General features: G+C 42.1%; 1 protein-coding gene across 2 annotated transcripts; it reads left to right on the forward strand.

The window, feature by feature from the left end:
* The first annotated feature begins 2,080 nt into the window (after positions 1–2,080).
* Positions 2,081–79,197, forward strand: LOC134336834 (protein-glutamine gamma-glutamyltransferase 2-like). Of its 2 annotated transcripts, none has more exons than XM_063031385.1 (13): positions 2,081–2,198; positions 12,709–12,903; positions 23,745–23,987; positions 37,174–37,292; positions 39,781–39,909; positions 42,193–42,370; positions 53,990–54,125; positions 66,817–66,920; positions 67,283–67,525; positions 68,945–69,214; positions 69,622–69,782; positions 77,125–77,258; positions 77,797–79,197. In XM_063031385.1, exons 1-13 carry the CDS (start codon positions 2,192–2,194, stop codon positions 77,951–77,953), a joined length of 2,076 nt encoding a protein of 691 aa, XP_062887455.1. In that variant the 5' UTR covers positions 2,081–2,191; the 3' UTR covers positions 77,954–79,197. The 2 variants fall into 2 exon arrangements, with proteins under 2 accessions (XP_062887455.1, XP_062887463.1); XM_063031393.1 differs by lacking the exon at positions 2,081–2,198 and adding an exon at positions 3,561–3,619.
* Positions 79,198–117,717: the final 38,520 nt, after the last annotated feature.

The raw sequence follows: 117,717 nt of genomic DNA on the forward strand, positions 1-117,717 counted from the left end.
GCTCTACCTGCCGTGATGCCAGGAGGTGTCCGTAGAGAGCCGTGGTACTGTCAGTACCTTCAGTTGAAATTTGTCTTTTTGTGTGTTTTCCCCCTAGCCATCAGTCTGTGGTTTTGTATTGCCATGTGCTCCTGTCCCCGCTTTTGCTCTATTCCGGCCCCTGTATTACTGAGTACTCCACCTCTCACACGTTTCCCATTATTACCTGTTTTGCTGCCACTTCTGTCTCATTGTGCTCCACCTATCATCTGCTTCTCTGTATATTGCTCAGTGCATTTCAGTCCTGTGTTTTCACCTGTTTGTGGCCAGATTGTGCCAGTGAGTTTTCCTGAGCCTTTCCAGCATTTGTGTCTGAACTCTGTCTGTCTGAATATCGACTCTGCCTGTTTCCTGATTCTGGTTTTTGGATTTCTCTGGAATTTTTGATCTCCGCCTGAACTTTGTCACTGATTTTTTTGCCTCTCTGGATTTGCTACTCTGTAAATATCACAGTGTGCATAGTACTTGGTCTGTGATTGGGTCCCTGCTTCAGCATCCTGACACCAACTTCTGTTAAGTTTCAGGTGATGGACTGCTACCCTAATATTCTCCTGTAAAATGTCTCGATACAATTTTGAATTCATTGTTCCCTCAATGATTGCAGGCTGTCCAGGCCCTGAGACAGCAAAGTAGCCCCAAACCATGGTGCTTCACAGTTGAGATGAAGTTTGGTGTTGGTATGCAGTGTCCTTTTCTCTCTAAATGCAGCAATGTGAAATTCTGTCAGAGTTCAACTTTTGTCTCACCTGTCCACCGAACATTGTCCCAGAAGCTTTGTAGAACATCCAGGTGGTCTTTTGCAAAGTTGAGATGTGCAACAATACAAATTTTTTTCGGAGAGCACTGAACATTGACCTTGTTCAATGTTGTTCTTATAGTGGACACATGAACAGAGACTTAAGCAAATGCTCAAGATTTCTACAGATCTTTTGCTGTTATCCTCGGGTTCTTTCTCACCTCCTTCAGCATTGTGCTCTTGGTATAATCTTTACAGGATGCTCACTCCTAGGGAGAGTAACAGCAGTACTGTGTTTCCTCCATTTGAAGACAGTTTTTCTTACTGTAGACTGATGAACACTCAAGGTCTTTAGGTCACTCAAGGTCCTGACAAAGGGTCTCGGCCTGAAATGTCGACTGCACCTCTTCCTACAGATGCTGCCTGGCCTGCTGCATTCACCAGCAACTTTGATGTGTGTTGCAAGGTCTTTAGAAATGCTTTTGTAACCTTTTCCAGCTTCATGTATCTCTACAATTCTTCTAAGGTGCTCTGAAAATAGTTTTACTCAAGGCATGGTGCACATAAGCAGATCTTTCTTGAGGAGAGCAGGCTCTCTCAGTAACCTGACTTTGTGTGTCTTTTTTATAGGGCAAGGTGCCTCTACAACCCACACCTCCAATCTCATCTCATTGACTGGAACACCTGACTTCAAATAGCTTTTGTCGAAGTCATTACCCCAGAGGTTCACATAATTTTTCCACAAATACATGTAATATTGGATCATTTTTCTCAAAAAATAAATGAACAAATACTGTATAATGTTATTGTTTTATTTATTTAATTGGGTTCCCTTTATCTAGTTTTAGGACTTGTGTGAAGATCTGATTGCATTTTTGGTCATATTTATGCAGAAGTAGGGTTCTACAGGGTTCACAAACTTTCTAGCACCACTGCAGTAGTTAGTTTTCCTGATTACACTTTGTCACTAATCTTAATGGGTGTGTTAATCTTAAAAATAATGCCTTCACCTCGCAGGATGACATAGCGTAGTTGTGAAAGTCTTCAGAGAATTAATTCTTTTTATGTAATTATCATAATGCAGAGCACTTAATCTGATCTTCATCTCCCTGAAAAATAATTTCAGTTCTGTGGAGACAAGCGGACCAGGCTACCATTTGAAGTGGTTGCCAAAATGTGATGAAAGTGTGTTCATTCCTTATCTCTAGATCATGTTACGTCGATAGTGATAGGCCAGCGTTGGATCAGAACTAGATGCAGTGGCAGCAAGTTGCTGGCAAGTTTCCAGCATTTGAATTTCCATTTCAAACTTCCTCCTGACATTCGTGAGAGAGACTGCAATTGCCTCCAACGTGTTTGAGTCGCAAAGTCTGCTGAAGTGTGTGGTTCTCCAGTGTTCTAGTCAAAGGCTTTGAGATGGCAGGTGAGTTTAATTTTAGTAGTTAATGTGAAGAGGGTGCAGTAAATCTTAGTCTACACCCTCCTTTTTTCCTTCCTCAGGCAGTTAAGTATTTCAGTTTTGGAGTATGTTTTAGTAATTTCCTAAAGGCCATTAGGTCTGTTTAGTACAATCCAATTCACTGACTCAGAGAAATGGTTGAACATGCATTTAAGACCCTTTCGTTTTCATAACAGATTTCATTCATTCAGAACTGTTCAAAAAGGACTGGTGTGCTTAAGCACCCAGTTCATACCTCCTATCCAAATGAACAATTTTTTTTTCTGTAATTGTGATGCATGTATCATCTCTTTGGGGGGAAAAAAAAGTTTGGCACAATTGCACTGCAAGTGATCTAGGTTGATCCTGACTTCTGTGTGGAGTCTCCACACTCTTCCTTCTACCCTGTGGGTTTCCTTCAGAGGCTTGGGTTATCTCCCACATCCCTGAGATGTGATGGTGTTACAAGGAAATAAGTGGGGTGTCTTTGTTTGAGAGACAGCATGTATTTGCTGGCTCAAAGGACCTCAATTAATGTTAAAAGAAAGTACATAAAATATATAGAAATTACTTTATCAGGGCAATTCATACATCTGTTCGAAATCTGTTGGATTTTAAGCATATAACACAGCTTCAAAGATATATATATATATATACACGAGTTTGCATTACTTTTGATATTCTTATTTGGCTGGTCTAAAGATCAGTTTAAAATTTCTTTTCAAATCAAATGAAAGTGAAACCTGGGTTATCCGTCTGCTGGTGTTAATTCAAACTGCACAACAGCTTGACTAAATTAGAAACTACTCCTCTTTCAGTGTTTATATGTAAATAAAGTATATGAAAAAAAACAGACATTCTAATCAATTTGTAACTCTTGACATTTTGCTTTAATTGACGAATTTATTCAGGTGTTCCATTCAATCTGATGTTCTGTATGCCTTAAAATGAAAGTAGCTCACGTATTGGTAAGAAGTGATTTATAATTAAAAGGATAGTCTCAGTGTTGAAACTATCTAGCAGATCTTTGGTAGGAAAGTAAATGTTTTTGTTACTACGATCAATTGTTACAAAAGTGTCATGATGCGCCAACACAAATCAAATAATTAAATTTACTTTGTGAATTAAAAATTCTCATTTAAAAAGACAACATGCCTTTAATGATTTAGAGGTCGGGACCAGCCTGCAACACATACCTTTAAGGTCAGCAAAGGTGCAGCAGGTGCAATGAATTAGTTAATTTATCATATAATATAATCAAGGTTTGATCTAGGGGAGGGGCCTGGTCTAGGGACGTGCCTTGTGAGAAAAGTGCGTGTCTTTTGCTCAAGAGTCTTCGGCGAGGAGGCTGAGGGAGGAGACTGTGCCACATTTGGAGAGGGTGAGAGGTGGTGAAGAAATGACAGGTAAACTGATTCATTGTGATGCCTGCATGATGTGGGAGGTCAGGGACACAGATGGTGCCTCTGGCTGCTACAGCTGTGAAAAGTGAGTCCAGGTTCAGCTCCTGAAGGACCTTGGGGCACTGGAGAAGCAACCGGATGACCTCAGGTTCACCTGAGAAAACGAGAGTTTTCTGGACAGGACCTACAGTGAGGTCATTACACTGAAGACTCTGGAAGAGAGAAGGGGGGGCAACGATGAGTAAGGGATGGATGCTTGGAGTACAGGAGACCCTGGGGGATGTGCCTCTTGAAAACAGGTTCACCCTCTTGGAAGCTGTCGGGACAGAAGACACTGCCAGTCTGAGAGGCGGACAGGTCTGCGATTCAAAAATTGGCCCTGAAGCAAAGCCGAGGAGACAGACGTCAGGCAGAGCCATGGTAGTAGGGGACTCCATAGTGAGAGGTACAGAAAGGGGTTTCTGCGGCAACAAGCGGGATTTAAGGATGGTGTGTTGCCTCCCTGGTGCCAGGATCAAGGATGTCACGGACCGATTACAGGGCATCCTCAAGGGTGAAGGTGAACATCCGGAAGTGGTGGTGCATGTCGGCACAAATGACGTGGGGAAGAAGAGGAAAGACATTCTACAGCGTGACTTCAGAGAACTCGGAAGAAGGCTGAAAAGCAGGACCTCCAGGGTGGTTATCTCCGGTTTGCTTCCAGTTCCTCATGCTGGAGAGGGCAGGAACAGGGAGATAGGGGATCTGAATGTGCGGCTGAGGAGCTGGTGCGGGAAGCAGGGATTTAGATTCTTAGACCACTGGGATCTGTTTTGGGGCAAGGATGAATTGTACAAAAGAGACGGGTTGCACCTTAATAGGCGGGGGACCAGCATTCTGGCAGGCAGGTTTGCCACTGCTACACAGGTGTGTTTAAACTAAGTAGTGGGGGGGGGGGGAGGGGATGAACTGGAAATATAAGGATGGAGTTAAAGGGAAAGTGAGAATAAGAAAAGTTAAGAAAGACAACAGAATCAACGGAGCAGAAAGCTCAAGAAGGGATCGTACAGTATGGCCAAGTGAAATAGGAATTGATATGAAAGGGGAGGGGAGTAATGAATTAAAAGTATTATATGAATGCATGGAGTATAAGAAATAAAGTGGATGAGCTTGAGGCACAGTTGAAAATTGGCAAGTATGATGTTGTGGGAATAACAGAGACATGGCTTCAAGTGGATAGGGCCTGGGAAATGAATATTCAAGGATATACATCCTATCGAAAGGACAGACTGATGGGCAGAGGGGGTGGGGTAGCTCTGTTGGTGAGGAATGAAATTCAGTCCCTTGCGAGGGGGGACATAGAATCAGGAGATGTAGAGTCAGTATGGATAGAACTGAGAAATTCTAAGGGTAGAAAGACCCTAATGGGGGTTATCTACAGGCCCCCAAACAGTAGTCTGGATATAGGGTGCAAGTTAACTCAAGGGTTAAAATTGGCATGTCGCAAAGGTAATGCTACGATTGTTATGGGGGATTTTAACATGCAGGTAGACTGGGAAAATCAAGTTGGTACTGGACCCCAAGAAAGGGAGTTTGTGGAGTGCCTCTGAGATGGATTCTTAGAGCAGTTTGTACTGGAACCTACCAGGGAGAAGGCAATTCTGGATTTAGTGTTGTGCAATGAACCGGATTTGATAAGGGAACTCGAGGTAAAGGAGCCACTAGGAGGTAGTGACCGTAATGTGATAAGTTTTAAACTACAATTTGAGAGGGAGAAGGGAAAATCGGAAGTGTCAGTATTGCAGTTGAACAAAGGGAAATATGGAGCCATGAGGGAGGAGCTGGCCAAAGTTGACTGGAAAGATACCCTAGCAGGGATGACAGTGGAACAACAATGGCAGGTATTTCTGGGAATAATGCGGAAGGTGCAGGATCAGTTCATTCCAAAGAGGAAGAAGGGTTCTAAGGGGAGTAAGGGGTGACTGTGGATGACAAGGGAAGTCAAGGACAGTATAAAAATAAAAGAGAGGAAGTACAACATAGCAAGGATGAGTGGGAAGCCAGAGGATTGGGAAACTTTCAAAGAGCAACAGAGGATAACTGAAAAGGCAATACAGGGAGAAAAGATGAGATACGAAGGCAAGCTAGCCAAGAATATAAAGCAGGATAGTAAAAGCTTCTTTAGGTATGTGAAGAGGAAAAAATTAGTTAAGACCAAAGTTGGGCCCCTGAAGACAGAAACGGGTGAATTCATTCTGGGGAACAAGGAAATGGCAGACGAGTTGAACAGGTACTTTGGATCTGTCTTCACTAGGGAAGACACAAACAACCTCCCAGATGTAATAGTGGCCGGAGGACCTAGGGTAATGGAGGAACTGAAGGAGATTCACATTAGACAGAAAATGGCATTGGATAGACTGTTGGGTCTGAAGGTTGATAAATCCCCAGAGCCTGATGGTCTGCATCCCAGGGTACTTAAGGAGGTGGCTCTAGAAATCGTGGATGCATTGGTATCTATTTTCCAATGTTCTATAGATTCAGGATCAGTTCCTGAGGACTGGAGGGTAGCTAATGTTATCCCACTTTTTAAGAAATGAGGGAGAGAGAGAAAACAGGGAATTATAGACCAGTTAGTCCGACATCAGTAGTGGGGAAGATGCTGGGATCAATTATAAAGGATGAAATAGCAGCACATTTGGATAGCAGTAACAGGATCGGTCCGAGTCAGCATGGATTTACGAAGGGGAAATCATGCTTGACTAATCTTCTGGAATTTTTTGAGGATGTAACTATGAAAATGGACAAGGGAGAGCCAGTGGATGTAGTGTACCTGGACTTTCAGAAAGCCTTTGATAAGGTCCTACATAGGAGATTAGTGGACAAAATTAGAGCACATGGTATTGGGGGTTGGGTACTGACATGGATCGTAAACTGGTTGGCAGACAGGAAACAAAGAGTAGGGATTAACGAGTCCCTTTCAGAATGGCAGGCGGTGACTAGTGGCGTACTGCAAGGCTCGGTGCTGGGACCGCAGCTATTTACAATATACAAAGTGTACATTAATGATTCAGATGAAGGGATTAACAGTAACATTAGCATATTTGCAGATGACACAAAGCTCGGTTACAGTGTAAAATGTGCGGAAGATGTTGAGATAATGCAGGATGACTTGGACAGATTGGGTGAGTGGGCGGATGCATGGCAGATGCAGTTTAATGTGGATAAATGTGAGGTTATCCACTTTGGTGGCAAGAGCAGGAAGGCAGATTACTATTTGAATGGTGTCAAGTTAGGAAAAGGGCAAGCACAATGAGATCAGTCACTGAAAGTAAGCATGCAGGTACAGCAGGCAGTGAAGAAAGCTAATGGCATGTTGGCCTTCATAACAAGGGGAGTTGAGTATAGGAGCAAAGAGGTCCTTCTGCAGTTGTACAGGGCCCTGGTGAGACCATACCTGGAGTATTGTATACAGCTTTGGTCCCCAAATATTTGAGGAAGGACATTCTTGCTATTGAGGGAGTGCAGCGGAGGTTCACGAGGTTAATTCCTGGGATGGCGGTAGTGTCATATGTTGAAAGATTGGAGCAACTGGGCTTGTATACACTGGAATTTAGAAGGATGAGAGGGGATCTGATTGAAGCATATAAGATTACTAAGGGATCCGACACGCTAGAGGCAGGAAACACGTTCCCGATGTTGGGGGAGTCCAGAACCAGAGGCCACAATTTGAGAATAAGGGGTAGGCCATTTAGAATGGAGTTGAGGAAAAACTTTTTCACCCAGCGAGTTGTGGATCTGTGGAATGCTCTGCTCAGGAGGCAGTGGAGGCCAATTCTCTGGATGCTTTCAAAAAAGAGTTAGATAGAGCTCTTAAAGATAGCGGAGTCAAGGGATACTGGGAGAAGGCAGGAACGGGGTACTGATTGTGGATAATCAGCCATGATCACAGTAAATGGCAGTGCTGGCTTGAAGGGCTGAATGGCCTACTCCTGCACCTATTGTCTATTTGAATATTTTGTATGCATGCTGTGTGGGGCAATTTAAATAAAGCAAATTTATATGCACATTTCCATCACGTGTCAGATAGCCTGCTTCAAATGTATGCAATCATTTTATGTCAAGTTGTGCTACATGTGTGCTTAAGAGGGAAAGAGAGAAGAGCATCCAGCTTGATACAACATTGCAATATAATCAAAATGATTTCATTTTTGGTCTTCACCCAACCATATCAACTTTTCTGTTTTTTTACAGTTTTTTTCACTCATCATTCCAAGGCTATCAACAGATCCTTTGATGCCTTTTCATCCTGATTTCTGATTCTTCTTACATCCTGGAATTGCACTCCTAATTTGCCTTCTTCCTATATGGACTTTGTTTCCACTTTCTCCAACAAAGCTGTTATTACCTTTTGAAGGAACTGACCCATTCTGAGTCCTTGCCAATCAATGAAACTAAGTGTTGTAGAGTAAAACAGAAAAGAAAGTCAAAAGGTCTATGAAAGAAGCAGGCCCTTTAGTCTAACTCCTTCATAGCACCCAGGGTGCCCACTTCAGTAATGCCATTTGTCCACATTAAGTTCACACCCCTCTAAATCTTTTCTTTTAATGCATTTCTTCAGATGTCCTTTACATGTTCCCTTCAGATCACTTTAATATTTTCCTGTCTTACCTTAAATCCAGGCCCTTTAGTATCTGGTTCCATTTCCCTAGGAAAAAGACTGTGCACATTCGCCCTGTCTGAGCCCTTTAAGATTTTATACACCTCCAGAGGTTTACCATTCAGTCTCACCTATTCCGAGTCCTAGACTAATGACCTGGATGAGGAAGTGAAGGGATGAGTTAGTAAATTTGCTGATGACACAAAGATTGGGGATGTTGTGGATAGTGTGGAGGGCTGTCAGAGGTTACAGCGGGACATTGATAGGATGCAAAACTGGGCTAAGAAATGGCAGATGGAGTTCAACCCAGATAAGTGTGAGGTGATTCATTTTGGTAGATCAAATATGATGGCAGAATATAGCATTAATGGCAAGACTCATGGCAGTGTGGAGGATCCGAGAGATCTTGGGGTCTGAGTCCATAGGACACTCAAAGCAGTTACGCAGGTTGATTCTGTGGTTACGGCATATGGTGCATTGGCCTTCATCAATCATGGGATTGAACTTAGGAGATGAGAGGTAATGTTGCAGCTATATAGGACCCTGGTCAGACACAACATGGAGTACTGTGCTCATTTCTGGTTGCCTCACTATGGGAAGGATGTGGAAACCATAGAAAGGGTGCAGAGGAGACTTACAAGGATGTTGCCTGGATTGGGCAGCATGCCTTATAAGAATGGGTTGAGCAAACTCGGCCTTTTCTCCTTGGAGTGACGGAGAATGAGAGGTGACTTGATAGAGATGTACAAGATAATGAGAGGCATTGATCGCGTGGATAGTCAGAGGCTTTTCCCCAGGGCTGAAATGGCTAGCACAAGAGGGCATAGTTTTAAGTGCTTGCAAGTAGGTACAGAGGAGATGTCAGGGTTATTTTTTTTATGCAGAGAGTGGTGAGTGTGTGGAATGGGCGGTGGAGGTGGAAACAATAGGGTCTTTTAAGAGACTCCTGGATGGGTACATGGAGCCTAGAAAAATAGAGGGCTATGGGTAAAGCCTAGGTAGTTCTAAGGCAGGGACACGTTCGGCACAGCTTTGTGGGCCGAAGGGCCTGTATTGTGCAGTATGTTTCCTGTTTCTATGTTTCTACTACCCAACACTGTAAATCAAGCCCTTAAAAAGTTGAAAAGTAGTTCTTTTGGTAAATTGTTTTTTTATTGTCAAGTACTGAGGTACAGTGAAAACCTTTGTTTTGCATGTCATTCACAAGACCATTTCATCACATCAGTGCTTCGAGGCAGTACAAGGAAAAACAATAACCGAATGCACAGTGAAACGTCAGTTAGTGGAGGTCATAACAAGGTAGGTTGTGAGGTTAAGAGTTCATCTTATTGTACTAGGGAATCATTCATTAGTCATACAACAGTAGGATGGAGGCTGTCGTTGAGCCCGGTGGACCATGCTTTCGGGCTTTTGAACCTTCTGTTCAAAGGAAGTGGAGGAAGAGAATGTTCAGGGTAAGCTATTTTCCAAGGCAGTGACAGATATCGGCTGAGTCCATGAAGGGGAGCCTGGCTTGCATGATGTGTCTTGGGTAGAGCAGTTGCCATACCAAGCCCTGATGCATTCAAATTGGATGCTTTCTATGGTGCATCTGTAAGAAATTGGCGAGAGTGGAAGTAGGCATGTCAAATTTCTTTATCTGCCTGATGATGTAGAGGTGCTTGTGTACTTTCTTGGTTGACATGTTTGAACTGGGACAGGCTTTTGGTGATGTTCACTCCTAGAAAGCTGAAGCGCTCACCCCTCTTGACCCCAGCACCACTATCATAAACAGAAGCGTGTGCACTGCCCCTACACTTTCTGACCAGCCCTTTTGTTTTGCTGATACCGAGGGAAAGATTGCTGTCATGAGACCCACACACTAGGTGGTCTATCTCATTCCTATATTCTGACTCATCGTTATTTGAGATTTGGTTCATTTGTAAAGAACGTTTGTTAAACAAATGCTTTCTGATACCATCAAAATTGGCCTTTCTCCAATTCAGAATCTCAAAGCAAGGGCCAGACCTACCTTTTTCCATAATTACCTTGAAATAAATGAAATGGCATTATGTACTGATGAAGGAAACTTTCCTGAAGACATTTGGCAAATTCTACCCCATCCTCTGACAGTATGGGAGTCTCAACCAATACGTGGAAAGTTAAAATCACCTTCTATCACAATCTTGTTTCTGGCAACCGTCTGCAATCACCCTACAAATTTGTTGCCCTAAATCCTGCTGACTGTTGGGTGGTCTGTATTATAGCTTCATTAACAAGGTCATACCTTTCTTATTCCTCATTTCCACCCATAATGCCTCGCTAGATGAGTTCTCCAGTCTGTCCTGACAGACCACTGCCGTGTCATTCTTCCTGACTAGTAACACCACCTCTCCGCCTTTACTCTCTCCTGCTCTAACACATCTAAAGCAACACAACCCTGAAATATTGAGCTGCCAGTCTTGCCCCTCCTACAACCAAGACTTACTAGTAGCTACAATGTCATAATTCCAAATATTGATCCATGCCCTAAACTGCCTTTCCATCTTGCACTGAAATATACACAACTCTGAACATTACTCCCACCGTGCCTAACCTTTTGTTTTTTGACTTTGAGGTCTTAACAACATGTCTCCACAAGCACTCTACTTTTTATTCTGGCACTCTGGTTCCCATCACTTTGCAACTCTAGTTTAAACCCATCGCCTGCTGTGCAGTACTAGCCAACTTTCTCACTAGGATACAAGTTTCTCTCCAGTTTAGCTGCAAACCATCTCTTCTCATTCCCTCCCTGGATGAGAGCCCAATGATCCAAAAATCTGACACCCTCCCTCCTACACCAACTCTAATGCCAAACATTAAACTGTTTGATCTTCCTATTTCTGACCTCACCAGCACGTGACACAAGTAGCAATCCTGAGATCCTGGAGTCCTGTCCTTTAAATTAGCACCTAATTCTCTAACTTCACTTTGTAGAACCTCATCTCTTTTCTTACCTATGTCATTGGTACCTATAAAGACCATGACCTCTGGCTGCTCACCATCCCACTTAACAATACTGAGTACTCAATCCAACATGTCCCAGACACTGGCACCTGGGAGGCAACATACCATCCTGGAGTCTGATCCTCATCCACAGAACTTCCTTTCTGTCCTGCTAACTAACAAATCCCCTATCACCACAGCTAGCCTGTTCTTTAGCCTTCCCTTCTGAGCCACAGAGCTGGTTTCAGTGGACACCTTTCTGCTGGACTTTCCTCTGCTAGGTAATCCCCCACTCCCAAAAGTATCCAAAGTTGTTGAGGGGGATGGAAACTCTGTACTAGCTGTTTAAACCCCCTTACCCTTCCTGACTGTCACCCAGGTTTCCTGTGCCCTGCACCTTAGGCGTAATTACCTCTCTATATGTCCTGTTTATCAGCCCCTCAGCCTCCCCAATGATCTGGTGTTCATACAGTTCCAGCTGGAACTCAACATGGAGTGTTAGGAGCTGCAGCTGGGTGCACTTCTTACTGTTGAAGTCGTCAGGGATACTAGAGGTCTCCCTGCCTTCCCACATCCTGCAAGAGGAGTATCCAGCTATTCTGCCTGGCATCCCTACTGCTCTAACTCTGCCATTATATAAAAAAGGAAACAATAAAAGGATAAACTGGAACAAAAAAATTTACCTACTGTTTTTTGCTTTCTCTCACTCAAGCCTCTCCTTGCTGAACTCGTGAAGAGCTAGAAGCCTCAAAACCCCACTCTAACACTATCTGCTCCAACAAAGACCGCTCCACATGCCCCTGCCTTATTTTAATTTGCATTTCCTCATGATCGGTTGCTGTTCAAACACCAACACTCCCGTGAAGCAATGTCTTTTTAGTGCACGCTTGCTAAGCCGTGTGGATCACTGCTTCTCTTGCTCCTGATCTCTGACTAGCCGCTTTTCAAATGCTGAAATTCCCATGAGGTATTGCTTATTAATACACACTCACTGGCCTGAGAGAGTCACTTTTCCTCGCTCCTGATCTGTGTCAGCTGTTCAAATATTCTCAGTGAAGTTATTTCAAAACACTCTTTTGTTATAGATGGAACATCATTTATCTAGAATTAAAATGCGGTCAGGCCCCTTGTTTGTACAGATTTATAGTGACTATACCTGCATACAAATACTCGGTTTGTTTCAATAAAGTTCATTTTTCTGCTACCTTAATGTAACTAGAAATTGATTGTCTTATTGCAGGCTTGATTATGATGAATTGATGGTATTGCACTGTACAATTGGCTGACTAATTTTTATATCATACAATTAATTGCTATGATAGCCAATCAAGAGATCAGATTCAAACAGCCAGATTAACATGTGATGTAATCCAGTGCAATATAGACCAAGACCAGCTATGTGGTACTTAGCAAGTGTTAAGCTTGACCATTTACTTTTGTTCAGCTTGAAGCTGCAAGAATTCAAGGCCTAACAATTTTTTCTTTCCTTTAGCTCTCTATGATGTTGGACCTGTCTTCAGTCACATTGACCTTCACTGTGAGAAGAACAACAAAGAGCACAGGACTGCAGAGATCAGTACCAAACGTCTGATAATCCGGCGAGGCCAGACTTTCCACGTCACCATCCACTTCAATAAAAATCAGTATGATCCAGATAATGACAGAATTAGACTTGTTGCTCAGACAGGTAATCAATAAGGATTGAATCAGGGAAATTTCACAAAATATTCCAGTACTGTGCAAGGTCTTAGACATATATATTGGGTGCCTCTTGCACAGTAATGTATTTGTCAATGTGGAGTGGAAAACAAGTTCGAAAATCTGATAAGAGCAAAGAATGTTTAGAATTGTGAGGGTGGAGCGCCGGGGACAGGTGTCGACAGGTGGCAGAGAAAGAGTGCCTGGGGCGATTGTTGGCGCGGGAGCAGATTATTACCCAGCCCTGAGACACCAGGCAAGGTCATTTGATTCCAAACAAATGGTTTATTCATCATCACAAAATGTCTCTCCGGTGCTTCCCACTCCCTCCCCTTTCCCTTCCCCTTTTTCTAACCATGATTCCCCTCTTCCAGCCCCCTTCCCAATCTCAGTCCACAATAAAGACCCATATCAGAAACAGGTTTATCATTACCCACATACATCATGAAATTTGTTTTTTTTTTAACTGCAGCAGTACAATACAATACATAAGTGTAATGCCCTGGTTAAGATTTTACTGCTAATGTTGCAGCACATTTTATTTAGTGGTTTCTGTAGAAGCAGGACATGACTATTTTTGGTGTAATGTCCTGGTTAAGATTTTACTGCTAATGTTGCAGCACATTTTATTTAGTGGTTTCTGTAGAAGCAGGACATGACTATTTTTGGTGTAATGCCCTGGTTAAGATTTTGCTGCTAATGTTGCAGGGTATTCCATTTAATAGGTTTCTGTAGAAACAGTGTGCTCTGTTGGTAGTGTTTGGGTTACCACTAAAGATAAGGGGTTGTGATGTTTATGCTTAGGAATATAGTGTCATCTGATCAGGATGGTGGAATTGGGAGAAGCTGGTTGGAGGGCTTTTGGGACAGATACTGGGGAGGGTCAAGATCTTTTCGGCGGGAGATGGAGATATAAGAAGCTGAAGAGAACTGGCCATGGGATTTGATCCAATGGGAATGCATGATTTGGTGGAGTCCAAGAGGGGAAATCCTACTGGTGATCATTGAATAGGAGTGGCACCATGAGTATATTGGACACATCAATTTTTGGAATATTTGAGCTTAAACCTGTGTACATTTGATTGTTTTAATTATGATGGGCCTTTTTATTTCCTTTCTCCTTTAATGACGGTTTGGTTAAGTTAACATTCTTAAGTATATGTTTTTTTTATAATTGTGTGCAGTGTACAGCCCGCTATTTCTTGCCAATGGGCGATTGCATGGGGGCAGTAACTACACAGTATTCACACAGATTGGGGTTCAGGTGGGCGAGAAATCCCAACCTCCTGGTTTTGGTGGGACACAAGTCATATCGACCCTAGGCATACAGAGTCTGAGAAAGGTGGTTTTCTAACCACTGTGTCCAGTGGCTGTTAGCAAGGGGCTGACAAGCTGCAGCTCTAGAGACACCCGGTGAAAAGGGTTTCATTGTGCGGGTTGTCTGGGATTGGATTCACTGAATACTATGTAATTGCTCTAAGAATTGATTACATTGTTTGTATGTTTAAGCCTGTGATAAACTATTGTCCGGGGAAGTGAATAAGAGGCGTGATCATGGATGCCATAGGGATTAAGTATTGGAGTGATTCAAAGAGATTACTCATAACTAGGGTTTGTGTGCTGAGCAGAGTGGATATCCGCAGCCCAGATGAATTGTTGATTAGTGTTTTAAGTACCGTTAAAGTATTAGGGAAAGTTACAATCATGCAACAGCAGTTTGACCAAACAGTGGGCAAAGATATTTTAGTTCAGGCTTGCAATGATGTGCTGTGAGTGGATATGCCTCGCACAATTGGGGTACCTGGAGAGGCGGGGCCATGGACTGTCCAAACTTTCAGAGAAGAGGGAAGTGTAGGTGAGGGTGCCAGATTGGAAGTTGAGTCTCCCATAGCTGAGGGCAGAGATTTTAAAGCCGGGTTGCTTTCATTTCTGTGGAATGATGTGGAGGGTCTAATGAAAATTCCGAGTTGGTATCGGCAATTAGGTCTCTGACGGATAAATGCCAAATTGCACCAGCAGGGAGTCAAAGTTATCGTGGGCTGAGAATGTTCTCAGGAGTGAAGCCCACCCCCGAGGGGGTTGGAGGAATACAAAACTTGGGCGGAGCAGTCCTCTCAGATGCTGGATGAGTGGCAGTGCTCTGATAATGTGAAAAGTCTAAAAGGTCAGGCTGCTGAGGTGGTGAGGTCCTGAAAGGCAGAGGACCTCTTTTCCACTTCCGTGGGCTACATGCAAGTATTAGAAAATGTTTTGGGTACGACGGGAAGCCCAATGAAGCTTATGACAGGGTTTAGGTGTATGTTTCAGGAGATAGGGAGAAACTTTCTGCCTACATTTTTTGGCTAGGGAGACAGCTTTGGCGTAAAGTGGCCATCCAGCTAGCCGATGTGAACTAACTAAGGATGCACCAAATGGCAAAGGGCACACAGTCACATGATGTGATTGCTTTAAGCCTCCAAATGTCTTGTAGGATGCGTCCCCCTCCCTCATTTGTTGAGTTGATTACAGAGTAAGAGAAAAGGAAATGCGATGGAGAAGTGGGAGGCCTCTGTCAGCAGGGCCATGTCCTCGGTAGTAGCCTCCGTTGCTAAAGCAACCTCTGACACACAGACGTGGGTTTTACAGGATTTCATGAAAGGTTTGAGAGCTGAGGTACCTCAGATGATATTGGCTGGTGCTGCCATCAAGCATGACAAAGCCAAAAGGGAGCAGGACCCACTGGTGGGATGTATTAAGCAGAGGGCTGCTACTGAATGGGGTCCCTTGAAAAGAAGAGTGAAGGGTATGGTCTATTACAACTGTAGTGAGGAGGATATTTTAAGATTAAGTGTGAAGGAAGGGAAAACCTTCAGAATGTGAACCAATGGTTACTTAAACAGAAGGGGAAGTCAGGGAACCTCAGAGAGGCCCAGAAAGGAAATGGCCTGGCATCTCGGGGAGAACATTACCACAGTGTGAAACTCTGTTCCTGAAGGCTTAGAGGGGCCAAGTTCCAGTGTATCACCACAGATTGAGGATATTTACGCTAGAGCCATACTTGACACTGGTTCTTAGGTTTCTGTACTGTACGAATCCTTTACAACCGGTATTTGATGCATTTACCACTGACACAACTCAGTGTCCTAGAGCTTTGGGGCCTTAGTACTGATGACTACCTGTAAAATTGGTTACTTATTGCAGCTGGAGTTTTCAGAAGCAGGTGTTGGCATAGCTGAGGTTAGTGTTGGGCTGTCCAGACCTGGTTGAGAAGAGTGAAGCTTCAATTCTTGTCGGAACAAATACTCCTATTATAAGGAGACTAGGGGGAGCCTGCAAGGGGAGAATTGGAGAGAGTTTTCTGAAAACCTTGCCCATTCACCCATGTTCAGAGCTGTTTTTGAGAAAGTCCAAGCCCATCCTGGTCCGGATGATGAACGCAGATGAGGTAATGAGTGGTTAAGCAAATTTCCCAAATGCCTGATGCCGAAGCCCTCCCACTGGATGCTCTGGAAGACCATGAAGAGGAATCACGCTTACCTGATGGGGTACTGGTGAGGCCCGAAATGCAGAAACTGTTGACTGTACAGGTAAACAGGATGACAGTGACTCAGGAACACCTCGGAGAGGGAGGTCACCCTTAGGTGGGGAATGCCGATGGCACATCTTTTTCCAGTGACTGTAATCTCTAGTTTTCTTGTGAGAAAATCAGGAGGGAGACAATCTTCAGGGACAGAAAAATTGACTTTGGTGACTCCTCGGTACCTGGGGTTGGAAAAGGGGACTGACAGAGAAGATGTTAAAGTTCGAAGATCTCTTCTACTGACGAGTTCGATGTGTGTTGTTCCAAGAGCACTCGCCACACCATCCGAATGACAGATTGCACCCTGCCCCGTTCAGAGAAAGGTGTTGGTGATTAGCACCATCAGAGGTGGAGGATGTTCTGCAGCATTGGCTGAAACTGAAGAAACCTGGGATTATCACTGAGTCCCTATAGTGGTGGTGAGGAAGAAGAATGGGATGGTACAAATGTGTGTTGAGTATTAGACACTGAACCGATGTACAGTCCCCGACCAGTCTACCCCTTCCAGGGATCAAGGATGCTCTGGCCTGTCTGACTGGAGCGAAATGGCTCAGTGTGTTGGACCTAAGGAGTGGGTATTATCAGATACCCATGAGTGAAGCTGACAAAGAGAAGACGGCATTCTTATGTCCACTGGGATTCTTTCAGTTTGAAGGAATGCACATCAGGAATACCAGCTAATTTCCAACATGTCATTGGGAAGACTATCGGGGACACGAGCTTGCTTGAGGTACTGAGTCCACACAGGAAGAACATGAAACGAGGATACTGAAGGTGTTAGACCACCTGAAAGGTGAAGGGTTAAAACTGTCACTGGACAAGTGCCAGTTCTGAAAGATGTCTGTCAACTATGTTGGGCACATAGTCTCACTGCATGGAGTAGCTACAGGTCCATCAAAGATAGAGGCAGTGACCACATGGCCAAGGCCCAAGAATGTGAGTGCTCTACTCTCATTCCTTGGATTCTGTGGGTACAACCGAAGGTTTGTGAAGGACTACTCCAAAGTAAGCCACCCTTTGAATCAGCTTCTGTGCGGTTACCCTTCCTTGGGGAAGAAAGGGAGGTGGTCAAAAGGAGAAGATAGTAAAGTTTATCTTTGTCCTTCAGAGCCTTTTGGAGCAAGGTGGGATACAAAATGCGAAGAGGTCTTCCAATTGCTGAAGGAGCTGCTGACAAAAGTACCTGTGTTGGCCTTTGTGAACCCCCGATTGCCATATGTATTGCATACAGATAGCTGCCATGAGGGTTTAGGGGGTGTTCTGTATCAGGATCAGGCACATGGTTGAAACCTGTTGCTTTCATCAGCTGGAGTTTGTCACCCTCCAAGTGAAACTACCCGATGCACAAATTGGAGTTTCTGGCATTGAAATGCTGCGGTGGATAAGTTGAGTGATTATCTATACGGTGCCAAGTTCGAGGCGAGGACTGACAACAATCCATTGGCTTTTATCCTGACCTTGGTGAAACTGGATGCCACAGGCCATCGTTGGTTGGCAGCATTGTCTGCCTATAATTTCAGTTTGAAGTACTGTCCAGGGAGCTGGAACATTGATGCGGATTCATTTTCCCGACATCTGCACAAAGGGCTGGAAATGGACGGAGAGTGGGACAGGGTTCCTGCACCTGGAGTTAAAACAATGTGCCAGTTTTCTACCACAGGGAAGTCAGAGGCAAGGCAAGGGCAGGATAGAGCATGAGGACCATCTGGGAGCTTCTGGTTGTGTCAATCCACAGGCGTACCTCAACCTGACCACTCTGAATAGGAAGCAGTTGTCTGCATTGAGTCCTGGGGTAGGACCAGCCTCCCAGCAAGATGACCCTTGTATACGTACTGCTTGGTCACCTGTTGCAGAAGGGGATTTGACCTGAGTTGAAAAGATGAAACACTCTGCCATACCTCTGTTGCTAAGAGAATGGAACAAACTGGAATTGAGGAACCAGGTTCTATACAGAGTCACGTCACCTCCAGGCAGACCTCGGCGTTCCCAGTTGGTTTTGCCCAAGAAGCATTGGGGGATTGTGCTGAAGTTATGTCATGATGATTCAGGTCATTTGGGGTTTGACAAGACCCATGGATTGGTCCGAGATTGGTTCTACTGGACCCGAATGAAGTCTGAAGTTGAAGAGTACTGTAAGTTGTGCATTCAATGTATTCAATGGAAGATGCTGCCTTCGAGGATCGCTCCCTTATTCCATTTACAGAGTAGGGGGGCCACTTGATCTAGTATGTATGGATTTCCTCTCCATGGAGTCTGATTCCAGCAACACTGTGAATGTTTTGGTTACTACTGATCACCAGACCAGATATGCTCAAGCCTACCCTACAAAGAATCAGAGGGCATCCACCATGGGCGAAGTGCGATGGGAAAAGTATTTCATTCATTATGGCCTTCCAAGATGGATACACTGCGATCAGGGAAGGGATTTTGAGAGTAGGCTCATACATGTGTTACTGGGCATGCTTCGAGTCGAGAAACTGAGGGCTACGCCTTATCACAGTCAGGGTAATCCCCAGCCCGAGAGGCTCAACCAGACATTGCTAGACTTGCTCAGGCATATCAGTAAGAAGAACAAATGGAGTCAGTATATTAGGCATCTGGTCCACTGCTACAGCTATACACAGAATGAGGCTACTGGGTACTCGCATTACTATTTGATGTTTGGGCTCAAAGCGAGATTGCCTGTAGACCTCTGTTTTGGGAATGGTGGGGTAGATTTCCCACAGAAGACCTATATGTCTGACATGAGGAAGGAATTGCAAAAGGTTTATGAACTAGCAGCAGTCTCTGCTGCCAAGAAGAATCAAAGAAACAAGCGGAGATATGATCAAAAGGTTAGGTTCTCCCTGCTGATGCCTGGAGACAGAGATCTCATAAGGAATTTGGGGCTACCAGGAAAGCATTAGTTGGCTGACTGCTGGGTGGCTATGCCCTATGTAGTGGAGAGTCAGATGCCAATTATGCCAGTTTTCTGGGTGAAGCTAGAAGATGGGAATGGACCTGTCAAAATTCTCCATTGAAACCACCTTTTACCTCTAGGACACAACGTACATGTTGACCCAGAGCCTGACACAGACTCTACACCTAGCAGGAGGACTCTGCACCAAAGAGGGAGAACAGAAAGTGGAGGGAGCTGAAAGGGACCTAATCTCTGAATGCTGTACGGACTTGGAGGATGAGGAAATTGGGCGTGATACATGTTATCTTGTGTAAACTCCCCAATAATTGTTGAAGAGATTTCCGAACCTCCCCACGCTGACTCCGATGCAACTGGGGGAACTAGCAGTGGATAGTCAGACTGCAGCTAACAATGAAGGAAAATTGGGCTTCAAGGTAATTGGGGATGTAGCTAAGCTCAGTCAAGTGGCAGGGAGACCTGAGTTGCCAGAAGGCACAAGTAATGGACAGAGGGGGCATCTCCAAGGAGACAGGAAAGATCCCAAGGAGTGTCTGAAACTGAAGAAGTGGATAGTGGGATAAGGAGGTTCAAAGATCAGGAAAGCTCCAGATAGGCCCCAGTATGACACACTGGGGGAACAGAGTGTTGCACCTATCCCCCTAGATGGTAGTATGTCACTACCATTTACAAATGGTTTGGAGGTCATGATATCACAAAATTCCCATGAAAATTGTGTTATTAATGATGGGTTGGTAGATCTTGAAGTCATGAGGACATGACTATTTTTGGTGTAATGCCCTGGTTAAGATTTTACTACTAATGTTGTAGGGTATTCCATTTAACAGTTTTCTGTAGAAACAGTGTGTCCTACTAGTAATATTTGGGTTACCATTAAAGATAATGGGCTGAGATATTCATGTTTAGCAATGTAGTGTCATGCAATCAGGATGGTGGAATTGGGAGAAGGATCTAGATAACGCTGGGTGGAGAGGTTTTGAGACGGACACAAGTGTGTGTCAAAGTCTTTCTGGTGGGAGATGGAGAGAGAAGAAGCTTGAGTGATCCAAGAGGGGAAATCCTACTGGTGACTGGCACTGTGAGTACATCAGACACATATTCTTTTGGAAGATTTGAGCTCCAGCCTGTGCACATTTTATTGTTTTAATTATTATGGAGACTTTTTTTTTCTTTCACTTCTTTAATAATGGTTTGGCTAAGTTAAAATTCATAAATATAATTTCTTTATAATTGTATGCAGCATATGGTCTATGATTTCTTGCTGATGGATGATTTCACAGGGGGCAGTAGTTACACAGTTTTCACACAGATTGGGGTTCAGGTGCGCGAGACATCCCAAGCTCATAGGTTTGGTGGGGCCCAAATCATATCAGCCCTAGGTGTACAGAGTCTGAAAATGTGGTTTTCTCACCATTGAGTCCAACTGTTAGTGAGGGGCTAACGAGCTGCATCTCTAGAGATGCCTGGTAGAAAGGGTTTTCATAAAATTACTACAGTACTGTGCAAAATTCTCAGGCACCCGAGCTATATATATGTGCCTTAGACTTTTGCATAGTACTATATTAATTTTAACAAAAATAATTTTAATGTTTCTCTTATTCTAACTTATTTCATGATCATGTTTATACTGTAATGATATTCACCCTTAGACTGATTTGCTTAAACTGCCATTGTCTGGCATGTTGAATTTACAAGATTTATATTACATGAACAAAATGGCTGATCCTTGCCTAAGATTTGAATATTCATGAATATATCAGATAGGAAATTTTGCCAATGCAGAAAATGGGACATCAATTCTCAGATAGAGTAAAAAGCTTAAAACACTTGTAAAACTATTGGTAATCTCATTGATTCACTAGTGTGACAAGCACAAAACTTACAGACTCTTTGGTGGGCCACTTGTATGTAAGGTTGCATTCTGATATTAAGATATACAATATATTCTGTTATCTTACTTCTCATTTGGATGATAATTAGAGTATCCATTGATAACATTGCCATTTCTTTTAAATGTTTGGTATTTATGTAGTCAGATTCATGGGATTTATCAACTTTTACTGACCTGTCTGGTAATATTTCTTTACTGATACTAATTTCTTTTATTTGTTTGTTTGTACCAGAATTTGGGTTCTCTGGTATTCCTGGAAGACTTTTCATGTTTTCACATTCTATTTGTTGATTTCAAAACTATCCCTTGCTCACCCATGGCCGACAGTCAGGCATTGACAGTCAAATCCACAGGGCCGCTTAAAGTGTTGTAGTCATGAAGGAATGGTACAACAATTAGACCGTGCCTACATATCCTTTACTGCTTGTTGTATATATAGGAAAGGTAGAATAGCAGAGATTGCATGTAAGTTGTTGAGCGAATGAAACATATAGGCCAGTGAGGTTGTAACTTTACACCCTTTACACCTTAATGAAATATGATAGAAGCGGCAAAGGAAAGTGCAGCCTATAATTATTGTACATTCACAGTAATCATGATTTAATTCCTTAACTAATAGGAAAATAATCAATTGAATCCTTTAAAATGGAAATGTAAAAGAATTCTAAAAGATGCACAGATTCTGAAACAAAGTATTAACTCAAGGAATCAACGTTAGTAGTTTCATCTATCCTGGCTGTTACAGTGCCTAAATAAAAAAAAAAAATTCACCCCCACTGGAAGGTTTTGTTTTATTGCTTTATAACATTGAATCACAGTGATTTACTTTTGCTTTTTTTTGGTACTGAGCAACAGAAAAAGACTCCGTATCAAAATGAAAGAAGATCTTTACAAAGTGATCTAAATTAATTACAAATATAAAACACTAAATAATTGATTGCATAAGTATTCATCCCCTTCAAGTCAGTATTTAGAAGATGCAGCTTTGGCAGCAATTACATCCTTGAATCTGTGCAGATAGGTCTCTATCACCAGCTTTGCACAGCTAGATACTGCAATTTTCCCCCAGATTGCATGAGGATTGTGAGTGATCAGCCCTTTTCAAGTCCAGCCACAAATTCTCAATTGGATTGAGGTCTCGACTCTGAACTGGCCACTCCAGGACATTAGCTTTGTTTATTTTGAAGCCAATCCTGTGTAGCTTTGGCTTTATGCCTGGGGTTATTGTCTTGCTGGAAAATCAATCTTCTCCCAAGTTGCAGTTGTCTTGCAGACTACATCAGGGTTTTCTCCAGGATTTCCCTGTATTTTGCAACATTCATTTTACCCTCTGCCTTCACAAACTTTCCAGGACCTGCTGCAGTGAAGCATCCCCACAGCATGATGCTGCCACCACCATGCTTCACAATAGGAATGATGTGTTTTTGATGATGTGCAGTGTTTGGTTTACAAAATAAAAAAAAATAGCATTTAGTCTGACCAAAAAGCTCAGTTTTGTTTTTTATCAGACTATAGAAATTTCTTCCAGCTGACTTCAGAGTCTCCCACATGCCTTCTGGCAAACTTTAGCTGAGATTTCATGTGAGTTTTTTTTCAATAGTGGCTTTCTCCTTGCCACCCTCCCATAAAACTGCAACTGCTGAAGTACCCAGGCAACAGTTGTTGTATCTCAGCCACTGAAGCTTGTAATTCCTCCAGATGTGTAATTCCTACACACACACACACACACACATATATATATATATATACCTAAATATAACTAAAATATTAAAAATACAACACTGGCAATTGTAGAAAAATCAGTTCAAATTCAAAGTTAAACATAATTCTCTACTAAAAAAGTAGAACAGCAATTATAAACTTAAATAGTAATAATAAATGACAGAGATGTCTTATTTCTTGGAACAAGTAACAGTGTGGAAAAGGGTAATAGGATTGATGTAAATTATCTAGATTTCCCAAAGCCCTTTGAGAAGGTGCAGCAAAGTTGATTGACGAACAGTTCAAAACGTGGATCTGGAGCAGACGCAGCAGATTGGATAGGTAACTGGCTCATGAGAAGTAAAAGGGTTATTGTGCAGGACAATTATTCCAAAAAGATGAAGGTCAAAAGTAGAATTCCACAAAACGCTTAAGCACCTTGTTGGGGTTTGAAGATGTACGTTGATCAGATCAGATAAGAAATTTAAATTTCCATCCTGGAAGAACTTTGAAGAACAGATGGGTTTTACAACAACTTGATAGTTTCAGAGCCATCTTTACTGAGAACAATTCTTCTCTTCAATTGTGAACTTTATTTAATTACTTGAATTTAAATTGCCACAGTTGCCATGGTAGGATTCAATCTCATGTCTCTAGATTGAAGGTCCAGAACTCTAGTTATAGTCAAGTAAATTAACCACCACTATTGTACTATATTTGGTGTGATGACAAATGAGTTTATTTTTGTTCTATTCACTTTAGGGCCAGAACCTTCAGAGACCTCGGGAACTAAGGTATTGTTTCCACTGACAGACTCCATAAATAGAAAGCGATGGAGTGCAGTTGCTGAATCCTTCTCCAGAGGCAAATTATCCTTAGAAATATCTTCATCTCCAAACGCGAAGATTGGCCATCACATCTTAATTCTCCAGAAGCAGTCTTCGACCCAGACTGAGAGTTATCAGCTAGGGGAGTTGGTACTGCTTTTCAATCCATGGTGCTCAGGTACTTCTTTATTTTATACTAGAGTACAATGTTTGCTTTGGTTAGCGGAATAAAACAACCTGTCAAGTGAAACATTCACTTTAAGTTAGAATTTCTTTCTCTTGTAAGGTCATCAGCACTGGTTAAACTGTGCTAGAATTTTGTAACATATCCAAAAAGAAAATGCGAGCTAAATATTTCAGTATACGCTTTATTTAAGCATAACAACATGTTAAAGGTAACATGTAGGGGCAGATTGTAAGGATATAGTCTGTGGGGTTAAGTATTGAAATCAGAAATGTTTTGAAAACAAAGTTGCATCCCATAGTCCAAATAAAAATGATCAATTTCTAATGACTTTGTTACCTAACTTTCACGTCTATATGATATAATGGCAGGTTGTAAATAGCTGCTCATAACTGCTCAGTAATGTTGCAGAGTTTGGAACAAGCCAATCCCTTCTATCACAATGCACATGTAAATTAATACCTTTGAAAAGATGACCTTGGAGTGACTACCTCCAAAAAAGATTTGTTTCAATTGGTTGAGATGTTAAAGTTGTAAAAAATCTTGACACTGAACCCACTCACTTCAAGCTTACCTACTCCAGGTTCATGTGTGGACTGCAGTAAGAAGGCAAACAGTTGGTGACAAACCGTATAAATATTTTTGAAGATGGGTTCGTGGTATTGCTGAGTGCATTATGACAACCCACCATGCTGCTAGGAAATGCTGATAAATATTGAGGATGTGGTCACCAGGCCTGGGTTAAGAGCCTGCATTCAGGCTTGGTTTCTTAATTTTATTAAAGGAAATGGAACACGCATGATATAAATAAAATGTATAGGAGACCACAAGTTAACAGTTGTTACTTGGTCACAAGGCAATTGCTTGTCTGGATTTTTTTTAATCTACTTTACCAGGTCTTGCTTTTTATGCAAAAAGATCATCTTCACCCTTATGTTAGGACCATAATCCTGATCAAGAATCTATCAACCTCTGCCTTAAATATACCCAAATGATTTGGCCTCTACAGCTGCCAGTGGTAACAAATTCCACAAATTCACCACACTCCAGCTAAAGAAATTTTTTTACATCTGTTTTGACTCCCCCACCATGGGAAACATCCTTTCCACATCTACTCTGACTAGGCCTTTCAAATTTCGAAAGGTTTCAATGAGATCTTCCTTCATCCTTCTAAATTCAAGTAAGTGCAGGACCAGAGCCATCAAATGCTCCTCATATGATAACCCTTTCATTCCTGGAATCATCCTTGTGAACCTCCTTTGAATCCTCTCCAATATCAGTGCACCATTTTTTAGATAAGGAGCCCAAAGCTGTTCACAATACTCAAGGTGTGGCCTCACCACTGTCCTATAAAGCTTCAGCAACGCATCCCTTCTCTTATATTCTAGACCTCTGGAAATGAATGCTAACGTTGCATTTTCCCTCCTCACCACTGGCTCAACCTGCAAGTTAACCTTTAGGGTTTTCTGCACAAAGACTCCCAAATCCCTTTACATCTCAGATTTTTGGATTTTCTCCTCATTTAGAAAATGGTAGGCACATTTATTTTTTTCCTACCAAAATGCATGAACATGCATTTTCCAACACTATATTTCATTTCCTACTTTCTTGCCCAATCTCCTAATCTGTCTAAGTCCTTCTACAGCCTTCCTGTTTCCTCAACACTACCTGTCCCTCCACTAAACTTCTTGTTATCTACAAACTTGGCAACAATGCTATCTGTTCCAACATCTAAATCATTGACATACAGCATAAAAAGAAGTGGTCCCAACACCGACCCCTGTGGGACACCACTAGACTGGCAGCAAACCAAAAAAGTATCATTTTGTTCCCACTCACTGCCTCCTACCAATTGGCCAATGCTCTAATAATGGCAGTAACTTTTTTGTAATACCACGGGCTCTTAACTTAGTAAGCAGCCTCATGTGTGGCACCTTGTCAAAGGCCTTCTGAAAATCCAAATATAGAACATCCACTGCATCCCCTTTATCCCTCCTACTTGTAATCTCCTCAAAGAATTCCAATAGGTTTTTCAGGCAAGATTATCCCTTAAGGAAACCATGCTGGCTTTGTCCTATCTTGTCCTGTATCACCAAGTGCTCTATTACCTCAACCTTAGCAATCGACTCCAACGTCTTTCCAACCACAGAGGTCAGGCTAACTGGTCTACAATTTCCTTTCTGCTGCTTCCCTCTTTTCTTAAAGAGTGGAGTGACATTTGCAATCTTCCAGTCCACTGAACCATGCCAGAGTCCAACGATTCTTATAACCATATAACAATTACAACACGGAAACAGGCCATCTTGGCCCTTCTAGTCCGTGCCGAATTCTTACTCTCACCTAGTCCCACCGACCTGCACTCAGCCCATAACCCTCTATTCCTTTCCTATCCATATAGCTGTCCAATTTAACTTTAAATGACAACATCAAACCTGCCTCAACCACTTTTGCTGGAAGCTCATTCCACACAGCTATCACTCTGAGTAAAGAAATTCCCCCTCATGTTACCCCAAAACTTTTGCCCTTTAACTCTCAACTCATGTCCTCTTGTTTGAATCTCCCCCCATTCTCAATGGAAAAAGCCTATCCACATCAACTCTATCTATCCCCCTCATAATTTTAAATACCTCTATAAAGTCCCCCCTCAACCTTCTACGTTCCAAAGAATAAAGACCCAACTTGTTCAATCTTTCTCTGTATCTTAGGTGATGAAACCCAGGTAACATTCTGGTAAATCTTCTCTGTACTCTCTCTATTTCGTTGACGTCTTTCCTATAATTCGGTGACCGAAACTGTACACAATACTCCAAATTTGGCCTCACCAATGCCTTGTACAATTTCAACATTACATCCCAACTCCTATACTCAATGCTCTGATTTATAAAGGCCAGCATACCAAAAGCTTTCTTCACCACTCTATCCCCATGAGATTCCACCTTCAGGGAACTATGTACCATTATTCCTAGATCCATCTTTTCTATTGCATTCTTCAATGCCCTACCATTTACCATGTATGTCCTATTTTGATTAGTACTACCAAAATGCAGCACCTCACATTTATCAGCATTAAACTCCATCTGCCATCTTTCAGCCCATTCTTCTAACTGGCCTAAATTTCTCTGCAAGCTTTGAAAACCTACTTCATTATCCACAACTCCACCTATCTTAGTATCATCTGCATACTTATTCATCCAATTTACCACCCCATCATCCAGATCATTAATGTATACGACAAACAACATTGGACCCAGTACAGATCCCTGAGGCACACCACTAGTCACCGGCATCCAATCTGACAAACAGTTATCCACCACTACTCTCTGGCATCTTCCATTCAGCCACTGTTGAATCCATTTTACAACTTCAATATTAATACCTAACGACTGAACCTTCCTAACTAACCTTCTGTGTGGAACCTTGTCAAAGGCCTTATTGAAGTCCATATAGACAACATCCCCTGCTTTACCCTCATCAACTTCCCTAGTAACCTCTTCAAAAAGTTCAATAAGATCTGTCACACATGACCTTCCCCGCACAAGTCCATGTTGACTGTTCCTAATCAGACCCTGTCTATCCAGATGATTATATATACCATCTCTAAGAATACTTTCTATCAATTTACCCACCACTGACATCAAACTCACAGGCCGATAATTGCTAGGTTTACCCTTGGAACCCTTTTTAAACAATGGAACAACATGAGCAATACGCCAATCCTCCGGCACCATCACCATTTCTAATGACATTTGAAATATTTCTGTCAGAGTCACTGCTATTTCCACACTAAATTCCCTCAAGGCCCTAGGGAATATCCTAGGATATTCCCTAGGACCTGGAGACTTATCTACTTTTATATTCCTTAAAAGCACCAGCACTTCCTCTTCTTTAATCATCATAGTTTCTATAACTTCCCTACCTGTTTCCCTTATCTTACACAATTCAATATCCTTCTCCTTAGTGAATACGGAAGAAAAGAAATTGTTCAGAATCTCCCCCATCTCTTTTGGCTCCACACATAGCTGTCCACTCTGATTCTCTAAGGGACCAATTTTATCCCTCACTATCCTTTTGCTATTAATATAACTGTAGAAACCCTTGGCATTTATTTTCACTTTACTTGCCAAAGCAACCTCATATCTTCTTTTAGCTTTTCTAATTTCTTTCTTAAGATTCTTTTTACATTCTTTATATTTCTCAAGCACCTCATTTACTCCATGCTGCCTATATTTATTGTAGATATCTCTCTTTTTCCAAACCAAGTTTCCAATATCCCTTGAAAACCATGGCTCTCTCAAACTTTTAACCTTTCCTTTCAACCTAACAGGAATATAAAGATTCTGTACCCTCAAAATTTCACCTTTAAATGACCTCCATTTCTCTATTACATTCTTCCCATAAAACAAATTGTCCCAATCCACTCCTTCTAAATCCTTTCACATCTCCTCAGTTAACCTTTCTCCAATCAAAAATCTCAACCCTGGGTCCAGACCTATCCTTCTTCATAATTATATTGAAACTAATGGCATTGTGATCACTGGACCTGAAGTGCTCCCCAACACAAACCTCCGTCACCTGACCTATCTCATTCCCTAACAGGAGATCCAACACTGCCTCTTCTCTAGTTGGTACCTCTATGTATTGCTGCAAAAGACTATCCTGCACACATTTTACAAACTCCAAACCATCCAGCCCTTTTACAGTATGGGCTTCCCAGTTTATGTTTGGAAAATTAAAATCTCTCACAATCACAACCTTGTGCTTACTACAAATATCTGCTATCTCCTTACAAATTTGCTCCTCCAATTCTCGATCCCCATTTGGTGGTCTATAATACACCCCCATAAGTGTTACTACACCTTTCCCATTCCTCAATTTCACCCAAATAGCCTCCCTAGACGAGTCCACTAATCTATCCTGCCAGAGCACCGTCGTAATACTTCCTCTGACAAGCAATGCAACACCTCTCCCTCTTGTCCCTCTGATTCTATCACACCTGAAGCAATTAAATCCAGGAATGTTTAGTTGCCAATCACACCCTTCCTGTAACCATGTTTCACTAATAGCTACCACATCATACTTCCAGGTATCAATCTATTCTTTAAGCTCATCCACCTTTCTTACAATGCTCCTAGCATAAAAATAAATGCATTTAAGAAATTTTCCACTTCTTACTCTCTGTTTATCGCTAATGGTGCAAACAACTTTACTATTTTCTTTTTCTTCCTTCTCCCCTACATCTGTTCCTACACTCTGGTTCCCTGCCCCTCTTGTATCTGGTTTAAATCCACTGGAGCCTCTCTAGTAAACCTACCTGCAAGAATATTTGCCCCCCTCCAGTTCAGATGTAAACCGTCCTGCCGGAACAGATCCACCTTCCCTGGAAAACTGCCCAATTATCTATAAATCTGAAGCCTTCCCTCCTGCACCACGTCTTCAGCCACGTGTTGATCTGTGCTATCTTACTATTTCTAAACCCGCCAGCACGTGGCACTGGTAGCAATCCTGAGATTGCTATCCTGGAGGTCCTGTCCTTTAACTTGGTGCCTAACTCCCTAAACTCACCTTTCAGGACCTCCTCACTCTTCCTACCCACGTCATTGGTCCCTACATGGACCACGATATCTGGCTGCTCACCCTCCCTCTTGAGAATACTGAGAACTTGATCCAAGATATCGTGGCCCTTGGCACCAGGGAGGCAACAGACCATCTGGGATTCTCGATCTCTTCCACAGAACCTCTTCTCTGTCCCCCTAACTATCAAATCCCCTATCACTACTGCTCTCCTCTTTTCCCAGCTTCCCTTCAGAGTTGAGGGTCCCATCTCGGTGCCAGAGATGCAACCACTGCAACTTGTCCCTGGTAGGTCGTCCCCATCAACACTATCCAAAACGGTATACTCATTATTGATGGGAATGGACACAGGGGTGCTCTGCTCATTCTGTCTATTCCCCTTCCCTCTCCTGACAGTCACCCAGCTACCTGTTTCCTCACTCTTAGGGGTGACTATCTCCCTGTAACTCCTGTTTATTTCTGCCTCTGCCTCCTGAATGATCCGAAGTTCATTCAGTTCCAGATCCAGTTCCCTAACTCGGTTTGTCAGGAGCTGCAGCTGGATGCACCTTTCACAGGTGTTGTCATCAGGGACGATGGTGCTCGCCTTGACTTCCCACTTTCTGCAAATGGAGCACTCAACTGCCCTAACTGCTGCCTCCATTACCTACTCTTAAGGTAACTAGATTTATTGAAGGAACTTACCTGGCCTTACCCCACTTGGAGTGAAGCTCTTCCTCAGCCTCTGCTCACCGAAGCCTCAGGAGCCAAAGCCTTCTGACTGTCTCCCTCTACTCCGTCACCCGCTCCGTTACTTTGCTCTCTTTTAAACACACTCCTGCTGCCTCACAGTCCGCCTTCTTGAAAGATCATTACTAATGTCTCCACAGTCTATACCACTACCTCTTTCAGAACCCTAGGGTGCAGTTCATCCGGTCCGGGTGACTTAAGTACCCTCTGGACTTTTAGCTTTCTGAGCACCTTCTCCCTGGTAATAGTAACTGCACTCTCTTTTCTTCCCTCACACCCTTCAACATCTGGCACATTGCTAATGTCTTCTACAGAGAAGAATGATGCAAAATATTCATTTAGTTCACTTGCTATCTCCTTATCCCTGTTATAATTTCTCCGGCCTGTTTTTCTAGCAGTCCTATATCCACCCTCATCTCTCTCTTATTTTTTTATATACTGTACTTGAAAAAAACTTTTTCTCTCCACCTTGATATCGTTTGCTAGTTTGCTTTTGTATTTCATCTTTTCCATCCTAATGGTTTTTGTTTTTTTGTTGCTTTCTGTAGGTTTTTAAAAGCTTCCCAATCCTCTCTTTTCCTGCTAATTTTTGCTTTGGTGTATGCCCTCTCTTTTGCTTTTACATTAGTTTTGACTTCCTTTGTCAGCCATGGTTGTACTATTTTGCCATTTAAGTATTTCTTTGTTTTTGGAATACATCTATTCATACATCTTTCTAACTTATCCCCAGAAACTCACGCCATTGCTGCTCTGCTGTCATCCCTGCCAGCATCTTCTTCCAATTTACTTTGGCCAATTCCTCTCTCATACCACTGTAATTTCCTTTACTCCACTGCTACGTCAGACTTTACAATCTCCCTATCAAATTTTAAGTTGAACTCAATCATATTGTGATCACTGCCTCCTAAGGGCTTCTTTACCTTAAACTCCCTAATTGCCTTTGGTTCACTACATTACACCTAATCCAGTATAGTTGATCTCCTAGTAGGCTCAATGACAAACTACTCTTAAAAGCCATCTCATAGGCATTCAACAAATTCATTCTCTTGAGATCCTTTACTAATCTAGTTTTCCCAATCTACCTGCATGTTAAAATCTCTCATGACTATATTAACATTGCCCTTTTGACACACCTTTTCTATTTCCCGTTGTAATCTGTAGTCCACATCTCAGCTACTGTTTGGAGGTCTGTATCTAACTGCTATCAGGGTCCTTTTACCCTTGCAGTTTCTCAACTCAACCCACAAGGATTCAATATCTTCTGATCCTCTGTCACATCTTTCTAATGATTCTAGTTCTCTCAAAATTAATGCTAACATCGTGATTGCCTTCCTTACCATTGACTCAACCTGCAAATTATCTTTTCAGGAATCCTGCATGAGGGTGCCCAAGTCCCTTTGCACCTCAGATTATTGAATTTTCTCTCTACTTAGAAAATAATCTATGCTTTTATTTTTTCTATCAAAGTGAATGACCATACACTTCCTGACAATGTATTCCATCTACCACTTCTTTGCCCATTCTAATAATCTGTATAAGTCCTTCTTTAGCCTGTCTACTTCCTCAAAACTACCTCTCCCTCCAGCAACCTTCATACTGTCTGCCAGCTTGGCCACAAAGCCATCAATTCCGTCACCCAAATCATTGACATATAACATAAAAAAGAACTGGTCCCAACAAAGACCCCTGTGGAAAACCACTAATCATCAGCAGCCAATCAGAAAAGACTCCCTTTATTCCCACTCTTTGCCTCCTGTCAATCAACCAATGCTCTATCCATGCTGCTATTTTTCCTATAATACCATGGGCTTTTAACTTGTTAATAAGCATCATTTGTGGCACCTGGTCACAGGTCTTCTGAAAATCCAAGTACATAACATCCACCAACTCTCCTTTGTCTATCCTACATGTTATTTCTTTAAAGAATTCCAACAGATTTATCAGGCAATATTTCCCTCTACGGAAACAATGTTGACTATGGCCTATTTTATCATGTACCTCCAAGTACTCTGAAGCCACATCCTTAACAATCATCTCCAAAATCTTCCCAACTACAGAGGTCATACTAACTGGCCTATGATTTCCTTTCTTCTGCCTCTCTCCCTTCTTGAAGAGTGGAGTGACATTTACAATTTTCCAATCCTCCAGAACCATGCCAGAATTAATTGATTCTTGAAAGATCATTACTAATGCCTTCAGAATCACTTTAGTCACCTCCATCAGAACCCTGGGGTGCAGACCAGCCAATCCAGCTGACTTATCTCTGTTCAGATCCCAAGAACCTTCTCCCTAATAATGGTAACTTCACCTACACTTTTACCTCCTGACAGTCTCAAACTTCTGGCATACTGCTAGTGTCTTCCACAATGAAGACTGATCCAAAATACTTATTCAGTTCATCCTCCATTTCCTTGTCCCTCATTACTACTCTCCAGCATCTTTTTCCAGCTATCCAATATCTACACTCACCTCTTTTGCACTTTACGTATCTCAAAAAATTTTTGGTATCTGCTTTAATATTATTGGCTCGTTTACCTTTGTGACTATTCTTTTTCCAATTCCTTAACTTCCCAAAAATTTATGCTGTATTTTATGCCCTTTCAGGGTTTTATGTTGACTTTGACTTGTTAGCCACAGTTGTGTTATCTTGACTTTAAAATACTTCTTCCTCTATGGGATATGTGTATCCCGCACCTTGTGAATTCCAGCCATTGCTGCTCTGCTGTTATCCCATTATCCCTGCCAGTGTTCTTTTCCAATCAATTCTAGCCAACTCCTCTCTCATGCCTCTGTATCCCTTTATTACACTGTAATACTGACACATCTGACTTTAGGTCTTCCTTCTCAAATTGTATGGTAAATTTTATTATATTATGATCACTGGTCTCTAATGGTTCCTTCACCTTAAGCTGCATAGTCAATTACACAATAATCAATCTGGAATAGTTGGTCCCCTGGTAGGTTCAACCATAAGCTTATCTCAAAAGCCATTTCATAGGCATTCTAGAAATTCCCTCTCTTGGGATCCAGCATCAACCTGATTTTCCCAATCTACCTGAATAATGAAATCCCCCATGACTATCGTAATATTGCTATTTTGACATGCATTCTCTATCTCCCATTGTAATTTGTAGCCCACATCCTTATTACTGTTTGGGGGTTTGTATGTAACTCCCATTAGGAACTTTTTAACTTTGCAGTTCCCAGTTCTACCCACAGTGATTCTACACCTTCCAAACCTGTGTCACCTCTTTCTAATGATTTGATTTCATTTTCTACCAACAGCGCCACGCCATCCCGTCTGCCTACCTGCATATCCTTTCTTTTCTTTCTTTTTAAATCTTTTTATTGAATAAGTATACAAAAAGGTAAGCCATATAGGCACTAATACACTGTTAGAATATAATAAAATTACAGGAGATATTAATACATCCTTTCTATACAATGTGTCTCCGTGGACGTTAAGCTCACAACTATAATCTTCTTTCAGTTATGATTCAGTGATACCCGCAACATCATACATGCCAATCTCTATTTTTGCTACAAGTTCATCTACCTTATTCTAAATACTGTATGCATTCAAATATAACACCTTCAGTCCTGTATTCTCCCTCTTCGATTTTTGTCCACCTTTTTCATTGCAACTCACCCTGTTGACCGTAATTTTACCCTATCATCAGCCTCTCCTAACTGGCCATCTCACTACACACTGCCTCTGTCTGTAAACCAACTATCTCATCTTCAGACCTACCACTCAGGTTCCCATTCCCCTGATAAGTTAGTTCAAACCCTCCTGAACAGCTCTAGCAAACTTGCCTGCAAGGAGGTTGGACCCCCTCAGGTTCGGATGCAACCTGTCTCTTTTGTACAGTAGTTACTTCCCCAGAATAGATCCCAATGATCCAAAAAACTGAACCCCTGCTCCCTGCAACAGTTCTTCAGACAGGCATTGATCTGCCAAATCATCCTATTCTTACCCTCACTGGACAGCAATCCAGAGATTAGTACTCTGGAAGTCCTGTTTTTCAGCTTTGTTATTTGCATCATTTCATTTATTATCTGTATAATCTCCTCCTAACCGCACACCAGCTGAGATGGAAGTATGTTGCTGTTTCTTCCTTGTTTTTTTTTTTGGATCACAATACTAGATCTGCATACCTGCCCCCACCCCACACCTACTCAGCAGCACCAAGACAGCATTTTCACTGGAAGGACAAATCCTGTACAGATAATGAAGGGAATCGGACCCTGATCTAACAGTTGGCATTGTAAAGTGATTGAGCTAACCGCAACGCTATCAGGCTGCCCAAGATCCTGTCAGCTTCAGCTTTAAATATACCCAATACCTTGGCCTCCACAGCTGTCTGTGGTAATGAATTCCATAGATTCACCACCCTCTGGCTGAAGAAATTCCTCCTCATCTCCATTGTAAAGGGACATCTTTCTAATTTGTGGCTGGGCCCTCTAGTCCTAGACTCTCCCACTATGAGAAACGTCCCTTCCATTTCCACCCTTTCCAGGCCTTTCAATATTCAACAGGTTTCTATAAAATTCCCTCTCATTATTCTGAAGTGTAGCAGGTACAGGCCCAGAGCCATCAAATGCTCCTCATTTATTAATCCTGTCGTTCCCAGGACCATGCTTGTGAACTTCCTCTGGACCTTCTCCAAAGTCAGCACATCCTTTCTTCAATAAGACGTCCACAACTGCTCACAATGCTTGAAATGTGGTCTGACCAATGCCTTAAAAAAGCACTGCACACATGTATGCTTTCATATCTTAGTCCTTTCAAAATGAATGCTAACATTTCATTTTCTTTCCTTACTAACATTTCAACCTGCAAGTTAACCTTTAGGGAATCTTGCATGAGGACTCCCAAGTTGCTCTGCACCTCCGATTTCTGAATTTTCTCTCCGTTTAGATGATGACTTTAATCCTTCTACCAATGTGCATGACCGTATACTTCCCTACACTATATTCCATCCGCCACTATTTTGCCCTTTCTCCTCATCTATCCTTCTGCAGACTCCCTGCTTCCTCAGCATTACCTGCCCCTCCATCTATCTTTGTATCATCCACAAACTTGGCCACAAAGCCATCAATTTCATCCAAATCATTGACATATAACATGAAAAGAAGCAGTTCCAACATCAACCACTGCAGAGTACCACTAGTCACCAGCAGAAAACCAGAAAAGGCCCACTTTATTCACACTTTTTGTTTGCTGTCAGTCAGCCAGTCTTCTGTCTATGTTGGTATCTTTTCTGTAATACCATGGGCTTTTATCTTGTTTAATGGACTTATGTGCGGCACCTTCTGAAAAATCTAAGTGGATAACATCCACTGACTCCTTTGTCTATTCTGCCTTTTTATTTCCTCAAAGAATTTCAATAGATGTGCCAACCAAGATTTCCTTTTAAGGAAAACTGCCGACCATGCTGATTTGGAGGATGAGAGGTGATTTGATAGTGATACTTAAGATTATGAGAGGCATAGGCGGTGTGGAGAGCCAGTGCTTTTCTCCCAGAGATGTAACAGCCAATACCAGAGGACATCAGTGGAAGGAAGTGGGTATTGGTTACATCTCAGAGGAGGGGCCAGGCTATAGGTCCTCCTCTAACATTGGCTTCTTCTTCAAGTAGGGTTCGAGATTTAGGGGGGAAGTAAGAGAGAGTGTTTATTTTTAATAGACTGTATTAAGTGCCTGGAACACACAGCCCAGGGTGGAGTTAAAGGTTGATAGGGACACTTAAGAGACTCTTAGATGGACGCCATTAGCCACACCGGACTTCAAGGCGAGTGGTCTCAGGTTCGAATCCCGCTGGCTCCTTGCACACTTTCCATCCGTGCTGGGGGTTGAGCATCGAGCTAGCAACTCGCCCTTGTGAAAAAGCAAGATGAAAATGCTGAAGAAATGGCAAGATTGCCGCCCAGTGCACCACAAGGGGTGAAAAAGAACAGCAACAACAAGATAGGCACATGGGTGTAAAATAAAATGGAGGGTTAAGAGTCAAATAGGAGGGAATGTTAGTTTGATCTTGGAGTAGATTATGTAGATTGGCACATCATTGTCGGCTGAAGGGCCTATACTGTGCTCAACTGTTCTATGTTACTGTATCGAAATTAAGGCTTCTAAACTTGAAATGCTTTATGCACGTGACTAATCTGGAACGGTGAAGAGACATGGAGCCAAAGTGTCGAGGTCCCATCCCAAATCTTACTCAGTCACCTTGGATGTGGAATCATTGTGTTACAAATTATGAGCAAATTCTACAAATCCAATCCACTAATTTCCTTGATTTTTTTAACTCTTGAAATTTAGCTTCTCCCTAGAATATAGTATCTTTTTATTGATTTATTTTTAAATTTATTTAAAAATACACCCTAGTACAGGCCCTTCCAGTCTTTCGAGCCATGCAACCTAGCAACCCACCAATTTAACCCTAGCCTAATCACATGGACCAATTTATAACCTATTAAACCAATACATCTCTGGACTGCGGGACGAAACCAGAGTACCTGGAGGAAACTCGCAGGCACATGGGAAGGAACGTGCAAACCTGCTTACAGAGAATGCAGGAATTGTGCTCTGAAATCCAATAGGCCGAGCTGTAATAGCGTTGCACTGACTGCTGTGCTACCATGGTGCCATGCAGCAAATAAAGTCTTATTTTCAAAAGAGGGAGAGGATCAGTGAAATAATTTAGTATCTAAATGTGCAGAATGACTTGTAAGGTTTTTCAGTTCATGCAAGGTGACTGCTTATGATGCAGTGAATGGAGTGGGTGTTGCACTTTCTGGCGTGGAAGAGATTATACGGTACTTTATAATTTGCATATCCCTGTTGATGCTGCTATTGTGGGTTTTTTTTTCTTTTTAGAGGATGAAGTCTTCCTGAAAGACAATGAACAGCTAAAGGAGTATGTGCTAAATGAGCAAGGAATTATCTTTACCGGCTGCACCGATTATATTCAAAGCCTACCTTGGAACTATGGACAGGTGCTACTAAACTTTCTTTGCAAACTCATCTCCACTGCACTAATTCCTATAACAATGAGTTACAGTGTTAATTTTTAGGGCGAGTAAAGACTGCTTCCAATTTGATGATGTGGCATGCAATTTTCTTTGAACAAAGCAGGTATATGCAAAACCAAGCTGTTGACAATGTTAGTATTAGATTTCAACACCCATTCCAAACCACACTTTACGAGCATCTGCACAATCTCTGTGCCAATAAATAATTCACCTTTTCTAACCCGTAAACCAAGTTTTCAGCAATCTTGTACAGACTTCTTTGAAATAATAAAACCACAGACGGATAATTAGTTTTTGCTCAGCGTTATTCCCAGGAGCATTAGCACTATGCATGTTGTGTTGGGAGGTTAATGTGAGCCTTCGCCCTCCTTGTTGATGTGCCAGAACCTGGGTGTTGGTATCCTGATTCAACCCTTGCCCCTCACTAGTGTTCTTGCAGCACTGAATCACCTAGACTGCGGTACTGTATGCAGAGACTGTGAGAGCTGATGTTGGGCAGGCTGTGGTGAATGGTGCAGCTGCACGCAGGTTGGATATACTGAATTCAGAGCATTGCCGAGGAATAAAGGAGACTGCTAAGGTCCTGTGGTTTCTCTTATTACCTCGAGCTGGCTGTGACCGAAGCTGTTGCTCCCCCGCCCCCCCCCCTCCATTCTGGTTCATCACATGACTTCCTCCATGGTGGAAACTTCTCTATAATTTGAGCTTATAACCATAGTGAAAGGTTTAGAGAACTATTTTGAACACAACAGTTTCTGCAAGTGCTGGAAAACTAGAACAACACACGCAAGTTGCCGAGGAACTCAGCAAGTCGGGTAGCATTTAGCAGAATAAATGGTCAACGTTTCAGGCCAGGAGCCTTAACTAGAACTGTAAAGGAAGGGGGGAGGAATCCAGAATAAGAAGGTAGAGGAGGGGAAGAAGTAACTGGTGAGACCAGGTGAGAAGGAAGGAAGGTGGGTGGGAGAATGGGTTGAGGGGGATGAAGTAAGAAGCTGAGAGGAGAGAGGTTGAAGAGGTAAAGGGCTGAAGAAGGGAACTAATAGTAGAGGACAGTGGAGGAGGGGGAACTAGTGGGAGGTTTGGTCAGGAGTCTAAGCATCCACTCTGTGCTCAAAGGCCAACAATGCAGACATGGGACATATGTGGTCAGATGTTAGGCCGGAGAGCAGTTTGGATGAAGGCTGGTGGACCACCACCCCCCCCCCCCACCCCCAGCATCAGCGAACTGTTGACAGGTTCTGGAGTTGGAGTTCTATGCAGGAGGATGACTGAGGTCGAATGACTCTCTGGGTTCACAGATCGGTGACATTAAAGATCAAAGCCTAGTGTTCAGGGCCCTATCATTGACAATGCTGGATTTAAGGACAAGTGTTCAGTGATCCTGGGGTCAATGCTGAGTACCGAGGCCCAGGGATAAAATCGGAAGACTGGAAGCTGAGGCCCGTGGCCTGAACCTCTGTGTGTTTGCCGGGGAAGCTGAAGGCCTAATGTCTGTGACTCCAAGTCTACTGGAAGCTGAATCCGGCCAGTCCTGGAGATGGATGGTTGTGTATGTGCATGGCTGGGATGGAGGAATGGGGCTTGTTTTGCTGTTACTCTTGTTTTTGTTCCTTGTTGTGTTGAGTTTTATTGTACTCTGTGTTTTGTTTTGCTAAACATTGTGGGCATGCTATGTCAGCATTGGAATGTATGGTGAGACTTGCAGGCTGTCCCAGAACATCCTCAGGTCTGTTGGTTGTTAATGGAAATGACATATTTCATTGTATGTTTTGACATATTTGATAAATAAGTTTGGATCTTGAATCTTGAAATTTGGTCTCACCTGCTACCTGCCAGCTTGTACTCCTTCCTCTTCCCCAAACTGTCTTATTCTAGATATTTCCCCCTTCCTTTCCAATTCTGATGAAGAGTCTCGGCTTCAAATGTCAACTACTTATTCTCCTCCCTAGTGCTGCCTGACTTGCTGAGATCCCCGAGCACTTTTTGTGTGTTGCTTAGAGAACTATCAGCCATGCAGTTTCCCCTGTCTACCATCAGGTGCCACTTCTAGACAGTATAGTCATTTACTGGCCAGATGTAATTTAGCTAACTGAACTACCAGTCACATTCAACAATACAACAAGCATAAAGCAAATCTTTTTGCTAACGTATTAAGCAATTTATGGAGTGCTAATAGGGATCTGAATGTATGCATGAATAAGAAAAGCTGAATGTCACAGATAAACTTTTTAAAAACATAAAGCAAACAATTATTATGACACAATATTGATTTTGAAATATTTACTCAATTTAAAATCTTCAGACATATTGGTTTTGATGGATCAGCGAGTTTCTAAGCAGTTATAAAGAGCTTAAAACTACCTAGATCTCAACTAACAAAACATAATATTCTAAGTATATTTTACAGTTGTCACAAAGCTGATTCAAATAATAATCTGTTTATTTTTAGTTTGAAGAGGATATATTGGATATCTGTCTTAAGTTACTAAACAACAGCCCCAAGTATCTGAAAAATCCAGCAAAGGACATAATGCGTCGATCTTCTCCTGTTTACATATGTAGGACAGTGTCTGCTATGGTAAGAACAATAACGGTAATATCTTATCAATTCATTTGTTAGTAATCTTTTAATGTATCATTTACCAGCATAATCCAGCTAAATGATTCTCTAATTGTGTCTTTTTAAGTCTCAGTTTTAGTCCACCAGACTCTTTATGATGCAGTTACATTGGGAACTCATTTGACTTTCTTTGAGGATCAGGAGATATCTATAATTGAAATGTATCAGATATCCCAGCATGGCTGCCATAATACCAAAGCCCTTCCAGCTTGTATAATTTACTGTAAATATTTTTACTGCAAATATGTAAGTACATGGCTGTGTACTTGAAGAGTTATAACCTTGAGAGTTATGGATCAAATGCATGAGAAGGTGAGTGGCTCACACTTATACCACTGCTGGGAGGCACAATGAAGCTGAATCCTTCCTTCTGTCTCAAAGTGTTCTATGTGTATATAGAACAAAGAATAGTACAGCACAGTACAGGCCCTTCGGCCCACAATGTTGTGCCGACCCTTAAACCCTACCCCCCATATAACCCCCCCAACTTAAATTCCTCCATATACCTGTCTAGCAGTCTCTTAAACTTCACTAGTGTATCTGCCTCCACCACTGACTCAGGCAGTGCATTCCACGCACCAACCACTCTCTGAGTAAAAAACTTTCCTCTAATATCCCCCTTGAACTTCCCACCCCTTACCTTAAAGCCATGTCCTCTTGTACTGAGCAGTGAGTCCTGAGCTGCAAGTTGTTGCCTCAGGTGGGAGCTGACAGGACTTGCTTACATATTAACCAATTCTTCCATACTAAAGACCAGAAAACAGAACAGGAAGAAGTTGGGCGTACATTGGCACAGAGATCTGCCCTGAACCTACACACATTTACAGTTTGTATTCATGATGAAAAAGAAAAGAAGAAGTATAAGATCACAAACAAGGTGCTGGAAATCTGAGCAACACACACAAAATGCCAGAGGAACCCTGCAGGCCAAGCAGTATCTATGGTAAAAAGCACAGTCGATGTTTCGGGCCAAAACCTTTTGGCAGGATTGGAGAAAAATAGCTGTGGGGTAGACCTGAAAGATGTGGGGAGGATGTGTTTCCTGATCATATTAAGGAAATCTAGAATCCATATTGTGTGGAAGACAGAGTCCCAAAGGACAGATAATTTGAATGCAGGCAAAGAAACTGGCTGAAGCAGAACATCTGTTTCGAGGTCTGTCTGGGAGGAGATTCCCAAACACCTAGGGGTTCAGGAATATACTCAAAAAACTCGCTGATAAATATAACATCCTTACTGACTCTGAGAGAGGTCAATCTCAGTTGGAAGTTACTGAACAAGTACAGACTTTTAAAGACATACTGGGTCTTGCTGTATTGATAAGTGAGTGAATTAACATACCAATACAGCAAAAAAATAGGAACGTGAATGGTAAGATGATCATTATTGTAAATGGGTTAGATTGCAAAAATGAGGAAATATTGGCAAGATTGGCCAGGCCTTTGAGACATACTTTAAGGATTATGTGCATTTTTGAACTTCTAGTACCTGAGCATGTATCTATTTTCTGTACATCATCTTATTTTTAATCCATTAAATTGGCCCTGCTGAGTAAAATTACTCTGTAGTTACCTGGAAGACTGACAGATGATCTTACCGAGACATTAAGGGTTCAAGAAGAACTGTCACTGTAGATACTGAGAGGGTGTTTCCTCATGCTGAAGATTCTGGAGCAAGAGAGGACATAGCATTAAGTTAGGGATTGAGGCCACTGAAGACTGGCATGAAAAAACATTCCTTGACATTTGGAAATCTTTAGAACTCTCTATCTTGGGAGAATTATCACTGAGTAAATTCTAGATTGAAATTGAGGCATTTTTGAACTCCAAGAGGATCAAATAATAAAATGACTTGTGGCATTGGAACAACTATCATCTACTTGAATAGTGGAACAGGCTTAAGGCCTACTCATTTTTTAAGATCTTATGGCCTTAAATCCTTCAACCTTGTTTGGGATTTTCCTGGTCAATTGCATATGTGGAGTTAATTATTATGGAAAACAGCTGATCGCAGTTTGAACCACATTATCCAGCTAACACTCTTTCTAGTGGAATAAAAATGTAATTTATTTCAGAAAGGCTGTAAAAGCCCAACACAAATGAAAAACAGAAAATGCTTATAATAATTCATTTTTCAATGTAATTTATCCAAGAGGTTTTACTCATTGATTCCTTTACTATATTTGTCAATTTTGCGGATGTTATGACATTGCAAGGATGCCAATACAATGATACCTTACAGGTGAATTGCAATGATGACAATGGAATACTTTTTGGCAAATGGGATAATCCTTATACTGATGGAGTATATCCAGGAAAATGGAATGGAAGTGTTGCTATTCTCCGACAATGGAACAACAGTGGCTGTCAGCCGGTTTGCTATGGACAGTGTTGGGTCTTTGCAGCTGTGGCCTGCGCAGGTACTTGGGATTCAGATTTTATATTAACATTACATTATGACTTATTGAGTATGTTTCTAAATATTTGGAGTATATTTGCATAATCTGAACCACAATGGAATATACTTTAATATAGATTGAAACTTAGTTATTAAGACTTGTGTTATGTAAATTATATTAGTTTTATTACTAGAAATTGGAAGCATTTCATTTGTACTTTGCCCAGTTTCATATTTTGTTCCTCCTTTTGCCATTTCCTCCTTTATCATGTGAATAATTGCTTATTGTTCATATCTGCATGGACTTGCTATTGAAAACAATATATTTTTTAGTTTTTAAAAATTTTATTTTATTGAGATACAGCACGGAATAGGCCCTCTGGCCCTTCAAGTTGTGCCATCCAATTTAACATTAGCCTAATAACGGGACGTTTTATAATGACCAATTACCCTACCAGCTGGTACGCCTTTGAACTGTGGGAGGAAACCGCAGCTCCTGGAGGAAATCCTGTGTGGTCACAAGGAGAACGTGCAAACTCCTTACAGACAGTGGTGGGAATTGAACTGGGGTTGCTGGTACTGTAAATCACTGTGCTACCATGCCATCTTACATACTGTTGTGTGTGCAGAGAGATCTAACCAAGTGTGTCTATTCAAGGGCGTTTTATAGACCATCTCTTGAATTTCCTTTTCTCACTCAGACCTCTGTCTTGGGGCTCCTACTCTCTTCCACGTGATGCCCAACTCTAGCTTGTGAAACAGCATCTTATCTTCAGGTTCAAAGTTTCAAAGATTCAGAGTATCTTTATTATCAAAGTATGTATTCAGAATAAAACTGAGATTCATCCTTCCACTGACAGCCATAAAACAAAGAAACAGCAAGAAAACATCAAACACCCACTGCGCAAAAAAAGAACAAATTACACCAGCGTCAAAAAGCAAACGAACAACACGTAGAATATCAAACATCAAGCCAGGAGTACAGTAGTATTCAGTTTAGTTCAGTTCAGCGACATGCTGCTAGACCACTGCAGGCTACAGGACTGTTCTTCACCGAAGCGCCCCAGTCTGCATCAAACTGCTGGAAATCAGCAAAAAAAAGAGTAGCCAGAATCCAGGAATACATGCAAATTAACTTCAGAGTCCCCCAAAATGAGTCCGCATCCTTGCTGATCAATCCTTGCAATGTGGCTCCCAGGACTCACGTATTTTTCTCCGACAGCAGCTAGCGAGAGGGAGAGGAAGGCCGGTCAAATACAGGCAGATGGTGTTGAATACCCGCTTGACCTCTGCTCTTGTCCCTCGTCGACTTCAACCTTGCTCGATGCCTCTATCGGAGAGAAGCTATGGAGTCGACAATGGGTTCGTACCCTGTCTCCAGGCAGTAGGCTCTGTCCCAAACCTCATCGAATTCCCTCAGAGATGGCAAGGTACCAGATTGCTCAATCGGCCCAAAAGCACACCATCAAACTGTAAATCACAGGTTCCAATCACAAACAGCTCAATAGAAGAGAAAAAAAGAAGCGTATTTGAATGAAGAAGTAGTAAAAGAAAGTAGTTTTGTTAACTGGTTGTCTTTGGTCACTTTGTTTGCTGGTGCCATCTTGAAGCATATATTGTTATATTCAGAATTGAATATAGCAATTTCTGATAACCAGCATTTCCTGTTTGTGTCAAAATTGGTAGTCAACAAATTCAGGGTCACTTACCTGTATCCTTAACTCAGTTTTTCTCTTTCCACATATCATGTCTGATCTGTTGGATATTTCTAGCCTTCTCTCTTGCTTCAGCTTTCCTGCTTTGTTCTGAATTTTGAAGTTCCAACGTGGTCTTTTGTTTCTCTCAACTCTCTGACTGATAGCACTGAATGTTGCCTGAACAGACTTGTTTATTAAATTCCTCCCTCTTATCTGCAACTTTGAATACATTTATTTTCAAAGTCAAGTTTATTGAGAAGTGCAATCGAAAACTTGCTTGCTGCAGCATCACTGGCACATAACATCAGATAAGCAGCGTTCAGAAATAAAGCATAAACATAAATTATACACAATTCTTCTTGGTATACAAAAATGTTTTCATTTTTCCACTCAGGGAGTTGAATTGTGAACTCTGTTTCTCATTTCACAGATTTCCGACATTTTGTTCCCTTGTTTATGATAGGCTTGATATTTGGTTTGATGCAGTTTTAAGCTTGCTGCCCTTTTATCCCTATTGTCTTTTACTACAATGTCTTCTTCTACAATAGAACCTTATGTTTCTATTTATATTCTCAGGGTTTCTCTAAGTTTTCCACTTTAAAATGATTTATGCTAATGACACATTTAAACTTTAATGTGCTTCTGTTTACGTCTGTTCCTTCTCTTGATGGCACGGTTGGCAGATTTGGCAAAAAATTATTAGTAGTTACTTACTAGTGGAAAAGGGTCGAGGCATGAAACAGGAATTGACTGGAATGGATTGGGAAGGTAAAACAGAAATTGGGAGAGCCCTCCCTTTCAATAACTGGTCATCAGGTGTGAGGTGTTCTCAGGGTTGCTCTATTTGGTGCAGGTGTGGCTCATCCCCTGCTACTCCAGCTTTGGAATCATCTGAGATCTCTTCAGATTTATCTGGGGCTCCAAGATGGAGTGGATCAGTCACAGTGTACAAGTCCCTGATCAAGTGGGGCAAAAAGGACCCAATATTGTCTTCACTCTGACCACTTTCATGTGAGGCTGCTTCAGGCTATGTGTGGAACCTCACTACGTGGGCACCAAGTACCAATACGTGCCGAGGTTCAATCTGTCCTTGGTGTTGTGAAGAATGGGCCTGGTTCTGTTGCCACACAAGGTCCCAGTCAGCTGGATGTTGTTGCACTAGCTGTTCCTTGTAGAAACATCCTTCTGGGCCAACACCTTAGACCATAAATCCATCAGACAGTGGTCTGCATGGAACGTCCTGTAGACACTCCAGCAGAAGGAGTGGTTGGACACAGTGGGGTGGTGTCCTGAGCAGACTGTCCAGACCATCTGGCAGAATGCCTCATTGCCAGTCCTCACCAACAGGCACCTCAAGACCTTGCTTGGTGGTGGTGAGAGGGCCCACCCAGTCAGATCCTTCTTACATTCCCTTAGCATCACTCCCACAGCACTCTGCCTGCGGGATGACTGTAGAGGGGAAGAGAGAGTAGCTCATCTCTTTGCAGACTGCGGGTTTCCAAAGAGGGTGTGCAGAAAAATTCAAGGACGTGTGTCGTAGCTCATCCCAAGCCACTGTGTGATAAGGGATTATATGATCTATGGGCTGTTCCTAGGGACACACGGAGCAGAACATCAAGTGCTGCTGGCAGATCATCAACTTGGAGAAAGGCGCCTTTTGGTCTGCTAGCACATTGAGGAATGGTGCCAATTGGCACATTCCAGGCTGCAGGAGTATGTGCTGGGGCACCAAATTCAGATTGCTGCAACAACTGCAAGGGCTTGGTGGGGAAGGACCACAGTGTAGGTTACGTTTGCTACCGGAGAGGGAGTGGCTGGTTGGAGGAAGAAGCCTCTCATTTATTGTTATACCTCCTTAGGGGCCACAAGATTGGCAGCAGTACTATTGACCGATGTGTAAGAACGTAATAGAACAGTAGTGAAAGCATTGACTTTGAATCTAAAGAGAGAAAATGTTTTGTATGGTTTATTCTAATAAATACTTTTGATTATAAATAAACTTTATTTTGTTTAAAAAGTATTTAATTAGTAATTGGTCTCATCAGTATTGCGAAAATCTCCTTCCCATAGTTTTTCTCTTTAGTTAATTCCCTGCCATTAATTCTTGTGTTTCCTTTACCATTCTTAGCCCTAAGTACAAAGATTATGTGCCTTTGCTTTATGCAGCTGAACATCTTGCTGTAATGAGCAAACACAAAAGCTGATTAACTCCTATTACAGTGACAGCAGAAATTTCCACCAGGCAGACTACTTGAGTCCATGTAACCTGTTTATGGAAATAGATTTCCCTCCATTGCTGATGCTTATACTGCATTTAATCTAAATAAATTTTTGTTTTTGGAAACCATATCCATTGATGTAGCTATTATGCATGCCCATTCAATTGTGAGATATCGTGTATTTAGTCAGATGGACTCGATGTCATAGAGTCATAAAGCACTACAGGATCTTTGACTAGTTTAGTCCATGTTGAACTGCTGTTCTGGACAGTCACATCGACCTGCACCTGAACCATAGCCCTCCATATTCCTGCCATCCATGTACTTAGCCAAACTTCTCTTAAATGTTGAAATCAACCCCGCTTTCTGCTCAAGCACGAGAAAATCTGCAGATGCTAGAAATTCAAGTAACACACACAAAATGCTGGTGGGACACAGCAGGCCAGGCAGCATCTATAGGAAGAGGTACAGTCGACGTTTCGGGCCGAGACACTTCGTCCTGACAGTTGTACAAGGCCTTTGTGAAACCACACCTGGAGTATTGTGTGCAGTTTTGGTCCCCTAATCTGAGGAATGACATTCTTGCCATACAGGGAGTACAAAGAAGGTTCACCAGATTGATTCCTGGGATGGCAGGACTTTCATATGATGAAAGACTGGATCGACTAGCCTTCTACTCGTTGGAATTTAGAAGATTGAGGGGGGATCTTATCGAAACGTATAAAATCCTAAAGGGATTGGACAGGCTAGATGCAGGAAGATTGTTCCCGATGTTGGGGAAGTCCAGAACGAGGGTTCACAGTTTGAGGATAAAGGGGAAGCCTTTTAGGACCGAGATTAGGAAAAGCTTCTTCACACAGTGGTGAATCTGTGGAATTCTCTGCCACAGGAAACAGTTGAGGCCAGTTCATTGGCTATATTTAAGAGGGAGTTAGATATGGCCCTTGTGGCTAAAGGGATCGGGGGTATGGAGAGAAGGCAGGTACAGGGTTCTGAGTTGGATGATCAGCCATGATCATACTGAATGCCGGTTTCTATGTTTCACTATCTCTTGCAAACCCAGGTTTCCTAAACCTGTTATCCTTACTTTTTATGTGTGTGTGTGACTCTACTCTCAAAATTTCACTTTTGAAGACCTCCCACTTACCACGTACTCTTTAGCCTGAAAACAATTTATCCCAATCTACACTTGCTGGATCCTTTTTTATGCCACCACAATTAGCTTTTTTCCAATTTAGAATCTCAAGCTGAGGACCAGACCTATCTTTCTCCATAATAAGTTGTGCCCATTAGTTAACTAAAATCTATCTTGCATAATGTATTTAAAGAGCATGTCAAAGTGGAATGTCAAGGCAGATTGTCTATGTAATTGCTAATCGTTTCTCCTGACCTCCTCTAGGGTTACAAATTTACAACTTTTCACAAACCCCAGCACTAGTTTGAAATGATTATACTACTGTTCTGTTACTTTCCTGAGTGTGATGTTTGCTGGTTTAATTGCCACCTACAAATGCAACTTTTTCCATTGCACATGGCCTTGTTTACCTTGTTATCCCTCTAATAAGCAATCTCCATCCAAACATTTTGTTGGAATGAATGAGGCTTCCAGTGACACCAGTCTTGGACAGGAGCCCCACTTTGTGCTGCCTTCCACTTTGACAGTAGTAGGGCTTGTACTTTAATTCCTAAGTGGTTTTTTTCCAGTAGTTAGCTATCTATGTTAGAGAGAGTAATAATCAGAATCTTTTTAACAGGATAGAAATGAAAGTACTAGGGGACATGCATTTAGGATCAAAGGGGAAATAGTAAAAGAGATGTGTGAGACAAGTTTTTTTTTAAAACACAGAGAGCAGTAGGTGCCAGGATCAGATCATAAGGGGTAGTGGCAAAGGTAGATATAATAGTGGAGTTTCAGGAACTATTAGAGAGACACATAAATATGTAGGCACTGAGGGAGCATGGATCATTTACAAGCAGATGCGATTTAGTTCAGCACAAACATTGTGGGCCGAAGGGCCTGTTCCTCTGCTTCTCTGTTCTATGTTTCTGTCATGCTCTAGTTTGTCCTACAGTTTTGTTGCAATTAATTATAGACCTCTCAGTTTCAACCTATCAACACCGTAGTGCAAACTCTCAATACTGCTGATGACTTTGTCATGTTTGCTGGCTATGAATCTTTGCCATTCTCTGTGCTCGGGATCTTTAACCTCTAATAATATCCATTACAGAGTGTTCAGACTGGTAAGCATGGGGCACAGAGTTCAAACAAAATATGTGTCATTTGGTCAATGAACTTCTACAAACATTGTTACTATTCAGCAAACAGTTCATCTTCTGACACAATCTCCAAGCAGCTGACAGCCTTACAGTAATAAATATCACACACTATCATTAGACCACAGACTGGCATCTCCATACACTACTCATATCCAAAAAACACACTGTTAACATCACAATCTGACATACATCAGTTAATTCACTGCACAACTAATTAATTCAGAGCTTACACTTTATTGTCTAATGTCAAATTGTTGACCACAGGCCAGCAGTTTAGATCATGAATGCCATTGTTCCTTTTGTACCCGAACTCACTCGGACCACCTCTCTAATTTATAACATTGAAATAGGGGATCTCCCATTGGTCCAACAATTGAACTTCTTCCTCCCTGTCCCTAGCGTGTGGGTGGGTTGGGGTGGGGTGGAATTATCCCTTGCAATAATTAGTCACTGAAGTTCTCATTTGTTTGTGGTATGTTTTGTAATTCTGGAATCGAATCAAAAGAACAACACTGAAGCTGAGTAATGAATACCTACTTTGTTTTCACTTTAATTTTCTTAGTGAGGCACGCACATATACGTAATGATGTAGGGCGTTCACATAATTCTTGCATATAACCAGTAATGAATTATGTAAACAAACAAAAGAATGTTTAATCAAACAATATATTTACAACATTCCTAAAATATTACTGAAATATTAAATACGCTACACTTTGTATCTGAAGCCCCTCAATCTTATTCTCCTCCCTTATCAGTTCAAACTGCGGTGTTTAAATTTTATTTGTGGGTTATTTGGCTAATGCTTGTCAGCTTTTCATTGGCTCTGGTGGCATCATTTTACTGCCTTTCTTGCAAGTGATGATTTATAGTTAAAGCCTCTTTCTTTATTCTTCCTGAATCAAAACACTTCTGCTAGATCAGCCAACACACATCAAAGTTGCTGGTGAACGCAGCAGGCCAGGCAGCATCTCTAGGAAGAGGCACAGTCGACGTTTCGCCTGCTGCGTTCACCAGCAACTTTGATGTGTGTTGCTTGAATTTCCAGCATCTGCAGAATTCCTCGTGACTGCTAGATCAGCCAATTGTTAGGCTCAGGTTACCTCAGGTCACAGACATAGACAGCCATCTCCAATAACACACATCAAAGTTGCTGGTGAACGCAGCAGGCCAAGCAGCATCTATAGGAAGAGGTACAGTCGACGTTTCAGGCCGAGACCCTTCGTCAGGACTAACTGAAGGAAGAGTGAGTAAGGGATTTGAAAGCTGGAGGGGGAGGGGGAGATGTAAAATGATAGGAGAAGACAGGAGGGGGAGGGATAGAGCCGAGAGCTGGACAGGTGATAGGCAGAAGGGGATACGAGAGGATCATGGGACAGGAGGTCCGGGAAGAAAGACGGGGGGGGGGGTTGACCCAGAGGATGGGCAAGAGGTATATTCAGAGGGACAGAGGGAGAAAAAGGAGAGTGAGAGAAAGAATGTGTGCATAAAAAAGAGTAACAGATGGGAGATGTCTTCATTTTTTAAAGAAAGGGGCTTCCCTTCCTCCACTATCAACTCTGCTCTTAAACGCATCTCCCCCATTTCACGTACATCTGCTCTCACTCCATCCTCCCACCACCCCACTAGGAATAGGGTTCCCCTGGTCCTCACCTACCACCCCACCAGCCTCCGGGTCCAACATATTATTCTCCGTAACTTCCGCCACCTCCAACGGGATCCCACCACTAAGCATATCTTTCCCTCCCCCCCTCTCTCTGCATTCCGCAGGGATCGCTCCCTACACAACTCCCTTGTCCATTCGTCCCCCCCATCCCTCCCCACTGATCTCCCTCCTGGCACTTATCCGTGTAAGCGGAACAAGTGCTACACATGCCCTTACACTTCCTCCCTTACCACCATTCAGGGCCCCAAACAGTCCTTCCAGGTGAGGCATCACTTCACCTGTGAGTCGACTGGGGTGATATACTGCGTCCGGTGCTCCCGATGTGGCCTTTTATATATTGGTGAGACCCGACGCAGACTGGGAGACCGCTTTGCTGAACATCTACGCTCTGTCCGCCAGAGAAAGCAGGATCTCCCAGTGGCCACACATTTTAATTCCACATTCCATTCCCATTCTGACATGTCTATCCACGGCCTCCTCTACTGTAAAGATGAAGCCACACTCAGGTTGGAGGAACAACACCTTATATTCCGTATGGGTAGCCTCCAACCTGATGGCATGAACATTGACATCTCTAACTTCCGCTAGGCCCCACCTCCCCCTCGTACCCCATCTGTTACTCTTTTTTATGCACACATTCTTTCTCTCACTCTCCTTTTTCTCCCTCTGTCCCTCTGTCCCTCTGAATATACCTCTTGCCCATCCTCTGGGTCAACCCCCCACCCGTCTTTCTTCCCGGACCTCCTGTCCCATGATCCTCTCGTATCCCCTTCTGCCTATCACCTGTCCAGCTCTCGGCTCTATCCCTCCCCCTCCTGTCTTCTCTTATCATTTTACATCTCCCCCTCCCCCTCCAGCTTTCAAATCCCTTACTCACTCTTCCTTCAGTTAGTCCTGACGAAGGGTCTGGGCCTGAAACGTCGACTGTACCTCTTCCTATAGATGCTGCTTGGCCTGCTGCGTTCACCAGCAACTTTGATGTGTGTTGCTTGATTTTCCAGCATCTGCAGAATTCCTGTTGCTTGCATCTCCAATAAACTACATGTTCCATCTAATTAAAGAGAATCACACAAACAACTTCTTATTTGGAAATTATCTATAGTCCATCCAATTACCAGTAGGGCCTCAAAGAGTCCACTTTTGATTGCTTTGATGCAGCTATTCTTGAGCAAAATCAGTTTTCAAAATAGTTCACAAAATGGAGGTTGCAGAACAGTCTCACAAAATGGTGGCCTCCATTCCTTCCACCACAGGGCAAGAACAAAAAGACATTTGGTTTATATATTTCTACTGTCCATAACATATTCTAGTTGAATGCTTTCTACCACACTTTAGTCCATTCATGGCCAACAACACCACACACCAATTGATTTAATACTTACACTTCCTCCCTCACCACCATTCAAGGCCCCAGGCAGTCCTTCCAGGTGAGGCGACACTTCACCTGTGAGTGATATACCGCATCCGGTGCTCCCAGTGCGGCCTTCTATATATTGGCGAGACCCGACACAGGCTGGGAGACTGTTTCGCTGAACACTTAAGCTCTGTCCGCCAGAGAAAGCAAGATCTCCCAGTGGCCACACATTTTAATTCCACGCCCCATTCCCATTCTGATATGTCTATCCACTGCCTCTTCTACTGTAAAGATGAAGCCACGCTCAGGTTGGAGGAACAACACCTTATATTCCGTCTGGGTAGCCTCCAACCTGATGGCATGAATATTGACTTCTCTAACTTGCGTTAATGCCCCTCCTTCCCTTCGCATCCCATCCCTTATTTATTTATTTAATATATATTTTTTATTCCCTCCCTTTTTTTCTCTCACTTTTTTCTCCCTCTGTCTCTCTCACTATAACTCCTTGCCTGCTCTCCACACTCTGGGCTCCCCTCCCCCCTTCTCTCTCTCCCAAGACTTCCCATCCCATGATCCTCTCCCTTCTCCAGCCTCGTATCCCTTTTGCCAATCAACTTTTCAGCTCTTAGCTCCATCCCGCCCCCTCCTGTCTTCTCCTATCATTTCTGATCTCCCCCTCCCCCCCCCACTTTCAAATCTCTTACTATCTCTTCTTTCAGTTAGTCCTGACGAAGGGTCCCGGCCCGAAACGTCTACTGTACTTCTTCCTATAGATGCTGCCTGGTCTGCTGTGTTCCACCAGCATTTTGTGTGTGTTGCTTGAACTTCCAGCATCTGCAGATTTCCTTGTGTCTGCATTTTTTAATTGATTTATTAAGTATTTTAGACCTTACACTGCACAACTCCCATTTTAATAATTGCTTCTTATGTTGCAGAATGTAACTCCCTTAATTTATGCCTCCAGCCTCTGTCAATATGCCATTTCCAATTGATTCAACAAATTTTACCTTCATAGCAGTTTCTGTGTAGTATATAAATAAAAAAAAGACATTTTTTTTAAGAGAGAAATGTACCTTGGATTGTAAGAATGTCTCTAAGTTTTATCTCAAAGTATAATTTCAAATGATTAATTGATCTAGCTTTCAATGGCTTCTTTATACTTTATACTTTATTGTTGCCAAACAATTGGTACTAGAACGTACAATCATCACAGCAATATTTGATTCTGCGCTTCACACTCCCTGGATTACAAATATTAAATATTAAAAATAGTTAAAATTAGTAAATATTAAAAATTTTAATTATAAATCATAAATAGAAAATTGAAAAATGGGAAGTAAGGTAGTGCAAAAAAAACCCGAGAGGCAGGTCTGGACATTTGGAGGGTACGGCCCAGATCCGGGTCAGGATCCGTTCAGCAGTCTTATCACAGTTGGAAAGAAGCTGTTCCCAAATCTGGCCATATGAGTCTTCAAGCTCCTGAACCACCTTCTGGAGGGAAGAGGGACGAAAAGTGTGTTGGCTGGGTGGGTCGTGTCCTTGATTATCCTGGCAGCACTGCTCCGACAGCGTGTGGTGTAAAGTGAGTCCACGGACGGAAGATTAGTTTGTGTGATGTGCTGCGCCGTGTTCATGATCTTCTGCAGCTTCTTTTGGTCTTGGACAGGACAACTTCCATACCAGGTTGTGATGCACCCTAGAAGAATGCTTTCTACGGTGCATCTATAAAAATTAGTGAGGGTTTTAGAGGACAGGCCAAATTTCTTTAGTTTTCTCAGGAAGTAAAGGCGCTGGTGGGCCTTCTTGGCAGTGGACTCTGCTTGGTTGGACCAAGTCAGGTCATTTGTGATATTGACGCCGAGGAACTTAAAGTTTTTGACCTGTTCCACTTGCTCACCACTGATGTAAATTGGATCATGTGGTCCACTGCTCCTTCTGAAGTCAACAACCAATTCCTTCGTCTTGCTGAAGCTGAGGGATAGGTTATTGTCTTCGCACCATGACACCAGGTTCTTAATTTCCTCTCTGTACTCAAACTCATCATTACCCGAGATACGGCCTACTATTTTTGCATCATCAGCAAACTTACATATTGAGTTTGATGGAAACTTGGCTGCACAATCATGGGTGTACAGTGAGTACAGCAGGGGGCTGAGTACACAGCCTTGTGGGGCACCAGTGCTCAGAGTGATTATAGAGGAGAGCTTGTGCCCTGTTTTTAGAGCCTGGGTCCTGTCTGTGAGGAAGTTGAACATCCAGCTGCAGATCTGAGGGCTAAGGCCCAGGTTCCAGAGCTTAGGAATCAGCTTATTTGGAATGATGGTATTAAAGGCAGAGCCTTAGTCAATGAAAAGGAGCCTTATCGTATGTTGTTATAATTGTAAATATGGTATAAAAGAAGTTCTTCACTCATATTCTCTTTTGTTAGTGTTGAGGTGCTTGGGAATTCCTACCCGTGTTGTCACAAACTTTGAGTCTGCTCATGACACCAATGGGAATTTAACAATTGATACGGAGTATGATGATGAAGGGATGGATCTTGAAAGATCAGAAGACAGTATATGGTGAGTGACAAATGAATATAATCTTTCAGAAGTATTGTGTTCTTTAGTGTGTATCAGGCTAGAAATTGTATTTCTCCTACTTTAGCTGCTCTACGTTTTCTTTGCATGAAGTGCTAATATAAAATTGTGTAGGCACGTGGCCAAGTGGTTAAGGCGTTCGTCTAGTGATCTGAAGGTCGCTAGTTCGAGCCTTGGCTGAGGCAGCATGTTGTGTCCTTGAGCAAGGCACTTAACCACACATTGCTCTGCGATGACACCGGTGCCAAGCTGTATGGGTTCTAATGCCCTTCCCTTGGGCAACCGGTGGCGTGGAGAGGGGAGACTAGCAGCATGGGCAACTGCTGGTCTTCCATACAACCTTGCCCAGGCCTGCACCCTGGAAACCTTCCAAGACACAAATCCATGGTCTCATGAGACTACCTGATGCCTATAAGCTCCCTCAAATAATTAGTTAACATAAAAGTGCAACATCATTAATTAGCTTTACACTAAGAGATCTGCTGAAGCTCAAAGCGGTTCATTCCCCATGGATCCTCAATCACTTCATTGCAGACAGCAGTACTATTGCCCTGTAGTCAGGGAGGGGCAGCAACTCTAATAGGCAGGAACTGTGAATTTTGTCTTCTGTTGTAAGTCTGTCAAACTAAACCCTTTTCAATGAATAAATTTATTGTGTTTTGAAAAGAGTTGTGGTCTGCTGCAATGCCTGTGGAATCTGCTGTGCGTAGTGGTTTTATGCAAAATGGAGTTGATGAGAGGACTGTAAACAAGAGTATTCCTCCAACTTAGCCACAATGGATGTTAAAGCTAATTGTGATCTCTCAAAATGGAGGAGGGGCATCAGACCCATTTGTACCACTTCTTGACAGAATATAGAACCCAATGTCAATAGTATGAACCCACCACCAACCATCATTTCATCTGTGACAAGAGTGTGTGCATTGTGTCTCAGATCCCACAGACTGGAGTGGAAACAAGACATGCTAGATTCCAAGGGCCATGTATTACCAGATGTTGTGTGGTGCCAGATGGTCATAAGCTATGACATTCCTATGGAAAAGCACCCATTGATCTTGGTTACATTTCCCTGGAGATCCACATGCTGATGACATGTTTCTTTGCAGTCTTTCCTTGATTCAGGTTTCCTGGGGGTATCTTGAAGCTCCAAAAGAATAGTGACATGGCTCCTGGGGGCAGCTTGGTGCCCTCCTGAAACAGTGAGATCTCAGTAGTCACTTTTCTCATTGAACAGTGCGACGTCATTCACAGGGAGATTGGTGTTCTCTCTGAGCAGGAATACTATCGATGAGCAGCTCACATTTTACAGGAGCAAAGCGGGCTGCAGGTCCACTGGAACAGACAGAAGGCACGTGCAGCCTCATCCCTTGTTGTTCGGAGCAGAGACAGGTGCGTCCGAACCCCACCACACTCCCTCTACCTCTCCATTATGAGCAGAATGCTGCTTAGATTGTGCACGCAGTTGAGTCCAAGGAGCAGAGTGAAGGCAGCAGGGACCAGGCATTTGAGATTTGGAGCTTGTTCAAGATCCGGAGGGTGAAACGATGACCATATGGTTTGACTGCAATGGATTGTTGGACCATCATAACCTGAGATTGTGCCTGGTGTAGGATCAGTACGTTGATGTATCCCTGCAAAACATTGCCACAATTAACAACCTGCTGCTCAGGCATCATCTGGGAGGGTGGATGGAACTGTCAACTGTTCATGTCAGAAAACCGCATGAGGACTTTCGACAGCACATTTCCTCTCAGCCAGTCATCACAGACTACTCTTGCCAGCAGTCTTAAACAGGCTTGTTTTTCCTAGAAATCTTCTGTAATGCCTTGAGGTAGAAGAGTACTCTTCCAGCAGAAGGATTGCTGCAACACAGGAAACAATGCAAAGTAGAGCTTGTACATTGAAACCGACAAGGTTATCATACTTTACCTAACTTTACACGCAAGGTTCATTTTTCTCCATTTATGTTATATTTGATTTTTCTTTATATTAAATATAAAGGTTCGAGCAAAGTTCAAATATTTTTCATCTTTGGCACAAAACGTACTTTAGTGTGCAAGGATAACTTTCAAGGGTATGATTCAGATTCAGATTTATTCATCACATGTATATTGAAACATATGGTGAAATGCATCATTTGCGTTAACAATCAACATGCCCAAGGATGTGCTAGGGGCAGCCTGTAAGTGTTTTGGGGGAAAAAAAATATGACCGAGACCAGTGCTTGGGTCTCTGGCTCAGAAGGGAAGGGAGGAGAAGAGGTGAGCAGAAGTGATAGGGTGATAGGGGTTTTATTGGTTAGGGGAACAGACAGGAGGCTCTGTGGATGAGAATGAGATTCCTGAACGGTATGTTGCTCTCCAGGTGCCAGGGTCAGGATCCATAGCATTCTTAAGTGGGAGGGTGAGCAGGCCAAGGTTGTAGTCTACATCAGTACCTACGACACAGGTGGGAAGAGTGACGAGGTTCTGCAAAGTGAATTCAAGGAGTTAGGCGTGAAGTTGAAGGACATGACCCCCATGGTTGTGATCTCGGGATTGCTATCTGTGCCACAGGCTAGTGAGGCCAGAAACAGGAAGATCATACAGTTTAACATGTGGCTAAGGAGATGGTGCTGGAGGGAGGGCTTCTGATTTTTGGATCATTGGGCTCCCTTCTAGTGAATGTGGGATCTCTACAGACGGAGCAGTTTGCACCTGAACTGGAGGGAGACTAATCTATGGCGGAAGGTTTGTTAGTGCTACCCTGGAGGATTTAAACTAGAGATGCAGGGAGATAGGAACTGGAGAGTCGGGGCAGATAGTGGAGTGGATGTGGGGAAAGGTTTTGTTAAGCTTGCATACAAAGACAGGAAGGAAAAGATCAAGCATGATGGGAATAATATTCTGAGTTACAACTATTTCAATGTGAATGGATGAGCATAGATCATGGATTAGCACTTAGAATTGTGACGTTGTAGCCATTGGTGAGAGGTGGTTGCAGGAGGGGCAGGACTGACTGCTCAGTGTTCTGGGTTCTGTTATTTTAGACATGATAGTGCAGGAGTCAGTAAAGGGGAAGGGTTGGCGTTTGTATTCAGAGAAAATATCACGGCAGTGCTCAGACAGGACAGGTTGGAGGGCTCACTGCTGAAGCTCTATTGCTGGGACTAAGGAATAAGAATGGGATGACCATGTTAATTGGATTATGTTATGGACCTCCCAATAGTCAGCAGGATTTAGAGGAGCAAATCTGTAGAAAGATACAGAAAATTGCAAGAGAAACAAAGTTGTGATAGTAGGCAAATTTAACTTTCCACATATTGACTGTGACTACCATACTCCAAGATAGCTGAGTGGGATAGAGTTTGTCAATATGCTCAGGAAGTTTCCTTAATTAATACATAGAAATCCATCTAGAGAGCGTGTGACACTGGATCTCCTATTGGGGAATTAGTCAGGGCAGATGACAGAAGTGTATGTAAGGGAACACATACACTTCTGTTACTAGTGATCTAGTGATCATAATTCCATTAAGTTCAAGATAATTATAGAGAAGAATAGATCTGGTCCTTGGGTTGAGATTCTAAAATGGAGAAAGGTCAATTTGATGGCATCAGCAAAAGATCTGTGCATTTGTAGATTGGGATAAGTTGTTTTCTTGCAAAGGTGTATTTGGTAAGTGGGAGGCCTTCAAAAGTGAGATGTTGAGAGTACAGAGTTTGTATGTTCCTGTCAGAACACAAGAGAAGGATAACAGTCTTTGGGTACCATGGTTTTTGAGAGATTTTGAGGCCTTGGTTAAGAAGAAGGAAGAGGTGCATAGCAGAAGGGAACAAATAAGGTACTTGAGGAGGATAAGAAATTCAAGAGAATACAAGAGTGAAATCAGACATGTTTGCTCTAGCAGACAAGGTTTAGGAGAATTCAAGGGCTTGAACAAATACATTAAGAACAAAAGGAGAGCAAGGGACAAAATGGTCGTCTTGAAGATCTGTATGGTCATCAATGCTTGGAGCCAAAATAGATAGAGGAGATCTTAAATGGACTTCTTTTATCTGTATTTTCTCAGGAGTTGAATACAGAGTCTACAGAGCTAAGGCAAAACAGCTGTGAGGTCATGTACCATATATAGATTAGGGAGGAGGAGTACTTGCTGTCTAGAGACAAATTAGGACCTGACAAGGTGTCACCTCTGACCTTGAGGGAGGCTAATGAAGACATTGCAGGGGCTCTAGTAGAGGTATTTAAAATGTCCTTAACCACGAGTGAGATGACAGAGGGCTGGAGGAGAGCTCTTGTTGTCCTGTTGTTCCAAGATTAAGTTGAGAAATATAGGTCTGTGAGCCTGATTCCAGTAGTGGAAAAATTATTGGAAAGTATTCTAAGGGGCTGTACAATGTTTGGCTGGACAGGGCCTGATTATGGATGATCAACATGACTTTGTGCATGGTAGGCCGTGTCTAAACAATCTTATAGAGTTTTCTGAGGTGGCTACCAGGAAACTTGATGAAGGCAAGGCTGTGATGTTGTCTACATGGCCTTTGAGAAGATACTGCATGGGAGGCTTGTCAAGAAGGTTAAGTCACTTGGCCTTCAGGATGAGGTAGTGAATTGGAGCTTAGAGAAACATGGTATTTTTAGAAACATAGAACATAGAAAACATACAGGCCCTTCTGCCCACAAAGTTGTGCCGAACATGTCCCTACCTTAGAAATTACTAGGCTTACCCATAGCCCTCTATTTTACTAAGCTCCATGTACCTATCCAAAAGTCTCTTAAAAAACCTATCATATCCGCCTCAACCACTATTGCCAGCAGCCCATTCCATGCACTCACCACTCTCTGAGTAAAAAAACTTACCCTTGACATCTCCTCTGTACCTATTCCCCAGCACCTTAAACCTGTGTCCCTTTGTGGCAACCATTTCAGCCCTGGGAAAAAGCCTCTGACTATCCACAGGATCAATGCCTCTCATCATCTTATATACCTCTATCGGGTCACCTCTCATCCTCTGTCGCTCCAAGGAGAAAAGGCCGAGTTTACTCAACCTATTCTCATAAAGCATGTTCCCCAATGCAGGCAACATCCTTGTAAATCTCCTTGCACGCTTTCTATGGCTTCCACATCCTTCCTGTAATGAGGTGACCAGAACTGAGCACAGTACTCTAAGTGGGGTCTGACCAGGGCCTATATAGCTGCAACATTACCTCTTGGCTCCTAAATTCAATTCCACGATTGATGAAGGCCAATACACCGTATGCCTTCTTGACCACAGAGTCAATCTGCGCAGCTGCTATGAGCGTCCTATGGACTCGGACCCCAAGATCCCTCTGATCCTCTACACTGCCAAGAGTCTTACCATTAATACTATATTCTGCCATCATATTTGACATACCAAATTGAATCACTTCACACTTATCTGGGTTGAACTCCATCTGCCACGTCTCAGCCCAGTTCTGCATCCTATCAATGTCTTGCTGTAACCTCTGACAGCCCTCCACACTATCCACAATACCTCCAATCTTTGTGTCATCAGCAAACTTACTAACCCATCCCACCACTTCCTCATCCAGGTCATTTATAAAAATCATGAAGAGTAAGGGTCCCAGAACAGATCCCTGAGGCACACCACTGGTGACCGACCTCCATGCAGAATATGACCCGTCTACAACCACTCTCTGCCTTCTGTGGGCATACCAGTTCTGGATCCACAAAGCAATGTCCCCTTAGATCCCATGCCTCCTTATTTTCTCAATAAGCCTTGCATGGGGTACCTTTTTCAAATGCCTTGCTGAAATCCATATACACTACATCTACTGATCTTCCTTCATTAATGTATTTAGTCACATCCTCAAAAAATTCAATCAGGCTCATAAGGCACGACCTGCCCTTGATAAAGCCATGCTGACTATTCCTAATCATTTTATGCCTCTCCAAATGTTCATAAATCCTGCCTCTCAGGATCTTCTCCATCAACTTACCAACCACTGAGGTAAGACTCACTGGCCTATAATTTCCTGGGCTATCTCTACTCCCTTTCCTGAATAAAGGAACAACATCCGCAACCCTCCAATCCTCCAGAACCTCTCCCGTCCCCATTGATGATGCAAAGATGACTTGTTAGAGGCTCAGCAATCTCCGCCCTCGCCTCCCACAGTAGCCTGGGGTACAATTCATCCGGTTCTGGCGACTTATCCAACTTGATGCTTTCCAAAAGCTCCAGCACATCCTCTTTCTTAATATTTACATGCTCAGGCTAGCTTTTGCTACTTGAGATTCAAGATTCAACATTGTTTTATATCAAGTGTTCTGTTTTGTAACTTCAAAGCATTAAACTAATTCATGGGAAGACGCAGGGAGTCCAAAAATATGAGTGCAACTTCGTTTTTACTTCAAGCAAGGCGTGCATGTGTCATGTGGTAGTGTGATGACGTATGCAATTCATGTATTTTACATATAATATGTAATGAATTATTTAAATGAACAAGAATGCTTAATCAAACTGTACAATGTATATATACAAAATTACTTAAATATCATTGAAATATTAAACAACACAATATTTCTCCCTGCTTAGCTATAAACTCCAACCCAAAATGCATCTCAACTATATACACACTATACTATATAATGCAACTACTATATACAGACATCTACAGCATGGTACATTTTAAATTGTCCCATTCAGGCCAAAAGATTTAATCACTATGAAGGATTTCTTACTCTCGAGGGATAACGCCTTTCCAGATAAGGGGGATCCCTCTGCTTGACAGGTGAGACTTGTGGCTGTCAGACAATCTCAGGTTCTATGGTCCCCTTCGTGGTGGTTGTTGGAGTTGACTCTGAGACTGCAGGATATCGATCTGACAGCAATAGCCATATTTCTTTTTTATTTTTCTTTTTATAGTTTGTGCATCTTGATCTTTGAGAGGTACATTTAGTTCACTGGAGTATTCTGTTATTAATCCTTCTATTGCTCCTTTTACAATTTGATTTTTCTTCTTGGTTTCCTCATCCACAACAGCAACTGACGAATCTTCTGTTTTTTCATCTCCATTGACTCATTTCTTTTTGGCCTTCCACTCATGGGCTTTGGTCTTTGCATCCACTTTTACAAGCAGCTTTTTGTCTCCCTCTTGAAGTTCATGCAATAATCTTAACGCATGCAGAGTAGATTCTGGTTCTTTATACTCACAAAAGCTGAATGCTTGCAACTTTTCTGAAACTCCTAGCACTAAAACCAAGCCACGTTTTGCAAATAACTGCCTGGTTAACATATCGGAAGCTTTCTCAGGTATGTTGCTCAGAAACACTGTTCTAGTCGGACCACTGTTTTTGTCATTTCCACCCATCTTCTGAGCAGCATGACACTTCCTTGGTCCAATCTGCTTTCTCACCTGAGGCACAGAGGTTGGCACCATCACCTGATTGTACTCTTTTGGGCAATGTTTCATGGTGTATGGCATGGAGACAGTTGTAGCATGAACCATTATCTTTCTTAATTCACTTTCAGCTGGCTTCATTGCTGGGGATGGTATGCAAATGGTGGATGGATCTCCAATCAGGTTGTAGTTGTCTCAGCCAATCACAGCCCCACATTGCTGGTCCTCCTGTTTTTACCACATACAAGCTCAATGTGGTTTGTTGGTTGTTGTATTTCACTGTCACAAATATCATTCCCACAGGAGTTAACTTTTCTCCAGTTTCAGTTCTTAGTTCAATATCTGCAGGCTTCAGTTTAGTATTTTTGAAATGCCTCTCAGGTTCATTTTGTGGAATGACCAAAATTGCTGAACCAATGTCCAATTCCATTTTAATTAATTTGCTGTTGAAATCATATTGCTTGTCTATTGTTAGTTTTCACACTGTCAATCTCAAGGCCTCACAATTCTGTGCCACTTTCATCATTATCAGATTTTTTGCGGACGGTGTGCAGATTAGTGCTCTTTTTGAAACTGATACTTCACTTCATTAGCTTCTTCTCTTCTTTGTGCACTCCATTTATTTTTGTCTGCCCGACATGCTCTTTGTATGTGTCCTACTTTATTGTACTTTCTGCGAGTTTGTTTGGTGCATGTGAGCCTCCATCACAATGATAACACAACTTGTTTGGTCAGTCTGGTTTCTGTTTAGATGCTGAAGTTTTATTCACACTCACTTTCATTCCTGACTGCAACTCAATTGAATCTCTGTCTGCCGTTTCCATTGAAACAGCAATTTCCACTGCTCCTTTAAATGTAGACTATTCTTCAGTTAGGAGCCATTTTTGAATGCTTTCTTTTAAGATTCCACAAACTAAACTGCCTCTTAGTGCATCATTAAACCCATTACCAAACTTACAATGCTCAAACAATCTCTTCAATTCAACCATGCACTGTACGCTGAAATGGACTTCCCTTTTTTTTGATTCTGCTTATGAAACCTAAAGTGTTCTGCATTCAACAATGGCTTCAGTTCAAAGTGTTTCTGCATTGCTTTGGCTGTATCAGGAAAGCTAATTTCTGCAGGTTTGGTTGGAGTAGTCAAATTTCAAGAGAAACTGTATGACTTTAAACCCAATACACTTAGCAAAATTGGCTCTCGCCTTTCATTGGTTACTTCATTTGCTTCAAAATACTGTTCCAATAGATCAGTACACATGAACTGATTACCCATTGTATAACCAAACTCATCAATCTTGCCGACGTAGCCAGCCATTTCTGATTTTTAAATGATTATTATCACCTGGTACTCACTCTTTATGAACCCTGAATTTTTCTGTTTTCTTACAATTTAAAAAATGTCGATTTGTGTCTCTCCTTCCAAAGATCACTTACTTCCTGTAACTTGACTGATTCTAGTTGCGTTTTATTTTATTTTGAATGTTTCGCTGCACTTTAACAGGTTGGTAGCCGTGTCAGGTTCATTTTACAAATACCTCATTGCCAATGCTATGTTTTGTAACTTCAAAATGTAAAACTAATTCAAAGGAAGACACAGGCATTTGAAAATATGGGTGTAACTTCATCTTTGCTTTATATAAGCTGTGCACTTATCACATGGTAGCATGATGATGTATGCAATTCATGTACTCTACATATAACCCATAATACTGTTCCAATTCCCATAATGAATTATTTAAAGAAACAAGAATGCTTAATTAAACAATGCATTTGCAAGATTATTCAAATATTATTGAAATATTAAATACACAATATTAAATGTAAAGGAGAATGAAATAATTGTTTCTCCAGATCTGATACAACACAAAAAAATGAGATAAGCAATGCTATAATAATTAAACAAACAATAGATATACAGTAAATATATAAGGTAGGTTATATACATAGATTGATTGTATGTCCATAAAGTGATACAAGGCTCAGGATATCTGTACATAAGGTGACTGAAAGAAAATGATAACGTAGTGGTGATGGGAGCTGTGCAGAGGTGGCTTAGTGGGTGAGAAGGACTCTGCAGAGATTCGCCCCCATAAGGCGGCGAGGCTAGACAACATCCCAGGCCGAGTACTCTCCCGACCCATTATACAGCAATGCAATCAATACTTCAGTGATTATCAGTGTTGAGCAGCTGATATTCAAGTCAAGTCACTTTTTATTGTCATTTCGACCATAACTGCAGGCATAGTACACAGTAAAAATGAGACAACGTTTTTCAGGACCATGGTGCTACATGAAACAATACAAAAACTACACTGAACTATGTAAAACAACCCCAAAACTACACTAGACTACAGAACTACCCAGGACTGCATAAAGTGCACAAAACAGGCATTACTATAAATAATAAACAAGACAATAGGCACAGTAGAGGGCAGTAGGTTGGTGTCAGTCTAGACTCTGGGTATTGAGGAGCCTGATGGCTTGGGGGAAGAAACTGTTACATAGTCTGGTCATGAGAGCCCGAATGCTTCGGTGCCTTTTGCCAGATGGCAGGAGGGAGAAGAGTTTGTATGAGAGGTGCGTGGAGTCCTTCATAATGCTGTTTGATTTGTGGATGCAGCGTGTGGTGTAAATGTCTGTAATGGCGGGAAGAGAGACCCCAATGATCTTCTCAGCTGACCTCACTATCTGCTGCAGGGTCTTGCGATCCGAGATGGTGCAATTTCTGAACCAGGCAGTGATGCAGCTGCTCAGGATGCTCTCAATACAACCTCTGTATAATGTGGTGAGGATGGGGGGTGGGAGATGGACTTTTCTCAGCCTTCACAGAAACTAGAGACGCTGCTGGGCTTTCTTTGCTATGGAGCTGGTGTTGAGGGACCAGGTGTGATTCTCTGCAAGGCAAACACCAAGAAATTTGGTGCTCTTACCAATCTGTATTGGGGAATCGTCGATGTTCAGCGGAGAGTGGTCACTCCGTGTCCTCCTGAAGTCAACAACTATCTCTTTTGTTTTGTTCGCATTCAGAGACAGGTTGTTGGCTCTGCACCAGTCCATTAGCTGCTGCACCTCCTCTCTGTATGCTGACTCATTGTTCTTGCTGATGAGACCAACCACGGTCATGTCATCGACGAACTTGGTGATGTGGTTCAAGCTGTGTGTTGCAGCACTGTCGTAAGTCAGCAGAGTGAACAGCAGTGGACTGAGCACACAGCCCTGGGGGGCCCTGTGCTCAGTGTGATGGTGTTGGAAATGCTGCTTCCAATCTGAACTGACTGAGGTCTCCCAATCAGGAAGTCTAGGATCCAGTTGCAGAGAGAGGTGTTTGGGCCCAGTAGGCTCAGCTTTCCAATTAGATTCTGAGGAATGATTGTTTTGAATGCTGAACTGAAGTCTATGAACAGCATTTGAATGTACGTGTCTTTTCTGTCCAGGTGGGTTAGGGCCAGGTAGAGGGTGATGGCAATGGCATTGTCTGTTGAACAGTTGGGACAGTACGCGAACTGCAGGGGGTCCAATGAGGGGGGCAGCAGGGATCTGATGTGCCTCATGACGAGCCTCTTCAAACACTTTATGATGACGGATGTGAGTGCAACGGGATGGTAGACATTGAGGCAGGACTCATATTGTTCAAGCCTTGACCAATGGTGCTGCAGGTAGTGCAAGTGTCTCACAGCTCCAGCAGCGTCGGTTGGATTCTGAATTCAGGTGCAGTTTGCACATGGTCCCAGCTTCTCTGAGGTTCTCTAGTTTCATCCAACATCTCAAAGGTTGCTGGGTCAATTGGCTGCTGTAAGTTTCCATCGGTGTTGGTGGGGTGGGGAGTTCATGTCATGTGTGAGATAATGTGGTGCAGATGGGAGATTAGTATTGAGGGATTCCTCTGCAGTCAGCGTGGACAGACAAGGGCCAAGTGGCCTCCTATGTCATTACGGAATATGATAATAGGATGAAATATGTGAAGAACAATGTTTACGCTTGCAGAACAAAGCTACTCCAAAGGAAGGGTATTGTGCATAAATTGGATTTAAATACAGAAAGTGCCATTCATTGGGAAATAATCAGATGCTGAAATGTGCCATTTAAGTAACTGGGTTGTGTTGTTACAATCAATCAAGTGGGACTTGAACAGCAATATTATGGGAACAGTTTGCATTATTGGACTTTCGAAAATGATTTTTGATGTAACACTCATGATTTATTTGTTGAGGGAGAGGGTGAGGATCTTGGCACTAGTTTTGTGTTGGGTACTGTTATTTTATGAGGCTTCTTATGAAAAACACATTTTATCATAAAGTTCCTCATCATCCTAGTGGCCATTTCCTCACTCTGGCAGTAATATTGATCTGGGATGTTGTGCTTCTGCTGTTCTTCTGCTCACTTCAGACTCTGCCCACATGCTGTTTCTCCTCTCTTACCAGCTGCCTCAATTTGATGACTTCAAGCACCTAATGTGATCTGCACAGTGCCCTTGGACTGATGCAGGCTATGAACCTCCATATAATGGAGGCCAAATGCTCTCTGTACAGCTTCATTCAGCAACTACGGTTAGATTCCAAAACAGTGTCAGTAGCTATGGATCTAATGGTGCTGATTGTCCCCCTGGTATTTACCTCTGAGAGCAGGAGAAGCTCCCTCAGCTGCTTCCAGTGAACTTGGAACTGATCACCATGAAATTCCTCCATGTTCAACAACTGTATTTAAGAAGTGAGAAAGGTATCCGCTGGTAACTGAAGCTCAGGTAGTTGCACAGGTACAGTTGATAGCTGCTTGCTTGCTTAGGTAGCCAGCGACACTGCCAAATGTGAGAGTTTAACATCCCACTCTCTCTTCTTTTCAACTAAAATGAAATCAAACTGTTTGCCCATGAACAGAGAACCACAATAACCTCTCTGATTCAGCAATAAGGCAATGATCTGCTGATCCAGCAGCCAGCTGCCAGTGTCATCATGATCTTTACTTGCCACAGAGAGGGCAATCCGAGCACGTGAGTGTGACCGCAAATCATACATTGGAATGTCACAAATCCCTATGATGACAGATTTGAAAGTGTGAACCAATGAGTTAATTAATCTTCGGGTAGGTGCAGACAGATTGTTGCATCTCTAAAGAGTTTGCAAGAATAAGCTGACCACATCTTTCTCTTGTCCTGACCTTCCGTAAGTAAACTATCGTGTTTATCGTGAAGTCATGTATTGCATTAGTTTAGGGTATGACCACTTCGCCATTAATAACATGATCTGTTTAATGGGATTCTATTTCTGTATGAGTGTAATTATTCTTGATGTGTCTGTTGCTATGTTTTTTAAGGAATTTCCATGTCTGGATAGAATCTTGGATGGCACGATATGATCTGAGGCCTGGCAATGATGGATGGCAGGCACTTGACCCAACACCACAAGAAAAAAGTGAAGGCAAGCAAGAAATTAGCAGCATTTGCACTCTTAAGATTTGAAAGCTATTGTAGGTTGTGACATAATACATGAGAATTAAATCAATAGTAGTTATTTTAACATCTAGAGTAAGCAGGAACTTATGCCTTACCATTCGAATTTCCAGCACTTGGAAGATGATATATTTAACTTTTCTAGGAAAAAGCATATGGTTATCAAGTTATATTCAGACTACCCAATTTCATTATAGTTTTGAATAAGAAAGTTGTGCAGACATAACTGAAGGGATGTGATTTAAAAAAGCATAATCATGTTTGGTAAATAGTAAATACACTTGTTAAATTCACTTAGAGTGGTTTTTAAACAACCATTTCTTTTGATAGGAGTTTACTGCTGTGGCCCAGCCCCAGTTAAAGCTATCAAAGAAGGGGACATAGATGTACTCTATGATGTTCCCTTTATATTTGCTGAAGTCAATGCAGACTGTGTGACATGGATTTGTTCTGATAAGGGGAAAAGGATGAAAATTGACTCCGACACCAAACACGTTGGACAAAAGATCAGCACCAAGTGTGTTGGTAGTGATGAACGTGAAGATATCACGAACAATTATAAGTATTCAGAAGGTAAGAGAAAATACTTTCATCTACCCAGATTACCATTGACAACTACACCTCGGTAAATGACAAGACTGAATGGACAATTGAAAAAACTTGCGTAACTTTGTATGTGGATTAATTTGCAGTGCTGAGAACATCTTCTGCTGCCAATCAGATTTAAAATGTTTGATGGAATTCTGATAATAATTTATTTAAAAACAATATCTGGCATGGAACCACTATCAATTCCATGGAATTTCCCAGGAACTTCATCCCCCATTGTGAGGTATATGTCACACTTCATTAATTGTGCTGGGCAGGCCATATCACTTGAATATTAGACCCCAGAATTAGATACGATATTAGACCCCAGCACAGAAAGTCTATTCTAATCTGCTCCAAGGGAAGGCATTAATTGGTGAGCAGATAAAAAGGTTTAAGGGATAGATTCAAAATCCCCTTGAAGAAAATGCAACATCTCTGCTGATTCTGGGAACCTGTGGTCCATGTCTACTCAATGAAGAAAGAGCATTTGAGAATCTTCTTGAGAAAGGAGAGGCCCAGTAAAATTATAGCATCATAATGCCCAACAGCAGAAATAGGCCTTTTAGCCAATCCAGTCCATGCCAAACTGGTATTCTGCTTAGTTCCATCGACCTGCACCTAGCCCATAGACCTCTATACTCCCTCATCCATATACCGATACAGATCTCTCAGATATTGAAATCAAATTTGTTATGTTTCTAACACAAAAAATAAAATTAATTGAAAGGAAACACAAAGGAGGCTGAAATGCATTTCTAACTTTAATTTTTTTACTTCAAGCAAGGCATGCACGTATCACGTGGAGGCGTGATGGTGTATGCAAAACACGCATTTTTACATATAACCTGTAATTAATTATTTAAACGAACAAGAATGCTTAATCAAACAATACTTACAATATTACTCAAATATTAAATATGCAACAGAATAAGTTGCAGGTTATCACCTGCCCTATCTGTGGAAGAGAAGAGCAGTGCATTTTGTAAATTTTAATTGGTACAGCTACTGTGTTCTGGTGGAGGAGAGAATGAATGTTAGGGTGATGGATGGACCCTAGCAAGTGAGCTGCTTTGTCTTAGATAGTGTCAAATTCCTGAAATGCTTTTGGTGCCATGGTTATTCCATTTCCTCTCAGCTAGCCTGTCCACCCTCACTCAATAATCAAAAATGATCTCCGTAATGCTGCAATGCATACAGTCATGCACATAGCCAGCAGGCTGGTAATCTCTGAAGGTGCTGTTGCATAGTCGAATGTGATAACTTCTGCTGGGTTGTCATCTTGCAATCTCAGCCAGTCCTTTGAAATAGTTTAAAGGCTTACTATCCATCAGTGTTTATAACAAAACAGTTTAGAATTTTGCTTGTATCATATTTACTCATACTTACTCATTTGTTTTTAAGGCTCCCATCTAGAAAGACATGTTGTTAAAATGGCTGACAAAAGAAGGGTCGCTCAGAAGCCACAGAAACAACTTGACTTGTATTTGAAGGCTGATGGTCCAAATTACAATGGAGCCAATGTTAAAATATCTGCCGTCATCTCCAACAAGAATTCAAAGAATAAGGTTTACACATTCAAATTAAGTGCTTTCAAAAAGAAATACAGTAAGCACTCCAGAGGAATATGTATAAAGAAGTATCAGGAGGATATCACTGTTCATTTCAATGAGGGTAAGAATACTCTTACTGTGAATTGACTTCATCCAGATAATTACTGCATACAATTGGGACAGATTTAATCAAGGATTGGCTATATTTTTATTGCTTGTACTTCTGGGTAAACCAGTGATATAATGAGCAAGCTGCTGAAATAAAGTAGTCCATTAATTAATGGACAGAATATTTCTGGTTAAAGCATCAACATTCCTTTTTAGCAAAAAGATGGACAACATGAGGTTGATCTAAAAATATAAGATATCTATGCAATGATATGATTCACATCCAAAAAATATATTTGAGTGATTTCCATGAATTAGCCATCTATTAATTGAAAGTAACCATTGATTTCTGAAATCAATATGGCATGTTCAAAGTTCTACTTTTTTGATAACTTCTTAATATGTCCATTGGTATTGCAGAAAAAATAGTGGAAATGGAACTGACCTATGAAGAGTATGGGGAGTTTCTTGACAAGTATAATCTAATCAGGCTGACAGCTCTTGCAATTGATGGAGAAACGCACGAAAGTGTATTTGCATTGAAGGATATCTCCTTGATTAATCCTGATATTACAATGCAGGTAATGGCCAGAAAGATGACCCTCTGCTTGTGCTAAATGTTAACTTTTTCTCTTCCTTTTTAAATTTACCTTCAACAATTAGAACCATAAAAACACAAAGCTGTTTCTCCTTGTTGTGGATGAATTTTTTTCTTATTGATGGTTATGTAGATTTACAACCTGACTGAGCATTGTCAGGCTGAGAACCGTCATTATTGTATTTCAACAATAAGAGAGAGGTGTCGGCATTTATCTTGTGATCAAAGCTTGGTGTGGAAGGCCACAACAGGGTTCAATGTGCTAAAATATCCCCTGCAAGTGTAGGGATTGCATGAAGTGATAAATGAAAAAGGGAAGCAGAGTGCATGATTCAATTGTTAATTATCTTAATACAGCCATTAAACTCGAAAGGCCACTGAGAGAAAAAATCATAAATATGGAAAATCAGCACCAATGGTTCACACATTAATCTCAGAGACAATGCTGTCCCATTCCCTTCTGACCAGACTCCAATGCATTTCCTCCCCATGCTGCCTCCAATTTCACTGTCCTTTACAACACCTGCTTTGTCTGGGAAGCCCTCAATTTCATACCTGTTGCCAGCAAGAGAAGAATCTGGGCGGACACTGAGGCAAGGATGGTGATCTAATAGATCTTTATGCTGAAGGATTTTCTTTAATAGAGTTCTTTGTGATAAAGATGGGCATTACTCAAACCAAGAAGTTCACTGCTACCAACTCTAACCTGATTCCTTGCTCCCAGTTCTGACATTATTTGGGACATGGACCTCCCATTATTTTGCATGAAACCCAAAGGATTGGGGACCACCATCCCATCTTTCTTAAAATCAGGTAGTCCTCGGAGAACCAGGCCTGCAGGTCCTGAAGGATACTGATCCCACTTAGATTATGAAGAAGACACACAGTCCTCTTTTATTGTCATTTAGTAATGCATGCATTAAGAAATGATACAATACTTCCTCCGGTGTGATATCACAAAACACAGGACAGACCAACACTGAAAAAAACTGACAAAACTACATAATTATAACATATAGTTACAACAGTGCAACAATACCATAACTTGATGAAGAAGTCCCTGAGCACAATAACATTCAAAGTCTCTCAAATGTCCCACATCTCATGCAGACGGGAGAAGGAAGAAAAACTCTCCCTGCCATGCCGACCACAGTCCGACTCTGAGTCATCCGAAAACTTCGAGCTCTGATCAGCTCTCCGACACCGAGTACTGAGCGCCATCACTGTCCAAACAATTCGACCTCCTTCTTGGTCGCCAAAAGCAGGCAAGGCCAGGGATTTTGAGGCCTACCCTCCGAAAGATTCCCGACCACGCAGTAATGACAGCAGCGTACGAGCATTTCAGAAATTTCTCCAGATGTTCCTCTGTGCTTTCACGTTCATTCTCCATCAAATCAGAATTGTCCACGGCCCCTATTTAACAGATACGACAGCATTTTTCACCGGAGGGCTGCGCAAGCGCAGGCGCGCCACCATCTTCAATTTTGTGTGTCTCATGGAAAAAAGGCAGACGGTAGATAAAGTTAAGAAAGAGTTGTAGAGAGGAATGATTGGAATATTGCCTATCTCTAGTTTGCAGCACCCAGCTGCCTCCCACTTGGACAGCTATTCTATTGGATGACTCCAGACCGCAAATCCCGCTGTCTTCAACCCCAGTTCCGATAGCCCTGGACTCCTCCAGAACATGGCCCCTGCTACCTCCAGCTTGGACATTGATTTGATCAGAAACCTCCCGACTATATATATCCTACCATCCTTAACTCCGGTTTTGACAGCCCTGGATGTCTCCATCACCAACCCCAGTTCCAATGACTCTGGATGTCTTCAGACTGCAGATATCACCATCACTAACCCCAGTTCCAACAACTCTGGATGTCTCCAGACTGCAGATATCATCATCACCAACCCCAGTTCCAATGACTTTGGATGTCTCCAGACTGCAGATATCACCATCACTAACCCCAGTTCCAATGACTCTGGATTCTTCAGTAGTGATCTCAGCCACCTCCACTTCCAACGGAGACATTCCTCACAGCTGCTGGGCCCCTGGGCTCCACCTCTCCCAACCACTGCACCCCAACCCTGGGTCTTTCAAGCATCAATCTTCCTTCCATCCCATCTTCCCTAAACTTCTCAACCCTCCCCACTTCTGACACCACCAACTCTCTTCCCCTGCTCTAATCTCTTCCTCTCTCTAATCCCTGTCACCTCTTCACCATTCCACCTGACCTTCTCCTTTCTGAGGTGATGAGATTGGTGATGGTACAGGACACAATGGCCTGACTGTCCTGAGTGTGGTCCTTTTCCAGGGGTAAGTAAGAGGAGGTGTCAGCGTCGCCATCTGGCCTCAGCAAAGGTAGAGATCAGACCACCACACTACGACAGCACCCCTTTCACTGCGGGTTTGATGGTGAAGGCAATGCGTTCAGTGGAGATAATGACGACCCACCACGATGTCAAGATCTTGCTATGTCACCTCCGTTTCTGAGTCCACTTCTTTGGCAAGGATTCCCCAGCCCACACAGATGACTCCTTCTCCTGTCTCTAACCCTCCCTCTCTTCTTAGACACCCTGCTCTGGTTTCCTGCGTGCTCTAGATCTTTTCATTGCTGATTGCCAACAAGACATCAAATGGCTCAACTTCAGCACTCCTCTCTCTTCTTCGAACCTCACCCCCCCCGAACGCATTGCCGTTCATTCTCTCTGCACCAATCCCAACCTCGCCATCAAACCTGCAGTGAAAAGCGTGCTGTCGTAGTGTGGTGGACTGACCTTTACCTTGCTGAGGCCAGATGGCAAACACTGACACCTCCTCTTACTCACTCCTGGAAAAGGACCATCAGGCCATTGTCTCCTGCATCATCACCAATCTCATCAACTCTGGGAATCTCCCATCCACTGTACCAACCTCATAGTTACCTTAACCCACAATGCTCATTTCTAACTCCTACCTATGATCCACTAAATTGTCGGTCCGGGTAGGTCCATTGTTTCTGCCTGTTCTTGCCCCACTAAACACGTGTCAACATACCTTGACTCCATTTTATCCACATTGGTTCTCTGGCTCTGATCAACTCATTTTCACCATGGATGCCCAGTCCCTATACACTTCTATCCCCCATTGAGAAGGCCTTAAAGCTCTCCACTTCTTTCTCGATAACAAACCTGATCAGTTCCCCTCCATCATCACCCTCCTCCGTCTAATGGAACTAGTCCTAACCTTAACAAATTTTCTTGCAGCTCCTCCCACTTTCTCCAAACATAAGGTGTTGCCACAGGCATCCGAACGAGCTCCAGCTACGCCTGACTTACCATTGGCTCCATGGAGCAGTCCATGTTCCATTACATGTTCCCCTGTAATGATCTCCAACTCTATCCATGCAACATCGATGACTGCATTGGTGCTGCTTTATAATTTCCTCAGATGTGCCTCTGATTTCCACCCTGCCCTTAAATTGACTTGGTCCATTTCTGACACCTCTCTTCTCTCTCCCCTTTCTAGATCTCTGTCTCCACCGCCAAAGAAAAAAAAACTGCTGAGATCTTTCTTAAACCATAAGACCATAAGCTCTCGGAGCAGAATCAGGGCATTTGGCCCACTGAGCCTGCTCCACTATTTCATCATGGCTAATTCATATCCCTCTCAACCCCAATCTCCTACCTTCTCCCCATAACCCTTCAGGAATCAATTCAAACTCTGCCTTAAACGTACCCAATGACTTAGTCTCTGCAGCTGCCTGTAGCAATGAATTTCACAGATTCACTACTCTCTGGCTTTCTCTCACCCATTTATCCTCCATTTTCCAGATGTAAAGGGTATCTTCTTCTATGTTACTGCGAAGGCTAACAAAATGGCTTCTTTGTAATGTTATAATTAAAATGGCTTTTCTGTAATAACTGCGATGTAAGGAGTTCTTTCTCTCTCTTTCTTATTGCTTGTTTGGGTTATATTATTAATAAGAGGAGGAACAAACCAATTGGGATAGATGTTATTCTTTCTTGTGTGTCTGTAAGCTATTGTTTTCACGGGTGTTGATGGAATAAGGCACGATGGGGAGAGAGAGGAGACATGATGCTGTAAGCTGGCCAATGGGACTGACCCCGAGTGGAAGTCCAAGGCCCATGGTCTTTGGCGAGGAGAGGAGGCGAAGACAGACACATGTGGAGTGTCTGGTCGACCACTGTGGTTGGTCCCAGGCAGCGGGTCAAGGAGGTCAGAGGGGATCAAATGGTGGAAAGAGGAGCCTGTTACTTTAGCTCCAACTGTTGTGCATGAAGTGGTTGAACTTTGATAAGTTTGGTGCCTTTTACTTTCCTTTTATATTTTACCTCTATTAATTACATAGTTCCAGTAGGATCTATAAAGTGTAATCATTTAATTGCATATGGTGTATTGTCTGTTATTTGGCGGGGTGGGGTACATCACACAGCATCCACACAAACTTAATTACCCAATTTGGCGGGGACAAAGGCTGCTCCCACTAGATGAAAGCGAGTTGAGCGAGCCTGAGGCTTGCCAGGAGGCTACACAGACATCTGCACTCACCATTCCTGCTGCCCTAACAGGGATAGGGATCCCCTTGTCTTCACCTATCACCCATGAGCTTCTGCATCCAACACATTATTCTCCGCAACCTGTGTCATCTTCAATGGGATGTACCACCAAACACATCTTTACCTCCCCTCAACTCTCCATTTTCCACAGGGATCGCTCCTTCTAAGGTTCCCTTGTCCATTTATCCATTCCCACTAATCTCCGTCCTGCCACCTATCCCTGCAAGTGGTAGAAGTGCTACAGCTACCCATTCACCTTCTCCCTGCCCCCCATTCAGGGCCCCAAACAGTTCTTTCAGGTGAGGAAACACTTCAGCAGCGAACCCTGTTAGGGTCATCTACTGTATCTGGTGCTCCCGATGGGGCCTCCTCTACATTCTTGAGAACTGACATGGATTGGGGAGCAGCTTTGTAGAGCACCGCCGCTCCATTTTAATTCCTGTCTTCATTGCTATTTTGATATGTCAGTCAATGGCCTCCTCTTGAGGTCACTCTCTGGTTGGAGAAGCAATACTTTATGTTCCATCTAGGTAGCCTTTAACCTGATGCCATGAACATTCATTTGTCCAACTTCTAGTAGCTGTTTCCCCTCCCCCTTTCCTCTTCTTCAGTTCTCAACTCTGGCCTCTAACCTCACCTCCCAATAACTTCCTCCTGTGCTCCTCCTCCTTCCCTTTCCTCTGTCATCCACTCTCCTCTCCATCAGATTCCGTCTCATCCAGCCCTTTGCCTTTTGCGTCTATCAGCTCCCCAACCCAGCTGGGTTCACCTATCACCTTTTAACTTGTTTCCTTCCCCTCCTCCGTTTGTTCTTCTGACATCTTCCCCCTTCCTTTCCAGTCCTGATAAGAATCTCTGTCCCAAAAGTTGACAGTGTATTAATTTTCATAGATTTGCCTGACCTGCTGAGTTCCTCCAGCATTTTGTATGCGTTGCTGTAGAGAGAGTTGACTTCATACTTCACGTCTTCAGCAACAGCTTCCAAAATGATTTTCCTGATGCACACAATGTGAAATCTGTCAGGGTGAGCCAGTTGATGATGCATCTAACCACTCCTTCTGGGAAATTGCGGCTATTCTGATTTTTTTTCCTGCCTTGACTGTCTCTTTGGATGTCATGAGAAAACAGCTGTGTTATATCAAGGTCACTTGGCAAAAGTTTTCTCTCAGGACGCCCTGTAAAGCCGACATCTCTGACAAGGCTCCAGTAATCTCAGTACAGTACTCTCTTTGTCCTGAATGACTGATATCTGATCCCTAATTTTACAACAATAACCCCAGGGCCTTGCCTCTCACACACCTTACACACAATCAGGATATGTCATCTTCTCTACTCTTATAATAAACTGCAGCATCACATTTGCCTTTTAATTGCTTTCTCTACCTGCAACTTAACAGTCAGTGATTAATTTATTCCCATGTATGTATGGATGCTGACATCTTTCAACGACTCACTTCTTAATAAATACCCAGCATTTCTACTGGTATATCTTAACTTATATCCTCCCCTGAAGCCTCTTTGCAACCACATCACAGCTTATAACAAATCCTTGGAATTGTATCATTAGATGTTCCTCTCAATTTTATCCTTGAGATAGATTCTGAGCAGTTGGTGTCCAACATGATCTCAGTGACAGTCTACCCATCAAAGCATCATGATGCATCACCTGTTTATTCCTACTCTATTGAGAATTGGTTAACAGACAAAGAGCAAAGTGTGGGAGTAATGGGACTTACCCATGTTGGCAGGCTGTGATGTGTGGTCCCACAGGGATCGGTGCTTAGTGGCTCCAATATGCAGGATTGAAAGAAACTACAGAGGGCGGAATATTCAGCCAGCTCCTTTGCAGGCAAAACCCTCCACACCATCTAAGACATCTTCAAAAGGCATTCTTCATTAAGGACCGTCACTACCTGGGACCTCCTTTCTTTTAATTAAGAAAAGAGAGGTGGTATTAGAGCATGAAGACCCACACTCAACATCTTAGAAATAGCTTCTTCTCCTCTGTGATCAGATTTCTGAACAGTCCTTGAAAAATTCCCTGCCATTCTTCTTTCACACGATTTATTTGCAATTTATAGTAATTGTCATGTCTTGCACTGCACTGCTGCTACAAAACAACAAAGTCCATGACATATGTCAATGGCATCTGATTCTGTTTCTGCAATAGCTCCAGGAGATTTTTAGCCATGTGTCTGTAAGCATAATCATGCTAACCTTTATATAACCTGTATATATCTATGTCTATCTATCTAATCTATCTATCTTTATAAATATACTATATGTCTTTAAAAAGGAAACATTAGTACAAGATAAAATGATAAAGTCATAGGAATGCAAGACATGCAATAAAAATGATAAGTTAGCCAAGGCAGACAAAGTGAAACTAGTAAAGGGAATGCCAAGTATAAAAGGGTATTGTATGTTATAGAATACACATACTGACCATATTATGTCTGTTAAGCCACAGACAGATGGAAGGTTACCTGGGCATTGTAATTCTAGGCAATTTCTAGAGTAGGTTACGTGGTTGGCACAACATTGTGGGCTGAAGGGCCTGTAACATGCTGTAGATGTCTATGATTCTCTGCGGTATAAGTTTTTTAGTGAAGGGTTTGAACACTGGGCTGTCTTGCTGGCGGCCATTGACCATTCACGGTGCAAATAGCAACTTACTTTCTCCCTTTTCCAGACACATTCCTGTATGGGCAATTTGGAGTATAAATAACCTTATATTTTAGATGTTCTTTAAAAAATGCTTGTCTTTGCAGGTATTAGGAACACCTGTGGTTTCACAAAAGCTGAATGTAGCAATCAGTTTTGAAAATCTTTTACCTGTGCCACTGAACAACTGTACCTTCACTCTTGAGGGAGCTGGTCTGATTGATGGTCAGTTGGAAATTGGGTAAGTGAAAATATTGAAAATGGAAAACACATGCTTCCAAAGTAAATATGACATTTATTCTCAAGACGTATGCAATAAATGGATTGCAAAGACACTATAAAAATCAAACAAATTGGGATAAGAAACCAAGATGATGTAGTATTGCAGACACCATAATAATGCTTAAGAGCTTTTTGGATTGGCAAACGAATATGTAGGGATTAGATGGTTTTGTATATTGTGCAGGGAGAATAGATGAATTTAATTTGGCATCATGCTTGGCACTAGCATCAAGGGCCATAGTGTTCTGTTCTACGTTCTGCAATAAACTTGTCTTTGATTTCGACTATGTTCCAAATACACAAAGTAGTATTTTCAAGTCTAATCTGGAATCGTATACCTGTGTAATTAAATAATATATATGAGGATAAACAAACATATGTGAATTATTCAGCAATTAGACTGGGGGATGGTACTGGGAAGATGCATTAGAAAATAGTTTTGTAGGTAAAATTAAGTTTAGTTTATAATTTCTTTTTGAAATTTTACTTTATTTTAGGCTTGGCCAGTTAGATCCTGGAGAAGTGATTAAAAAGAAGGTTTCATTCATTCCCAGCAAAACAGGACTGAAGAAGTTGACCACTGATTTTGATAGCGACAAGCTGAAGGATGTGAAAGGTTATCTAAATATTGATGTTCAAGAAGGTGGAATATGATCCGAAAAGTTCCGGGATATTTCACAGAATATGTAATACAAATTTGTTCAGCCATTTTTTTTTAGAATTTTAGACTTTTGCAGAAATTAGAGGCATATTGCTTTTAGTTGGCACATTTGAGGTTTTCACTTGTTGCAAATACATTCTCAGCATTATTACTTGTGCGATTTGTATACTGTATGCTTGTCTGCTTGAGAAATCACTGATTCTAGATTGTCTCGCTCTTGTATGTAATTGTGTTTACCCCAATACTCGGTTTGGGTAGTGGTGGAATCACCAATATCACTTAGTGGCAAAAACATCTGAAACTGTTCAACTAATTAAAAATCTTGAGTTCTTAAAATTTCACAATTCTGTCATTGGAAGTTTAGTTTCCTTGACTTGGCATTAAAGAGAGGAATTAATTTCTCCCTTTGCACTTAGATGTAAAATACTTGTTGGTCAGTTACTAAGAATTATTTGTAAATTGATGTTCAGTCACTGAGCTGATAACTGATTCATGGTGATTTCCAGAGCACAAATTTTGACTTTGTGCTTTACTAAGGGTAAGAGGCTGATTGCATCGATGACAATGTGGTTTCTTCTCCTGCCTATTTTCACCTATTCACCATATGTCGACAATCAATGATGAGGGAAATGTGGATAAAAGGAAGAAGCTAGCTTTGGTCTAATTGAAATGTTCTGAGCTGATTTTGTAAAGAACTCATTTTACAGAATTTGTTGTGAGCTGCATATTTTTGATTGCTTAATAGCACAATCAACTTTTGATGTGGAAATGTTAACTTACCAATCTGGAGTTTCTTAATTCATCTGTTGTCCAACCTTGCCCCTTCCTTCAGTGACATTACCTGCGGACAACTTACTCCAATCAATTTGCAGGTGACCTGGTCGTTAAAACCACATCATTTTTATTACTGAATTGTAATATTTAATTATGTGATTTCAAACATTTGCAACATTTTCATTTCTGCCATTGGTCACAAAGTGCAACATATGGTGTAGTATGACTTCCATTTTCTTCAATTTTTCAATAAATGATAAAATGTGAATTTGTATGAGTATAAGGGCAATATACTGGGATTTTTTTTATTACTGCTGATTTTAATTGTGGCTATTCTGGGTGACATTGTTTTTGATAGCTGATTGAAATAAACCATACATAGAATGAATTCGTTAAACTTATTTTATCAGGCTCTAATCATGACCTTATCTGCAGTTTTCAAAGGGAATGTGAAAGAAATAAGAACAGCTGGCATGGATAAGTTGGGCCAAAGGGCTTGTTTCCATGTTGAATAAATCTATGATTATCATTGGATAAAAGTTTTATACGTTATTTCTTTGCAGCTTCCACTGGCTGTTCTTCAAAGTTACATTTGGCTGTAAGGAGAAGCCACATGAAATTTATTGTTGAAAAGTTATAATTCATTTGGACATTGCATATAGAGACAATGCTATTTCTACACAGTGTAAATAGGAGAAGGTATTTGTTTTTTCAACTAATTTTTAAATATTTTATGTGGAACAGTGCCTCTTTAGCATCTTCTTGAGCTGATTAAGAAGAATCTAATGAGCTATCCCCATCAAAGCTCCTTCATATTATTCCTTATGTTTGAGAAGGGGAAACGGAAGCAGAGATTTCATAGCTGACAACTTCACAAATTTGACTTGTCAATCATTTCTCTTGTCCAATAACAAAAGTGGGATCACTTCTCATTTTTCTATATTGTGGAACAAAACAACTCTTTCATACTCCACCCTGCAATGTGCAAATAAACCCTTTGTTTCACTGTGGAAAGGAGTGCTGAGAGATAAGTCCTCAAAACAAACTGCAGAAGATTAGTGATGCCCTCCTGCCTGTGTGCACAGAGACACGAGCAACCTGCGGCAGCGCTCCACAGCTCCACACAACATTGTCCAGGTACCAGCGGCAGAGTTACCAAAAATTACCCCTGATTCACTAACAGGTTCATTACATGATTATCAAGGTCCTCTCCCAGACCAGTACTGAGGCTCTGAACATTCTCAGACACCACAGGCAGCCCATGTCACTTGCATTCCTGATATCAGTTTTCTGAAACATCAGCCCTTCTCTGAGCCACAGTTTTGAAACAGATTTCCAGGTGGACAGTGAAACCTTTTCAATGACATTCTTAAAGTCCTGTGAAATATGTAAGATTCCCTGAAAATAGTTGGCCTGTTGCGAGACTGGAGAAATAACTGCTGACAAAGAGAAAACCTGCAGATGCTGGAAATCTGAGAAACACGCACACAATGTTGGAGGAACTGCAAACCAGGCAGAACCTAGGAAAAGAGTACAGTCAACTTTTCGGGCCAAAACCCTTCTGTGTGGGATCATGAGTCTCTATAATGGAAGCATATAGAAACCAAGCTTAATTAGTTACAAATATCTAAAGCCAAGTGACCCACCCACCCTGTGACAACCCACCTGCTCCACCTGTTTCTGAGTATGCAGAATCATCAGCTGCCGGAGAGCTCAAAGGAAAGGAGAAACTAGGTCATTTTTTTCCCTGAGGTGCAAATCAGATCATTGAAAATTAATGATCACAAGCTGTGGCACATTGATATGAGAAATCATTATCAAGGACATCAGAAGGGTGCCTGAAGTTATTGTCCTTGCTGATCATAAGACCATTAGACATAGGAGCAAAAGTAGGGCATTCGATCCATTGAGTCTGCCCCACCATTCAATCATGGGTGGATCCAATTCTTCCAGTCATCCCCACTCCCGTGCCTTCTCCCCATACCCTTTCATGCCCTGGCTAATCAAGAACCTATCAAGTCTCTGCCGTAAATACACCCATTCACTTGGTCTCCACAGCTGCTCATGGCAACAAATTCCACAGATTTACCACCCTCTGACTAAAGTAATTTCTCAGCATCTCTACTCTAAATGGACGTCCTTCAATCCTGAAGTCTTGCCTTCTTGTCCTAGACTTCCCTACCCTGGGAAATAACTTTGCCATATCTAATCTGTTCAGGCCTTTAAACATTTGGAATGTTTCTATAAGATCCCCCCTTCATTCTCCTGAACTCCAGGGAATACAGCCCAAGAGCTGCCAGATGTTCCTCATACAGTAACTCTTTCATTCCTGGAATCATTCTCATGAATCTTCTTTGAACCCTCTCCAGTGCCAGTATATCCTTTCTAAAATAAGGAGCCCAAAACTGCACACAGTAGTCCAAGTGTGGTCTCACGACTGCCTTATAGAGCCTCAACATCACATCCCTGCCCTTATATTCTATACCTCTAGAAATGAAAGTCAACATCACATTCGTCTTCCTCACCACTGACTCAACCTGGAGGTTAACCTTTATCCTGCACAAGGATTCCCAGGTTCCTTTGCATTTCTGCATTTTGAATTCTCTCCCCATCTAAATAATAGTCTGCCCATTTATTTCTTCCAATGAAGTTCCTGACTCTACATATTCCAACACTGTATTTCATTTGCCACTTCTTAGCCCATCCCCCTAAACTATCTAAGTCCCTCTGCAGGCTCTCTGTTTCCTCAACACTACTCTCTCCTCTGCCTATCTTTGTATCATTGTCAAACCTGGCCACAAATCCATTAATCCCATAGTCCAAATCATAGACATACATCGTAAAAAGCAACGGTCCCTACACTGACCCCTGTGGAACTCCACTAGTAACCGGCAGCCAGCCAGAATAGGATCCCTTTATTCCCACTCTCAGTTTTCTGCCAATCAGCCAATGCTCCCCTGATGCTAGTAACTTCCCCATAATTCCATGGACTCCTATCTTGCTAAGCAGCCTCATGTGCAGCATGTATCAAAGGCCTTCTGAAAATCCAAGTACACCACACCTATTGCATCTCCTTTGTCCACCTTGCTTGTAATTTCCTCAAAAAATTGCAGTAGGTTAGTCAGGCAGGATTTTCCTTTCAGGAAACCATGCTGGCTTTGACCTATCTTGTCATGTGCCTCCAGCTATTCCATAATCTCATCCCATACAATTGATTCCAACCACTTCCCAACTGATGATGTCAGGCTAACAGGTCTATGGTTTCCTTTTTGATGCCCCCCATTCTTCTTAAATAGCAGAGTAACATTTGCAATTTCTCAGTCATCTGGTACAATGCCAGAATCTATCGATTCATGAAAGGTCATTGTTAATGCCTCTGGAATCTCACCAGCTACTTCCTTCAAAACCCGAGGGTACATTTCATCAGGTCCAGGAGATTTATCCACCCTCAGACCATTAAGCTTCCTGAGCACCTCCTCAGTCGTAATTTTCACAGCACATACTTCACTTCCCTGACACTCTTGAATGTCCAGTATACCGCAGATGTCTTCCACTATGAAGACTGATGCAAAATAGGCCTTCAGTTCCTCTGCCATCTCTGATTGTCTCATTACAATGTCTCCAGCGTCATTTTCTATTGGTCCTATATCTACCCTCTAATCTTTTACTCTTTATATACTTAAAAAGCTTTCAGTATCTTCTTTGATATTAGTCGCCAGCTTCCTTTCATAATTCATCTTATCCTTCATAATGACCTTCTTAGTTTCCTTCTGCAAGTTTTTAAAAGCTCCCCAATCCTCTACTTTCCCATTTGCTTTGGATTCTTTGTATGTCCTCTCTTTTGCTTTTACCTTGGCTTTGACTTCACTTGTCAGCCACGGTAGTGTCCTTCTTCCTTTCAAAAATTTCTTCTTATTTTGGAATATATCTGTCTTGCGCTTTCTTCCCCTTTCACTGCGTGTTTGATGGTGAGGGCAATACGCTCAGTGGGAATAATGACGACCCACCACGATGTCAAGATCTTGTTATGTCACCTCCGTTTCAGAGTCCCCTTCTTTGGCAAGGATTCCCCAGCCTACACAGATGATCCCTTCTCCTGTCTCTAACCCTCCCTCTCTTCTTAGACACCCTGCTCTAGTTTCCTGCGTGCTCTGGATCTTTTCATTGCTGATTGCCAACAAGACATCAAATGGCTCAACTTCAGCACTCCTCTCTCTTCTTCGAACCTTACCCCCCCGAACGCATTGCCCTTCATTCTCTCTGCACCAATCCCAACCTCACCATCAAACCTGCAGTGAAAAGCGTGCTGTCATAGTGTGGTGGACTGACCTTTACCTTGCTGAGGCCAGATGGCAAACACTGACACCTCCTCTTACTCACTCCTGGAAAAGGACCATCAGGCCATTGTCTCCTGCATCATCACCAATCTCATCAACTCTGGGAATCTCCCATCCACTGTACCAACCTCATAGTTACCTTAACCCACAATGCTCATTTCTAACTCCTACCTATGATCCACTAAATTGTCGGTCCGGGTAGGTCCATTGTTTCTGCCTGTTCTTGCCCCACTAAACACGTGTCAACATACCTTGACTCCATTTTATCCACATTGGTTCTCTGGCTCTGATCAACTCATTTTCACCATGGATGCCCAGTCCCTATACACTTCTATCCCCCATTGAGAAGGCCTTAAAGCTCTCCACTTCTTTCTCGATAACAAACCTGATCAGTTCCCCTCCATCGTCACCCTCCTCTGTCTAATGGAACTAGTCCTAAACTTAACAAATTTTCTTGCAGCTCCTCCCACTTTCTCCAAACGTAAGGTGTTGCCACAGGCATCCGAACGAGCTCCAGCTACGCCTGACTTATCATTGGCTCCATGGAGCAGTCCATGTTCCATTACATGTTCCCCTGTAATGATCCCCAACTCTATCCATGCAACATCGATGACTGCATTGGTGCTGCTTCGTAATTTCCTCAGATGTGCCTCTGATTTCCACCCTGCCCTTAAATTGACTTGGTCCATTTCTGACACCTCTCTTCTCTCTCCCCTTTCTAGATCTCTGTCTCCATCGCCAAAGAAAAAAAAAACTGCTGAGATCTTTCTTAAACCATAAGACCATAAGCTCTCGGAGCAGAATCAGGGCATTTGGCCCACTGAGCCTGCTCCACTATTTCATCATGGCTAATTCATATCCCTCTCAACCCCAATCTCCTACCTTCTCCCCATAACCCTTCAGGAATCAATTCAAACTCTGCCTTAAACGTACCCAATGACTTAGTCTCTGCAGCTGCCTGTAGCAATGAATTTTACAAATTCACTACTCTCTGGCTGAAGAAACTCCTCCTCTTCTCGGTTCAAAATGGACATCCCTCTATTCTGAGCTTGAGTCCTCTGGTCTTAGCTCCCCCACCATAGGAAACATTCTCTCCACATTCACTCTATCAAGGCATGTTGGTCTGTTGTGAGACTGGAGAAGGAACTGCTGACAAAGAGAAAACCTGCAGATGCTGGAAATCCGAGAAACACGCACACAATGCTGGAGGATCTGCAAGCCAGGCAGAACCTAGGAAAAGAGTACAGTCAACTTTTCGGGCCAACCCCCTCCTGTGTGGGATCATGAGTCTCTATAATGGGAGCATATGGGAACTAAGCTTAATTAGTTACAAATATCTAAACCCAAGTGACCCACCCACCCTGTCACAACCCACCTGCTCCACCTGTTTCTGAGTATGCAGAATCATCAGCTGCCTGAAAGCTCAAAGGAAAGGAGGAACTGGGACATTTTTTTCCCTGAGGAGCAAATCAGATCGTTAAAAATTAATGATCACAAGCTGTGGCACGTTGATATGAGAACCTATTATCAAAGACATCAGAAGGGCATCTGAAGTTATTTTCTTTGCTGATCATAAGACCATAAGATAAATGAGCTGAAGTAGGCTATTCGGCCCATTAAGTCTGCCCCACCATTCAATCATGGGCTGATCCAATTCTTCCAGTCATCCCCATTCCCCTTCCTTCTCCCCATATCCATTGATGCCCTGGCTAATCAAGAACCTATCTGCCTCTGCCTTAAACGCACCAATGGCTTGGCCTGCACAGCCCCTCATGGCAACAAATTCCACAGATTTATCACCCTCTGACTAAAGTAATTTCTCAGCATCTCTATTCCAAATGGACGTCCTTCCATCCTGAAGTCGTGCCTTCTTGTCCTAGACTTCCCTACCATGGAAAATAACTTTGCCATTTCTACTCTGTTCAGGCCTTTAAACATTTGGAATGTTATATATGTATGACAGATGCTTGAAATCCAAGCAATGCACACAGAAATTGCTGGAGGAAGTCAGCCGGCCAGGCAGCATCTATGCGAAAGAGTACAGTTGACATTTCAGGTCAAGACCCTTCATCAGGTTGGAGAAAAAAGATGAGGAGTCAGAGTAAGAAGGTGGGGGGAGGGGAGGAAGAACCACGAGGTGCTAGGAGAAAGCGGTGGGGGGTGGGGGGTGGGGAGAGGGGTAAAGTAAAGAGCTGGGAAGTTGATTGGTGAAAAAGGTACAGAGCTGGAGAAGGGGGAATCTAATAGGAGAGGAGAGAAGGGCATGGAAGGGAAAAAAAGGGAGGTGATGGGCAGGTAAGGAAATAAGGTGATAGAGGGAAATGTGAATGGGGAATGGTGAAGGGGTAGGGGCCATTACAGGAAGTTCAAAGATTGATGCTCATGTCATCAGATTGGAGGCTACCCAGACGGAATATAAGGTGTTGCTCCTCCAACCCAAGTGTTTCCTCATTGCGATAGTAGAGGAGGCCACAGTCTGACATGTCGGAATGGGAATGGGAAGTGGAATTAAAATGAGTGGCCACTGGGAGATCACATATTTTCTGGCAGGTGGAGCATTGGTGCTCGGTGAAGTGGTCTCCCAGTCTTCGTCAGGTTTCACCAATATACAGGAGGCCACCACACCGGGAGCCCGGATGCAGTAGATGACTCCAGCAGACTCACAGGTGAAGTGTTGCCTCACCTTGAAGGACTGTTGGGGATAGGTACAGATATGTTTGAAAGATTCACCACAAGACTAGCTTGAAGTATTCCTGCAAGGGCACTGTTTGTAAACTAGGAGACTCTCTGCACTTCCAGGCTCAAAAATATGTCTCTACATCTTCGGTAGCCTGACAAGTACCCTGAGCTCCCTTGGAGTACTTCCCTACCCCTCTCTTATCTCTCCTATTATACACTCAGTCAACTGAAATGCCAGAACAGTATTACCTGTGTCATGGTATTTCCCCTTTAACAAGTAGCTGCGTAGGTTGCATCACTGCACTACATACAAGTTATTGTGAGAACTTGGAACTCTGCACTGAAAACAACAATGTTAGATTCTACTCAGCATAAGACAGTGTAATGCACTCAGGTTGGAGGAACAACACCTTATATTCCATCTGGGTAGCCTCCAACTTGATGGCATGAACATCGACTTCTCTAACTTCCGCTAATGCCCCACCTCCCCTCGTACTCCATCCGTTATTTATTTTTATACACACATTCTTTCTCTCACTCTCCTTTTTCTCCCTCTGTCCCTCTGACTATATCCCTTGCCCATCCTCTGCGTTCCCTCCCCCCGCTTGTCTTTCTTCCCGGACCTCCTGTCCCATGATCCTCTCATATCCCCTTTGCCAATCACCTGTCCAGCTCTTGGCTCCATCCCTTCCCCTCCTGTCTTCTCCTATCATTTTGGATCTCCCACTCCCCCTCCCACTTTCAAATCTCTTACTATCTCTTCCTTCAGTTAGTCCTGATGAAGGGTCTCGGCTTGAAACGTCGACTGTACCTCTTCCTAGAGATGCTGCCTGGCCTGCTGCGTTCACCAGCAACTTTGATGTGTGTTGCAGTGTAATAAATGGTATTTTTCCATGAATTTTCCAAGGGAAGTTCCCAATTTATACAAACAGAATTCCGGGTGACCTACAAGGCAATTGTAATGCCCTTGAAAGAATCATGAAACAATTTCTAGATTGAAATATTCTGTATTTGATTAACTGTTGTTTAGGATTTCAGAAAACATTTGCTGGATTTTTTGAGTGGGGTGCATGTTTAAGGGCAGATGGAGTCTTTAAATGGCAATTAAGTAAAAAAAATAGCTGCTTTGACACCAGTGCTCTCCATTAGTACAACACAAAGTTGTAGCTTTAATATTTGCATCAGGCTTTGAAGTGTAGCCTGAATGTATAACTTCATGTTTTAAATTGAGAAAGCCACTCCTCAGTTACGGCCAAACGAATTAAAGTTATACATGTTTGTAATTACTGTTGGATTAATTATGTAAAAACTGTTTAAGATATGGAAATGGAGCTTTCTAGGGAAACAGAGAACTTCCAGAGAAGTGTAATGCTACAGAGTGAGTTAGTGCTTAGTTCCTTGAAAGTAACTTCACAGGTAGACAGGGTGGTGAAAAATGTTTTAATGTTGTTGCTAAGGCTACACTTGGAGTACCATGTACAGTTTTGATAGCCTTGTTAGAGGCGAGATGTGGTTAAACCGGAAAAAGTGCAGAAAATATTAATGAAGAAATTTATAAGACCACAGGGCCAGACTTACAGGGAAAAGTTGATTGGGCTAGATCTTTATTTCTTGATTTCTTGGAGCACAGGCGAACCTTACAGAGGTTCATAAAATCTTGAGGGGCATAGATAAAGTGGATATTCGTAGCCTTTTGCATAGAGTAGGGATTCCACTACTGTAGACATAGATGAAAGGGGGAGGGTGATGAGAATGGAACCAGCAGCCATAGGAAGTGTTTGAGAGAGGTGTGAGAGTATCATTTAAGAAGCACTTGGATTGGTACGTGCAGGGGCAAGGTTTAGAGGGGAATTGGAACTAGGTGGTGTTCAGCATTGTTGGCATTGATTTGCTGCTGTAACTGGCTTGTATCCGTTCTGTGTTGTTCTATGACTAAAAATAAATGTATTAACTATACAGTCAAAATGTGTGGTGAGCATTCATCTGTCAAGGCTGGTTTAAGTTGTCAGACTTAATCATTTAATTTCCTTACCAGCTGATGAACGTTTAACATTAGATGCACCCATTACTGAAGAGGAAATAAAGAAAGCAATTCTTTCGATGAATTCTGGTAAAGCATGATTGCCGATTGTGTCGCCTCTGATCTAGGCCAACATTTTCGTGCAGGGCGGCATCTAATGAATCAGCTTGTTTATTTTGGCTTTTTTCTTAAAGGTGTGCTGGGTGCGTCCCGGCCACCGCTGCACCACTGCATGCTTTGCAGATCAGTGTCGGTCAGTGGCTGGGAGGTTGGGGACCACTGTACCACCCCAGCCTCCGACGACTCAGCCTAACACACCATCATCAGTGTGCTCGCTGTCTTCCCGGTTCCGATAAGTGATAGTACACTGTACATACATTATTTCTACTTTATATAGGCTGTCTATTCTTATGTGTTATTTGGTATGATTTGGCAGCTTCATAGCTTACAGGTTACTGGAGAGCGTGTTTCTGCCAAGAGCGCTTGCGTGAGATTTTTGTTATGGAGAACAGTGCAGCACTGACTGTAGAAAAGTATTTCTACTTTATATAGGCTGTGTATTTATCATATTATTCCTGCTTTTCTTTATGTTACTATTATTTTAGGTTTTATGTGTTATTTGGCTTGATTTGGTAGGTTATTTTTTTGGTCTGCGAACGCGCAGAAATTTTTCCCATATAAATAAATGGTAATTGTTTCTTCACTTTACGACATTCCGGCTTACAAACCATTTCATAGGAACGCTCTACCTTCGGATGGCGGGAGCAACCTGTATTTATTTGAGATACTTCAGAAATTAAACTTTAGCTCAAAATTTATATCTTGGATTCAATTGATGTATCGTAAACCTCTGACTGCCGTATTTACCAATAATCAGAGATCCCGGTTTTTTAGGCTTTTTCGAGGAACTAGGCAGGACTGTCCTTTAAGCTCTTTACTTATTGATATTTCCCCGGAGCCCTTGGCAATTGCTATTTGTGACTCACCTAATATATTTGGCGTTATCCGTGGGAATGGAAAACAAAGTATCACTATATGCAGATGACTTGTTTCTATACGTCTCTAACCCAGAAAAATCCAACCCTGCAGTAATAAAACTATTGGCTCAATTTAGTAGTTTTTCTGGTTATAATTTGAATCTTAGTAAGAGTGTGTTTTTCCCATTAAATATGCAAGTTCCAATTTATAGACAATCACCATTTAGATTAGTTACTGATTATTTTACTTATTTGGGTGTTAAAATTACTAAGAAGCACAAGGATCTATTTAAAGTTAATTTTTTACCCTTAATTGATCATGTTAAACAAATGTTTACTAAATGGTTCCCTTTGTCCTTATCTTTGATTGGTTGAATTAATATTATTAAGATGATTATTTGACCTAAATTTTTGTATCTATATTTCAGGCGTATCAATTTTTATCCCTAAATCTTTTTTTAATATTATTGATCCTAAAATTTCTTCATCTATATGGCAGGATAGAAATCCCAGGTTAAGTCAGAAATATTTATGGAAATCAAAAAAAGAAGGCGGTTTGGCTTTGCTGAACCAAGTTAACATGCAAAGTTTCCTCACTGACATAAACACTCATGCACACGCACACCCTACTGTTATATCTACCAGTTCAGCTCTCCACGTTCGTGATACCTCGTGACCTGTGCATCACCGACCGAACAGATCCAAGTGTGAGTGTTATTTTAGAAAAATACTCACCAACTTAAATGGCTAGGAACGCTGGCCACACAACGGGTCACGAAGTATCCCACTCCTGACACCAAAGGTTGTAGTGTGGATGAAATCAGCGGAGAGACAGAGTCACTGGTAGATACAAAGCAGCTTCTTTATTTGACACAAGGTACAGCAAGCATCATACGGACAGAGACGCTTTCGGTAGAAAGGTCTGCTAGCCCAATGTGGGCTTGATATTTATATGCTAAACACAAAGGCAGTTGCTATTTAAAAAGTTATAGACAACGCATAGACAATGCTTCTTTTTGAAGCTACATACAAAACATCACACCTCCTAACTTCATCCTTTCCTTCCGACACCAACATGTCTGGGTTGGTATCCACAGCCTTCAGGATGCAAGTTAAATCCACAATATATTTATTTGGCATTTTACGTGCTAACGTAGAGGACAATTAATATTATAAAGTATAGATAATACTGTCTTCGAAACTACCTGTAAACCTCAAAATCTTCTACTCCCACTTAAAGAAGGCAAACGTAAAAGAGGCGGACAACAGAAGACATTCAAAGACGTCTTAAAAGCCAACATGAAGAAATGTAACATCGACATCAACAATTTGGAAACTAATGCCAAGGACAGGAAACTCTGGCAAGCCATCATCCGTGAAGGACCAGCAACTTTCGAAGCCAACAGATGTGCAGAGTTAGAAGAAAAGAGAAGAAAATGGAAAGAGAGGCAGCAACAACCAAAGCCCAGTCTGCCATCTGGAACTACCTGGCCTGAAGGCGGAAGAACTTTCAAATCCAAGATTGAACTCATAAGCCACTTGAGAGCCCATAAGTTGATCAACAGAACGAAGACCATCATCCTCGACCTCGAGGGATAGCCACAATGATGACGACAGTGCAGAATAGCCCCTTCTTGCCCATTGAACTGTTGCGACCAGCAATACCTGACTTAACCCTATCTGAATTGTGTGACAGTTTATAGTGGCCAATTAACCTATTCACTGGAAATTCTTTGAACTGTGGGAGGAAAGTGGACCACACAGAGAAAACCAATATGTTCCATGGGGAAGATGTACAGACTCCTTACAGATGTCTTGGAACTGAACTCTGAACTCTGACGTCCCAGCTGTAATCGTGTCTCTTTCATGGCTACACTACCATGGCGACCAAATAAAGCTAATCTTTAAAAAAAGTCTTTAGGTCACAAAATTGGTCACAGAATAGTCTGTGCTCTGCTAATACTACAACACTGTTCACCTACTACACTACGTTAACAGTGTCGTGCTAACGAACTTCTTGTCCATTTAATCTACAGTAGCTGGAGTAAATTGTACTAAGTGCCAAAACCTTCTTTCAAATCTTCAGTTAGAACAAGTATACAACTTAATTTGCAAGTTTTGAATAGGGTCAACAGGATAGTTTATCCGGTTTAAGGTGTCAGGTGTCAGCTGGCCGTGGGTGTTTTGCGATTTGGATGTGGAATGTATTTTTTGACTGCAAGTTTAGACTGAATCCAGGAAACTAAAAAGGAGTGAAGCATATCAGTCTTGTTTGCCTGAATCTATTTATGCACTAACTCCAAAAGTAGTAGGTAAATTTAAATGAAAAAATTGCGGATTCTGCAAATCTGAAATAAAAAAGTAAATGCTGAATTGCTCGACAAGTCAGGTAGCATTTGTGGAAGAAGAAATAGAGTTAATTTTTCATTGTCAGAACTGGAGAATCAGAATCGGGTTTATTATCACTGACATATGTCGTGATATTTGTTTTAGTGGCCATAGTAGAGAGCAAGACATAACAGTTACTAGAAGTTATTGAAAAAATTCTGCAAAAGAGGAATAATGCGGTGGTGTTCGTGGATTCATAGGCCATTCAGAAACTAATGGAAGAGGGGAAGAAACTGTTCTTAAAATGCTGATTGTGGGGGTTCTGGTGATGTCATCGCTCAGAATGGCCGCTTAAATCAACAGCTCCTCCGGAAAAATGCATATTTTGCCACGTTAATCCATCAAATATAAGATCTTTCGAAAATATCTGAATTGATAAGGAGGGCAAGAGTGGGGAAAAAGAATGGAGATTAAAAAAAGCACCACTGCGGAGCCTATGGAAGAGAGAGGTACAGCGCGCGTCTCTCCCACACTTGCCTGTGGTGGCAAGGCTGACGCTGGGCCTTGTGCAGGCAAAGCAGCAAATATGATAAGGATTCTGGAAGAGATAAGGGAAGTCCTAAAAAGTATAAAGCAGCAACTCAATGATATAAAGTCAGAGCTCGCCAACGTCAATGAGAAAATAGTGGTGGCAGAGACTGGAATTGAGAAAGTGGAAGATCGCTTGCAAAACGTGGAACAGATACTAAGTAAGACGATAAAAATATTAAATCAACAGGAAAGTAAATTGCTTGACCAGGAGGGAAGATCGCGACGGAAAAATATCAGGATTTATAATGTTCCCGAAGGAGCGGAGGGATTGTCGATGATGGACTTTGTAGACAAGCTGCTGCGGGAAGCGCTGGAGATTCCTCAAACTACAGAGATTGAAAGAGAAAGGGCACATCGTTGGCTCGTCCTGCACCTCCTGGAGACAGAGAAGGTAAACCGCGCTCCATAGTACTTAGATTCCTTCGATTCAAGAGCAAGGTGGAGATTCTACGAAGGGCCTGGGGTAAGAAGAGGGTGTTTTGGAATGGGAAGTTCTTTCTTTTCAAATCTTTTTATTGTATATATATAGGAAAAATAACATGAGTATATCGAAGTAACAACACTTACAATGCCTCAAAAAAACCATCATCTTAAAGATTGAAAAAAAATTTTGTGATAACAAAAAAAACCTACTAAGCAGAAAAGTGAGAAAAAAAAGAGAACCCATTAAGTGTACAACCCCGGAGCCATGCATCATACAAAAAGCTTCTAAAAATAAACATCAAACTGCCAGCAAGAAAAGAAAATATATAAAAGAATTTACAATTAGATCGTGGAAAAATTATATCAATTAACTCAAATGATAATAACGAGCAAATGAACCCCATCTTTTCTCAAAATCAAATAAAGGTTCAAAGGTTCGACTTCTAATTTTCTCCAAACTAAGACATAGCATCACTTGAGAGAACCATTGTGACAAAGTAGGAGCTGATGTATCCCTCCACTTCAACAAAATGGCCTTCCTAGCTATCAATGTAACAAATGCAATAACATGTTGGTCAGACACAGAAATACCATGAATATTTTGAGGAATTATTCCAAAAAGCACAGTTAATTTATTAGGTTGTAAATTAATTTTAAGTGCTTTAGAAATTGTTGAGAAAACTGACTTCCAGAACTGTTCCAATATAGAACAAGACCAAAACATATGTGTCAGAGTAGCTATCTCAGGTTTACATCTATCACAATGACTATCAACGTTAGGAAAAAATTTAAAAAGTCTCTCCTTTGTCAAATGATAACGATGTACAATTTTAAATTGAATCAATGAATGGCTAGCACAAATTGAAGAAGAGTTAACCAACTTCAATATCCGCATCCAATCCTCCGTCATAAAAGTCAAATTAAGTTCCTTTTCCCAATCCTGTTTAATCTTAGACAAAGGACGCTTATCCCATTGTAATAATAAATTATAAATTCTTCCAATAGAACCCTTAATCAAAGGATTCATACTCATAATAGTATCTAACAGGTCAGCCTCCAATATGTAAGGGAAATTACTTAAATATTTTTGTAAAAAATGTCTAACTTGAAGGTATTGCAAAAAGTGTGAATAGGAAAGAGAATATTTATCAGTTAATTGTTCAAAGGACATCAATCTATCTTCTTTAAATAAATCCAAAAAAGAATTAATACCTTTATTTTTCCAAAGTAGAAAAATTGGATCACTCAAAGAAGGCTTAAAAAAGTAATTTCGGTAAATTAAACTACAAAGTTTAAATTTTGTAAGATTAAAAGAATTGCGGAACTGGAGCCAAATTTGTAAAGAATACTTAATCACAGGATATAAGTTTAAATTAACAACTTTACCTAATTGCATAGGTAAAGGAGCCCTCAATAACGAAGTTAAATAAAACTGTTTTGCAACTTTTAGTTCCAGATCTACCCAAATTGGCCGATCAGTCTTATCAACCCAGTATAACCAAAAAGACATATATCACAGATTAACAGCCCAATAACACATTCTAAAATTAGGCAAAGCAAGACCTCCATCCTTTTTCAATTTTTGTAAATGACATTTACTAATTCTTGGTCTTTTATTATTCCAAATAAAAGATAAAATAGTAGAATCAATCCGATCAAAAAACTTCCTAGTCTGAAAAACAGGAATATTCTGAAATAAATATAAAAATTTTGGTAGAATCATCGTTTTAACTATATGAATACGACCAACAAGTAAAAATGTAAGTGGACTCCATCTACTAAATAAGTACTTCATAGAGTCTACTAAGGGAACAAAATTAGCTTTATAAAGATCCTTATATTTTTTAGTAATTACAATACCTAAATATCTAAAAGAGACTGATACTTTGAAAGGAGTATTATCATATATAGAAACAGAATCATTTAAAGGAAATAATTCACTTCTACTAAAATTAATTTTATATCCTGAAAAACCTCTGAATTCATTAAATAATTTTAACAGGGCAGGAATGGATTCGTCAGGGTTAGATATATAAACCAATAAATCATCAGCATAAAGAGAGACCTTATGCATGGTCTCATTCACAAATATCCCATGGATATTTTTAGCCTCACAAAGAGCAATAGCAAGGGGTCTAATATTAAATTAAACAACAAAGGACTTAATGGACAACCTTGCCTTGTTCCCTATGAAAGCTGAAAAAAAGGAGACCTACAATTGTTAGTAACAACAGTAGCAATAGGGGCTTTATCTATCATTTTAATCCAATTATTAAAATTAACACCAAATCCAAATTTCTCTAAAACATTGAATAAATATTTCCATTCGACTCGGTCGAACGCTTTTTCAGCATCCAAAGATACAACACATTGTGTAATTTTAGAAGAGGATGAATATATAATTTTAAGTAGTCTCCGAACATTTGAAAAGGAATAACGACCCTTTATAAAGCCTGTTTGATCTTTTACCCAAAATATTCTCCAACCGATTGGCCATTATCTTTGACAAGATCTTAGCGTAAACATTCAGTAATGAAATAGGTCTATATGAAGCACAGTCAGTGGGATCTCTATCTTTTTTAAGAATTAAAGAAATGGAGGCCTCATAAAAAGTAGAGGGTAAGTCACCTTTCACAAAAAAAATCATTAAACATTTCCGAAATATACGGAGACAGCAACTTTCCAAATGTTTTATAAAATTCTACGAGATAGCCATCAAGTCCTGGGGACTTACCAGATTGCATTGGAAAAATAGCTTTATGAATTTCGGCTTCAGTAATTTGAGTATTGAGAATCTTTTGATCCTCAGCCGAGATTTTAGGAAAAACAATCTTTCGTAAAAAAGCATTCATTTTAGAGGAATCTAACAGACATTGAGATTTATATAGCTCAGCATAAAAATCTTGAAAAATCTTATTAATTTCCTCATATTCCTGAGCTAAGGTACCATCTTTTCTACGAATTTTCATGATTTGCCTTTTGGCTGTAGCCATTTTTAATTGAGATGCAAGCAGTTTATTATTTTTATCTCCAGACATATAAAATTGGCTCTTTAACTTAAGCAAATAACCTTCAATGGGATGAGTTAATAACAGGTTATATTGTGATTGAAGTTCCACCCTTTGTTTAAATAAATCAGTATTGGGGGAAATTGCATTAATATTATCTAAATCTTTAATTTGTTTTGAAATTCTATCTAATTCTGCTTTAGTTTGTTTTTTAAGTTTAGCTGAATAAGAAATAATCTGACCGTGTAAAAATGCTTTAAATGTATCCCATACAACTAATTTAGACATACCCCCTATATCATTAAAAAAAATCCTTAATCTGGGTTTCAATGAAAGTGACAAAGTCAGAGTCTTGCAATAATGTCTGAGACATGCGCCAAGGTGGGCGGGCAAGAGTGACATCATCAAATTCAAAAGACAAACTCAGAGGCGCATGATCAGATATAGCAATAGCGTCATATTTGCAGGTTTTAACACTAGGCAAGAAGCGGGGTTCGATTATAATATAATCGATCCTCGAATATTTTTTATAAACATGTGAGAAGAAAGAATATTCTCTATTGTCAGGATTAAGATACCTCCACAAATCAATCAACCCAAAATCAATCAAAAAGGAATTAATAAATGACGTGGATCGATTTGGAAGTCGCTGATTGGTTGAGCTCTTATCAATCATAGGATTTAAACAACAATTAAAATCCCCACCCATTATGAGCATATATTCATTTAAATCAGGCAGTAAAGCGAATACCTTTTTAAAAAAAGGATCATCTAAGTTAGGACCATATAAATTAATCAAAACTTTTCTATTACAGTTTGTTCCTTTAACAATTAAAAATCTACCGTTAGAATCTGATTCAATATCCTCTTGAATAAATATATTAGGTTTAATGGAAATAGACACGCCTCTTGTTTTACTCTGAGAGGTGGAGTGGAATTGCAAACCGTTCCACCATCTAAAAAAATCTATTTTGATCTTCCGCCCTGATATGTGTCTCTTGAGCAAAAATTATATCAGGTTGGAATAGGTTAATAATTTTAAAAGTCTTCTTTCGTTTAATAGGATGATTCCAACCACGTACATTCCAATTTATTATATTAATCAGTTTGAACAGCATACTATAATTTCATTCCAATTTATACATGCACAAAGCACATACCAATGCAGGATGATCAAAGATGGCGGCGATGAAGAATACAACCAGATAAAAAACACGCATGCTCCGGAACCACCCAATGGGAAACTCCTAACGCTAAACCCACCCACCCACACCTGGAAACCCAAAAAAGGCAAGTGATCTACAATAGAATTCAAAGCTGCTGACTGTTCTGTCTGTGTTTTCTTTCCCTCCCCCCAGTTAGTAAAAAAAGTAGAGTGACCTTGTGAGAAAGACAATAAAGTCTCAGGAAAAAAAGGTATTTACATTCCATTGACTGATCAACAAGGACCAAAATAATGTTATCTCTTAGACAGAAAAACCAGCGCCATGTTTAAGTTTAATATTAATTCCCTAAAAAGCTTTAAATTCAGTTATAAAATGTTATAATAGAACAGAAAAATATATAAAAAGCCCTATTAGTGGGAAAAACTACCAATTAGCTACGAAGTATTAAATTAAAGGAACAAATCGCCTTATCTTCTTCTCTCAGTCATAAAATTTCCAGAGATCATTTGAGCAGAGACACTTAAACCGTAAATCTTTCCAAAGGAAAACCAATAATATGCAATAAAAATCAAGTCTTTAATTAGACTGTCGATGAAATATATAAGTGACCTTCATAAATCTTCTTTCCAAAATGCGAATAATATAGAAATAGCCAAACAGCTTTTCAGATGGGTCATTCAACAGCGGTGTCGGTGACAGCAGCAGGCAAAGCCTGAACAAAATCCAGTGCAGCTTTTGGATCAAAAAAGGTACGAGGAGGAGAATTAGGAGGAAAAATTTAAAGTTTTGTCGGATACCTCAGGGACGGAAAAAGATTCTTATCATATATCCTGACGAAGGGTCTCGGCCTGAAACGTCGACTGCGCCTCTTCCTATAGATGCTGCCTGGCCTGCTGCGTTCACCAGCAACTTTGATGTATGTTGCTTTCTTATCATATGCTTGTTTCATTACCAGGGCAAATTTTGATCTTTGTTTCATGATGAAACTCAATAAAAAATAAACTACAAAAAAAGTAAAATGCTGATTGTGGGCCTTCAGGCTCCCGTGCCTCGTCCTTGATGGCAGTAACGAAAAGAGGCATGTCCCAGATGGTGAGAGTGCTTGAAGGTAGATTCTGCCTTCTTGAGGCACTGCCTCTTCAAGATGTCCTTGCTGGTGGTGAGGATTGTACCCATGATGGAACTGGCTGAATCTCCAAACCTCTGCAGCCTTTTGTGATTCTGTGCATTGGAGCCTCCACCAGCAGCGACAATGCAACCAGTCAGAATATCCTCCATGGTGCATGTGTAGAAATTTGCAAGAGTGCTAGCTGATGCACCAAAGAAGAGAAAACAAGTTTTCATTAGCAGAGCAGGTGGTCGAAGAGATGGTAGGATGAAGGGAATACCTCTGATTGGATGAGACCAGGTGAAATGGGTTTCTGTGGCACTGAGAGGCTGATTATGCTTCTTGGCCCGTGTTAAGTGTTGATAATAGCAAGGCTTTGGGACATAGCTAGCAGGTTAGGTTCTACTAATGGAGAGAGAAAAACTGAGCAATATCACAGATGATTGACTGGCAAAAGTGGCCAGTTCTGATACAGGGAAGCCATGAGACTTCTGAAAACCCTGCTACCACCCAGCACACATTATTTCAGACAGTGCCAGTAGCATTTAGAGGGCAGAGCAAAGTTACAATGGCGCTAAATGGTGACTCCTTGCTTGCATCTTTGGAAACTGCTTTATTTCTACCTTTGATATCTCTTTTTGTTTTCCTTCTTAGGGTTCTTTTGAAGACTCTGACCTGGAGTTACACTTTGACTTTGGTTCCTTGCAGGAATGGGACCCACCCCCCCTCAGGGCCTCAAGACAGGCCACTTTTTAATATCACAAGGACACGGCCTTGAAGACTAACATGCCTTCAGGGTGCCGGATCTTTGTAGCTGTGGAGACGGGCTGATTCAATGCTGGGGCCAGGTGAATGAGTAGTCTTTGGGGTACTGCAAATCTGTGTCTTTATTACTGCTTTGCTGTGACGCTTGAGTGCTCGGTGGCGGGGGGGGGGCGCCAAAGCTTTTTTGCTGGTGGGTGGGGGTTGTTGCCATGCTGCTGCTTGTGTGTGGGAGGGGGGAGCTGGGGGTGCTTTGGGGTTCTAACTTTTAACTGTCATTCATTCTTTGGGGCACTCCTCTGTTTTCGTGGACGTTTGCAAAGAAAAAGAATTTCAGGATGTATATTGTATACACGTCTCTGACATTAAATGTACCTATTGGACCTATTGGTTATGCTGTTCAAGGCTCAAAGTTCAAAGTTCAAAGTTAATTTATTATGAAAGTACATATACATCATCATGTACAATCCTGAGATTAATTTCCTTGTGGGCATACTCAATAAATCCATAATAGAGTAATAATCATAATACAGGTTTTTCCAAACAGTTTTAGTCTAATGTCCCCCTAAAGCACTTTCATACTTAACAACACCCCCAAAGCATCTTCATACTTGCCAACATCCCTCTTAAGGATAGTATACTTTCTGGCACCCCCATAGCGTAAAATCATGTCTACCATATGCTGACATGAGAAAAAGGATTCTGCTTTAAATTTTTATTTGTCTTTAAACTTAGCTTGCACAGAATCCGTGCGCTGTTCTGCAGCTTCGTTATCAACGGGATCCTTGAACTTGATGGTTTTTCGCAAGAGTTGAAATAATTGGTTAAAGTTGTGACAGCAGAAGCCTCAAGTCCCCACGTGTAACAATGTCCAAGCAGTTTCTGTTTTTTGTGAGTATCTGGTTAACTGCAATGAATCCTCTTTCAACAAGGTAGGAGGATGGAAATGCAATGAAGAACAGTTTTACTCTTCTTCAAACACCAGGAAATGTTGTACGACAGTGTAGCCACATATCACAAAAGCTGACATTTTTGAAAAGCATTTTTGCTTCTTCATCATTTTGATTTTTGCTAATTTATTCTTGTAAATTTTCTTCCTGTTCTTGCTGACACCTTGCAAAGAAATAGGTTAATTGCCTAGTCTGGAATTTCCAGATCATTTAAGTCTTTGAATTGATTCTGAAAATCCTTCTTCAGTGTCTGCAGATGTAAGCAGTACTCTTGCAAATCACTGTCTGTGAAAGAGAGTGCCTCACTTTCCAAGCAGGGAACTAAGAACATTCTTCTCCAATGTTTTATATATTTCCAATTTTTCCATAAAAGTGGACACTGTACTTTTTGCCTGGATTAAATTGAGATTCCCACCCTGCAGTTTCATATTTAAAATGTTCATTTTGTCATGCAGATTGTCTAGGTATGCCACATCTCCATGTGCAAGTTCAAACTTGTTTCCCAAGCTCTTGCCAACTTTAAGTGAAACTTCAATCATAGTGTCAAAGAAACATTTTAATACTTCACTGTGAAGAAGCAAGCATTCAATTTTTTTGTTGCTATCTTGGCATAATGGTGAAATATTCTGCTATTTAATGGATGATTGTTAATTTTGTTGATAGCAAATATTACAAGAGTCATGCTTGACAAAAGTCACTGGTTGAGGTTTTTGGCTGGAGATGATGACAATGAATTACACAGTGAATTCCAAGCAGACTTGACATTTCTTTTTTCATCAATGCCCCTGAACTAGCATGGCAATCTGTCATATATGGTGCTCTATTTGTTGCACAAGAAATAATATTCATAATTGGAATACTTTAATCCTCAATATACATTTTGAGCTTGTCATAGATTGATTCTCTGTTGATATTTGTTTTTAAATTTTTACAAAAGGGAATCTCTTATTAAACTTTTTCATTTTTGATAAACTGTACATATGCCATTATCGTTGTCTTGCACGGCTGACACCCAGTTGTAGCCTAAATTCTGTTTTTTGTAGGTCTGTGCATGACTGAGACTCAATGTCTTCACTCATTTCATTGATATGAAGAGCTACAGAGTTATTACTCAGAAAAATTGATTTAAAAATACTGGTAGCTATTTTAAGAACAGTGGTGAGCACTTCTGATGCGGCAGGCATTATTAATCTTTCACTAATTGTATGAGATTTTCCACACTTTGCCATCCATTTGGAAATGTTATAAGAAGCAAAGAGACCACTATCCAGGTAATTTTTGGCTTTCTTTGCAAATGATTTGAGTGTGCAATGCTTTTCAAATGTTTCCTTCATCTTCCAGAATGGAGTAATATCATAAGAAGCCTTTTCAATGTATGGAAGTGTTCCTGCAATCTTGATGTTTTCATGGCTTCATTAGACAGTACAGTATTGCAAATAAGACATATGGGGCATCACTGATCTGACAGGAACGGAGTAAAACTGTACTCCAGGTATGCAACATTGTACTGATACACTTCCTGTAGTTTCTGTTCATAGCATCACTGCCTTCAGGCTCATCAAGAACACACCACACATATTTATCCATCATTAATGGGGCTAAATTAAAATGAAAACTTAACACAAACTGGGAATGCCTATCGGATGTTGATGATGGCAGCAAGTTGACATAGTCAGTCAGGTCTCCAGTCTCAAGTTAGAGTGCTGTTTACTGCCCCCACTCCACCAAGAATCTTGAACATCACCTGACGACTTCTATTTCCCCTAAAGCCCTCTTAGGACACGTAACAGCCCCCATTGGAATCACTACCATAAAAGAATCAATGAAAGGCTCCACCAGTTTAGGCCTTCAACCAGTGTGCAAAAGGCAGCAGACTTGTACAAATACAAAAAAGAGAGGTAATAATAATAAGGAATAAATAGGCAATAAATATCGAGAACATGAGATGAAGAGTGCTTGAAAGTGAGTCCATAGGTTGTGGGAACATTTAAATACTATATATGTAGTATACTTTATACTTTATACTTTATTGTCACCAAACAATTGGTACTAGAACATACAATCATCACAGCGATATTTGATTCTGTGCTTCACACTCCCTAGATTACAAATATTAAAAATACTTAAAATTAGTAAATATTAAAAATGTAAATTATAAATCATAAATAGAAAATAGAAAAATGGGAAGTAAGGTAGTGCAAAAAAACCGAGAGGCAGGACCAGATATTTGGAAGGTACAGCCCAGATCTGGGTCAGGATCCGTTCAGCAGTCTTATCACAGTTGGAAAGAAGCTGTTCCCAAATCTGGCTGTACGAGTTTTCAAGCTCCTGAACCTTCTCCCGGAGGGAAGAGAGACGAGAAGTGTGTTGGTTGGGTGAGTCGTGTCCTGGCAGCACTGCTCCGACAGCGTGCGGTATAAAGTGAGTCCACGGACGGAAGATTGGTTTGTGTGATGTGCTGTGCTGTGTTCACGATCTTCTGCAGCTTCTTTTGGTCTTGGACAGGACAACTTCCATACGAGGTTGTGATGCACCCTAGAAGAATGCTTTCTACGGTGCATCTATAAAAATTAGTGAGGGTTTTAGGGGACAGGCCAAATTTCTGTAATTTTCTCAGGAAGTAAAGGCGCTGGTGGGCCTTCCTGGCAGTGAACTCTGCTTGGTTTGACCATGTCAGGTCATTTGTGATATTGACCCCGAGGAACTTAAAGCTTTTGACCTGTTCCATTTGCACACCACCGATATAAATTGGGTCGTGCGGTCCGCTGCTCCTTCTGAAGTCAACAACCAATTCCTTCATCTTACTGACGTTGAGGGATAGGTTATTGTCTTTGCACCATGCCACCAGGTTCTTAATTTCCTCTCTGTACTCAAACTCATCATTACCCGAGATAACGGCCTACAATTGTGGTGTCATCAGCAAACTTGTATATTGAGTTTGATGGAAACTTGGCTACACAATCATGGGTGTACAGTGAGTACAGCAGGGGGCTGAGTACACAGCCTTGTGGGGCACCAGTGCTCAGAGTGATTGTCCCCTATTTTTACAGCCTGGGTTCTGTCTGTGAGGAAGTTGAAGATCCAGCTGCAGATCTGAGTGCTAAGGCCCAGGTTCCAGAGCTTAGGAATCAGTTTATTTGGAATGATGGTATTAAAGGCAGAGCTGTAGTCAATGAAAAGGAGCCCTATGTATGCGTCTTTATTCTCCAGGTGTTCTGAGGAGGAATGTAGGGCCAGAGAGATGGCATCTGCCTTTGACCTGTTGCTCCGGTAGGCGAATTGCAAAGTGTCAAGGTTGACCGGTAGACTGTGGTTGATGTGTGCCATAACCAATCGCTCGAAGCACTTCATAGCAATTGATGTCAGAGCCACAGGCCGACAGTCATTCAGACATGCCACCTTGCTCTTCTTCGGCACTGGGATTATCGTTGCCTTCTTAAAACATGAGGGGATCTTAGACTGAAGCAAGGAGCAGTTGAAGATGTCAGCAAACACTCCAGCTAGCTCGCCTGCACAGGCCCAGAGAACCCGTCCTGGGACACCATCTGGGCCCATCGCCTTCCTTGGATTTATCTTCAGGAAGGCTTTTCTAACGTCCTCCTCGGTGACGATGAATCTCGATGCCACCAGGTCCGGTTCATCCGGAGGCAGTGGAACGCTCCTCTTCTGTTCGAATCTTGCGTAGAATATGTTAAGTTAGTCAGGAAGAGAAGAGCCACAGTTATTGATATTCCCAGCCTTTTCTTTGCGCCCAGTGATCTCATTTAGACCCTGCCATAGTCTACTGGCATCCCTTTGGTTAACCTGGGCTTCCAACTTGGTTTGATATTGCCTCTTGGCGCCGTTAATGGCTTTCCAGAGTTCACACCTGGATTCCGTGTAGCGACTGGTATCCCTGACCCTAAAAGCCACAGCTCCAGCCTTTAAAAGGGACTTGACCTCATAATTCATCCAAGGATTCCGGTTAGGGAATACCCGGATCGTCTTGCGAGACACACAGTCCTCCGTGCATTTCCAAATAAAATCCAAATACACACTTGTCTACCTACAGAATTTTTTTTATTATCTGTTAATTTTATTTTATGTACTGTATGGGATATATGCACTGTGCTTTGCACTTTGGTTCCGGAGGAATGTTGTTAGGTTTAGCAATATACATACATGTGGTTGAATGACAATAAACTTGAACTTGAATTTGAAGAAGTGAGCGATGTGAAGCTGAAGTATTTGCCATTCAGTCCAGTACTCAGATGGAAGAAGGGGTGTTGTTTCTCACTTTCATTAAGCCTTGGTGTAACAGTGCAAGCGCAATGCAGACAGTAAGGTCAGAATGGGAGTGAGATAGGGCATTAAAAAGGCAGACAACACAAAGTGCAGTGTCTGTCCTGTGGACTGAATACAGGTGCTCTGGAAACTGTTACCCAATCAGCGGTTGATTCCTCCAATGTAGAGAAGGCCACACTGTGAACACTGGAACACTTGAAGAAGATGGCACCAGCAAACAATGCGAACAAAGGTGACGTCCTTCAGACAGTTCACAAATCTACTTTTTTTACTTCCTCTTCTTTCAAATATGATTCTGCTGCTGTTGTAACCTGTGATCTACATTTTGAAGATGCGTTTTCGGGCTGATGGAGTGAACTTGTGCTTTCCTGTCTCTCAGGGAGTTCGGTTAGGTTTCGAGCAAAGTGTGCAGCCTGGAGGGCAAGAAGACGGCAGATGGGGCACTAGCCCATGATCAGCTCAATTTCTCGCCAGTCTCGCCGACTAACGTTTGGAGGAAAATTGAAATCAATGAGGATGACAGTGGAAGACGAGCAGGTGTCCAGCACCATCTGTCTGGATTTGACTGGCCTCTCTCTCGCTCCCTCTCACCTGCTGCTGCTGCTGGAAAGAGGTACCTGGATGTGACTGGTCTCCCTCTTGCTCCTGCTTGCTGCTCCCGAAGGAAACTGCCTGCTTCTGACTGGTTTCTCTCTCCCTCTCGCTCGATGCTGCTGGAGGATGGTGCCGGATTCTTGGGTCTTGAGCAAGGTTTAATTGACATAGTTTGCAGATTGGAATCTGCAGTTCACATTTTGATGTGTTTCTGGTTTCTGGTTACTCCTTTTTTATTGCTATTTTGTGCAATTTTGAATAGGGTGGGCTCTCTGCAGCCTACTGTCGATGAACAACACAATGGTAAATTGAACTGAACTGAACTAAACTGAGCATTCCTAGCCTGTTTCAATAACTTTATGGTTTGATGTTTTATATTCTGCATTTTTTGCTCATTTTTTTCCTGTTTGTACAATTTTCTTTTTTTTTGCACATTGGCGTTTTGATGTTTTTCGTTGAATGGATTCCATAGTTTTCTTTGTTTCATGACTGTCTGTGGGAAGACAAATCTCAGGGTTGTATATGGTATACATACTTTGAATCTCTTTGAATCTTTTGAAAAGTGCAAGTGAATAGCTGGGGTGCTTATTAGTGGAATGAAAAAAGATAGAAGGATACCAGTTGCATTTCCATCAAAGTTGCTGGTGAACACAGCAGGCCAGGCAGCATCTCTAGGAAGAGGTACAGTCGACGTTTCAGGCGGAGACCCTTCGTCAGGACTAACTGAAGAAAGAGTTAGTAAGAGACTTTTCCTTCACTACATTGACAACTGCATTGGCGCTGCTTCCTGCACGCATGCTGAGCTCGTTGACTTTATTAACTTTGCCTCCAACTTTCACCCTGCCCTCAAGTTTACCTGGTCCATTTCCGACACCTCCCTCCCCTTTCTGGATCTTTCTTCTCTGTCTCTGGAGACAGCTTATCCACTGATGTCTACTATAAGCCTACTGACTCTCACAGCTATCTGGACTATTCCTCTTCTCACCCTGTCCCTTGCAAAAATGCCATCCCCTTCTCGCAATTCCTCTGTCTCCGCCGCATCTGCTCTCAGGATGAGGCTTTTCATTCCAGAACGAGGGAGAAGTTCTCCTTTTTTAAAGAAAGGGGCTTCCCTTCCTCCACTATCAACTCTGCTCTTAAACGCATCTCCTCCATTTCACGTACATCTGCTCTCACTCCATCCTCCCACCACCCCACTAGGAATAGGGTTCCCCTGGTCCTCACCTACCACCCCACCAGCCTCCGGGTCCAACATATCATCCTCCGTAACTTCAGCCACCTCCAACGGGATCCCACCACTAAGCACATCTTTCCCTCCCTCCCCCCTGCTTTCCGCAGGGATCGCTCTCTAGGCAACTCCCTTGTCCATTCGTCCCCCCCCATCCATCCCCACTGATCTCCCTCCTGGCACTTATCCTTGTAAGCGGAACAAGTGCTACACATGCCCTTACACATCCTCCCTTACCACCATTCAGGGCCCCAAACAGTCCTTCCAGGTGAGGCGACACTTCACCTGTGAGTTGGCTGGGGTGATATACTGCGTCTGGTGCTCCCGATGTGGCCTTCTATATATTGGCGAGACCCGACGCAGACTGGGAGACCGCTTTGCTGAACACCTACACTCTGTCCGCCAGAGAAAGCAGGATCTCCCAGTGGCCACACGTTTTAATTCCACATCCCATTCCCATTCTGACATGTCTATCCACGGCCTCCTCTACTGTAAAGATGAAGCCACACTCAGGTTGGAGGAACAACACGTTATATTCCATCTGGGTAGCCTCCAACCTGATGGCATGAACATCAACTTCTCTAACCTCCGCTAATGCCCCACCTCCCCCTCGTACCCCGTCTGTTTATTATTTTTATACACACATTCTTTCTCTCACTCTCCTTTTTCTCCCTCTGTCCCTCTGACTATACCCCTTGCCCATCCTCTGGGTTCCCCCCCGCTTGTCTTTCTCCCTGGACCTCCTTACCCATGATCCTCTCATATCCCCTTTGCCAATCACCTGTCCAGCTCTTGGCTCCATCCCTCCCCCTCCTGTCTTCTCCTATCATTTTGGATCTCCCCCTCCCCCTCCAACTTTCAAATCCCTTACTAACTCTTCCTTCAGTTAGTCCTGACGAAGGGTCTCGGCCTGAAACGTCGACTGTACCTCTTCCTAGAGATGCTGCCTGGCCTGCTGCGTTCACCAGCAACTTTGATGTGTGTTGCTTGAATTTCCAGCATCTGCAGAATTCCTGTTGTTTGTGTTGCATTTCCTCTGGCTTTGTGAGAATATGCCATTACATGGAAAGTGGGAACAATTCTTTTGAAATACTGAAAGGGAAGGGTGGAAAAATATGTGCCTGGTGCAGAATCTTGTTGGAACTGGTTAAAAATGAAACGGGATTTGAATGAAGCATAAGACCATAAGACATAGGAGCAGAAATAGGCCATTCTGCCCATTGAGTCTGGTCTGCCACTCCATCATGGCATATCCCACATCCCACTCAACCCCACACTCCTGCCTTCTCATCATATCCTTTAATGCCCTGACTGGTCAAGAAACTATCAACTTCTGCCTCAAATATACGCATGGACTTGGCTTCCATTGCATTCTGTAGCAGAGCGTTCCATGGATTCATTACTCTCTGGCCAAAAAAAAAATCCCTCCTTATCTCTGTTCTGAAAGGTTGCTCCTTAATTTTGAGGCTGTGCCCTCTAGGTCTGGATACCCCGCCACAGGAAACATCTTCTCCACATCCAACCTATCTAGTCCTTTCAACATTCGGTAGGTTTCAATGAGACCCCCACTCATTCATCTAAATTTCAGTGAGTACAGGCCCAGAGCTGCCAAATGCTCCTCATATGTTAACCCCTTCATTCCTGGAATCATCCTTGCGAACCTCCTCTGGACCCTCTCCAATGACAGCACTTCCGTTCTGAGATAAGGGGCCCAAAACTGTTCACAATACTTCAATTGCAGCCTGACTAGTGTCTTATAAAAGTTCAGTATTATTTCTTTGCTTTTATATTCTATTCCCCTTGAAATAAATGCCAACATTATACTTAACCTTCTTTACCACGGACCTAACCTGTAAATTAACCTCTGGGAGTCTTGCACGAGGACTCCTAAGTCCCTTTGCAATCTGATGTTTGAACCTTCCCCCTATTTAGTTAATAGTCCGCACTAATTTTTGCCAAAATACATTATCATAAATTTCCCAGCACTGTATTCCATCAAGCATGTCTCCTGCCATTACAGTGTTTCCTTCTTGATGTTCACTGACTTAGTTTTACCAAGTGTCCTCATGGTTGAAACTGATCAACTTCATATGAAAGGCATGGAAAGCATCCGGACAGGATGGAGTATCTGGCCAAGTACTAAAGACCTGTGCTAGTCAACTGGCTGGTGTGTTCACTGAGATCTTTAACCTCTTACTTCAGCAACGTTTGGCACCCGTCGGTTTTATGCAGCTTCAATTCTACCAGTGCCCAAGAGAGCACAGTGACCTGCCACAATGACTATCGCCCATTTGCGCTTATGTCCACAGTGATGATGTGTTTTGAGAGGTTGCTGATGAAACGTATTAGCTCCTGCCTGAGAAGTGACTTGGATCCGCTCCAATTTGCTTACCAAAGCAACAGGTCCACAGCAGATGCCTTCATGCAACCCTGGAATGTCTGGACAACAAAGATATCAGGATGCTCTTTATTGACTACAGCTCAGCATTCAATACCATCATCCCCTTAAAACTAATCAATAAGCTTAGGAACAGTTACCACCCCTCAACCATCAGATTCTTGAACAAAAAGGGATAACTTAGGAGCTTACAAGGTTGATGGCATCTAATGGCGACTCTTTCGCATGCATCTTCAGAAACAGCTCTCTTTCTATCTTTAATATCTCTATTTTTCCCTTTCAGGGTTCTTTTGAAGACACTGACCTGGAGTTACACGCTGACTTTGGTTCTTTGCGGGAATGGAACCCCACTCTAGGGTCTCATGACTGGCCGCTATTCAATATATCAAGGACGTAGCCTAGAAGATTCGTGCACCTTCAGGGTTCCAGGATTTCGCGGCTCTGGAGGTGGGAGGGCTCAAGGCCAGTACTGCCTGATGTGTCGTGGGAGACGGAAACTCAAAAGCAGCAAGCTGGCTCCTGGCTGTGTGACCCAAGTTCTTTGGGCATAGAGCTCGGAAAAAACAATGCAACAGACTTTTAACATCATAGATCAGTGAGTTGTTTGTTATGTCTCCCCTCTCACTGTGAAATGGGGATATCTGTTTTTCCCTTATTAGGGAGAGGGAGAGACCTGTGGTATGTCGAATTACCGGGTGAATGAGTAGTCTTTGGGGTACTGCAAGTCTGTGTCTTTATTGATGCTTTGCTGCACGCTTGAGTGCTCAGTGAGAGGCGCTGATGCTTTTTTTTACTGGCGGGGAGGGGTATTATTGCTTTGCTGTTGCTTATGAGTGGGTGAGGGAGCTGAGAGGGCTTTGGGGTTCTAACATTTAACTGTCATTCATTCTTTGGGGCACTCTTCTGTTTTCATGGATGGTTGCAAAGAAAAAGAATTTCATGATGTATATTGTATACATTTCTCTGACATTATATGTACCTTTGAAACCTTTGAGCTTCACTTACCCCATCATTGAAATGTTCCCACAACCAATGGACTCACTGTCAAGGACTCTTTATCTCATGTCCATGATATTTATTGCTATTTATTTATACTTGCACTTGCACAGTTTGTTGTCTTCTGCACTCTAGTAGAACACCCTAGTTGATAGCCTTTCATTGATTCTGTTATAGTTAATATTCTGAAGATTTGTTGAGTATGCCTATAAGAAAATGAATCTCAAGACTAGTATAGTGACAAGTATGTACTTTGATAATAAAATTTTTTTCATGGCTCCGACACAAGAAGTGTGAGTGTTGGTGTCCAGGAGAGAGGATAAAAGGGGCAGATTTGAGCAAGGACGTTCTCTTTGGGCTGCACAGGCACGGAAAGTGCCAGCGTCAGAGGCCTAAACACAGCAGCAAACAAAGGGAGGGTAGGCTCATGCAGAGCAGCCATTGTTGGAGTGCGCCAGTGATAGAGTGTGAAGGCTTTGGCTTTACAGGCTTCGACATGAACAGGTGAAGGCATGGTTAAGAAGAAGTAAGACTTTTTCTTTTTTGGTGTAGAGTAGCTAGGATGGAATGCGCCTCCTGTCATATGTGGGAATTTGGGATACCTGACGGTTTCCCTGATGATCACATCCATGGACGGGAAGTGCACCCAACTTCAGTGCCTGACTGATCAGGTCAATGAGTTGAAGTTGTAATCAGATGTACTTTGTGAGGATGAAGCTATTATAGACGAGACTTTTCAAGATGTGTTCACACCCAGAATACAGGCTTCGGCCAGTAAGTGGGTGACCATCAGGAGAAGTAAGGGGATTGAGAAATCAGTGCAGGTTTCCCCTGTGGCCATTCCTTTCAGCAAACAGTATACCTCTTTGAATACTGCTTGGTGGAGGGGAATGACCCACCAAATTACATTAGCAGCTGCCAGCTGGTGGCACTGTGGCTGGCTCGACAGGAAAGGCTAAAGTCAGGAAGTGTGGTTGTTACAGTGTAGGGGACTTGATAGTTAGGGAAACAGAAAGGAGATTCTGTGGCAGCAGAAGGGACACCAGGATGGAGTGTTGCCTCCCAGGAGCTAGAGTCCATGATGGATTGGAGAGGCTGCAGGATATTCTCAAGTGGGAAGAACAATAGCCAGAGGTCATGGTGCATTCAATATTGGCACCAATTTAAATTAAAGGCATCCGTTAGTCTTGCGAGACCATGGATCTGCGCCTGGAAAGTCTTTACTCTCCAGGGCGCAGGCCTGGGCAAGGTTGTATGGAAGACCAGCAGTTGCCCATGTTGCAAATCTCCCCTCTCCAGGACACCGATGTTGTCCAAGGGAACGGCATTAGGACCGATACAGCTTGGCACCAGTGCCGTTGCAGAGCACTGTGTGATTAAGTGCCTTGTTTAAGTACACAACATGCTGCCTCGGCTGGGGCTGGAACTCACGACCTTCAGATCGCTAGTCGAACGTATTAACCACTTGGCCATGTGCCCACAGCCATAGGCAGAAAAGGGGAAGAGGTCCTATGCAGTGATGATATAGAGTTAGGAAAGAGGCTGAGGACAAGGACCTCCAAGGTTGTAACTCTGGATTTCTCTCAGTGCCACAGGCTAGTGTAGGTGGGCATGTATAAATGAGTGGCTGATGAGATGGTGCAGGGGATGCGGTTTCAAGTTCTTGCATCATTGGAACCTTTACTGTGGAAGGGGTGATGTGTACAAGAGAGCACCTGAACCAGTGGGGAACCAATATCATGGCCAGGAGGTTTGCTGGTGCTGCTCAAGGGAATTAACCTAGTTTTGCAGGGTGCTGGGGACCGGAGCCCTAAGTCAGTAAAGGAAGAATTGAACTGAAAGAGAGATTTCAGGGTAAGTATTGAAAGGCAAAATTGAAATAACAGGTATAGTAGGTGGATAGTTTGAAGTTAGTGTATTTTAATACTAGGAATATTATGGGAAAAGGTGCTGAACTTAGAGCATGGATCAGTACATGGAACTACGATATTGTGGCCATTACCTAAACTTAGTTAAGAGAGGGGCAGGAATGGGTGATTAATCTAGCATGTTTTTGAAGTTTTAGAAAAGACAGAGGAGGAGTTGCACAACATCACTGGGAATTAGGGACAACATCACTGCTGCACTCAGGGTGGGGTCAGACACTGAGTCTGTTTGGTGAAGGGATTGTACTACAGACCCCCTAACAGTTGCTGGGACATTGAGGAACAGATATGTAATCAGATTAAAGAAATGTGTAAAAATAATTGGGTTGTTTTTATGGGGGATTTCAACTCCCCTAATATAAAATGGAACCCGAGCGTAAGGGGTTTAATGGGATAAAAAGGAAATACGCGGAGAAAAAATGAGATACGAAGGTAAACTAGCCAAGAATATAAAAGAGGATAGTAAAAGCTTCTTTAGGTATGTAAAAAGGAAAAAAATAGTTAAGACCAAAATTGGGTCCTTGAAGACAGAAACAGGTGAATTTATTATGGGGAACAAGGAAATGGTAGATGAGTTGAACAGGTACTTTGGATCTGTCTTCACTAGGGAAGACACAAACAATCTCCCAGATATAATAGTGGCCAAAGGACCTAGGGTAATGGATGAACTGAAGGAAATCCATATTAGGCAGGAAATAGTGTTGGATAGACTGTTGGGTCTGAAGACTGATAAGTCCCCAGGACCTGATAGTCTGCATCCCAGGGTACTTAAGGAGGTGGCTTTAGAAATCGTGGATGCATTAGTAATCATTTTCCAATGTTCTATAGATTCAGGATCAGTTCCTGTGGATTGGAGGGTGGCTAATGTTGTCCCTCTTTCCAAGAAGGGAGGAAGAGAGAAAACGGAATTATAGACCGGTTAGCCTGATGTCGGTGGTGGGAAAGATGCTGGAGTCAATTATAAAAGATGAAATTAAGACACATCTGGATAGCAGTAACAGGATCAGTCCGAGTCAGCATGGATTTACGAAGGGGAAATCGTGCTTGACTAATCTTCTGGAATTTTTTGAGGATGTAACTATGAAAATGGACAAGGGAGATGCAGTGGATGTAGTGTACCTGGACTTTCAGAAAGCCTTTGATAAAGTCCCACATGGGAGATTAGTGGGCAAAATTAGGGCACATGGTATTGGGGGCAGAGTACTGACATGGATTGAAAATTGGCTGGCTGACAGAAAACAAAGAGTAGCGATTAACGGGTCCCTTTTGGAATGGCAGATGCTGACCAGTGGAGTACCACAGGGTTCAGTGCTGGGACCGCAGCTGTTTACAATATATATTAATGATTTAGATGAGGGAATTAAAAGTAACATTAGCAAATTTGCCGATGACACAAAGCTGGGTGGCAGTGTGAAATGTGAGGAGGATGTTATGAGAATGCAGGGTGACTTGGACAGGTTGGGTGAGTGGGCAGATGCAGTTTGATGACGATAAATGTGAGGTTATCCACTTTGGTGGTAAGAACAGGAAGGCAGATTATTATCTAAATGGAGTTAAGTTAGGAAAGGGGGAAGTACAACAAGATCTAGGTGTTCTTGTACATCAGTCACTGAAAGCAAGCATGCAAGTACAGCAGGCAATGAAGAAAGCTAATGGCATGCTGGCCTTCATAACAAGGGGAATTGAGTATAAGAGCAAAGAGGTCCTTCTGCAGCTGTACAGGGCCCTGGTGAGATCACACCTGGAGTACAGTGTACAGTTTTCATCTCCAAATTTGAGGAAGGACATTCTTGCTATTGAGGGAGTGCAGCGTAGGTTCACAAGATTAGTTCCCGGGTTGGTGGGACTGTCACGTGTCGAAAGATTGGAGCGACTGGGCTTGTATACTCTGGAATTTAGAAGGCTGAGAGGGGATCTTATTGAAACATATAAGATTATTAAGGGATTGGACACGCTGGAGGCAGGAAGCATGTTCCCGCTGATGGGTGAGTCCAGAACCAGAGGCCACAGTTTAAGAATAAGGGGTAGGCCATTTAGAACGGAGTTGAGGAAAAACTTTTTCACCCAGAGAGTGGTGGATATATGGAATGCTCTGCCCCAGAAGGCTGTGGAGGCCAAGTCTCTGGATGCTTTCAAGAAAGAGATGGATAGAGCTCTTAAAGATAGTGGAATCAAAGGTTATGGGGATAAGGCAGGAACTGGATACTGATTGTGGATGATCGGCCATGATCACAGTGAATGGCGGTGTTGGCTCCAAGGGCCGAATGGCCTACTCCTGCACCTATAATCTATTGTCTATAAAATTTGTTAAGTGTATTCAGGAAGGGTTCTTAAATCAATATGTAGATGGTCCAATGAAAGGAGGGGCCGTACTGGACCTGGTGTTGGGTAATGAGCCGAGCCAGGTGACTGACCTTTCAGTGGGTGAACAGTGACCACAACTCCTTAACTTTCAGAGTTGCTTTAGATAAGGATAGGTACGATCCTTGTGAGAGAGTTTTAATATGGAGTAGGGCAAATTACGAGGGTATTAAGCAGGAACAAAGAAGCGTTAACTGGGAACACTTTTTTTCTGGCAAGTCTACATCAGACATGTGGAGGGTGTTTAAAGATCAATTGCACTGAGAACAGGAAAAGCATGTTCCTGCTGGAAGGAAGGACGGGGTTGGAAAGATAAGAGAAAATTGGATGTCCAGAGAGGTGATGAATTTAGTCAAGTAGAAAAAGGTTAACTATGTAAAGCTTCGGAAATCAGGATCAGCTAAAGCACTTTAGGAATATAAAGAAGCCGGAAAAGAACTAAAGAAGTGAATTAGGAAAGCCAATTGGGGCTATAAAAAGTCTTTGGCAGGTACGTTTGAGGTGAACTCCAAAGCATTCCATACATACATCAAGAGCAAGCGCGTAACTGGGGAGAGAGTGGGACCACGGAAGGATAAGGGGGAAACATTTGCTTGGATGCAGGGTATATGAGTGATGTACTTAATGAGTACTTTGCTTCAGTATTTACCAAGGAAGAGCATATGGAGTTCCAAGAGATCAGTGCTGAGTGTATGCATATGTTAGGGTTTTTGGAGGTCCAGGAGGAGGAAGTGTTAGATCTCCTAATGAGTATTAAGGTGGATAAGACCCAGGGCCTGATGGGATTTACCCCAGGTTATTGATGGAAGCAAGGGATGAGATTGGTGGGTTCTTGACTGGTAACTTTGTGTCCTCTCTAGCCACAGGCAAGGTTCTGGAGGACTGGCAAGTGATCAAAGTTCTGCCTCTGTTTCAAAATTGCACATTTCCTTTGAACTTATCCCTTCTGACCTTAAATCCATGTACTGTAGTGTTAGATGCTTATTCCCTGGGGGATGATCCTGATGATGGGTCTTGGCCCAAAACTTTGTCTCTATTCCTCTCAATAATGCTGCCTGATCTGCTGAGTTCCTCCAGCATTTCTTGTTCCTTTGAATTACCATCATCTGCTGAATCTCTTGTGTTTATGATTGGTAGCTGTCTTGTCTATCAATGCTTCTTATATTCTTATAAACCTATATCAGATCTCCCCTCAGCCTCCAGCACTCCAGAGAAAACAACCCAATTTTGTCCAATCTCTCTTATATGTCCACTAAGCCAAGCATCATCTGGTAAGCTTCTCCTATACCATCGCCAATGCCTTCACATCCTTCCTATAATGACACAGACAGACCTTGCAGAGGAATATTACAGCAGACTCTGGCACTGAATCTGGCTCAGTGAGACTCAGATGGAAGATGGAACAAGGGAAGAGCTGTAGTAGCAGGAGATTCATTGGTTAGGGGGAAAAGGCAGAAGGTTCTGTGGACAAGAACCAGATTCCTGGACAGTATGTTGATCCCAGGTGCCAGGGTCAGGGACATCTCAGATCAAGTCCATCCTTAAGGGGGCGGGTGAGCAGCCAGAGGTCTTGCTTCACGGCAGTACCAATGACGTAGACAGAAAGGGTGATGAGGTCCTGAAAGGTGAGTTCAGGGAGTTAGGAGCTAAGTTAAAGGCCAAGATTTCCAGAGTGGTGATCTCAGGATTTCTACCTGTGCCATGTGCTAATGAGGCGAGAAGTAGGAAAATAATACAGTTTTTACGTGTGGCTCAGGAGATGGTGCAGGAAGGAGGCCTTCAGAGGGCTCTCTTCCAGTTAATGTAGAACTTCCACAAACGGATGGTTTGCACCTGAACTGGAAGGGTTTGCTAGTGCTGCTCCAGGGCAGGGGGAGGGGGTTAAACTAGAGTTGTAGAGGGATGCAAATCAGAATGCCAGGGCAACTAGTGGAGTGAACATAGGATATTAAACAAAGAACATTATAGCACAGTACAGGCCTTTTGGCTCACTGTGCTATGCCAAGCGTTTAATCTAATCCAGGAACAATGTAACCCTTCTCCCTCTACTTTCTATAGGCAAGCCACTTCTGCACCCACACAGCCAAGTATCGCTGGATCCCATGCCTTTGACTTTCTGAATGAGCCTACTATGGGGAACCTTCTGTAACGCCTTACTAAAATCCATATGCACCACATCCACTGCCCTTCCCTCGTCAATCTGCTTTGTCATATCCTCAAAGAATTCAATCAGTCTTGTGAGACATGATTTGCCCCTCACAAATTCACACTGACTATTGCTAATTAGACGATGCCGCTCCAAATCCTGTTGCTAAGAATCTTCCCCAATCCGTTACCCACCACTGAAGTAGGACTCACTGGTCTATTATTCCCAGTGTGATTCCTACTCCCCTTCTTGAACAAAGGAATAACATTTGCCACCCTCCAATCACCAAATATTACTCTGATTGCCAGTGAGGATGCTACGATCATTGCCAAAGGCATAAGAATCTCTTCTCTTGCTTCTCATAGTAACCTGGGGTATTTATCTATTTATTTGGAGATGCAATATGGAATAGGCCCTTTGAGCCTAGCCATCCAGCAATCCCCCACAACCCCTGATGTAGTGCTCATGGGTTCAATATCCATTTAAGAGTCGAATGGCAGAGGGGAAGAAGCCGTTCCTGAATCACTAAGTGTGCGCCTTTAGGTTTCTGTATCTCCTTCCTGATGGTAGCAATGAGAAGAGGGCATGTCCTTGGTGATGAGGGTCCTTAATAATGGATGTCGCCTTTCTGAGGCACTGCTCCTTGAAGATGTCTTGGGTACTATGGAGACTAGTACCCAAGATGGAACTGACTAAATTTACAACTTTTATGATTTAATATGCAGGCATAACAAATTATTATACATTACAATAGAGAAATAAATGAAGGGTTCAAATGAGGAATAGCAATGTAATGCTCACGGGTTCATCGCCTGTTCAGAAATCTGATGACAGAGAGGAAGAAGCTGTTCCTAAAACACTGAATGTGGGTTTTCAGACTCCTGCACCTCCTCGCTGATGGTAGTAATGAAAAGTAGGCATATCCTAGATTGCAGGGTGCTTAATGATGTATTCTGCCTTCTTGATACACTGGCTTTTGAAAATGAATTCAATGACTTGAGTCTATGATAGAGCTGTTTGAGTCTACAACTTTCTGAAGCCTTTTACAATCCTGTGCATTGGCACTTCTAGACCTGATGGAGATGCAACCAGTTAGAATGCTCTCCATGATACTTCTGTAAAAATTTGCTAGGGTCTTTGGTGACATGCCAAATCTCTTCTGACCCCTCACTGAGGATTGATGTGTGTTCTCTCAACTTCCCCTTGTATTATCTGCAAGCTTACCACCCATTCACGATTCATCCAAGTCATTTATGTATATCACAAGCAGTTGTAGTTCCAGTATGGATCCCTGTGAAACACTGCTTGTAACAGAACTCCAGCCAGAGTAAGTAGCAAAGACCATTACTCTCTGTCTTCTGTGGTCAAGTCAATTCAGAAAACAATGCTCTTTAAGAACATTTCTGAACATTATTATTCTTCTTTTGCACTACTTATTTTGTAACTTATAGTTTTTTTGTTGCCTTGCAGTGTACTGCTGCAGCAAAACAACAGATTTAGACCATAAGACCATAAGACAAAGGAGCAGAAGTCGGCCATTCGGCCCATCGAATCTGCTCTGCCATTTTATCATGAGCTAATCCATTCTCCCATTAACGATCTCGACGGAGGAGTCGCCGATGTTCAGCGGAGAGGAGTCATTTTGTGTCCTCCTGAAGTCAACAACCATCTCTTTTGTTTTGTTCACATTCAGAGACAGGTTGTTGGCTCTGCACCAGTCCATTAGCCGCTGCACCTCCTCTCTGTATGCTGACTCATCGTTCTTGCTGATGAGACCCACCACGGTCGTGTCACTGGCGAACCTGATGATGTGTTTCGAGCTGTGTGTTGCAGCACTGTCGTAAGTCAGCAGATTGAACAGCAGTGGACTGAACACACAGCCCTGGGGGGCCCCCGTGCTCAGTATGATGGTGTTGGAGATGCTGCTTCCAATCTGGACTGACTGAGGTCTCCCAATCAGGAAGTCCTTAGTTTCAAGGCAATTATGGAGAAGAGTAAATCTGACCTTCAGGTTCAGTTTCTAAATTGGAAAAAGAACAGTTTTGATGGCACCAGAAAGTATGTGGCAAGTGTGAATTTGGACAGGTTGTTTCCTGGCAAAGGTGTGCTGAGTAATTAGGAGTCCTCCAAAAGTGAAAATTTCAGGTTCCAGAATTTGTATGCTCCTGCCAGAATAAAAGGTAAGGAAAACAAGTTGAGGGAACTTCAGTTTTGAAGGGATATTAAGGGCTTGGTTAAGAAGTGGAAGGAAGTGCATAGCAGGAATAGCCAAGAAGGAATGAATGTGGTACCTGAGGAGTATAAGAGATGCAAGAGAACACGAGAATGAAATCAGGAGGGCTAAAAGAAGGTATGAGCTTGCTCTAGCAGAGAAGGTGAAGGAGAATCCCCAGGGCATCTACAGATTTATTTACAGCAAACAGATAGCAAGGGACACAGTTTGTCCTCTGGAAGATCAGAGTAGTCATCTATGCATGGAGTTGAAAGAGATGGGGCGATCATAAATGGATGACAGCTTCTGTATTTTTTCTGGAGCTGAACACCGTCTATAAAAGTGAGGCAAAACAGTAGGGAGGTTATTGATGATCTACAGAGTACAGAGGAGGAGGTGTTTGCTGTTTTGCAGAAAATTAGGGTGGATATACCACCAGGGCCTGACAAGATGTTCCCTTGCACCTTATGGGAAGCTAGTGCAGAAATTA

This window comes from Mobula hypostoma, chromosome 2 (assembly GCF_963921235.1).
Source record: "Mobula hypostoma chromosome 2, sMobHyp1.1, whole genome shotgun sequence".
Classification (NCBI taxonomy): Eukaryota; Metazoa; Chordata; class Chondrichthyes; order Myliobatiformes; family Myliobatidae; genus Mobula; species Mobula hypostoma.

Excerpts from the sequence above, each read along its gene's own strand:
- LOC134336834 (XM_063031385.1), top strand. Across the intron at positions 42,371-53,989 it reads TGCAGCTGTGGCCTGCGCAG|TGTTGAGGTGCTTGGGAATT; the intron begins GTACTTGGGATT and ends CTCTTTTGTTAG. Across the intron at positions 69,215-69,621 it reads CACTGTTCATTTCAATGAGG|AAAAAATAGTGGAAATGGAA; the intron begins GTAAGAATACTC and ends TTGGTATTGCAG.